This window comes from Manacus vitellinus, unplaced genomic scaffold, assembly GCF_001715985.3.
Source record: "Manacus vitellinus isolate BGI_N305 unplaced genomic scaffold, ASM171598v3 scaffold_15_pilon, whole genome shotgun sequence".
In the NCBI taxonomy this organism is placed as follows: domain Eukaryota; kingdom Metazoa; phylum Chordata; class Aves; order Passeriformes; family Pipridae; genus Manacus; species Manacus vitellinus.
The window spans coordinates 6,831,113-6,975,291 of record NW_021939122.1 but is presented as its reverse complement, the minus strand read 5'-3'; the positions used below and the strand labels follow the sequence as shown (position 1 = coordinate 6,975,291).

Here is a 144,179-nt window from a genome sequence, read left to right as displayed (position 1 = left end):
CTCTTCCTAAATACAGTGTACTTGAAGGCTGCTTTAGGGTGGAAATACATATAATCCTTAGAGACAAACCACAGGAACAAGAACAAAAAAAAATATAGAGCTCTGCCTACCCACCCACCACTGCAGCAATATCCCTCTGTGAGATACCTGCTGCCCCAGGGCAATGGTTAGGAGATTGTCCAAATGGACTTTGGTCAGCGTAAGAACCTTGGCAGTGCAAATACTGCTGTAGGTTGAAATACAGACCTACAGGGTGGAGTTTCAACCAGAGGCAGTTGGTGCCTTGCTCTCCTGGCTTCCATGATTCCCAGGGTGGCTGGGGCGAGCTGCCTTCAATCCTATAAGAGATGCATGCAGGGGCAGCTGCTTGGCTCTGTCTTCAGATGATCGGGCTGTTAGCCATTCTGGCAGGCAAATTGTACAATTATTTATGATGCCAAATATTCACCAGAGAAAATACAGTGAGTTTTTCATGAGAGAACCAGTGGCTGAAATTTTCACTGAGGTTTTCATAACATCTGGGCTTTCAGCTTTGTTATTGGTTTTGTATCTTCCTGAAGCCTTATAAAGCAACAAACTGGCAATCTAAAGTATACATCCATATCATGTCTATACACATTTACATATTCTGCTTCATATTATTGAGATTAAAGAGACCCTGATGCTAAGCTCTATATCACATTTCCTCTCTTATTCTAGACCAGATCATATCTTCAAAGCAGCTTCACAGCTGCTGGAAAAATTAGGTTAAATAGGTTGGATCCCCCAAAAATATTTCTCTAAAAAATTTTCTAATGGCAATTTTTTAGATTAAATATCTCATTTTGAAAATGCTGAAATATTTCATGTTGACTGTTTTAATTATATTTAGGCCAGAGTTTGTTTTCAAAATGGAAATATTAATTTAAAAGGATCTACACTTGAAATTTAAAAAAAGGTGAAAATGTTTTAATATGGGCAAACTAACTCAAGAGCCACTCTGTTGCAGCCAGATCTGAAATTTGATGGAATTAAAATATAACTTTTTTTTCCCACAGTGTATCTGTTTACTTCAGTCAATAATTGCATCAAAATAATGGCATCAAAAAAACCACTCGCTGCTCCATCCCTAAGTGATATTCATCCTTCAGCTATCAGTGAGATTCGTTCTCTAAAAAAGTCACAGATGCTTCACAGAGTGAGGTCACAGCAACCCCTTGTGAAGATCTGAGGATGTCTTAGCTCAGTGCTCTCACAATATACCATTTTCCACCCCTCCTTTCCCCAAGAATAGCACAGCTATGGGATGGAAATATATCTGAATACTGCAGATATGCAAAATACTGTGAAGGCCATGATGGAATATGGGAATGGTCCCTTGCCATAATAAAGTTTCCTTTCCATTGCTCCAGTTGTATCAATGACTATGGCTCAGGAACAGCAGGAGCTGGACACCCTCCAAATCTGCTGAACAGAGCACCAAGATGCTGATTACAATGGAGAAGGCTCCTCACAGCCTCTGCTTCAGCAGGACAGAGGCATCTGTGTGAAGGATCACACAGAAGGGTCTTACAGTCCCAGAACTGGAAGAGTTTGCACTCTGAGGTCCCTCTTCAGGCCCATCAATTACCCTTCATTAAAGGGGTGATGATTCTCCACAAAATCTGATCTGCCTCCTAGGAAAAGCAGAGCTGCATCAGTTCTCTTCAGAATACATTTCTACTCTGCTGTTTCATTCAGCCCCACAGAACCAAACATGTAAAATTGTGCTAATGAGTTAGCTAGCCCAGGAGCAGGCAACCTGAAGACTATTCCTGCCTAGGCACTGGCATGAAATCTGTGTATTAAGACGAAGGCGATCTTTGGGTGCAAGTTGTCAGCCAGCTTGAGTCTCAGATTCCCATTGGATTTGTAGGGAAGGGGGCTGGAAAGGAACATCTTTCCTGCCCAGTAAAGGGGGTGCATGTGAATTTGGCTTTCTGTGCAGCAGTAACCAAGGCACAGTTTTGCTGACTCTTTTTGAAGCAGAACCACACTTAAACAGCAGATATGTATCTGGGAGCAGGAAACTAACTGAAAGCAGCCCTGATATCCTAATTATGGGCTGCTGCCTCTTCCAGCTGGAATAGCCACAGAAGGCCCTGCAGGAAGACCAGCCACCCCACACACAGGGAGCTTGTCAGTAAGAGCCAGCCGGTCCTGAGGCCTGCCATTCCTGCTGTCATTCCATGGCTGTATTACAGAAGGAAGTCTCTGTCTGCTCCTCTGTGTGCACTCTGTGCTGGGCTTCTGGCAAGTTACCAGTTGAAGTCATGGTGGGAAAGCCTGAAATTCTTCCTTTCCCTCTACATTTCCCTTTCAGTTTCTCATGCTCTCCAGACAGTCACTCCTACAGCTTTCCTTCTCTCTTGCCCCGATCCGATCAACACCCCAGCGAGGTGGTGACGGCGTTCTGCCAGATATGCTGAACCTGAAAGCATCCCCATCTTGCCCAACAATCACCCAGGGAGGGAAGCAGCATTTATCACCCCTCCATCAGCCGCTGCCAGACACTCTTTCCATTAAGATGTCAAAACAGGTTTCTCTCTAGAAATCCAACAGCCCTGCAGACTTACCCTTGCCGGCAGCAGCCCCAGTTGGACATCTGTTCCCTTTCAACCTCACACGTGCACTTAAAATGCCGGTACTGTCCACTTCTTTGGGGGATTAGGCTCCTATTAAAGCTGCCTTCCACATGATTCATTGTTATCTCCTGGTGTTGATCTGATTTATGGATTGGCCTGTGCTAATTAAGGTCATAAAATTGGGAGTGGGAAAAGGCTTCCAGCACTGTGAAGCTGTTTAATGTTGGGTCATTTTCCAGCGCCTATGTTATTTTGCAGGAGATGGGAGATACCACAGCTGATATGCTGTGGTCAGAAATGAAACTTCACTGGGATGAGACCTTGCTGCCCTCTCAGTCTTGGGAGAGGAGACAAGTCACTGGGAAGGTGAAACCATTTTTGCTCAGCACTGATTCACAGACTCCGATGAACTCATAGTCCAAACTCTTATTACTCAGATTAGGCTTGTGTCTACAGCCCCATCTGAGACTGGAGTTCCATTCTGCTAGGCACCACATAATCATCTTGCAAAGATGTTTCCTGCCCCATGAAATCTTACCGAGAACTCAGCCCATGGGCACACTGCACTCTTTACTGTAACTGCAGCAAAACAAAGACAGACCTGAGCCCCCCTGTTCAGCTCAGGAACCACCAGCCACATAACTCTGGCCAAACACCGCTCTCTGCAGGTTGCCACTGTGCTTCCAGGTCACACAGAGCTCCAAGCTACCATGGCAGGTCTGTTACTCCATCCTGAGCTGCACTGGTTTGGTTCAAGCTACCTCAAGCACCTAAACTAGTGTATGGATCACAAGGTGCACTGTCACCAAAGCATCACCCAGACGTGCAGCAACTGGTCACTGCACCCCAGGTCACACTACAAGTTCACAGAAAAGCCAGAATCCAAAGGCGTGCAGCCACGACAGTCCTTCAGCCACTTGGCCACTTCCCACAGGACCTGTGTGTTAGTCCAGCTGCAGGGATACTGTCCTATATAACATCTTTTCACACTTAACTTTGGGAGTTTGGTTTGGGATTAGGTTTTTGATTTGGTGGGTTTTGGTGAAAAAAGTCTACAAAGTCCAGATGCTTTTGTTAATATAAAAATTACTGAAGAGATTCGCCTCTGGTACAGTAGCACAGACCTGGCCAGACATTTGGCCTCATGTGCTATGAAATAGGCAGATAAATACACATAAAACCAGCACTACCCATTTAACTTTGTGAGCTACTACACTTTGTTTCAGTAATTTGCTACAATTTGTGATTTTTCTTAGTTTCACAACATTCACTTTCCCAAATCTTCATTTGCGAAACCTAGCCATGACAACATTCACTTATTTTAACACACCTGCTCCCATTGGTAGCAGCAAGTTTACGTTTGGCATATGAAGCTGACTTGCCCAGAAAGGGTGAGGTTTTCTGTTTCACCCTCCTCTTCCAGCCAATTTTGTTACAAGATTCCTGCAAACTGTCTCAGTAATTCATTTGTTGTGGCCATTTTAGCAAGCAGGGACTGTATAAGCATATGCTCATTACACTTCTATTTTAACATCAGCATTGGTCCCTGTAAATCTGCTATGGCTTCTCCATCAACTACAGCAAAACTGTTTGCTTGATGCAAACATGATGCAATCTTAAATATTTCCAATGATAGACCAAAATATTATGTATTCTATAAATAAAAATTAGAAACAGGGCAAAATATTGAAATATCTGAAATATCAATTTAAATAAAAAAATAAAAAGCAACATAAAAATTAAATTAATTCTCCGATTAGGAGTTCATAGACTTTACCAGAGGGATATCCAAGTAGAAAAGCAGAAAAAAATAAACATGCTAAGTTCTTCATAACATGAAGTCTTTATTTAAGGAGTTAATATCTTTTTTTTTTTTAAAAAAGGTACAATTTATAGCCTGGCTGAAGGAATTTCTGGGTGAGCTTCTGTGACCTTTGTTGTGCATGAGGTCAGATCAATTATCATAATGGTCCCTTCTGGCCATGAGCTATGAATCTGTTAATTTTAGCTCAATATCCTCTTTCTCTGGGGGCTAAGCTAACTGAAATGATATCACATTTTCCACTTAGGACTAAAGACACACACAGTCCCTACAATTGAGTTGGCATGTACCGCTGTACCATCACACATTAACTTCTCTGTGTGTCTGAACCTTCATTCTGCTCCTTAATAAGTCACATTGTTCTCCTTGGGTCATGAATTATTACTGATATCCCTGATGATCAAAATCAGAGTGAGATAGCCTTTCTGTTCCACTCTCCAAAAACTGGGACATTTTAAAACAATTCAAATATTCATCTTCCTTCTGACGCAAATGTTTAAGTTCCTGTTTGGGAGTTCCTGTTATATTCTATTTATGTTTTACCACAGCTTATTTATGTATTTTAAGAGGACCTGAAATTCTCTCAGTTACCCCCTTCCCATAGGTGGGGCTTTACAAAAGAATAAACAGATCCCGTGATACTAAGCAGTGATGCAAAGAGCACTGCAGTTGTAGATTATTAGAAGACAGACTGAACAATTTTACAGTTAAGCAGTGTGTTTTATGGCAGTAAGGCTTCTTGGTGGCCAAGCAAAAGCCACAAATTTCATTTCCAGATCCAGTTGTTCATATGATACAATGTTTTAAAAAGGTTCTTTTTCAGCACAGATAATCCACCCTCAGTTAACTGTGAGCTGACTATTCCACTCTGGGCTGCTTAAGATGAAATGAAAACATTTTGTCCTGGCTAGATGAGCAGAAGAATTTTACTGCAGGTCAGTTCAGTGCTCCTTTGCCTGTGTCCCTGGTACCTCCCAGTCACTGCAGAAATTGGGGTGCAACACACTAAAATGCTTTGCAGACTGCACCCCTCATCTGCTTTAAAATTTTTGGTTTCGCATTTTTTCTAATGGTTTGTGTGGGAAACAAATGGGTCCCTTTTCCCCAGCTTGGAATGAAAACTAATAGTGATATATGCAGATTTCCCTTGAGAGAAAACATCCAATTTTTACACAGTATCTACGCAAAATGTTGAACTTGAACAGAGAAAAGCTTTGGTGAAAGCAGAGAGGAGGTTTTTAGCCCAGGAAAACTTATATAATAATTAATCCTGATCAGTTCCCCAATCCACTTCTCCACAAGGACATCCAAGGGGCTGCATTGATGCAAAGGAAAGGGAGAAGGAAGAGATGTTGGGCACAGAAAACAGTGGCATGCAGCCAGGGTAACTTAATCCAGTTCTCAGGAAACTACAGCATCAGAGAGGAAAGGTCAAAATGGGGTTTACAGCAGAAATGCAGACACAATATGATGATGGGGAGACAATCTGCTCTCCATAATATTCTTGTTATCCTAAGCAAACAGTAGAAGAGAATGAAAAGTACCACGGGGCTGTTCTGTTGTGTTTGTGTAAGAATGTGATTTTAATTCAAGTTTGCCAATGCCTCTAAGTTAATACTTCTTTAGAGCTACATTCTCACGTGAAATCTATATCCCAGCCATTGGAATCAAGACTGCCCCAGGTCAGACACCTGTAAAACTGAACTGCAACAGGAAAGAATGGCACTTTGTATTAATAGGCAAGAGACAATTCAGAGTCATAGTTTTCCTGTTGGACCAGAAGGCAGAAAGAAAGACTCATGGTGCAATTACAAATGCCCACATTATTAAGCAATTTCTCTTGAACCTTCTCCCTTCACTCATCTCTATACCCACTCTCAGAGAGGCTACTCAAGGAGCTGCATTCCAAGGTGAATGGACATACAACAGACCCAAGCCAAATATGTCTACAAACAAACACTTTTGTAGATTTAATCAGTTTTTAAAGACTTAGACTCCAGATTCTTTGCCTTTCCCAGACTTTGGTCTCCAAGATTTGTTTAGTGAGATACCTATGACTTAGTCACTGAACTCAACAGTCAGTCAGAGGATTGGGAGAAGCAGAAAGCCTGGTCACTTGCAGTTTATGCTAATATAAAAACTGTAGATGTCTTCAACTGTAAGAAAAACTTGCTTTTGTCTCCAATAAAACACAGGTACTGCCTTGACCTAAGGGTTCATCATGCAAAATGTGTGCTGTGAGTTAGTAACCACCTTCATCCCAAACAACCCTCAGAGGATGCTCTTACATGTGCCCACAGCCCCCAGATGCTTTGCCAGCAGAAGTAAAGAATGCAGATTCTGTTCACCTTAGTGAGCAGTCTGCATATCCCCCACCATCCCTGGTGCCTGTGGTGAGAGCTGGCAGACCTCACTCAGAAGCAGTAGATGTGTTGGGGTGACTGATTGGGTTACACTTCCTCACCTTTCCCCTCACACGTTCTCTCAGAGGTTGCTGCCACTGCAGCATGGGTGGCTTCACTGCTTGTGAAACTGTGAACTACAATAGTTTACTGCCTGATGTCTTAAAGGCTTCACCAGATGTGCTGGCAACCACTTCCAAGAGAGGGATGACACGAACAGCTGAGGACAGCAATTTCACCACCCATTCTAGCTGCATCCATGGGTGCCTGTGACTCAACATCCTCAAGCTCTTCAGCTTTGCTCAGAGGCTGTGGTCTCTCAGCAGACACATCACCAGTGCTTGAGTTGGAAAAAGATCAAGCACTAGCAGACCAGGCCTTGAATGTGCCTCCAGGAGCTGCAGCTAATGGCTCAGAGAAGTGCCAGGGACACCCACCCACTCTGTCTTCCAGAAAACAGGTAATACTATGCAGAAGGCAGATGCAGGGAAGAGAGATGTTGTTGCTCTGTGCATCTCTGCTGCTGCTGCAGCCTGGGAGGTGTCTTCTCCAGCAACCAAGTGCTAGGAATCTCCAAGAAATTCTGCTATGATTTACAAGAGAGCTATTAATTGTCTGGAAACGCTAAAGAATTATAGATCCTAAGGCATAAAACATCTATCAACCTTAACTCAAACAAAATTACTGTATATTATTACATAAACTGAAGGCCTATTATTTTCTCCATGCTAAGTGCTTTTTAACTGAAACCCCTGATTGTTTTTTCCAGGTCCCTCTCCAGCCCATCACCCAAAGATTAGTGATGCATGTAGCAAAGTGTTGTTAACGTGCAAGATGTGTGGTAGGGATTGCCCACGATTATTTCACCAATTCCCTCTGTGGTCTGGTCTTTTTATTGAAGCAAAAGAGTCTGCCAGACTTAATTGAAGTTAAATAAGATGAAATTTTTCCAGGGGCCTCTCTCCACAAATTGCAAATCATATACATGACACTCAATTTTGCAGCCCATAATCACATTAGCAAGCCCACTGAAGTGAACAGATCTCCTTGGGTGAGTAAGAGTTACTTGCACAAAAACGAATTTCAGATTTGGTTATAGCCTAAATTGGACTCACTCCAAACTGAAAGTTTCATATGCCCTAGTCTTGTTCATGATTTTGGGGCAAAGTTCATCTTTTTAAGAAGTGATGCCAACTTCACATCAGATGAATGTGGCTTTTCTGTCTAGAGAGGGGAGTGTTTCTAACAACTTAATTCCACTGATGCTTTATGACTATAATCCCAAACACTGTTTTTGCAGCTGGCTGTTCAGAACTGAAATAAAACCAAAGCACCTCTGTAAGGACAAGTCTTTCAAGCTACACTGAATGGCAGTCCCGCACACTTTTGTGAGACACCAAAACAGACATATGTGCTGAACAGGACAGGATAGAGCCAGTCTGGCATCAAACACTATTTAATGTAGCTCAAGCCCATAGAATTGACTGTGCTGGGATGTTCAAGCTGAACAGGAAGTTGAATGCCTTGTTTCCAACTTTTAGAGTGGTGTGTCCTAGGGCTACAGGTGAAAAGCTTCAAGCAAAAGCTACGTCTTCTGTAGGCAGCGTACAGCCTGTGACACACTGGGCTCACACAGAGGGGTCATTCACACCACCAGAAGACACACCACATGATTTCAGTTGCTAATGGATACACTCAGCTGGGGTTTGCTGATCCACTGAGCTCCTCTTGGGCTCTGGCACGCTGCCCAGCAGCCCCAGCAGTCCTCCTGTGCCACACCATAGCAAAGTCACACAAGCGGTGTGACTATTGGGAGCTATCATCTAACTCCCTTGGGGTCCTTTTGTCCACAGACAATGCTGAAATAACTTTGGCCATTGTGGCCAATCTTGGTGACTGTATAGCTCTCCAGAAACAAAACCACAAGGTTTCAGACTGACTTGAGCTACTTTGCACAATGACTGTCTCTACCACACATACCTCCAACAGGTCAGAGCTAAAGGGCCTCTGGAGACACATAAAACTCTTTCCTTCTCACATAGACATTTGACTTTTGGTCTTAATTCATGTTTTCCCTGGATCATTCTGAATCTGGAATCAGGCCCCCAGACCGTGGTCTCTCTTTCAACATGAATTACACATTATGCTACAACTTTGACATTCTCTGTGGCTTTGCCATGATGACATCTTATCTGAGGTGCCCAGGCTTTCAAAAGAAAAGGGCTTTCTCCACCAAAGAGGTGGCCAGAATGACTAGATGGAGCTTCCAGAGAATCTACCAGCAATGTCCTTCCCACACCCCAAATACCCTCCATAATACTGCAAGCAATAAGTAAAAGTTTGCTTCCTATGAAAGATCTTTGAGAGTCCTTTGGGACTACAGTACAGATCAGGACAATATAACTCTTTGGGATCACAAGGGCAGGAAACAATGAAACAATGTTAATTTCTTTATTATTTTTTAATAAAATGTATTCCATATTGTATTTCAATACTTCTATGAGACTTGTCTTCAGTCACTCATGGCCCTTAGAACACCCTCTTCATCTTCCCTCGGGGCAACTGACATTTTTAACATCAGCAAATTTGAATGTGATTTATACAGTTTCTTAAATATAGCCCTTACCTCGTTATAAAATGCTGCCCCAATTCTTTTATATACAATAACCATTGTGTTTATGATGACTTAATTCATGTGTATTATTTTTTAAAAGAATTATATTTACATGGAATGTTTAAGAAAAGAATTTTCCAGATTCCGGAAGTAGAACCTCCTTCAGAACAGGAAGGAAATCATTAATTTTTACCTTAAAACCCAGCAAGTGTAATGGTTTATTACCCAGCGGGAAAAGTGTGAGAGAGTTTCTTTTCAACTTGATGAGGTGGATGTTTACATTAAGAGATTGTTCTGAAACTTTGGTGCCACCAGCAAGTGAATAACAATAGTCAGATCATACCTCAACTCATTTTAGAGATGAAGTCAGTAATATTTTGGGATGGTGGGACACATGAGGCACGGTGAAAGACAGATGACTTGCTCAAAGCCACCTCAGAGGTCAGTAGCAAAGCTGACCTTTTTGAGCATGGAACTCAGGGCTCCAGTTCCTCCCTTCTACTGGTCTGACCATGATTCCTTCCTTCCTTACTCATAAAGCCTCAGTCATGAAGTCTTTTTCTGCAGTGATTAGTTCTTCCTTAGCAGACAGGACCCTATAAGGTACTCTGTCATACTGTGAGGTTCCAGTACACATTGTCAGTAACTCAGAATTTTACAGTATTTGGAAAGTCCTATTTAGAAATTGAAAGAAGAAAAAAAAAGAAATCTAGAGCCTCAGTGCAGCAAGGCACTCTGTGTTCACATCTATTCCTGTCTTCCAAGTGATCCCATTTCTGGAAATGCCCAATATGGATATGCAGGGATCTGAGGAGGGTGTTATAACAGTGAGTGTGTTTTCCCAAATAATTTCTGAATCACTGTTCTTGAAAAGCTGAAGTGCCCCAACTGTATCACAAATCAAGATCAAAACCCCATTCTTCTTCAGACCTGCTTAACATCTGGGGACTTGTACCACCTCAAACACCTTCTTTGGCCAATAAGGTCCTAAGCATTTGTGCTATCAGTGATCTTTTGACACGTGTGAGTAGCATGACACCAACACTTATATCCTGGCCACATAACGATCAGGGAATTGCTGTCTAGTCCCTTCTACATTCCTGCTGGTGATTCAGTTCCCTTTGTACCCTGCTTTGCTGAACAACCTTGACAGTAAATAGGCTGCCCCACTGTGTCCCAGTGGTGGGGCTGCCTTTCAACAGTGGTGAAAGTAATTCCTAAACATAATAGTTTTCTGTTATTTTCAGGCTTCAAAGCACTTTGAGATGCCTCAGAAGTTGGGGAGATATTACTACTTCTATAGAATTTTACTCCTCCTGCAGACTTGCATGTACCCCTAGGACCCAAAGGCAAACATGGGGGAACTTAAGTCCTAGAGCTGAACTCCAGCTGCATTCATCACCTCATCTGTTATTATATGGACTTTTGCCAATGGGCATTGTCAACAGGAAAACAATAAAGAAAAGAAAAAAGAAAACCCTGACAACTTTCCAGCTAGTATTTTAAGGCTGTGAGTTACACGTCACTTCCAAGAAAGGAGAAGTAGAAATATTTTGAGCATGTGTTCTGACATGGGGAAGGTATGCCAGTATGGTGTACTGGTCTTCCAGTATGAACATTGCATTAATCAGTCAAGAGAGCTGGGAGAGGGGGAGCTGCAGCCCCTTGAGCCATATCTTCTCCTTTGACAAATCTACCCCTTCATGAGAATACAGGAGAAAGTTAACTAGTAGGGAAGAAGATTTGATGTTGGGCTCTCCATCTCATCCCCATGTCAATGCCTTTAAGGAATCTTCAGCTAATGTGTCAGTGAAAGCAAGCTCCAGGCTGGCAGTCACCCAAACCTGTGGGACATTTGTGTGCCTCCACTAACACCCATTCACCCTCGACTGGGGAAATGGTCTTCATGGCCCCTGATCCCTAATCTCAACTATCAGACATCACTTTTAGAGAAGTCTTTCCTTATTTTAAGAGCAAAATTAAACACTTTCTTGAATTGTGTTTCCTAAAACAGAACCTTCCCAACTTTTTTTATCCCTCACTTGCTTTATTTACTCACAGTTAGTCAATTCATCACAGGGACCAGGCTGTGTTAAATCTGGTGGTTGGCAATGTGTGTATGTAGTCATAGACAAGTGCCTCTACCCTGAACTGGATGAGATCAGAACAGGAGGACAGCAAAACTGTGTCCCCCAGACCCTCTGTACTCCAAAGGGCAACAGATGATTCACCTACTGTATAAGACCTTGGGATTTGTACTTCTGGAACAATACATTTATTTTCCTGGGTTTTGTGAAAGAAGATGTAGCTACTGGGTGTGTAGCCAAATCAGGTATTGGGAGTCCATACACTTCTTACAGTTCTTCTGTGGGATAGCAGTTGTCAGAACTGGAACCAGTATGTCACAGGCCAGCAGACATGGGGGTTAGCTAACTTGCATCTTATGCATTTCCAGTATCTGTCATTTAGTGTGCAAAAGATTCACCTTCCATAAGAACAGACAGAATTTTCATATTTGCCACTATTTATTGTTGGGCTTCAAGAGGCATAGCACCTCCAGAATTTGCTGCTCAAAGGATTGGAGCTGCAGATCCTCCTGCAGTAACTCAGAGCAACTTCAGCCATTTCAGCTTGAAGCTCTGCAAAACATTAGTGACAGACATACCAATGTATGACTGGACACTGATTCAGAGTTTTTGTCTGATCTCACTGTCAGTTCTTGGAAAAAAGGAGGGAAAGGGGGAAGGGAAGACTGGATTGAAGTCACTGCTACCCTTCTACTTGAAGAATGAGTCCAGGGAGAAAAAGCAAGTAAGGTCGAATGTACATTAAAGCAGTGAGAAAGAATAGCCACCAGGCACATCTGAAGTCACAGCAAGACTTTTGCCTTCTTTTTCCACCCTCCAAATTCAAGAATTCTTTTCTAAGCAAAATTAAGTATCTAGACAGAGAAGAATCTGTATTTATGATCCTTGATTCTGAAACAGAGTGAAGCAAGCTGCCAGATGCAGGGTGGAGGTGGCTGAAAATCAGCTGCTCCAAGCCTTAGAGATGTCATCACTCCTATGCCACAGATCATGTGCGCTCTGTTAGAGCTGCACGAGTGTTATTGCAAAAGTGGTCACCTCTGGGCTCCCCATGACTTTTAGAGCACCCTGAAGAGTAGCAAGTGAGATGTTTGGGATCTCTGAACCAATTTACTGCACTACTTCTGCACATGGGAGAGGGTACTTGGTAAACGGAGATGGTTCAAAATGAGGAATTCTTCTAAAAGCTGCTCCTCGTACCTTATTGCTAAAACAAGAAGCCTCTTGCCATACCACTGTCCACATTCGACTTGTTGTGAAACCAGGAGGAAGAATGTCTTCGCTTTCACTGAGAGGTCCTTGAGAAATCAGCGAGAACTGTATTTTCCTAATACCTGCGTTCTTCACAGCTCTGGAAGGGACATCTCCATCTAGTGGTCAGGCCAGGGAAGAGAGGCTGACAGGCCATGCTCCAGCTTGTCCAGGGCTGAGCAAGCCTGCTCCGCTTCAGGGGCTTTGGCTTCTCCAGTTGCACATTGATACAGCAACATTTCTCAAACTTCCAGGGGGTCCTGTTAATGTCAGAGAAAGGCCTGGAGATTCTTGGCTGGACACTCTGCTGAGAGCTACAGCCCAGATTCCACCCACTCAGCTCAGCCAGAGCAGGAGGGGATCAAATTGTCATCTCAACATCTGGTTTGAATCCAGAAGAGAGATGCTGTAGTGTCGCACACACGCACACACATACATACACACTCAAGGGCTTACAAGTATCAGGCTGTGGTGACATCCAAGTGGTTTCAGAAGGTGGAGGTGTGAGTGAGGGAAAAATCTGGCTGTCCATCAACTCCCAACTACTATTTATTTGTCTTTCCGTAACAACAAGTAGAGCAAGTAACAGCAATCAATGCCAACATTAATGCTTTTATCTCCTCAGCATCCCTAAGAGGCAGTGTAGTGCTGTCAGTCTCACTTTACAGTTGGGGAACCAAAGTGAGGCAACCCAAGACCTACGCAGGCTAGAGGTAGAATGAGGGGGTGAATGTAGGTCCTCCATCACTCAGCTTAGCCTGCTTGCTGGCTCCACTCATACTGACTCACTCTGGAGCCTGGTAGAGGGTTCAGAGCAAAGGTACAGCCCAGTATAAATACTGTAATAAAGCTTAATTCCGCAAGCTTTGTGTAAAGAGGTATCTCAGCCAGGGGACACACTCAGATGCCTCAACAGGAGAGCTTTGTGTTGTCACCAAGTACAATGATGAATTACCTGCTAGAAGACAGATTTCATCCTGTGCAGCAGCTGGGGAATGAGCCATAAAGAGAGCTCAAAAGAGTATGGAGGGGAGTGGGGCTGGGTCCTCCTGCTAGCAGGCACAGTGCATCACCTGCCACAGGGTCCTGGCCCCAAACAGAGCATTTTGAGGGGCAGCCAAAAGAGAAGAGTGGAAATGAATGCAAAGGTACAAAAAGTGGCAGGACTTCGTGCAATGTAAACAAACACATTTGGAATGGAAAAAGCAGCTCTTATCAAATGGAACTCCAAATTTCCCTCTAGACACAGGGTATTAAAAATAATCCCAGCTGAACTCTACCCACCTCTCTCACAGCATCTCCCAGCTGCTTCAAAAATAAACAGCTCTGTCTGGGTGGAGCTGCAGCCACATATGATTTTGGGCTCCCAACCTGAGTGCAGAGATGGTGAATAGAGCTTCCCTGGCCCACCTGTCCAGGGGGGTCTGCCATGTCCAGTTTGTGACTGCAATGCCAACTACCCAGTGGATAAGCCACAGTGAAATGAAGCACAAGGAGAAGGGCTCTGAGTCCACAACCCTGCTCCCACACCATTGCCACAAGTTGCCCCTTGCAGACCCACAGCCCCTCAAGCTCAGAAACCCCTCCTGCCCTGCAGCCAGTGTCCTGCCCTGCCCCAGCACAGCCTGTGCTCCCACCCAGCCATTGGTTGACCTGAGCCCAATTCTGGTGAGCCCTTTTCTAATAGTACTGCCAACAGCACCCTCCCAGCACCCACATGGGGCAACACCTTGTCAGGTGCCCCAAGAAGAGAAGGTGTTCGACCTTCCTCCCACCATGCCAGGATATAAACCCCAGGTTACAAGCTGCCAGGAAGCACACACATTACATTTTAAGAAGATTTAACATTAGTTATGTGAATTCCAGTGCCCATGGGACTCTTCTGGTCCTCAGGCTCTCCAAACCTGGGACAAAAGTTTCACAGGAGGGCATGGGTGCCTTGTGGAGTCAGAGACAGCATAGGCTGCAGGCCACTGGAAGTCTCAGTACTTCTCCAATGACCATGTTTAACCACAAACAGTTGCCGCAGACTTTGTACCTCTCCTCTGATGCTGGGCCAGCAGCAAGTGGCAGCATGGAAGTTGGGGAACACAAACCTGAGGCTTTATTGGTGCCAGGGAATAGGACACAGTTTTGGGTGTGAAACAGTGACTGGCTCTTGGGTTGTAAGTGATTTATGCTGCAGCTCCTACATTTTTAAGTTATCTGAGGTTGGTCAGGCGCACAAAATCTCCTGCTTCAGGCTCCACTGATCTTCAGACACCAGAAAGCTTTTCATTTTTTAACAAATTCTCTCCCAGGGAATGCAAGATCTAACAGGTACCTGGCAATGACAGATGAGCCCATCCCAGGCTGAGATGCTGCTCTTCGTCAGTTGTCTTTGTCTCCCTCCTAGTCTAAAGACCAGGATCCCTTCTACCCTTGAACCCTGCCAAATCCAAACACTGTACAGAAATCCCCAGGGGAGGTAGAAACTACTCTCCCCAGCAGACTCTAAGTCTCTAGCAAGTTCCGAATTTTTGAAGGTGTTAACCTTATTTGAAAGGGGAAGCAAGTAACAAGGCTAGTCCATGGCAAAAATAATCAGGCTGGGTGGGAATTACAGCTGCTTTTGACAGGGCCACACAATCCGCTCTGCAACAAACCCTTTGTTAATCTCCCACCTATTTCCTGCTGCAGCATTAATTGTCGGGCGTTGCTCAGAGGGAGGCAGCAGTCAGCAGGAGGCTTTCCCTTCCGACCCAGTGAGAGCCACCACACACCATGCCGCTCTGGAAAGCTCCTTTCTGAGGGACTTGGCCGAAGCACAGTTTCCAATTCTGGCTGCTCTATTTCAGGCAGAGCACGTACACCCACCCTGGGCTTTTTGCCTCGTTGTAGGCTTGCCTTTTTACTTTCCTCAGATTCTGTTGAGGCAAATTCTCATTGACCTCCATTCTCTGGTACATCATCCTCATAGAACAACTGATTTACTCAGCTGTGACAATGCAGAGCAGCCTGTGCCCTGCTCAGACACAATATCCAAGAAAGCCTCTTACAGAGATGCAGCCCCAGGCTCCCACCAGCCCCACCTGCCATGGGTTCACAGTGGGAGGCTCTCAGCAGAGAAGCCCCCCAGAAGAAGCTGCAGCCACTATCCTTCCCAAGCTGCCCATGTGCTGGGGGAAGAGGAACGTGGCTGGGTACCTTCCAGCTCCCAGCAGAAGTTTCCCAGTATGAACATAGTGAGAACTCTTCTGGGGTAACAAGACTCACCCAGCACAGTCATACATAGAAGTACCCGCCTGGCACAGTTCCTCCTTGGTAATTTTAGAAATGTCTTTCTGGCATGAGTGAGAAGCTTTTTATTCAGGACAGACAGGGCATGGGAACAAAGAAGGCATGCACAAGAGAGAGCCCTCAGGCAGTGCTTGAAAAGGGGGTTGGAAAGTGTGACGGAGATTGAAAATCTAATGTTGGAGACTTCATGAAGCAACAGAAAACCACCACTAACAATCAGGTCCTCTGAGTCCAAGGACTCACACACGCTCCTGAGCTTGTCACTCCTGCCAGCTGCATTCTGGTGTGACAAATTCAAATTTTTAACATACCAGTGTGCTTTCCCCACCTTTCCTATATGGATTGCTCATTGTTCTCTCATTCCTCACGGCAGGTGATGGCTCCTTGCAATGTAGATGTTAAAGAGTCACAAGTTTCCTGAAAACTGTATCATGGCCTGTGAAACTAAACAACACGTGCCGTACAATAAGTCATAAAGCATGTGTGAAAAATAGTTGACACAGAAGCTGTCATGGAAACCAGTGCTACCAGAGAGCACACAGCCACAGAGCTCTCATTAAAGGCTGCAAAGTTGAACAAAAACGCTAATCACTAAGGCAGAATATATTTAATTTAATGTCATGCCCAATTCAGTTTTTACAGCAAGTGAGCTGAAAACTACAACCATTTCCACTAACAGTGCTGGATGGTAGTTAGTGGTAATTACATTACCAGAAATCTTCTCACAGAGAAATTCTTTTTGTTTTGTGTACCCTAGAAACTGGTTTTGCTGACTAGGGACCATTCTTCTCCCAGGAAGTAAGTCTGTTTAAAACAGACTATGCACATTTCTCAGGTTTGGGTTATATTCTCCTACCTGATTGTCTTCCAGCCGCCCTCAGCAACAATACCCTGCAAGCAAGAAAAAGCAGAGTCTGGAAAAAGAAACATGGTGAAACCAGATTAAGCTGTTCAGGCAAGATAAAGAGAGACAGATTGAAAACTACACAATACCCTGCAAGTATTACAGGCGTATCCCACACAGTGATCCAACCTGTGGTCCTTAGATACCAGCTAGAAGGAAGCAAGTGACCTAAAAGTAATCACATATAGATAGATACCTTTTGACATCTCAGAGGCAGAGCAGGGGTGGAGGAACCTTGCCCTCTGTTGTGGAAAAAAAGCTGTACAGCCTTTCCTCATTCACCAGCTCGGTACACTCCTCAGGTGGTCTCACTGGCTGGGCTTCAGACATGGGTGTTGCATGTTCTGCTGTGATGGGGACACAACAGAATTCATCCCCGACAGCAACATTTACATCCTAGAGCAATGCTAAGCTGTCTGGTGTGGTCTGGATGGAGGCACAGGATTCTAACTTTTCCCTCCACCACTTTGTACAAAATATTTTTATGTATCCAAGGGCCAGAGCCGTGCATTTAAGTGTATTTTTTGTGCTCTCTCTCAGGGCCTGGTCTTTATCTCAGTGACTTCAGAAAGCTTCAAGATTGCACTGGTTCAGGCTATGAAGAAAGCCAGCTTTTTCTGCTGACTCTACAAACATATAACAAGGCTTTTACTGACCTATAAAGGAAGCGTCTAGGCCAGGGTTGTCAAAAATAGGGCACCAGCAAACTTATTTCACCTTATTTTTAATCCACCCAAATACCATAGGTTGGAAAGTTCACCTAGTGCTCAAATGTTTATAGGGATCTTATTTTGCTCAAGAGGCTATAGAAAGAGAAATGGTGAAGGAGAAAATAAAATCCTTATGAAGAAAAATTAGGACTGGTTAAAAACTCCTGATGAAGAAAAATTAGGGCTGGCTGAAAAATTTGTCAGAATTATTTTTCTGGACGTAAGTCAGATCCTTGAGTAAGTGAAATTTTTTGAGCATATGAAATATGTGTACCTTCTGTAGAAAATAAAATGTTTGTCATAACCTTTTGACTGAAAAGTTTGTGATTCTGCCAGACACTCCTGGTTAACTCTTTTTGGCTTATAAATGAAAAGTTGCCTTGTTTCACATGGAGATGCAAGAGGAAGAAGAAGGGTCCAGTTACAGTTCTACAAGAAGAGGTTTTAAAATAAACTAGAGAATGACCCACCACAAATGAGAAATGAAGAATGGTCCTGAAAAGGGGATGAAACAAGAAAGTGGAAAATTAAAGTATGGGTTATGATTTAATGAGGTACATAAGAATATAAGAGTTTGTAGTATAAGAGTTAGAGCTCTTCTAAAGTAAGAGTCAGAATAAGGTTTTTGGCCAAGACTAGGGCCTTTTCTACACATTCATTGCCCTCTTTAATGGCAAGATCACAATCCATTTTTCCTACAGTTCTTTTCACTGCGTATACCTTGTTATTATGCTCCAACAATAACATATAATAATAGCATATCAAACTCCAATATGCACATTTTTTATGATACATAAAAGGCGAAAGCTTAGCTAACACAGATGGCTACATGACAGTCATGATGGGAAAAGGACAATATTTTCCACCAAACAAAGCGCCTTCGGTACATAAACATTGAAGTGTGACAGAAGATCAAGCTGCAGCTCATCAGATTGGGTGTAGTTTTCCTTTAGACTCCCTGGAATCCAAAGTTCTGCTGCTGACTCCACGCCAATCTAGGTTTGGTTCTTCAAATGAAGGATGTGAGTGCTGTGGCTCCAAAGGCAGTATTGTCTCTTCACTTGCTCTTTCCCAGCATGGCAAGATGGGGAGGTGACTATACTTCTGACATTTCCCATCTAAAGTCAAAATGCTTCTGCTGATGTTGCCAAGACATACACAGAGGAAATCACATTAGCTCCACTATGTCAATACAGTGGGGCAAATTTACACCGATGGAACTTGTGACCCAAAATGACTCAGACCTCAGCATTTTTTTCTATGAGATGCCAGTTTTATCTCCCAAGCTTGACAAAAGCAGCTTAAAGGCTTTCCCATCACACTCACAGTGAGAGCTGATAAGGCCCAAAATCCAGAAATTGCTTACTTTACAACTCTGAGTCCCTTTCAAGCTGACCTTCTGCCCTGAAAGCCTAAAACTCCTCACCAACAACTATATTTAGGCAACTAAAGGACTGGAACATCTGGGAATAATAACAGCAGTCTCACTTGGAAATGGCATTTATATACCATTGTCTAGAAAGCATCACCATGCTGCAAAAGCTTTGTAAAATCCACTTTGTAGATTTCAGACTGAAAAATTACCTGCAGGATGATCTGTGCATCACCAGAGGTGATGAGTGGCAATCATATGTAGAAACAGTACAGTTATTAAAAAAAATCTTAAAACAATGTGACCTGGCAAAATAAAACATAATAAAAAAAATACCCTATAGAAAGTGTCTAACATTTTCTTCAACCAGAATGTTTTTCATGATCTCTTGAAGGCGTATTTCAACATTACCCTTCCAGCTCAGAAAATGCAAAGTCATCAACATTGACCAAAGTCTGAGAAAGAGGAAATCAAACTGATGGGTATTTTCACCTCCCAAGCTGAGCAGCATGTGAAAAAACAAACAAGCAGCCTTCAGGATCTCACAGTGCTTCCTTTTGATTGCTTCCTTTTAAAGGGGGCTGCAAAGCTAAATGGAGCTCTGGGTCAATATTAGCAGCATTAGTTGTTTGTCCAGCCTGCTCTTCATCACAGCTTGCCTAGGGCTATTCGTATTCAACACATAAGTAAGCAAAATAACTAATCTCAGCTGAAAGTTCTTCATTAATATCCAGAATTCTGTTGGTCCACCCTCTGATTCCTTGAGAATCCCTAAATACTTTAGTAGAGTTGCAAAATAACTAACAAGCCTACATCATACAGCCAGAGGGGTAGAAGCAAATGTGAAATCTAACTTGACAGTAACACAGGACTGTAAGTTGGATGCAGACACTAACTGCTGGACCTCTTGATGTCCCCAGTAAAGATCTTTGCTGAACTGCCCAGTACCAGGAATAGGTGATAGTTTGTTGGAGCCAGTGGCTAAGCTTGCAGTGAAGTGCAAAGATAGCAGGTTACAGTTATACACGTAGGGGCTAAAATAGCTGTATCTGGCTAGACAGCCAGGACAACCCAGGCAGCGATGGACTGAGCCTAGCAAACATCTTCATGATGTGGCCAAGATTTGAGGTACAGACAGTGAAGAACTCATTTGCATCTGGACATATCAATACATTGAGTATTTAAAAGCATTAGATGGATCACACTGATACATGAGGCAAATAACTCACTGCCTGTGGATGAGATACTCAAATTTACATCTCTGGCTCTGCCTGCTTGCAGTAATAGCAGCTCCACATGATAATTAAATGCCTGTTACACTAGTATTAATTCCTGGACTAGTAGTAACATCCTCAACTAAGCAGCACACCATCAATAAGGGCAGCAAACAGTGTAAGACTGTGGGACTTGTTAGCATTTGTAAAAGTCAACACACATACCAACCCCTACCATGGTTTACATACCAACCCCTACCATAGCTGAAAGCAAAGGCTGGGCTCCTAAATCCAACAGCACGTCCACACTGATTACTGGGATCAACATCAAGGTCACAGTTAAGCCGTGACCCAGTGATCATCTGTTGCAAGCCCCTTTTCTCATTCTCATCATCATCCAACGCAGTTTTGCTGAATCCCCACACATGAAGTCAACACCATCCTGCCTTCACCCTCTCCACTAGTGTTTGGTCAGCAATGCAGGCAATCAGCCAGAGAAGATCCCCCACCTCACTCCCACTCCCCTTGCACCCCACTTAGTCTTCAACCTCCCTGTAAGTAGCAGCAAATCTGCAAGGATGGGTAAAAGGCTATTTTAGATAAGCTTGTTTCCTTGAAATGAACTCTGAAATAAATCTGAAATACTTTTATTTGCGTGGAGCTTAAAAAATTACAAAAAAAGCGGCACCCTCTGGACAGTCTCAGTGTGCACTGCATGGTGCACAGCCCGCAGAGGAATGGCAGGTCCACTCATCAAACTTTGCTCCATTTGTGATGTCACACCACCTCCTCGGCTCACCTTGGTGACTGTACAGTGTCTGCATGCTTGCTACATGCTTGGCAAGTGTTGAGGTCAAACTGAATTCCCATTGCCTCTCTGATTTCGACTCTAGGCTCACTTAAAAACCCAAAGCTGTATCATGTAGCACACATTCTTCAATTTTAAAATTAACTTTTGAGGGGACAAAGGGTGAAATAAAATAGGCAAGTAGGACAGGGAAAGGCAAAGGAAATTGCTTTACTGGAACACATTTTATTAATTTTGGTACTGTCTCTTTTTCAGCCAGCCAAATAATTGTCAAGGTTGTTTCAAGTCCTGCAGAGGAGTTTGTGGAAACTGGAGTGATATGCACTTGTCACGACTCAGCCAGTCAAATTAAGGTTCCCATGCATCAGCCTCTAAGCCAACAGGACACTTCATGACTCCACTAACAAAACCAATAATTAGAATTACAGAGACTGACAGCTATGAAAAATAAACAGCAACAAAGATTAAAGACTCCAAAGCTGCCCAACCAATGGGAGCTAAAGTTTATGTACTCAGTTTAAGAAAGACCTAGTAGAGCTCCCCTGTGGTCTTTTGGCAATTTGATTTAATTTAGTCTGTTCCTCCAACAAATAATTTTTAAATTAAAAGAGAATAAAATAAAAAAATCCCAACCCAAACACTGCAGTGCATTTGTCCAGTGCTCAGGCTTGGTTGATTACATCTCTCTAGCTTCCAGGAAATCTTGGAAAGCTTTAAAAGCCAGATGACTGTTACTGGATCAACAAATTCTTCTTTTTTGTTATGTTTCTCCCTTTACTTCACCCCAACAGGGCTCAGCACTTCCAGCCACAGTCACACAGGGAGATGGGATTCCCCTGTCTCTGCAGAACCTGACCACAGCCATACACACAGCCAAGTTGTAGGTACACAGGGCTCCATACAGGTAGGGCAGGAGGAGCTATTCCCAGTCCTGCCCTCACAACACTAAAGAAGTAAGAGGAGGATTTAAACACACATTTTCAACCCAAACAGTACAGCCATTATTGCCTTTAGCACCTGTTACACACAGGTCGACTAACAACACTTTTCTTCAGGACATCTCTGGGCACTTGGGCTTGCCTTGCTCTGTTCTATACACCCACTAATCAGGCATATCATCAGAGGGTTCAAATGACATACCTCTTTCTTTTTTCCCTGCCTTTTGTAGCCTGAAACCTTCACCTCCCTTCTCTGCAGAGGTGTGTGTGTCATCTGCCCTATTCCCTGACATCTTTCTTTCTTTGGTTCTGGTCACAATTTGCAACTCCAGCAGTGCAAACCCCAGCTTTCCTCTGCTGCCCTTCAGGATACAGCCCTAATTCACCTTTTTCCAGCCCAAGTCTGCAGTAATTTTAACATAGAGATATGCACTGAAAGCTGCTGAAGGGAAATCAAAGTCAAAAGGATAGAAAGAGACAGGAAAGCAGATCCCATTCTGACATATACACAACTCTCTGCAGCTAAACATGGCATGTTGCAGTATGAAATGACACATCTCCAGACATGTTCTCAGCCTGGAGCCTTACACTGCCAGAGCTCCTTCAGTAGCACAGGGTGTGCTGGCCTGTACTTACTCACAGATGAGATCCATGAGCTGAATGACACCTTTCAGTCAACATTACATAAAGCTATTGAGTTACTGAATTTTCTTCTCAGGTGTTTCCTTCTAGACAGGTTATAGTCAAAGACTCATCCTACTCTCTCTGAAGTCAACAGAAAGATTAGCAGGCACAGGGCCAGACCCCAGCACCACAGCACTAGCTTTAAATTTCCACGGAGCAAATTGCACACTCACTTTCTTCCTCCTCTCTGCTGTATTTTACAGCCAATAACCATCACGCAGAGCTGGATCCTTCTCCTTTAGCTTTTGAAACATCTGTTGGTACACTGTTGTCCACCAAATACAAAAAATTGCTGATCAGTTTTAAAAGGATTGTCAAAGGGTACTTGTACTATTAGTTTGAGAGAAGGGACATCCCGTGGAAGAAAATTTAAGACATGAAAACCCTGATTGATTTACTATGTCCTGAAGAAGCAAAAATTACCTGTGTGACTTTCTAGAAAAATAGTGGTATTTAAATGAGTCTTCGTTTTATGCTGGAATATATCTTTCCTACTTTTCCTTACCTCTTCCTGCTAACCACATTCTTTCCCCTGCCCGCCTTTGTCTCTATTCTTTGTATCGATTGTGCCTTCAGGAACTTGCTTCTGAAAACCTTAATTTTAGAGTCACATTTTTTCCTCCGAGATTTTTCTCTTCTTTATATTCTTGTCACTTCCCTTCGCTTAACACTGAGTTTTTACATGATGAAACAACAACAACAAAACCACAGTTCAAAAAAAAAGAAAAAATTAATGCTGTTGGCTGTCTCTTTTGTCAAGCACACACTCCTCCCACCTTCCAGACACCTTGTCAGTCCTCAGAAGACTTGCTGCTCACATGCTGGCACAGGCATGTGATTACTACAAATAACTACCCTTTAAATAACAGACCCAGCCCCTGTGTGTGGCCAGTTTGTGGCCAGCACGAACTCAGTGGTAGTTCTAAGGATTCTCAGCATCCCCTGATCCTTACAATTTTACCTTTCTAACTTATTCAGTCAGTGTTTCATATAAACATATTTCAGTCTCTTATCTATTTCTCTTCAGATTCACAGAGCATTTTCATAGCTACAGAGTGCAAGAATCAGGAAGAAAACTCATAAGAAAAGTTACCAAAGCTTATTTGGCAAGGATGTCCAAACAAACAATGCTATGCTTAAAAAAAATAGGGTTTCCTTTTACCAGAAAAACAGGACTTTGGTGTTCAAACAACCACCAAATAAACTTCAGTAGCACAGTGACTGCAGAGCTTTGCTGGGACATTGACTTAATAAATAAAAATATCTCAATAAACCAACACCATTTCATGAAACACCTGCTCTTATCTGCTTCCTATACAAGTTTTGGCATGGTCAACTCTTGCTTAGCATGGAGATCTGATGAAATCATAGCCTAAAGCAGTATGTTGAGAACTGAAGGGATGAGTTAACCAACATCATCAGAAGCCCTAAATTCTCCTTCAAGTTAACACTGGTGGGCTACATGCCTTTTGGAAGAAATCACTATATAGTTGTTACAAGGCACTTAAGAAATCACCTTGTGTCCTTCAATTCATTTTTATCAGGAAAATAACCAGACAAGGAATGAGTTTCAGTTGTTCCAAGTCACTTATCTTTTTCTACATTAAAATGTAATAAAAAGTGAAGCAGTCATTTTTGCAGTACTTCGAGGGCTGCTCCATGCAGAAAATCCAATGCGAACATTTTGAGTCGATATGACAACAACCAAGTCCCTCACTATACTAATGATCTGCAAGTAAGTATCACTTTACATCCTCCTTCATATATTATCTCCCTTACACCTCATCAATCCCATCATGATCTCAGTGTGATTTGTAGAATCCCTTATTATTTGTCAGTGGGAGGGAAGGGCCGTAGTTTTTGGGAAGTCCTCCATAAGCCAAAAGAATATGCATCAATTGGTAACATTTAGGGCCTATTGCAATCATCCTTTATAAATTCCACTCTAATTGCTGCCATGGACCATGCTGCGTGCCAGCAGTTCCCGGTAATAGGCTTCTTCACATGAGGAGTGAAAGAGATCTGGCAGTAAGTGGTAGGTAGTGTCAGTGGCTTTCCTGAGTAATTTCCTGTGTTCCTACAGAAAATGAACCTGTAAGACAGCTGCCTTAAAGTTCAAGAGGCATAATCAGACACAGATGTGAAACAAGGGTAGCTCTTAGGGCTCAGTGAGAGGAATTCATCATTTTGAACACACTCCTCCATTGGTGGCTAATTAGTTCCAATAAAATGGGGTGTGCATTGTTTGTCAGGGCTCTGAAGTCATTCATTCCCAGAACATAGATAACAAAAAACGCTCTGCCTGACCCACCTGTGCTATCATCCAGAAAAAAAAGCTCATGATTATTTTTTTAAAGGTGTCTTACCAAAACAACTATTTCATACTCATTAGAACTATTTCCACGAGCCTTTCTAACTACCTCAGTCCCTCTCTGATCACTAGGTACAGCTCTGTCCTGCTGCTGCAAAATGTCTGGGTTTGCAAAGTCCAGTCAAACCTCAGATATGCAAGCCTGAATCCAGGTTTCTGAAAGCCACCTCCACCTTTTCCAGTGATGGAGCACTGGAGAGTCAAGCCTAAAAGCCTTGGAAGATGGAGCACCCACTACTGGCACAACTGAAGGCAAGGGAGCATTAACTTCCATGCAAGTTTGATATTCTCCAGTGAAGGCCACCCAGACGAGCAGTAGAAAAGCAGCTTAGACAGACAGAATATGCAGCATCATACTTGGAATACTGCTGCTCTAAATAGAACACTGTTTGTGACTTCAGATGGAGTCTCTTCAAGCAATTCAAGTGGCTAAGATGAGGATACTGTTGGTGGTTGTTTCACACCAAGTTGATTGGCTTTGCTGGAATCTTTCTTACTTTGCCTTTTTTCTCCATACATTAAAAGAACTAAGATTTTGTCTAAGACTTGTTAAATCAAGAGGGAGAATCCTATTGACCACAAAGAATGGTGCATCGATCTGTTTGCAAGGACTCATTGTTGATTTTACTCCAGCAACATGAGCAGATTGAAGATGCTTGCATAATATTTAAAGACTGGTTTACTCCTTGGAAAAAAATCCCGAATGAATTCTGTAACACTTGCCCTTTTTGTGAATCTTAAAGATAACTTCTTTGTCATAATTCAATAAAAATGGTTCTTCCCTACTAAAATAACCATATGCTTGAATGAGTACAGTGAATTTGTATTTGGAAAAGAGGCAGATCTTACATGTTTTGCTCTTGCTCAGTGAGCATATTTTTGTGCAGTGTTCCTCCTCTTCCCCTTCACAAGGAAGCTCATAAGTGCAGGGTGGAACTTTTCTGCCAGGCTTTTTATTCACCAAGCCAAGGCACTGCTAGTCCCAGTACCCCGACTGTCTGATCTTTTCACCGTAGAGATAAATAAGAACAAAAGCTGCTGGCTTTCTCTTTAATCTATACTGCACTCCCTGAGGAGGCCAGAAGCCAGCCAGGATCAGAAGAGAAAAGCTGTGGTCATTGCAGGTCATGGCTGTATTTTCTTTCTGGCTTCCTTCCAAAGTAATACCTTCTCTTGGACCAGAGTTTATTTTGCATTCTGAAAATATTCTTAACAACACCGTTTCCTTTTTCAAGTTATTTTTTGCCCAGCCCTTTGGGAACCTCTCCAGCATGCTGGCCAGCATGTGTGCGTGAGCGTGTGCATGCCTGGGTCTCACACCAACGCCCAGGGCAGCCCCAGAGCTTTCCCAACATCTTCTGACCTCTGCAACCTCTATTAAGTCTTGAGTGGTTGCTCAGTGCCAGGCAGCTACAAACATGTGGCAATACAAACAACTACTGGTCTAATAGACGTAGGCCTAAAGTGGGTCTTGTTCCCTCACTTGAAACCACATCTTTTTTTCCAAACAGCACATACAGATCAGCCACGACAAGATCATGGTGTGAAGTTAAACCATGCAGGATACCTGTCCCAGTGATTGAAACAGAAGCAGCCAACACACTGAAACATTTCAGCCAGGTTGTGTTCACAGAGACCTTGTACACGTTAGCCAAGGCCCTCTCCCAGAGGTCAAAGTGTAGATATCATCAAGGCAGTTGCAGAGAAGAGCTACATTCCCATCTGGGATCCTCTGACCTAGGATCTCCAGTTCAGCTGTCATAACTCCGCTCTTGCTTAAACCTAAGAAGATCCAGTTTGCATAGTATCTCTTTCACTTCCAGTTCAGACACCAGACTTAGCAAACAGTCTCAGATCTTCCAGATGACATCAGCCTTGAGTCACAGCTGACCGCTTCTCCATGTAGGAAATGAAAGATTAAACAGCACTCTGGTTCCCCCCGCAACAAAAACTCAGGGCATTTCCTTCAGCCCCATGCTTCAGTTTCCCAGAGGATGTTTACCCACACACTGCCAGAGCTAATGATGTACTGCAGGTTTGGGGACTTGTCATGAACCAACTGTAGGACGAATCGAGGAGTAGATTGCAACCGCATGGTGTTTCTGAAGGTGAAGAATGGCTCAGTGAGTAGGAGCAAAGGATGTTGATTAATCTTACTTAAAAATTACATGCCTTACTTGTCCCTACAGAGGGTTTCTGTTGTACCAGAAAAATAGCAGTTTGAAATATATGAGACACCACATTCTGTATTTAAAAGGGCCTCTGTATTTTCTCAGCCACCATGGGACTAGACCAGACAATGCTTTCCATGGCTGCTGGACTAACTATAAAAAGTCAAGTCTGGTGTCTTAGACGCTGCCTCCTGAACAATGACTTGTCCCCCTTTTGGTAAACAAAGAGAAAAGCTGAGATTGAGACAAAAATTTCACCGTGATACAACTCTGACTCTGGCTTTGGGTCAAGTAGCAGGGTCAGTAGGGTCACTGTGGTACCTATTCATTATACTACTGTTGGAAAATGTAGTGTTCTTGAACTTTAGATTTTCTGTTGGAAAACAATGTCAGCAGAATTGACCCTGGAGAAGAGGAGGGAAGCATGGAGTCAATCAAGAAGAAATAATCCCTTGCATCCACTCAGTTCCTCATACCCCCATTTTCTCCAACGGAGCACACTAACCTCCCAGCTGTCTCTTAATTTACTTGCAATCAGAGGCACTGTAACCTGCACCTTCCATTATTCTCCCCTATTGAAATTCCCACTTTAAGGCAAAGATAGGACATATGACTGACTATTTCTTTATGCTTCCCTGGTAGTTTATGTGTCTAGCACTAATCTGAGTCTCTGTACTGAAGGAGAGCACAGATTCCCTCAACAATTCAGGACACTGCACAGTCTCTATGCCTGTATCACAGATGTCAGTACTGGAGACCCTTCCCTGGAAACAACCAATCCCTCTCATCCCAGCCTGCTCTCAACTGCAGGTCACTCATATTTTATTTCTGCTCTCAACTCATATATATGAACTCTCATTCAAAATTTTTTCCAAGCAACTGTGAAGCACAACTGCAGCAAAGGCAACTGAGGGAATGATCTTGGTTGTTTAGATGCTCCGAGTGCCCCAGCTGAGGCAGACAAAAGGAAAAGAGAATAGCAATTTCATCAAATAAGCCACACAGAATTACCACACCTCTTCGAGTGAGGCCACCTTTATCAGAATAGGCAAGTCCCATTAAGAGATTTAATTTCCTATGTCCATGGGCAGCTTCCTAACAATATTAGAAATCTTTAAGTTTTCTTCCCAAAGAGTGGGTGGACAAAGTGGGGAAAATATAATTTTAGGAAACAAATCCTCAGGACCACTGCCGAATCTGTGATACATTAAGCTTTCTGAAATGAACCACTTTCACAGCATGCATCGTTCAATAGCCATTACACACACTGCAGAAAACATCTCCCCCACCATGAAGAATGCCCATGGATAAATGCCATGCCTCCTTCATTCCCTCCCTGTCTTTGCATCTGCACTGTGCTGCACAGGGAGCAGTAGAAATGGCCACTACATAAGTGAAAGGATCACTCTTCAACTCATGGCCTTGCTTGAAGCAGCTGGGACTTTTCAGGATCTGGGGAACAGTCAATTCTTTTTGTTTAATACCTATTTCTTGAGCAACTGCTTCAAATCTACTATAGAAGTAATAGAAATGTACTTTTACCTTACTGTAAAAGTTCCTTTCGCACAGCACTACTAAAGCTTCTCTGCCTAGATTTATGTTCCTTCTGTTAAATAAATATAATAGCCTGCACCTCTAATGGTGAATAAGCCATGATTGTTTTGTGTTTCAGTAAGGGTTTAGCTCTTGACAAATAGAGATGGTCAGATTATTATATATGTATGACGTGAACTGGAGAGTAAAGCAATGCTAAATGGTTTAATGAGCTGGAAGAAAGAAAACTCTGCTTAACCACTATTTTTGCAGGCCTGCTAATATCTATAATTCATCCAAATAATTGGCAGATGGAAGATCTATAGCAGCCAAGTAATCCTGGCCATTCCCACCTGGCTAGTAAAAAATTTTGATGATTAAACAAAATGTCTGAATCTGCTGGCAGCAATAAAACCTAGTGTGTTGACACCGGATCTGACCTAGCAGAGTCCATGGAGACCAGGAACACTTTGTGCTGGCTAAATCCCACTAGGGCAAACTGTGGTTGGGTTGGCAAGACCAGTAGCTACGTTACCCTTGATGAAGATGAGGTGGTAGAAAATAAAATTGCTGTTCTTAAAGTATCTGCTGCTATTGCTTATATACAGCTTTCTGGAAGGTAGAGTTCTGTAGCCTGCTTGAACTGACTGTGTCAACCATCATGTGAATTTCTGTCAAGACTGAGGTTCATGAAAAGATGGATGTGCCCCCATGCCTCCAAACTACATTCCAGTGAGATGAGCTTTAAGACTCTGTTGAATTACACATGAGAAATATGTATGTCAGAGAAAAAGTGAAGTCTCTTTTTTATGGTTACCACCCACTCAGCTTCAGAGAAATAAGCACTGCAAAGTGGACACACAGCCTCCAGTACCCAGACACTGATGGGGTGCTCTGGGATGTATTAAACTCTGACACAGAACAGCAGCACCAGTGAACTTGTAAGGTAACAGCAAAAATACACAGAGCTAAGCACTGGTCGCATGTCCTGCTAAGACAGCCAGAGCTGGGGTTCGCTTTCCGGCATCAATCCAATACTTTAGAGAAATTCTGCTGTTAGATGCAACTCCAAGTCAGCTGTCAACACCCTCTAGCTTCTGGGCCTACACATCGCTGCTAACATCTGCCTCTGGACAGATGATCTGAGCCTCCCTAAACCTCCATTCGAGATAGTGACCAACCTCATGTCTCAGACCAATCCACAGCTGCAGTTAGTGGAAACTCTAATGTGCAATTGTGCTAGGAGCAGGGTTTGCCATTAGCAAGACTCCATGCTTTAGGTTCTTCCAGAATATGTTACTGATGCTTCCTAACATGGAAATCATAATACCAGCAAAATTTGACAGTGTAGAGAATTTCCCTTCCCCTCTTCCCCTCAACACACTTATATTCTTGGTCCTTGAGTCATTCAGTTTACTTCTAGGACATCACTAAGTAATCAGGTGGATGTAAACCTTCTGGATATGAAAACAGTAGTATGACATCCTGGAGAAAAAAAAAATAAAGAGAAATAATTTTATTTCATCATGAATAATAGTTTTGCAGACGGATGGAAACTAAAGTATAAATCTATGTGCCTCAACTGAGTTTATCAGTTAATATAGGCTATGAGAATCAGAAACAGTCTTGCAAAACCCAAGATAGCCTTGGTAAGAATTTTCCTTATTGACTATTGAGTTAAGGGGAAAAAACCCAAACAACAACCAAAAAACCCCCATCTGCTTATCTGTCTCAGAACAGCCACTAGAAAAGCCCATTCCAAAATTACACTGGTGCAATCCAACCATCTCCATTTGCTCCCATAAATGCTGTTCAAAGCAAGGCTTTTCCCTGTTCTCAGCAGCACATAACTGTGCTTTCACAGTGGAAGAACAAAGCATCACAGATTTGATGAGCACTCTCAACTTACATTTGTTTTGAGGAAAAATGGACACAAAAAACCTCAAGCACTTCTTCAATAGTTTGCAACTCTGTTCTCTATGCATCTGGTTTACGCTTGCTTTCATTCCAACTTATTTCAAGTTAAGCCTTCTGGTTACTAACTGGAACAAATTGCTGTCATGTTCCCTTCAGCTTGGTAATCAGGGGAAGATTTTATATCCATAAAAATGCATCTGATCATTGTGATAACACTTTTGGGGGAAGGGGAGTTAATATGAAACTCCTGCCACCTTGAATCCATTGAATACTTTCTCTTAAGCTAACATGGGAGGATGTGCTCCACACCTCCAACAGAGGGACTCAAGTGAGTGCTCTCCAGATAAACCACCAGCAATGCATAAAGAAATATCCTGTCATACTTCCTAGGTTTACATTAAACAGGTCCTTTTGACAAGGAAGAGCAAAGGAAGGAAGTTGCAGCTCACATGCCCTTGATTATAAGTAAATCAAGAGACCACTGGGAAGTTAATCTCAGATGTAGCATTTGCAGAGTATTGTACTTAATGGAACACATCTCCCTCTTGTGATACACTGCCTTCCATTAAGCAGCTGTGAGTCTTTTAAAATATTGCTTTCCTAAGGGTGACATACACAGACAACAGGTAGCTATTTGAAGAACATATTGGTATGTTTAACTCCAAGGAGGACAAAACCCCTGCCTGGGCTGTTCACCATATCCATGTGCAAAACTGGTGCCCAGGGACTGTTCCTATGGCATCCATGTCAGATGGAATTCTGCTGTCAACCTCAATGTGAGCAAGATCGGGTTCCTGAAGGCTCTGACTGCAGTTCTCTCAGCAAACTAAACTGATTCCCAGGCTCACTGTTGCTGAAAGAGGGAAAGGGTCTTGTTGACACTCTCCACTGATAATTTTCGCCTACATTAGTGAACTGAATCAGGTTACAGATGGACGTAACAAACAGCAGAACTGGCGGAAGAAAGGAGATGGGGTGACACAGCCAGGAGCAAGAGCAGGAGGCACACATGCTACCTCTCAGCCAAAGTGTACTAACCAAAATAATGCCAGAGAAAACTTCCTAAAATAAGGTAAAAGCTAGAAGCAGTTGCATGAGATTAGCATGGGTCCCTTCCAACTCAGAATATTCTGTGATTCTGTGATAAGAACTGCCCACCCATGGAGGGTGCAAACACCCAGCGGGCTGCAGAGGGGTGCACAACAGCACAGATGCCAGCTTAAATCAGCTGTGAAACTCTATCTTCAATACAAGGGGCCCAAGCGCCAGGAAGGAACTATTCTACTCTGATATACCTACACCCGAGTGTATTAGTTTGTTACAATGTGATTAATCAAGGCTTCAGGGAGTTTAAAAGCATGCTGTGTTCCTAGTTGATAGCATATTTATGAACGTGCTCTATTCCTATTTGGTACTAGATCATCATTGATAATTTGAGAGCCATAAGCTGTCAGGCTGCCAGCAGCACACTGTACATGCAGCACGATGTTTTTTGTTGTTTCACCATCGTTTAATTTTAAATAAAATCTTAATTGGAAATGTGAAAAAAAATCTGCCTAATCAATCAGGCCTGCTCTGAAGAGAGTTTCCAAAAGTTTCATAATTGGGAAGTTCAACCCAGTTCAGAAAAGATTTACTGGAGTTAACAATAGGAAAGGGCTTGCTCGAAACTGTTGCCAAACTCCCACTCAAGACAGAAAATCGGCTGGAGAGCACCATCTATTGGCCGGAAGAAATGGCTGGATTGCTTTCTTTTCGCTTTTTAGAACTCAAACCGAAAGCAGCTCCAGCACGGCGGGAGCCACGGGCAGTTCCCCAGCTCGGCTCCACAGGACATGCCCAGCAGTGGGAGCGGGAGGACGCTCCGACCCAATGCACACCCACAGACCCGCGCGTGGGCAGCTCTCTTACCTCTCGGGCAAAACTCTGGGTTTGACCGAATGCAACCCCAGGGCTGGCTGCTGAGGGCAGGACAGTACAGGCAGTCTCAGTGCTTCATTTCAGTGTCATTTTCCTCCCCACCAATGACCTCTACGTTTGGTAACTTCATGGCACAACCAAGCTACCAAGAGTTTTCTGATTCTGGCTTCAGACAACCACCGATGCCTACCCCACAAATGAGCAGCATCCCAGACCAGTGTGAAATTAGCACCTGGCAGTTGTCTCTGCATGGCACTGAGCGAATACATCAGCCCTCTGGCCTCTCACTTCTTCCTCCCCCTCGGCCCCCTGCACACAACAGCATTTTCCTGTGTGTCTCAATACAGAAGGGGCAGGAGAGGGCTAGCCTACACCAGCATCTATTTCTGTGACACTGTCAACAGCTCCATAGATGGCTGGATTAGCCAGAAAATGTATTTTTGACTGCAGAATTATGTTTATGAGGATTCCTACTCCAAGCTGGTCTTATCTTCAGACTATCTCTATTTAGATGCCTAAGTTTAAAATTCAAGGGTTGCCCTATGAATCCTACTTTTAACTGTGAAACACAACTCCCTGGGGAATGCTTTTATTAGAGCTGGCTAACACTTCTGGCCAGAGAAACAGGAAAGAAATCTTAAGTAGCTTTTCACTACTTTTTGCCTAATTGCCAATTGTGTTTATTAGAAATACCATGAAGGCATAAAAACTAAATTAATGCTGTCCTTGCACCCAGGGTGGCTGACCCAGGTCACCACCCTCCATGGCACTGGTGTTCTCCTGGAAAAGTTCATTGGAAGTTAAATAGGTTGAAAGGTCCCACTCAGTGACCACCTCCAGCAACATCAGAGGGACCTGGCTGTGGTACATATGTAAGAGAGGCACAAAGCAAAGACACTGCTGCAGGTAACATGACTTCAGTTTCCAAAGCAACACCAGCGATTCAGATCCTGACTGGACATGAGGAAGGTTCTGAGCTGCCTAAGCAGTGAGTCACAGGAGGACTGTCTCCATCCTATGTGGTCTTTAGAGCATTTCCAGCTCCAGTACTTTTCCAAAGACCTTTTGCAGAAGCTATACAGAGTTAAGTTGGATAAATGTAAGTTATCAGTGATAATTGTGAACTATCTGTGAGATCAATGAATCAAATAGCCAGTACAGACTGTGTTTTGGTTTGAACTAAAATAGAGGCTTCCTGAGAAATAGAAAAGCTGTTCTGGTCAAACATGAATATTTAATACATATTTTTTTCTAAAAAGAAATCTATTAATGGTTGTGCTTCGATTTTTTTTTTTTTTGGAGGTGCGTGGAGCTAAATTCAAAGTGGATACAAACATCAAACTTCAGAGTAATAAAAATCTGGATCCCAATTGGAACATCTCAGTTCAAATTAAACACTGCATGAGAAAGTAAATCGCACAGTGGCAATAGTTGCAGCCCCAAAGGTCTGCCCGCCTTAGCAAATTTCCTGATCTAAAAGCACAGAATGAAACAATACAAATCCAACTAGATTTCATGGTAGAAAGAGGGGTCCTCTTTTGTCAGAGCTCTTCCCCGTGATCCCCATTCAAACTGGCTCAGGGCACAGTAAGGAATGTGGCAGTGCAGTGATGGAAAGGCAGGCCATGGCAAACTGCAACAAGTGCTCAGATAAATCACCACCAATAAGCTGAATACTTGGGCAAAATTCTGCTGCAGAGTAGAGAGGACACAATTAAATCAGAAGCAAAATTTATGGCTGACAAATAACTTGACACAATTAGAGAAAGACAAATCAGCCTGTAAATTACTCCAAAAGAGGCAGGCAAGAGAATGTCCAGCAAAGAGCACCCTGTCTGATCTGCTTAAGTGGAATTCCACTGGGAGAAGGCCAGCAGGTCTGAGGTCTCAGAGCCCAGAGCACAAATTGGAAAATAATGAAGCTGGTCTGCTGCGATTGCTATAGAGGTGACAGCGCTGCAAAACAAAGGGATTCTGGAGCCTGAGTTAGGGCAGTCTGAGAGATCAGCTTGCACATACAGCAAGGGGTTGGGTTACATGTAATTGCTCCTGTGAAGAGTGGGTGGTTTGCAAGTGTTATGACAGCTGCAGAACAGAGGATGTCTCCGCTATGAGACAATACAGAGCTAGACCAGAAAGCGGGGAGGCACGAGTCACCGAACTTTCTAACACAGGGTAAGTACTCTGTCCCAAGGCACTTGCTCTATGCAGGGACTTCAGAAGCAGGTAAGTTTATCAGCACTTACATTCATCCATTCATTCCCTCCAAGGAGCACAGAGTGGCTCTATGCAGCCAAAGAAATAAACTTCAGGGTATCTAACAGGTCCATTTGCTGTACAAATTCATGTGATAACCATATGAATGGGGCTTTCTTCTCACAACTTGCAGGGCAGGACTGGGGGACAGTGATTTTTCAGTCTAGATCTACCAACTTTATCATGTTTTCATCTTCATTACTCGAAGACAAAAAAGCTTTAATTGTATGTTCTTAACATGACAGGTTGTCTTACCAAAATAATCTGTACTCAGAAGTTCCTGGAACTGCATAGCTAATTACATCATGAGTTTAACTTTTAAATGACTGATACAAAACCTCACATTTAACTCCACCTTTACATCTTTTATCTAGCAATGCATTTGGCAGCCATTTCCTCTCATCTGAATCTTCTATTCAGAAATGAGAGAGAAGCAGGACTGCTAGCACATTCCTACACTAACAGCTAGCCCACACACAAGAGCTCACCTTAAGGCTTGCTGCTTTTAAAAAGCTCTCTACTTGGATGCCAGTTTGGGCACAGTGCTCACAAAGCACTCCCTTGTATCCAAATAAAGTGGACACTGATGCCTTGTAGATGCACACGTGGGGAGTGAGCCTGGCACTCTGGACACAGCCAAAACATGAGCAGGCCCCCAGGCTCAAGCCGGACAGATGGGCAAGGCTGCTCAGCCTGCTGGCACTGTCACCGGATCATCAGACAGCCCTGTGGCACCTTCCCCATCTTCCCCACCAAGTAGGGCCCTATGGGTGCTGGTTTCTTCCTTAATGGCATCAGCATCCAAAACCCTTTGGAAATGCCTCACATGACACAAGCTTTTGTCATAAGCAGGTCATGTTTTCTCCTTCTGATGTTCTTTCACTGAGTCCCATTTTGCCTGTGCATGGTTGATCTCTTCCTGTTCTGAGAAAACTGGCAAATGAAAAATGGATTTGAACAGAGAGGGGAAAAGTTGTCCTGAAGTGTTAACCTTCCAGGACAGCACTTTTATCACAGACAGCAAGACAAAACTTCAGCTTAACAGCTTGGTTTTGATACTGCAGCAATGAATGTTCTTCCACCAAGTCCTGTCATGGAAATTAAATGGGAACCCCTATCTACCCACCTTCCTGCCCTAGTTCCCAGTGTTCCCAACACCTGACACCTGTGTGGTTGTTTCTACTCTTTGGCCAGTCTTTGTTCACCCTAGTCCCAAGCCCTGTGGTCATTTCCCCAAGGATATAAGCCCATTACAAACCTTAATTGCAGAACCCACTTTAGCTCAGTCTGCACAGATCCAAGTGTTTTCAGCACAGGAGGTCTCTCATTTCAATCCTGGGGCAACCTGCCTAGACATCTGCTGGCACAAAACTAATAGAGCCAGATTGTGCCTTGAAGGCTTGGGCTTATGTGGGAGCATCACTGAGGTGCATGACCTGGGCAGAAGCTTGAAATATGATTCTCCAGGAGGAAGTGCAGTCCTTCATCAACTGACAGTCATCTCTGCTATACTGAAAGCACTGCCCCCTTCCCTACTAACAGTGAGGGTGTCTTCTGCCTGACAGGTACACTCAGCTCTGAAAGTAAGACCCAGTAAACTGATGGGGAAAGGGACTAGTAGGAAAAGAGGAGTAAACAGATAAAGAGTCTTTGTATCTGTCTTATTCAACATACTCTTTTAAAAAAGCAATACTGGTTATCTCTGCCTCACGTCCTGAAAGAACACCTTTTGTTTCTACTGATGTGCTTTCTCCTAGACCCTGCAGAGAGCTATCTGATGTAGAGCAAAAACAAGTCCAGTGCATCACAAAGTTTGACTCTGCCAGGAAATCTGGGAGTGAAACAGAGAACTATGCTGCAGAAATCCAGTCTCTCTCCTTCACACCTCCCTGTCCTTGCAGAAAAAGCAGACAGCCAGCATAGTGGTTTGCTGCAAAGGGAGGCAAAACGGCACATACTGAGTCATCACTGCTCAGTGCACACAAGAAGAGGCACTACTGTATCAGGTCACTTCGGCACATACTGCGTGGAAGGGGAGGTGAGCAGGGGACCTGCAGCCTGGGGGCCACAACTGTGCACTCTGGTGGCTGCTTCGTTATCCCCAGCCCCTCATTATTCAATCACACAATGATTGGCTCACAAAAGCCTATTTGACTCTCACTGAGAATCTGATTTAACAGATCTAGCATTTTCTGCAGAGAGAATCAGGCTCTTTGGCCAGTTATCATTCTCACTTAGTTCTCTGAGAGTTTATCTGAGTAAAGACTGAGAAATTTTGCCCTTCCACTGTAACCCAGAACGTACAAACCAAGAGCCACAGGAACATTGTCACTTTATTTGAGCCATGATTTCACACTTAGTTTTCTATTGAGAGAGGAAAGAGAAGGCCCCACTCCTCCCTCCCCTTTCCCCATTCTCACCAGTGCTTGCCAGTTACTCAAATCTACAGCACAATTTGCACAAGAGATCCTTTGTTATTTTTCCTTTCCTACAGTAGCGTAAATTTAACATGCAAACAACCTTGGCCTTTTTGATGTCAGATATGACTCATGAGATAGAAGCTGGCTTTACTGATTAATCTTACTTATGCACATGTCTTCTTTCTCCCCTGTGACTTGCCAAGAGCATTTATTTCTGCTACACTAGGAACAAAATCTCAGCTATGTCTCCGGAGTATTACATATTGCAGATTCTGTCTCTTTGGCCCTCTGCATTAATTTTCTTCAAATGACACCAAGAGGCCAATATGTTAAATTTGCACTATTGGTCTGACAAAATTTTGGCTTCTATTTATAATCATTTGTGTAAAAAGCAACAGTTTGAGTTAGCTTAGACCTATTGTGAAGGGAATCACTCTAGCACAGATAATTCTGAAACTGCTTTCACTTTCTATACTTGCTGAGGTTTGTGGTTTTGAGGAAGTGTAAATTGTATCGGGGATACTGGCAACTCTCTCACATGCAGTTGGAGGTGTACACTGAAAGACTCTATTAATCCCAGTTTTGGTCTCCTGTCCTTTTTAAGAGGATTTCTTTATAGAATTAGGTATTGATCCTACCCTAGTTATTGGAGTTGATTCACAGCTGCATTACTCCATGGCCTGCTGGCATAAACACTTGAAAATCAGATGAATACTATGAGCAGCAATACACATGATGCAACAAGGGCAATTCCAATTACATAATAAGGATGGAAATTTATGAGCTCCTCTGGACCTCTGCCCCAGTGTTTTACTTTCCTTACTGTTCTTTTTCTTCATCTTTCAGATACAAAAATCTAAGATTATTCATTACACATTATTCTCCTAGGTTTGGATATATTATGATTGTATGTAACTCGTGTTACAAGCCTTCTGATGTTTCTTTAGGCTGACTTCACTAATAAATTTATCTGTTGTAAAGCTCTTTACTATTCAGTTTAACTTTTGGGTTTTAGTGTTGTCATAATAATTCTAATTATAAAGGAATGCTGTTCCCAGCTACTCTATGGAGAAGACTGTAAACCAGAGTATATGTGTCCAAAACATTCAGAGAACACAAAGGTTTCCCTAACAGTGAGAGGTGGATCCCACTCAATCAAAGGAAAAATCCCTTCTTCACTAGATGGTTGTTCAGGTATATGTCAAAAAAAGTCTTGCAAGCTTCCTTCTGATGCAGGAGCTCTGAGCTCCTAGATCTTCTACCTCAGCCTGCTCATCTTGGAAGCATACTGAATGCTGGCAAAGTTGTATTTGTGTCAGCAACCTGCCCTCAGACATCTTTTCTCCAGCCCTTCCAGACAGTGCATTGCATGGGGCACCATCTACTCTCACCCAGCAGTTCTGTGAGTAGTTTCCTACAGTTGCCAAACAGCAGAGACATTGCTACACAGTAAGACAGATATTTCCAGGAGTATCAAACATCCTGCCTGACTGAGGAGGAAAAGCAGCATCATGCCAACATTCCCATACACAGAAAGGATGCAAAACTTCCATCAGAAAAAAAACTTGGGCTCTGTGAACCAATTCTAGATCCACTTTGTATCATTCTTGCAGAAAGATATAGAAATGGGGAAGAAGTGTGCCAACATGTAGAATGGACTGAGCAAGGACATATATTTTGATGCAGAACCTACTGGGTCACAGTTCCTATTGTGTGTCCCAAAGGAAAGCATAGCAATACTTTTTGTAGATATCTAAACAAAGGTATTGCTACCCAACCACAGGGCAAAATACAAGACAGAGCTCCTACATTCTAAAAGTATACACCGTATACCCTACCCTGTAGCAAGCATCAAACTCAGCAAACCTAAGTTAAAAACATGGGATTATTTACTGAGGAATTTTGATCTGAAGTTTTGCTTTTTGAGCACTTCTCGATTAACTAAGAATATAAAACAACAGGGTAACTGATTTATCCATGTTTGGAAAAATATATAGAGAGATATATATGTGTGATATATAGAGCAAGAAAATACAGCTAACTAGGACTATCCCTTGCAAAAACAGACCAGCGTGGACAGGGTCCCAAATACCTCATGCCTGCCTCTTTCTAGATACATTGTAATCATATTTGGCAGACTCTACAATTTAAGAAAGACAAGTTTTTACATGTGTTCTTATGAAAAGCCCAACAAAATTTTGCAACCTTAACTTCATCTTGCCTTAATGAAAAGCATCTTAGCAGAGGCTCTATAGAGCCTGGATCTACTCCAGTGTAGTCTGTGGAAGGTTGCTTATGGATCTCAACCTTTTAGGCTCAAATCTAAAAAGATTCGTTCACAAAAAAACAGCTCAGTGAAGCCAATTAACTAGGCTTAGCCTAGGCTGTTCTGAGATATTTTATTAGAGATGAAACCAATTCCCTTTGAAGATAAGGGAATGCTTTAGTTGATGGACTCTATTTTGCTTTTGGCAATATCTATGTAAATCTGGAGTAATGCCATTGATTTCATAAGAACTTCAGCCCAGATTTACAGTGATGTCACCAGGAGCAGCATATAAGCCCTGGTTGATTGAAAATGAGTACTGAACCCTTTAATTGAAACTGAATCTTAAAGTTACCAGTGGGAAGATATTTTTTCAATTGCACTTGTGATTAATGTTAATTTGTAGTGAATTATTAATTTAACCCTTAAAGTCAAAGAATTCACATAAATGTGAGGAATTGAGCATACCTGATCAACTCCAATTGTTGGTTATTAATTATTGTTTTTTTTCTGGGCAAGCAAGGCTCCTAATGCTCTAGGGTGAGCCAGAAAATCTAGTTTGCTTTGACAGTGTATAGATATTTGGGATTTGGAGCACATTGAAAGGCCCACATTTTCTTTACTATAACTTCCCACAACTCAAACACATCCAAAGTGAGACACAGGGAGAATTAAGTTTATTCTTAGGTAGTTTCTCAATGTTCTGTTTCCAAAATATTTGAATTTTGGACCAAAATAAACTAAAAACATATATGGAAAAAACTTTTTACCATAGATGGTAAAAACCTCCATATGCTTCAAAAGTCTCCTCTTCTGAGAGAAATGCATTGTTGAGACACCTTTTTTCACACTACTCTTAATGTCAAAGCGTCAGTAGTGAACAGGTTAGAGTTATGCCCTACTTTTAAATGGTATTTCATGTAACATTAAGAAATCATTTGAGTTCCTGACAAAGAGTACTTATTCCTTTCTAAATGTTTGAGGTTCAGAGGGAACATTGTCATAATCTAGTCTGATCTTCTGCTAAACAGACAGCCAAGCATTGAAAGGGAATATATTATGGATATTGTTAGTAGTGAGGCTTTGTATACCCAGTCTGGACATGGAAGACACCAAGGTGCCACTTTGAAGTTGAACTGTTCTTCTCATTTTGACCTACCAGGCTAAACTAGTGAGAATTCTCAATGTAAATTTATTTATTCAGCCATCTTAAGGAATTTCATGATACACAGCTAGGATTATACAACAGCATAGACATTTACCTCATTGATGATCTTCACCTTTTCACCCCACTCCAACTTGCCTCCAGTAATATCTATCATTAGATCATGGCCTCTAGAGGCCTTTGATGGAGGTATGGTACCTTTTAAACCTCTCAATATGTGTAGATAAACCCCCACCCTGAGTAAGGTCCCTCACTGATGCTCACCTTGGGTCATTCTGACACAGAAAGAAAGCTGCGTGGGCGTTATTATTTCATCAGTGATGTCAGTAGCCAGAACATTTATCCAGATCCTATTTCATGTTCCAACTGGACTGTTGCCTCAGAAGAGGTCATATGGTCAGGAGGAAAAGTCCAGAGATGAGAAGGAGAACATCAACCTCAGAATAAGGCACAGAGCAGTAGTATAAAGCGCATCGTACCACAGACAACAGCAAGCCACTGTACAGCAGCAAGATGGAAGATGTTTTCATATTATTCTGAGAATTTATACTCTGGGTCTAGTATGTAATCCCAAGCTTTACAACAGTCTGATCAGCCTCTTCACCTCATCTTTCTAATTTCCACCTCATGCCCCCTGGATCTATTTAAAACAGTCCAGAAAAAATTATTTTCTTGGCCTATTATTTGACCATGTCACATAAACCAAATCTGAGCCAAAGGCAAATCCAGTTCAGGCTGTGGTTCAGGTTTGGGTTTAAATCAAAAGAATGCTTGTGATTTGAGTAGACAGAACATTAACAAGTATCAACAATGTATAATAACTGTAATAATAAGCTCACTTTGCAAGAATAGAGTCACAGATGAGTCAAAGGAAGAAACTAACCCTCTGAGTGATATGGTTTTAGGATTAATATGGTATGAACACAGATCCTCAGAGACATGCAAACCAATTTAAAATGCAGTAGGGTTTGTTTGGCACCAAGCTTCCAGCTTTGACTCCATATTAATAAAAATCAGAGTTGTATATATTTTTGTATCTTTCCTCTAACTTATATAAAAATATTTCAGCCATTTTAAAGAGCAAAACCTTCCCAAACTACCAAGGTCCAGGGGCCTCTATTTTTGCAGCTCCAACAATTTTACTAAGACATCTCCTACTTTGTGACATTTTAATTATTCACAGCACTAGTGCGCTACAAGTGAAACATGCTGTGTATTCTCCATTCACTCATTCATTAGTTTTAATTAAACCCTCTAATTTTATTTATGCTGTCATGGACTGATTAACAATTTGCAGCACAAACCAGGAAGTTTTAAACAGCACCTTGAGAAATCTTCCTTGCTCTAAACAGAGGTCTGCTATAATAACTACAAATCTGCTGGATTATGTTCTGAAAGCCAAGAGGAACTACATCAGCAGCTTTCCCAAAGCAATTTTCTTTTAGCTGTTTAACAAAATATATCTCACAGCCTTCGGTGAGAAACACAGATGATGAGGTGTCCAAGGGATTCAACAGAATGAAACTGCAGACAGACACTATGAAAGTTCCTTTATTAGAAGCAGTCTAGGGCTGAGATGGAGCAGCATGATGCAATTGGAACTGTGGACCATGTCCCACTTCAGCAGACACTCAGGACACTTTAGGTGTTGCCAAAAGGATGAAAGGCAATCCCTGAAACTTGTTAAAGCTGGAACATCTTAAGTAACTCCAGAGTCTTTATAGCTGTAATTTACACATTTTATTATTCTTCTAAATTCCTGTCATCCATTTGAAGTGTCTGTAACTTGCACCTTCTGACAACAGATCTTCTATCTCTAAAGACCTTCATCACAGTGATCTTAGAGCACCTGAGTTCATCAGCACGTGTGCTATACCTCACAAACGCAAAGATTTAAGTTCACTCAAAACAGCCACCCATATACCTCTGCAGTGCCCTGCTCAGCAATTCATTCTGGTCCCCAGAATTCATAACAGCCCTTCTCTCACTCTTCACATCTGTTCTTTCCTCTCTGGTCCCCCTCTACACATTTCCTTCTCACATCTGTTTCTGTCCCCACCTGAACATCTCAGGTCTGCCTCTCCTGCTCTCTCAACAGTGACTGGAAAAGACTGCCTCAGACCACTTTTTCCACCTTTCCCTGCTAGGTGTAGCTGTGCTCACCAGCTGAGGCAAGGCAGATAAAAGTCTAGGAGAAGAAATAAGTATCTCCATAGAACAGAACTCATTGAAAGATTTGAAGAGGATAACCGGAGTTCCTGGGCCCTTTCTCTTACCTCACTTCCCTTCTCCATGAACATATTTACTCCCAAAAATAAGGAGTGGGGGAAGTAACAGGTAATCATACTCCCTCTCCCCTTCTACTGGAATTACCTTGCAGCTACCCTGTCCCTACTTCAGAAAAGTAACTTCCAGCTCTCTGCTCAGTACAATATATGCTTTATACAACTCTGAGTTACTGTCAACTCCTGTGGAGCCCTCAAATAACTACTCACATTCTTCTATTGTCTTTTTGTGCAACCTAGCAAAATGCAGTCTACAGACAAAGAAGTCCTAATACAAACAAGAGAGCTGTGCATTACCTCCCCTTTTTATGGTACACACTGCAACAGGACAAGCTAATGGGGTAAAGTGGGAGAGGGAAAGCCTCCTCAGGGACCACAACCATTCCTACATAGCAATCATCATTATGTGAATCCCTATGATTTTGCTTATAGGCTTGCAATTAGGGAGAAATAAATACAGAGTGAGGCACAGACATTTCATCTTCCTGGGCTCTGCTCTGAGTACAAACTGAGGCCAGACAGTGAATTCTGTTTGTGTGTGTCAGTCTAAAGCAAACTAAACCAACACAAGACTTTATCCTTTGGCACAACGATCAAAATCTGTTCACACAAGAATTAAGCAGTGGGCTATTTATAGAGGCTGCACTACCTCCAGACCCGGAGCAAAAGGTTGTCCCAGGAGAGCCCAGCTAAGACAAAGCAGAGCAGCTCAGGCTGAATCTGCCCGCCTCATCAGGAGGGTTGGATTTCACTCTGGCCAAGAGCGTTCCCAGCAACAAATGAGGCCTCCCATAATGTATTCCAATAAAAACAGAGGCTTTAAAAAGAAATCAGTGTTTTGTTCCCTTCCAAGACATATAAATCCTTTTAAATTGCGCTATTTTAGAAGCATTAGCAATTTCTTTTAGGCGATGCCTCCCTCTAGTGTTAGTCCGCAGGTGGCCGCCACCGGGTCTCTGCCAGCCCAGTTTTTGAGGAGGTGAAAGATTTTCGAGTACTCCCTACTTATTATGCTTCTCGTCCTGGCACCATCCAACAGTTCAAACACAGTTTTAGCAGGACTGTGCCAGCGAGCTTTAGGAATCGTCCCAGGTGCTACTCCTTGCAAGGAGATCTAGCACAGGTCGTCAGCAGGTGAGAAAGCAGCAGCCGATGGCTGCCTGGATAAGATGGCAGTAGAAGATACAAGTGTTAGAGCCCTGTCATAAGCTTTAAAATGAACAGCTATGAAGTTCACAAAATGTTCAAGGCTGATTTGAAAAGACTCAATAAACTCCCAGGTTCAACTTCCCTCTTTTCCTGCAGGAGATCGATGCAAGGGCTCTGCCAACATCCTATTACATGCTTACTCAGGGCCTTAAAAAGTCTTGTGCACACACAGCTATAGAAGATATACAACAAAGACACACATGAAGCACTGATCTGGCTGCAAGCTCAGGATCAGGCCTCTACAAGCAGCAGCAGATTCATCTAGAAAGTAACTTTTTAATTCCTCTGGAGAAACGTACAGCCCAAATAATCACAAATTCAGAGCTTCCTTAAAAATGTGATACTATCAAGAACACCCTTACATGCAAGCCGTAGTCCAGCAATATTTGTTGGAAATACAAAAGGTGACCATGGAAAAGTGGTGGGAGAAACCTTCACTTCTGCAATCTGTTCCCATTTGCAGTCATGATTTTTTCAACCTAATAGTGCATTAGGAGTAGATTTCTGCATTTAATTTCTTAAGCGCACCACAGCAGGGAGAGGGAGGGAGGGGAAAAAACAGTTTTATTTCTCTGCAATATAAAGAGTAACAGTTATTGCTTGCCAACTACACAATTATTTTCAAAGAGCTTACCATCTCTCTTAGGTTGATATATTAGCTTTATTACACTGGCATGGCTCTGAGAGATACTTGCCATTCAACTCGTTGGTACAAAGAGATACAGATGCTTTATTACTGTGGATGGAATTCCCATTTCTGCCAATGCTCCTGGCAATTCTGTGCCCTCCCGAGAAGTAATGCAGACCCTAAATCATTTATTATCTATTCTCATCACAGTTTTGGCATTTTGCTTTAAAAGTATCAGGATGCCTCAGTGTATAGCATTTTCACTACCAGTACAGAAACCTCCTAGGGTGTTGGCTCAGACCCACAGCTGCTCTTTCATGGAGAAAGGATTGAAAAATAGAGGAGTTAAACTGATATGCACTAAAATATGCCACTGCCATCTGTTTTTTAGCACAACAGTACTGCCTGTGGGCACTAGGACACTCCATACCTGACTAACTGACCCCTCTAGCATAGTGTTGGGATTTTCAGCTTCTAAGCTGGCCTCAGGCAGGACAAGTGTACCCAGCTGATCAGCTCAGCCATAAAAGCAGCATTTCTAGGAACAGCCATAGCACAGGGAAGCACATAACTGCTTTGGTAAGTTTTAGGTGAAACCTGTGGTGTCCATCCCATTGCAGACTTCTAAGCAGGTAAGGGAAAGTTTTTTCTCCTGAAATATTGCCTCAAGATTTTACAAAGTTGTGTTTGAGCCTTATTCAAAAATTCCATTGAAGTCTTTCCTTCCCCTATGTTTAATACTCAAACATAGTGAGTGTTAAACATTCGCTTAGTGTTTAACTTAGTTTTTTTCAAAGCTAGTGTGTTTCAGGCTACTCGAAAGATAGCAGGGGAATTAGCTCCTGGAACAATCTACCAAGTCATTTAGTGGATTTTCTACTGTTCAGTGTATTTAAATCAAAATGTGATGTCCTGCTAAGCCATCTGTACTACCTCAGCTCCAAGGCTCAGGCCTAATATAGAAGTTACTGAGTATTTTTACTGTGTGTCACACAGGAGGTCAGAAAAAATGATCTAATGGTCCTGTCTGGCCTTAAGCTCTATGAATCTATGAATAAATGAAAATCTTAGGCCTAAGCACTTTGGGACAAAGAACATCTTTAAATATTTAGCAAAGCACTATGTCCACTGGGACTGCTCCATAAATGAAAGTAGCAGTCACATGCCTGAGGCTCAGGCATCTCAGGTCATCTGAATGCATGTAAACACTGGTGTGATGAGAGCTCGAAGAAGATGTTCAACTCCTGGGGTCACTTAACTCTTAAAATGTAGTGGTTCAGATTACTTTTTTCTTAGACAGTCAGTTCAAGCCTTTCTGTGCAGTTGCTCCATTGCAATCAGTCATAGTTCACGTACAGAATTTCCTCAGAACAAAATCCGTAAATATGTTCTGTCACAAAGTCATCCTTAGCCTTCAGTTTGGCAAAATACATACTAAAATCTGTGGAGGAAATGCCTAATTGAAAAAGCAAGAATGAAGATTTGGCCAACTTCCAGCAGGGCACACCCTTAATAGCACAACCAGACTCTCAAGCACGAAGGGCTTAAGAGGATCATCTCCTGCTAAGAAACAGGGACTTAGACATGGCAGGTTATTACTGGTTATACTGGGTACATCACTGGGATGTATTTCTCACAGAAATCCCAGGCCATGACTCTTGGGATAGCTTCTTAGAGCAGGAAACTGAACAAAAATGATGGTCTAAAAATTAAACCACTGTCCTTTTCCCCCTCATCACTGACCATAATTTAGAGAACCTGACTTTTCATTAGCCAATTCTGAGTAAAAGAAACAAACTGCTTCCTTTCCAAGTTGTTGTTGTATTTGAGCTTCCTTGGAAGTCTCTTTGCATTTCCTCACAGCCCTCCAGATACAACAGCTGAGCTCTGAGCTGCTGCTTCACATGATCTGTCAGGATCCTTCCCAGCAACCCCTCAAGGCTGATGGAAAGGAAAGATGCCCATACAGTTTAATTACCCAGTCTTCCTAGTTCAAGTTAAAAAGTATAATATCTGCATATCAAAATTTTACCAGAAGCAGCTCCAGCAAGAATTGTCATCATTAATGCTTGCATACAAGGGAGGTGAAGATAGTGGCTATGTTAAGAACATTTTAAAAAACTAATCAAACAAGCAGGACTTGTCCTACCCGGGAAACCACACTGCCAATGGTTTAGCAGAGTACCTGCACTGCAGCTAGCAGTTATCTATATGTAGGGGGAAAAAAAAAGGAAAATAAAATGAAGGTAAATGCAATTAAGTACTTTCGTAAAAGATAAACATGCATGCATGCAGGCTATGTGAAAATATCTGAAGCCACAGGTGTATGTAGTCAAGACCAGAACCGAACTTTTGGTTCATCAGAAGTTAATTTTCTGTGTGAAAATAACTGCATTGAAAATATAACTTCATTCTGTTTTATAGTACCGATTTTGTACTTTTACAGCCTTTGTAACCATTCCAGGTAATAGATAAGGCTGAGAACAGAGTAAATGACAGATCTCACCTGCTTAGGCAAAACTATTTTTTGAGACAGAAAAGTTAAAGAAAGGCATAGTGTTGCAAATTCATCAAGGACAGACCACCACAGAATAAGTTTTAAAGGCCTATAGAATCTATCCCTGCTATGACTTTAATGCAGCCATATTGATTTTAATCTGCTGGAAGATCTGGCTTCAGCAGACTTCAGTCGAACAGCACATGGGAGCTCTACCGAGTTTGTGCAAGATCTGCTTGTTGTTGATACATCATTGCCAGTCTCAATGGTGTTTCATGGAGAGATGCCATTGATCAGTCTCTGAAGGGACTCCCACATTTTTATATCATGGTTTCAGAACACTCCCAGAAAGACCATCTTCAGTCCCAGAAATGCCCTTATATACAGAGCACAATAGGGACCTTTATGAGCAAGCTCTACTAGGGATCTTTGGAGTCACAATCAGGATCTCAGTGTAACTGTTTTATTTAGTGAGTACCTGCTTTGATGCAATAGTATTTAATCACAGAATCAACTAGGTTGGGAAAGACCTGTGAGATCAATGTTGGATTAGAAATCTTCTTCTGTCTTAGTAGTGACTCTCACTCACACTAGTAATCTCTTAACCCATAGAAGTCTCTTAACATATAGGAAAATTTCCTCCTGAGCTTAGGAAAGAGTCAGCCTTTCGTTTGAAAACTCTCCTAGCAAACAACACAAAGTTTTTCTTTTCTGCTTCCAGGAAAACTTATCTTTTGACCCTCATTAATCAGTTCCTCGAAAACTGAGCCTACCCCTCCATACCACGGTTTAGTTTTGACAACAGCTTGATGTTGCTCTGTCCTTAAGTGACTCCTGGTTGCTGCCTTTCTCACTCTGCTGAAAGACTTTGCACTACAAATTTTAAATTGTTTCAGCAATTACAAAACATCATTCCTTCTACTGAGAACATGGCAATGAAGATGAAAAAAAGCCTCCTCACTGTAGTCACTAAATATTAAGTAAAGGATATTTGGAGTAATAGGATATTTCTGGGCTGAGGAAACAAACAAGAGTTTATCGATGTAGCACTGCTTTATTTGCCTGATGACCTTTCAGGTCTTGGTCTTATAGGGAACCCATTCTGTGTTTTCCTGAGGCTTCAGACACTGTGAGAAGTCTCAATGAAAGAAGAAAAGGAACATCTTCAGTCAAGGACCTGAAATTGTAGTTCAGAATAAAGCCACCAATGATTTTGAGAATTATCCATTAATACTCACATCAGCAGATATTAAAAGAAATTGTATCATCTGACACAGAGGTGGCAACGTGGAGAACTTGGTAGGACACAGCATTCTATAAAAACTGTCAGTGGTGGTCACTTATGAGAAAAAGTAACAGAACTCTTGCTCTTGGAGCAAGTGTGTAAGTACTCCATGGGTCTGTTAAGTATGCCACAAATTTTGAAAAAAAACTATGTTGATGTTTGAAATGCTTGAATCGCTGGATACTTGATTTATCAACAGTGTTTTACCACACCAATCAGTGTACTGTAGGAATATAGACAAGGAAATGTCAGACAACCAGTGTCTAGAGAGACTTTCCCGGTGCAAGAGACATGGGGCACCAGAGAGCGTGTGGCAAAGGGCCGCTGACATGAGCAGGGACTGGATCATGACCCTCTCCCCTAGGAGGAAAGGCTGGAGAGAGCTGGGTCTGCATAACCTAAAGAATAAGGAAGATCATCAATATGTACAGATAGGGTGAAAAGAAGACAAAGCCCAAAATCTAACAGAAGTTATCTTCTCTCACTATATACCCCAACCTACACCCTCAAACTTCCCACAGGCCCATCACTCCCAGCCGGGCCCTCCCCTGCCGGGGCTGCCGCGGCCCCCGCGCGCTCCGCGCACGCGGCACCGCCAGCCCCGCGCTGGCGGAAGTGACGCCGAATGCGGCCGCGGAGACCGTCCGGTGCCGGGCAGCTGCGGTCCGGCCGCCGTCCCGGTCCTGTCCCGATGTCTAACAGAGCCCGGGGTCGAGGCGCGCCTCGCAGCCCCATCGCGTTACCATGTAAGAGCCGGGGGCTCGCCCGCAGGGAGAGGTGGGTGAAACAGTGCCTGAGGCCCCGCGGTGTGGGCGGTGACGGGGTGCGGGGTCTCTCGGAGCTCGTGGCCGGTGCGTGCGGTTGTATCCGCACCGAGCGCGGTGCGAGCGCGTTCGCAGCGGAGGGGAGAGAACCGTGGGGTGGGGACTGAGGGACACGGGCTGCCCTCCCGGGAGAGGCTGCTGATGGAGCCCAACAAAGTTATTAGTGCCCTCCTGCAAGTTAATAGGACTTGTTTCTCCACGAATTCGACAACAAATACATCCTTTCAGGTGGCAGTTTTTTTCTGGAGGTGCCGAACCATACCAGCTTCAGGCTTGCCTGAGTATGTCTGTCCAGAGTTAATTTCCCAAGAACTAAGGTGCTTTATATTTCACTTTAAAGCTGAATTGTCAGACTAAAGCTTACAGTTAGCTGTTCTCATCAGTGCTTTCACTGGCAAGTCTTAACCTGTTTCAGAAACTTGTATTTTTGGGGTTTTGTTATGTTAAGTTTTGCATGTTTTTGTTATGTCATAATCATCTAGAGCATGACCATTTACACACAAGACTGAGTTTACTGTCTGGCAAGCAGAGTAATTTTTAGAGGTTGTCTTATTTGTTTTCATATCGACATCTTCCAGGAGAGTTAGGCACAGTTGTCTCTAAGAGGTTTAGGCCACTCTTTTCTTTTGATTGTGGAAGTTGGTGGGGTGGACTTATGGAGGAGTAAACTACCAGGTGTTTAGAGGCACCAGTTTCTCATAAATGTGTTTATTGGTTTGCTTACTTTGATTTGGGCACAGTCTTGATGAGGAACTTTGTATGTGTGAATGTTCTTGTGACCATGTGTTTTTTCTTTGTTGCCTTTGAGCAGAGGATGCCAACAGACAACAGCCCCCTGCCAGACAGTATCCAAGAACAAGACTCTGCTACTACTTCAAGCAATAATTGCCTACTTAAAGATGAGGAATTGGGAATTGAACAAGAAAATGGCATTTGTGACAATGACACGGGTAATAGTGCCAGAGTTCCCAACTCTGACAGCCAGCCTTCCACTTCTATGGCTGTTCCTTTGGAGATGCCCAGAAGAGGACATCCCCTTTTACAGATCAACAGGCAGCAGATTCAGTCTGTCTCCTGTAGTGCACATGCTGCTGAGCTCAAAGATTTAGGAGTTGATGTCTATGACCAGGATGTACTGGAGCAAGGAGTTCTTCAGCAAGTAGATAATGCAATTAATGAAGCTAATAAAGCAGCAAAGATAGCTAATGCATCAAAAGAATATGAGTCAGTACTGGAGGACTTAAGGTAAATGGTGTTCTTTCTTATTGTTCTTTCCTGTTACTGACCATCTGATGAGACCCAGTATCTCAAGTTTTTATAATCTGGAAGAGAAGAGATGTTTTGAAAACTCTAGATCACTTAAACTCTTTGGAGTCACTCTTAAAAAAGGCGGAAATATTTTTCACGTCAGACAGTGCTTCATTGCTCTTATTTGACTAATCTAGTCATGCATCAAGGCAGCAGAGTACAGTACATCTCCTTTTTCTGTTTTGTCTGCTACCTTACCAAGATTCATATCTGTTTTCTGGGCAGGGGAGAACTGCATTATACTCTTACTCAGACTTCCTCGCTTCTGATTAGGTACTTTCTGTAATTTGGATAACTCCATCTCATGAATGTCCTACAGCCAAAACAACCTCCTCACAAGTGCTCGTAAGCTTGTAAGAAGTACCGAATGACACCTCAAAAGAATCAAATGCTTAAGTAACATGGTGTATTGATACTAGAAGACTTTGAGGAATAGGAGGCACTAACCTTTAGAGTTTTGATCTCCCTTTCTAATTTCATTGTAGAGTTAGTATTTGAACTATTGCAGGTAAATAATTCTACCTGTGTATCTTTTGCTGTTTGCATTAACGGTGGATTTTAGTGCTCAAGAGTGCTGGAGGCCTCAATTACCTGTGTGAACTCATGTAGCTCTCTTATACCTAATATTATGCACTTCATTAATTTTCCAGTTTGGGCGTGGAGTGTGAAATTAAATAAGTTTGCAAAACTGAAATCTAATTTCAGATGTTACGGAGCAGAAGAAAATAATGAGTAAGATGGTATTGAGAGGAAGAATGGAGCAGCGTAACCATTACAATTAGATTATGTGGTTGTTTAAAGAGTTGTGCACAGCAGTGTCAATTAGTTTATGTTTTTCCCATTTTTCTTTTAAGAAGCATCCTTGATTTTTGTTATCCCTCTGTTTTTGTCCTTCACTGAAATTCATAAAATGAGATTTACGTGAGGGAACACAAATGGTTTATGCAGACTTGTAGAACCTTGTCTGTGTAAGACGTAATGTGAGAATCTGAAAGCTGGTAGTCTGAAAGTTGATATCTGAGAAAATTAACAGGTATAGCTGACTTTTTGAACAGAGGGGACTAACAAAACCAAAGATATGAGTAGAGCATGGTAGAGTTGGTTAAAATCTTGTAGCACAGTGAATCCATGACTAGAGGAACGATCAGGCAAGAGGTGGCTGGTTTTTGAGTAGTTGGCACAAAGTTCATGGTAGAAGCTGCATGATTCTGTAATATACACACAAATTTAAGCAAAACTGTTTGAAGTTAAATCCTGTTTAAATCCCAGATTCCAGAGTCCTATTAATTAAAGCTTTGTGGTAGAGGACAGTTAGTGGTATGTGTCAAGAGACTCTATGGCCAGAAGTTAGGAGATGTGCAAGAGGATGGTGTACTTCAAAGCAGCAAAACTAAAGAGTGAAAAAGGGGATGAGGTGGTTCAGAAGTGTTGAAAGTGGCAGTGATAGCTGGAGAGCTGGTAAAATATATCTCATAGGAAGGATAACAGTTGGTAGAATCCACATTAGAGCTGGAGATAATTGTGGCCTGACAATTTCCTCCCTGACAACTGAGGAGCAGTTGCATGAGGCGAATAATGGCTGTTCTGCAGGTGTTGTGAAGAGTTTTCTTTGACTTTTTAATAATGATTTGATATGCTAATTTGTGTATCCTTATGAAATATTCTGCTATTTGAATCAATGAGCCTAGATTTCTTGCTTCTGATGGCAGTGCCTTCTTTCTTGCAAATGAATTCAGCATCTGAAACATGATATTAGGTTATAGCATGTGGTTCAACTTGAATTTCACATTGTATATGGAAACATGAAAAATGTTCCACATAAGGGAAGTTTAATGTTGATGTGCTGCTAATTCTTTGAGCTAGTCTGTCTTCCTGAAATTGCATTTCTATCTTGTAATCTACTTTTGGTGTAAAAGAAACTGTAAAGGTAAAAAATATAAGCTTCCTTATATACTGGCATCAAACGATTAAAAAAACCATTTTAGAAAATGAAAACATGGGGTTTCCCATTTAGATTTGTTTGTGTTTTGTTTACCTTGAGTAATAAAAACAACCACTCTTGTTTGCTTATCATCATCATCTGACTTGTAACTTTTGAGTGCTAAACATTACAGTGGTCATTCAGTTTCCTTTCCTTTGGAATTTTACTATTAGCAAAATTTAGTTTAAAAATATTCTATGCTGTACAAGTTTTTAAAGTGTTTAGTATTTCTAGTGTTGTTTAAATATAATATGCTTATTCAGAAACTTACCTGTAGACCTTTTTACACCTTACCTTAAATCTCCTGGAATTTCTGAATTGTCTGAATCAAGATTGTGCTAGTTTTCTTTCTAGAGGTTACTGGTACATTGCAATCTTATTGTTTTTTCAGATCATGTACAACATCTCTGAGACAAATAAATAAAATAATTGAGGAAATTTCACCTCAAGCTGCCGACAACAAAAATATTAGCAGAAAACTAGATTCTGTAAAACGGCAAAAATATAACAAGGTAATTGGATTACATTAATTTCCTGCTAACAATACTTAGTTTGTACTTTGTCTTAAGGTTTGGATTTTGTGATATAATTCTGAATTATATAGTTCAGAGTTAATCTACAGTTGCTGTTCCTTCCCTTTGAAATGGTTTCATTTTCTACCAAACATACAGATAACTATATTTAAAGATGTGCAAGTGAGAGCTGAATTTTTTTTTTTTATTCTCAGTTTTGGAACAAGCTCTAAACCCGAAGTTCCAGGACCTGCTCAGAATATGAATTTGCATTAATTTAAAAAAAAAAACAACCTCCCAGCAGTGTTTGGAGAATTAGCAGAGCATTGTTAGGGTGTGATTCAGTAGTTGACCTAAATCCCAGCTCTCATGGTTTCATTCCCTATGTTCTTTTCCTTAATCTTCTTTCGTTGTCTGTGTCTTGTATCAGTACACATCATTCTTTTCTGTGAACCTCTTTAACTCATCCATTTGTCAGAAGGTGCTCCAGCTTTTTCCTGCCGGAGTAGTAGGTGAAAGAAGCTGTAGAGCAATGTAGCAGGCATCAGGACAATGTAAGCAATAGACCTCTAGCTGTGAGTAGGAAGGAGATTTGAGAAAAGGGAAACTTCTGCTGATCAGGGATGTAGCACCTTGATCAGCTCACTGCTGGAAATTCACCTTCAACTTTCTCTAATGATAAACCTAATAGTGAAATTTGCTGTCCTTTGCCCTCAGACAGGACAGTCTCAGGCTATTTGCCACTGACTCATTTACTTGTTTGTTTTTTAGCCTTTTGCCTATAATGTCAGCAACTTGGATAACACCGTGCTCATAATTCAGCCAATTAAGATGGTGATGGGGGCAGTACTGAACTGTGGCACAGGACTAGGAACAAGTAGATAGCAGTAGTAGGAAGAAATGCATTAAACCAGACTTACAAATAAAGACTGAGCATGTAATTGGGCACTGTATTTTGCTTGTTTTCATATTGCTTGAATTGATTTACACAAGTGTTAGTTTCAGGGGAAGTTCAGACCTCGTTTCAAGTTCATTGTTAACCATCTTTGAAGTGTAAGAAAAAATTTCCATCTGAAAGCTATAATCCATAAAAGTACTCCTAATAACCTGAGGAGTGTTTTTGGAGGCTGCTTGGAGGCAGGCACTGTATTTAAAGCTGGTCTTGAGCTACTTTTGCATGGAGAAGTGCTTTTTAGTACTCTTCCTTTTGTAGTATTTTTAAAAAATTGCTAGAGAAGACTTCTGTTATTGAGACAAATGGGAAATTAAGGACTGGTACCAGACAGCTGTTTCCTCAGAGCAGACATACAGGACACGTTGTATGATACAAAGTACTCTGGTAGCAAGGATAATAGTGCATACACAGGAGGTAATACGTTGTACCATACATGAATACACTTACCCTTTGTGGTTTGAAAAGTGCTACATGAAGACAGGAGCAGGCTAGTGAACAGTTCTTCATCGAAAAGAAAAATTGCTCATTTTGTCTTGAACTTTATTTTTGCTGAAGCATATGCCTCCCTGGGTAAGGAAGTATTTCCAGAGAATGGAATTACAAATGTGGAAGGTTACACTGCCCATGTCTTTGTCTTACTGGTTGGAATGTTTCATAACACTAGGAATCATAACATCTCCAGTAAATATACAGTTGAGGATATTACAATCGGATAAAAGATGTAACAGAAGAGCTACCTATGAATTATTGTCATAGAAGCAATAAACTATACTTCTTATAGCATCTGTAACATTGATTTTTTTGAAGTCATTTGACTTTTTAGTTTTTGCTGTTAAATTAGCTGTGACCACTCCTGATAAGTAAATCTTACAGCTGGACTTTTTGTGGCTTAGTAATCACAGTAACCATTAACCCAATCTTGCAATCATGAACAAAACTTTCGGTGTTCTCTCTTAATCTCAGCAATCTGCTTGATGGGCTTCCTTCACTAGAATCAATACATTCATAAAAAGACCTTAAGAGATGCACATAAAAATGCGTAATGTCCATATGAAATTCGTGTGTGCAAACAGTCTGATCTCACTGTACACATATGGTAAGATGATCATACCCACAAAATTGTGTGTCTTCTGTGGGTTGGAGCCCTACAGGTATTGTGACACGCTTTTGCACTTTTTTTTGTTTCAAGTGCAATACTGTAAACATTTGAATGTGAGATTCTGGTTGAGAATACTACAAATGTAGTAATTTAAGTCATGCTTAAAAGGATAGCAAGTTTATGAACCAGATTAAAAATTAAATTACATATCTAATTCTCATTGAAGGAGCAACAGCTGAAGAAGATAAAAGCAAAACAAAAGCGTCTCCAAGGAATTCTTGGTTTAACAGAGTTTGTTGATGAAGCAAATGAGATTGAATTGGAGGAAGATGAAGGTATGTATGGGAGAAGGCTGCCTTTTTTTTGTTTGAAGCTAGTTTGTAAGACTTTTGCCAGTAATGAGGTAAATTTCAGTGCCTGGCTTTCAAAGAGGGAGTTAGAACACTTATTCTCTGCACCTGCAGACTTGCAGATCTTGGCATATTCATCTGGGAAGTTTTAAAAAATGTTAATCTGCCTTCAGCTGAGTAGGGATGACTGAGGCACATTAGAGTATTGGGCTTAATAAATTGGAAATCCTAACATTTTTTTCACAGCTAATTTGATAAAGATGACTAACATCATGATTGAATTACATTTTAGATGCTGGATGCTATCAATCAGCATTAACAAAATTGTTTTTTCTTACTGTTGGGAAGTATCACTAGAAATGGAAGGGGGACGTACATCTCTTTTGCAGGCTGCAATGTGATTTTTTTTTTAAATTAAAAACAAAATTTCTTCCAGAGCAGGACATATGTTCTCTGTGTTTTTGTAGCTGTTCTTTCTCACTGCTGTCTGCAGACTGAGCTTGGATTTTGTAACTCCAGTTTATCTGTGTCTTGGCCACAGTCACTAATCTGCAATATTCTGTAGGGCAAGTTTGGATCCCACTGACATCAGTGCATAACCTTTGGGTTATATTATTGTTTTCAGAGGAGAAAATTTTGTGCTATTTGTCCCATTCAAATGTGGCTGGAGTGGATTCCAGATCTCACAGATCTTCTCTCCTGATTCAACAAAACTTACAGTTGTCAAAACCTTAGTAAACTTTTCTCAGTGGAAAAGCATCTTTAATCCTTTTTCTTTGAATGGGTTCATGCAGCAAAACTCAGGCACCCTATATGTTGAAATGTAACTAGGAAATGAGTGGAACCCAACAGAAGAAATGGAATAGAGCAGTTCCAGTAGGAGGGGTGGAGGTGGAGAGGTTTCGTGCGTCATCATTGCCCGTTAAACATATGATAGATACAGTGCTTTAAATGGGACCATAATCAGTAGCATGCTGGGCTGGCAATTCTGATACAGTTATAATAAAATGGACATGGGCAATGTTGCTGCATATGGGAACACTGGTTTCTTGCACTGAACATGGTGACATGGGTGGTATTGACAGCATAGGTGGCACATTAGAGTTCATGTGCCATCGGGGACTGTAATTTTATCATAGTTCTTGCTGCTGTGTATTTTTTCAGAAATATTTGCATTTTGATAGTAAGTATAATATTTCCTATGTGAAGTTTGAGAAGTAGGTTTAAGTAAAAGTCTTGGCTTTTTGGCCATCTCTTCTGTTGGAGTTTGCCATTTTTGAACTTCAAGTATTATATGTGATGATAATTTGGAATTTAAGTTGTATATAAAAACTGAGCTAACCACCCTTGTTCCTATGTTTTAGTTATACAGAAGGTGTTAAAGGCATGCCGTATGTTCTGATTTTTGTTGTAGAACCTGGTCCCTCATGTCTTGGTAGTATGCTTATGCCTGCTCAGGAAACAGAGTGGGAAGAACTTATTCGTACTGGTCAGATGACTCCATTTGGAACTAAAATACCTCAGAAGCCAGAGAGGAAGACACGACAATTACGACTGAATGAAACATCTGATTTTGAGAAGTACTTAGCTGACCAAGCTAAGCTGTCATCTGAAAGAAAGAAGTTATCCCGTCGCAAAGGAGCAAAGAAGAAAGCACAAGCCAAAAGTGTTCCATGTATAACTCCCACAACTACTACAAAGGTAAAAAGTGGTAAAGCCCTATCAAAAACAGATAAGCGCTTAAAAAAACACATGAGAGAACTTCAGAAGCGTGCCCTTCAGATTCAGTCAAAGGCCAGGATTCCAAAGGAAAAGAAGTATCCTGAGACCAAGAAGTTCAGGCATGACCAGGAGGATGATAGTGGGGAGTCCGAGTATGTACCTGATGAGGAACTTTTCGATCCAGAAGCAGCAGAAGAGGAGGAAGAGCAGGCATCTTCTCTTGCTGAGAATGATTCTGATTATGAACTTAAGAATTTATCAAGAAAAAGAAAACGTTTGGCGAAGAAGGTTTTAAAAGAAACTGAACATGATGCTAACTTTGTTCCAAGCTCTGAGGAAGAAGAGCATACACCGGGGAAGCACAGAGTAAGAAGGTGGAGAGATGATGGAGATGTGGACTATTATAAACAGAGACTAAGGTTAGTCCTAGACATTTTTATTAGTAATATTAATAAACTATGTTGAACATGCAAAGGGCAATGTCTGTAATACTTCAGTGCACTTCCTAGCAGTGTAAGGGAAATCCAGCAGTGTAAGGGAATATAGACTTCCAGAAGGAATCAGACATGCTTATTAATTACTTATTAAGTTCTTATTAATATAAGAACTTTGCTGTTAGATTTTGCTGTTTGTTATAGGTCCTTCGGTAATAAGCTATTTGAGTATTGGTGTGTTTGTTTGGAGAACTGCGAATATACCAAAAATTAAGTATATATTTAAAAAGGTATTACTTGGCAGCTTTGTACTTAAGTGCTGCCTTTGTCTGTAGATCATATACCCACCTTTCCCCAAAAAAAAAAATAAATTAACGTCTTCTGCTTGATAGGTGAAATTACTGTGCAGACAGTGCCCTCCCTCTTCAGAGGGGTGTCACTTTTCCACTGAGAGAGAAATCTTTGGTTTGGGATGGGGTCGAATGCTTAGTTTTCAGTTTTATATAATTAACTACTAGTCAAGAAGAAATAATTTGAATAAATTACAGTTACATACTATTTCTGTAGAATCTGTTACTTTATTTAAATCCGAGGCATTTATTTATAGTTTATATGGCTAACAAGTTTATTTGAAAATCAGTATTAAAAGAATCTTTTGAATTTAAACTGGAAATGACAATATATTATTTAATCAATATCACATGATATTGCTTGTATAACTTATGTTAGAAGTCGTAAGTAATTAACACTGGACATTTGTACTGCTCTTAGTCAAGTCTAAAACAAACTGCTCTGTTTGACAGTGATTTTCCTCTCTGTTCTTGATGACAGTGAGGGTAAAAGCTTCCTCATCTATGGAGGTGGTGACAGTGGTGTTAATGGTGATGTTTTCTGTTGCTACAATGACCTAAGGTTGTAAACTAAATAACGTTTGTAAGGAGAATCTAGTGTGCCAGGTGGGAAAATACTTGTTCTAAGCTAAGAACAGGTTCTTCTCAAAAACGGCAGCTGAAACACCTTGTACTAAGCTGTGACTTATGAAATTTGTATAACCTATGTGTTGGTGATCTCTGGGAAGCTACAGGGTGTGCTTGAGATGTTTTCTCTGCTGATAGCATAGCAGTTGAGCTCCTTACAATAAGACTGCAATGTTTCCATTTTTCACAACTCAATGGAAAACATTTTGAAGAGGCAATGAAATGACATGTAATTTGTTAAGCTGTTAAAATGCTAACTAGGCATGCCAGTGAAGTTATGAGACTCTTCTGGACACACTGGGAGTCAAAAGATCAAGATCACTAAAATGGTTGCTTTAATTGTTCTCTAACGACTGGCATGTTTCTTTTCTAGTATAAGGTTGAGCTTCATATAGTAAACTTCGGCTTGCTGATAGCATGTTTACTTTCAATTAATTACCTTTCATGAATGCCCTTCAAGTAGTTATATAGTCCTCTAGAAAACCATGGAACTTGAAAACAGATGTTCCAGAGCAGAAGGAAGAATATATATTAGGTCTGTCAGTGAAGGGTGATTGATGCAGAGATAAAGCCTAGCATAAAAACTTGATTAATGCTTCGGAGGCTCCAATTTTACATTTCTGTGGAAATATAAAATCTTATGTATTTAAATAAAGCTGTGTCAGAGAAGGAATCAAGAAGTAGAGGTATAATCACCATCTCTTCTGGAGTGAGAGCCTGGGTTGCTGTGGAGGAAGGAGTATCTTCTGGTCACAGAGATACTGAGGTTGTAGAAAACCTCCTAAAGAAAGGGCCCAACTTCAGTTTGACATCCCAGGTTATCAAGGCAGATCAGCACCTGATATAAGGCAATAGGTTTGCAATCCCAGGATGTTACCCTTCAAAGTTTAAACATGGTTTATTGGTCTTGAATAGAAATTTCAGCAAGAGGCTAATCTGAACAATATCCAAAGGGTCAAAAAGAAATATGTTTTCTGTTGGATGCATTAACAAAAATTAATTGTTCTTATCGGTAAAATATTTACTGTTTTACTGAATAAAACGGTATTCTTCACATTTAAATTAGACCAATATTAAATCATTTTTAATTCAGTGTTTTCATCAAGAGTAATTTATTTTGATTGAAAGTTTTAATATGACTCACAGTTTAAATTCATTCAAAAACGTTTTTTAATAACGTTAAGATTGTGACAATTTATCCTTAGCAAAGTCATATCATAGACTACATTTCTTTTGGTTACTGAAGTTACAATAAAAGCCTAAATGAATTTTAGAAATATCAATAACTGTAATTGCTACCAAAACACTACATCTCTTAAAAATTTCATAGCTACAGTTATTGTGGCTGTTAAGCTGCAGCTGTCCACATTGATGTTTTTATGCTGACATCCCCAGGTAATCTTCATTATGGGAAATGCCACAAGAAAATAAAATGTAGTGAATTAAGAAACATATTAAGAATGCTATAGAAATGCTGTCATTTTCTTATGTTTATATCTTGTTTCATGTCAGTTTTACTTTTGAATGCAAACGAATGGGTGAGATTATGGTGTATTTTACCCGTGAGAGAGGCAGAGGAAAACCCTTTAGGATTACTTTATTCTTTTGAACATCTAGTCTTGTGCTTGGTGATGAATGCAGTCCTATACTCTTAGAGATTGAAAATGAGTTTCCTTAACATTAAAACTTTTCAGAGATGGGACTTCAAGAGATTGGTCTGTATCAAGGGGAAACTACATTGATGTTGTTGAAGCATGATAATGAACTAACTGTGCAACTGCAGAGCATCTCTGAAAAAAGAGACTGCTGTGAGAACAGGAGCTGTTATCTGCAGTAAACATCAGGCAGGAGAGTACCCAACTCTTTCCTTCTAAAGGCTACTTGCAGTGGTTGGCCTAGTCGTTTAAAGCAAGATATGATCAGTGGAACATGAAAAACTAAAAGTTAGTTATACAGAATTCAGCTCAGGCTCTCAGTAATTTCATTTTTTTTCCTTGTGTGGGTCTTGCTTTTCTCTTAGTTACTGTTACTAGAACCATGTTGCTGTGCAGAGATGCAGGTGAAAAAAAATCTTCTGTTCTGAAAGGTCAATGTCTAAGGTGAATCTTGCTATAACTATAATTTGCTATAACATCAGGGTTATGGAGAGTAAGATAAATAAGCAGGATACTGTCAAGCACCTATAAGATAAGTTTAAGATTCAGTGAAATTGTCATTGCCAGCTGTCCTTCATACATTACCAACTGAACCCAGAGGCTTAGGTAAGCATTCTCTGTGTTGCTGCTGAATATCTCAGAGACTTATCCCTATCAGCAGGTATGTTACCAATGTGTCTTTTGTCATACTTGACAGGGACCATCTTGGTCTAGAAGTGTTCAAAATTGGAGCTGTGGGATCTAAACCTGTAGCCTCCTGTCTGGTCAGGTAGAATGGTCAGGTGTCATGGTTTAACCCCTGCCAGCAACCAAGCCCGCCCCACCCACCCAGCAGTGGGATCAGGGGAGAATCCTTAGGGTAAAAGCAAGAAAACTTGTGGATTGAGATAAAGACAATTTAATAGGGAAAGCAGAAGCTGCACACACAAGCAAAGCATTATGAGGAATTAATTCAGTGCTTCCCATGGGCAGGCAGGTGTTCAGCCATCTCCAGGAGAGCAGAGCCCCATCACGTAGCAGTTTCTTGGGAAGACAAATGCTGTCACTCCAAACGTCTCCCCCTTCCTCCTTCTTCCCCCCCATTTTATATACTGAGCATGATGCTGTATGGTCAGGAATATCCCTTAGGTCAGTTTGGGTCTCCTGTCTCAACTGTGTCTCCTCCCAGCCTCTCACCCACCCCCAGCCTCCTCACCAGTGTGGCAGTACAAAAAGCAAAGGCCTTGGCTCTGTGCAAGTCCTGCTCAGCAATAAGAGAAACATCTCGATATTATCAGCCCTGTTTTCAGCACAAATCCAAAACACAGCCACATACTAACAACTGTGAAGAAAATTAGTCCATCAGAGACCAGCACATCAGGTCGTGACAGAACCAGTTTCTTTGAAGACTATGGAAAAGAGTGAAAATGAGCCTGTTTTCAGCTTTTTGCCTAGAATCCCAAAAGAAAAGTAACCTTATATGCATATTAAATGCATAGGAAATAAACCTTTTTTTTGTCTGTTTTTTTTTTTGTCAATAAGAAAACTGCTGTATGGTTTTCTTGCATTATTCCCAAGCTTAGCAGATGTAGAAATTGCAAATTATCAAGAAATTTCTTTTTTAATATTACAGTTTTCCTTTGCATGTCTTAAAATGCCAAGCAAAAGTATAAAAAAGTAATTTTTGCTGCTTATATGTAGTTACTATGTTAAATTATTGGCATCAGTAATACAGTATCTGCATAAGGTAACAGCTTGGGGTCAAAACAAAAATTAGCAGTATTATGGACACTGTTCCCATAATTGTCAGTATGTTGCTTCAAGACTGCTGCTTCGAGCAAGCAATTACATGTCATCTTAAGGGAGATAAGTGCCATATCTATGTTTTCCTGTGCATTCTGTATAGTTTGTGGAGTAGAGCTGTTTGACTTCTATTGCTGTCAAGTGCTCAAAGGCAAGGCTAGGAAAGCTACTTCTTTTCATGTTCACCAAGTGATGTCTGAGCAGCTGAGTAGATGGAAATTGTGGCTATCAGTATACAAAGCAGTTGATCCAAGGAATCAAACAAAAAAATCAAGATTTGTTTTAAAGTTGGGTTTCAAAGATCAGTTTTCGTGTGCTAGCTTTCTTTGATGTATCTGAGTCACTGAATCTCTTGATGTTTCAGAGTTATAAATTAAAAAAGGTTTAAATATTACCTTTCCTGAAAGATACTTTCTTAGAGCATCCCAACTGCTCTTTAGAATGACAAAGCCGAGACATAAATGAAGATATATTTTATCTCACTTGCTGAGTACACCTTTCATTCTAAGCTCAAGTGTGTAATTGTGTACATCAGTCTTAATTTACTTATGGAGAATCGTGGTACTGACTGCATGTATTTCATCTGTTAGGACGTACCAATTAAATCCACCCATATAGACCATAAAAAGTTAGATCAAAAAAGTAATACTGAATGCTTCAATTTAGCAAATTAGAATAATCTGTAAGGGATTCTTAACTGTATAAAATATAAAACATATTATGCTTCACAAATGTAAACTATATTAAATACTCAGCTTGGTTCCTGACTGTATTTTTCTAAATGTGCTCATTACTGTTTTGGGTGCAGAATTTCTTTCTAGGGTATTGCAGTAAGTAGGAAATGGGCTTAGTATCTGAATACAGTCTTATATTAAGAAAAATTTAATTGTATGATATATGGCTTTCATACTTCACTTTCAGGATAAAATTGTATTTATGGCATTGACCATGGACAACATAAGATAGATTTCTTAAAGGTCATGCTTCTATTTTCAAGAGACCTTGGTGATATAGTAAAACCTGTATTTTCTGATTGTTTAAACATACTAATGCTGTTTAACTGAGATGCATAAGGAATATATCAACCAAATGCTCACTAAGTTACTGTGTAGTTACATTGAAGATGAGCTACTGCTGTTTCTCCCTCCAATGTTTGACTTCCAGGGAAAGGTACAAGACCAGATTGACCAACTGTGACTGATCTGGTCTAGCAGATAGTTTTTGTCCTCCCATTGCTTCAACCATTTAGATATTCACACTTTTTTAAAGAAAATAATCAAGTTTTAGTGTAGAATATCTTAATGCTATGTGTTACATGAAGTTCATAGCCTTTCAGAAACAGAAGAGCTTCTTCAAACTGTGAAAGTTTGTAGTAATAACAAGTTGCTGATTTTTCTTTGAAATGGTAATCAAATGCAAAAAAAACCTCCTGACATCTGGAGGAGATGTAGTACGAGAGCCTTCAATACTACAGCTGGAGTAATTACACACTTCAATGAAATAACAGAGACAGTGTGTGAAAAGTAGACTTGAGTAAAATTAAGTACAGGTTTTATTAGTTCAAGTTGTAGATGTATGTATTTTCTAGGTATCTGATAATTTTAGGAGAAATCCCAACATCGATCACAGTTATTACAGAAAATATAGTAGTTACATTGAGTGTCTAAATTTCTGGACAGCTTCGAGCTGATCTCAGGCCGCTTCCTCTTGGTTGTTTCGGGGTCACTTTTTCCAATGCACACTAGAGGGCAATCTGCTTCTTCCCAGGGGATGCTGACGCCCCAGTGCTGGCTAGTGGTGATTCACGTTGGAGTATAGAGTTAGAAGCAAACCCTTGTACAAATTATTGCTCTGCTTGGGTTTAGTATGGATTGTTTACGTAGATGTCTCTTTGGAAGCTTTGTAATCTGTAGTTGTTTTGATTTTAGTGTGATAAGTAGCAGTTTCCTTCCTTGGTTTAAGTCCTGGCTGATGGTATTTTCAGCTTTGGGACAGAAATTAACCAGCATTTTTATGATTATGCTTCTTTTTCCTGACATGGATGGAATTGGTATAGTAGCTTTGAAAACATACAGCAATCAACACATAAGCCTAAAGTACACTGGACTGTGTGTACCAAGGCTGCAAAATAAAATACTGTTTACATATCAACCTCTAGATGCAGTTTATCTTCAAATGCTTAAAAGCAATGCAGAGCTTTACAGAAAAATCAGGATAAATAACTTTAAAAATGGGAAAAAAAAGGTAAATCTTATTTTTCTCACAGTTTTAAATAGTTCAGAAATCCTTCTTCCCAGAATACGGAGTGTGTTTTGAGGAAGGGGGCTAGGGGATTTGTTTTGGTTTTTTTAGAACTCTGTTTACCCATTATGCTGCCATTTTTGTTTTGCTACTACAGAGGCAACCTGAGTTAACAAGAAGCAGTTTGTCTAGTGGGTAAATGGTAGCATGTTACCAGGAGGGAAGCAGACTGTTCACTCGCCTATAATGTTTGTCATTCAGAAACTGGAGCTGTCCTGAAACTGTTGCGTCCTGTTAAGTCCTCCTCCATCCAGTTACTGCAGGACTGTTCTAGAGTTCACTTTACAGGGTTTCTTCAATGTAGAGTTAAAAGTTTGGGCAGATGAGTATTCCAGCATCTCGCTCATGATACTGTTTGTTGCTTAATGCAGTAATTTTCAGTGCTAGGTGTCTTAACTTACTTCTTTTGGCCTGAATTTTTCGTTCACCACTTTTCATCCCATCACTACTATTTATAGTTCCTTGGGACCTTTTACTTTTCATGTTCCATATTTCAGGTACTTCTAGACTATCAGATCTCCTTCTCCTTCAGACTTTTTAGGAGATGAAATGTGGCTGCTTTTGTGCTGCGTCCAGAACAGCAGCATAAGGATAGTTTTAGTCTGTTCTATAGCTTTCCAGTTCCTGTAGGGATTTTGTCAGCTTACACACCACGTTTGGTGTACCTGCAGTGAATGTCATTTATATGAGAGAATTCCAGCAAAACCCAAATTGTAAGTGAAGTGCTGTTGATTAATATATACCCAACTAGTGAACACTCGACCATCAGGGGCAGATGGTTTTGGGTCACTAAAACACAAATCCATAATTTCATTGGATGAGGAATATCCTTTGGTACTTTTTCAGCAGTGGGAGAATGATGGGACAGGAAGGTAATTCTCTAAGCTGCCTGGAGTTCAAATAACATGAGGCTGCAAACTGCAAATTGCTCTGTAATTTCAAAACCTCATAAAACTCAATAGATTTAGAGCACATCACCCTAAAGATGGTGATGTTTCCACCTGAATCTTGGGTTTTTGGCTGATTTAAAATTCTGTGTCACATACACTTTCTTTTCCATGTTATAATGGAGTGTTGACTCTTCGTGTCATTCCAGGAAGTGGCAAAAAAAACGTTTGAAGGACAAAGAACATCAAACAGCTGAGGAACTTTCTGAAGAAAGTGATGTGGAATTTGAAGAGGGTTTCAAAGTACCAGGATTTCTGTTCAAAAAGCTATTTAAGTATGTATTGCATACTTTATGTTAATATTATGCTGGTGTATGATGTTAATAATATTGGTACTAATTAATAGTCATGGTGAATTCCAGATGCCCTTTACTGTAACTTTTACTTCAGTCAACGATTCCTCGACTTTAACTTCAGTTGTTTCAGTGGGATTCTTTCTTTTAAAAAAGGTTCCAGGATTGAACTTCAAAGAAATTAATTTATTGAGAGCACAAAATGCAGTTAAAAAAAAATTACAGATGATAACTGGCTGATGTGAATGTTGTGGATGGGTATTACCTAAACTATGAATGGAGAAGCTCTCCTTGTCTATTTTTAAATGCTTTCTTTTGGTGATGCATACTTACTCTTAATTCAGGTATGGAGTTGTAGAATTACTCCAAACATATTTACAAAAGGCAGCCTAAACAAGCTAGCAGCTGACCAGTTATCTTCTTTCATAATCTCTCCCTTACATTTCATGCATGATGGACTTGAATTCAATTTTGTTGACAACGTTTCACACAGCAGGAAAAACATCTCTTTCAAAAGCCAACTCTCTAAAATCTTATTGTTGTGGTAGAAAGCCCTGGTTTATAATGGGCATGTGTGGTATCCCTTCCAACAGAGCCACTTAGTCTTGACCTCAAAGAAATTATTACTGTTGTTCTGTAGTCCTTGGAAGGAAAGCACTAGCTCTGAAATGGAATTGAATTAATGGCTTGATTGCTGGGACCATCCAGAGCCAATATGTGGTCTCCAGTTGTTTATGCAAAGGTACTGCAGAAGTATTCATCTTGAGGATGGATGTGTGGTCTAAGCAACCCGAAGGGAAATAAAATAAAGCAGACACTAAAAATTAATCATAAAGATGCAAGCCTCACTAATGAAGGGTATCCCTGCAAGCATGAGTCAGTTGGCAAAACCTCTTAAGTGGTTAGAAAGATCAATGGAGTTGAATGATTTGTCTGACTTGTAACTTAAATGCTGATATCTCCAGTGTAGGAAAGCCCATGGTCAATAGGCATTAAACTGTTGAGTTCTGAGCAAGTTTCATACAAAACATGTAAGTATATTGACCTGAGGATATACACAGCATGTACTGTGAGTGATCTTCTTGCATAGTTAAATTACACAGAAGTTAGCTCATGCTAGAAATAGAAGAGCCTCAAGTTTGTCCTTTGGCAAATCTGTTAAAGTGGGTGATCTGTTTCTTCCCCCATGCTTGTCTGCTTTGATGAACATTCAGCAGGAATAACAATGGTACTGCTGTGGAGCAAAACCAAACAGACTTGCAAACATTGCCTTATATACTGCCTGCACTTAGCCTGAGAGAATGCTGTCTGTATTAAAAAGAAGACAGGTTTCATCATTATTTGCCTTCAGTATATGATTTCCCTGATATATCTGAAATGCAATTTTGTCTCCACAACAATGCAGCTAAACTATGGTAGCTACTGTGATGAATTTTAAGGGATGCATCACAACATGATTGCTCATGTGAAAAACAGTCCAAATATAACTATTTTGGAAGACCAGCATTTTTATTTTACTTCCACAGTATTTTTGGTATTAAAAAAAGGAGGGAACAAAAGTATAAGATTTGAAGAGAATTGATTATCTCTCCATATAAGTACAAAAAATTGAAGGAGAGGTTTCCTTTAACTTTTACATAAGTGCATGTTTATATAAAAGATGATTATGCATGATTATACAAAGAAAGGACCTGCATCTTTTACATTTTTAGATAATTTGGAGCAGGATTTTTCACAAACCTAATTCTCTACTGTGAAACTTTCTCAGGAGAAAGAAGGTGAGAAAGAGAAATACGCTTATAAATGCAGCTACTTTAAGCTCTGTATGTAATCCTAAGAAATAATACAAAATGATATCAGGAAGTTCTTGGATGCTTGTCTTCTGAAGAGACATGCTTCACATTAGTCTGGGAGAGCAGCTTCTGACTGGAATGAGGATTCCCTTCAATTCTTTACTATTTGTCAGGAAATGTTTTGTCTTCATAAAATGTAGTAATGATAGCATCTTAGCCCAATTATATCTAATCCTGCAAGCCATTTCATAGTTGTTTTATAGATTACTGCATTTTAAGGTGAATTAATTTCTAATAAGAGGGTTTTTTTAAGGGCTTCTTGGCATAATGCTTTTGAGACAGCAGTGAATAGTGTGATGTTTGAACCATTAGACGTGTTCTTTGATCATCTTTTTTTTTACCTGCTCACGCCATTTGTTTGTCTCCTTTTAGCTTTCTCTAAATCCATACAGAACTCATCATAAATTGATTTTTAATAGTACTTTGTAGACACTAGTGTCATGAGCTGCTAGTAGTCCTAAATATTATTTGTTCAAGGAAGGAAACAGGATTTTGAAATGCACACAAGAAATCCCCTAGAATGAACAACCCCTATTAAAAAAAAAAAAAAAGGCGTTTTGTTCTCTGCTTTGCTCTGCACTCCAGGAATGCATGCTATCAAGAAAATTATATCAGTAACCTTTTTCTTCTAGTGAGTTAGGAGACAGAGAAGTGCTAAAACATGCTTGATTTCTTTTTTTTTTTTTAGTGTGATTTAAAGGTACTGGTTTTCATTTCTTTCTGTTGTTTTAATTTAACCCACACACATCGTGTGTTATTCCTACTGGTCTCACTGTTTCATATAATTATAAAAAAGGATGTTCTCCAGTGATTCTCAGTCCAGCATCTTATCTCCACCTTTTCAACTTGCTATTGTAAATCTTGCTTTCCAGTCTTCTTATTTTAACTGGAATATGTTTTACCTTGTTGTTCATACAATTTCCAGTGAAGGACTGGGAGTAGAAACTGCTCTGATGCTCTCATAATGTTCTGCTGCATCCCATTCACTGCAATAGTTTCTGCTGTTTTGCCATGGGTTTTTTTCTTCACTGAAAGAGACTAAATATTATTAAATAAACTTATTTAGAAAGAAAAGAGGCTTTGGCAGATGTGATCAGTTTTTGCAGTTGAATATGAAGTCTGTACCACAGAGAAGTCAACCTTTTCATTGAGTTCAAGGTATATGTTCCAGATAATGTAATTTGCTAGACTCTTGCATGTCGTCTTTTCTGAGAAGATAATGCTTTGTAAGAGTAACTTTCCAAGTTGCTTTTAGCACTTAAAATATATATGAAATAAAATACCCTCTAATTACCATGACTATCAGTTTAATTAGAAATGTTTTAGTGTTGCATAAAGAATGAAAGTCACATGTAATGTCTGAGCCATCAAAAATGTATGACCTAGTAAATACAGCACTCATGTAAAACACACATCCAGCATGTTACTGTAACTAGTATAAGAACCTTGCCAAATGATTAATTAATGAGTACTTTCTGTTATGATCTGTATTATCAGACATTTGCCATTTTCTTTTTCCTTGTTTTAGGTACCAACAGACAGGTGTTAGGTGGCTCTGGGAATTGCACTGCCAGCAGGCAGGAGGAATTCTGGGAGATGAGATGGGATTGGGCAAGACCATCCAGATAATTGCCTTCTTGGCAGGTCTGAGCTACAGCAATATGAGGACTCGTGGTTCAAATTACAGGCAAGTGCTCCTCTGCAGACTGTCAGTCTGTGGAGCTCAATTAATATTTCATCAGATGTATTGCTGGTGGAGGAGGGTCCTGTGAATTATTAATGACATTTCAATTACAATATTCCTTTAATTCTTTTAGTGGGGGACATCAAAGGAAAAATTTTACGAGACAATGGAGCTGTAGGGCAGGAAAAATTAAACATGTAACACTTTTAATGAATTCCAGGCATTGATGCTTCATTTTGCAGATGAGCCGCACTAGATATTTTGGGTCAATACAGTGTCTAAGGTTACCTTCCACAAATGGATTGTTTACAAACTCAATTACATTAATACCAATAGTTTACACAATATGGAATTTTAAATTAGATGTAATACCTTTAGTTCCATTTATTAAATTTTACATTAAAATATTTGTTCTGGCAAGCCACCAGGTAAATGCTTTACAGGAAGTAACAAGCTGATCTGCAATGAAAGTTAGAGTTTCTGATGGGCAGGGAATTATCCATGTCAAAAAGTAGTAGTAACAGTAAAACCAGTAACTTATACAGAGGAATTTCCATCTACTTTTTTTTTTAATTGTTGTCGTTGCTTTTCAAAACATATGTTTTACTGTGACTGGCCTTTCTTACAAGATAATTTATGGTTTTTTGTTACTGAACAACGCTTTAAAATTTCTTCTTCATAGGTGAAATTACCGGCAAGATACTTGCTTGTGTCCTTGGATTTGCAAATGCACGCATGAATAATACTTGATTTTTCTACTTCTGTTGGCCTGTTTACGTGATGTAAATAGCTACATGCAATTTAGCAACTATCATAGGACTGTACTAAACAAAAATAATTATCTTTACATAGAGGTACGTTTAAATTATGTACAGCATGCACATGAATTGTAAAATAATGCTTTAAAGAGAAAATATTCCTCTCTTTTCTCCAGTTGCTTCTTACTGTAGCCTTTATGTAAAAAAAACTTAAAAAGAGGTCCTTCATCACTCAGACCAGTTGATTTACTTCTATATGGCTGCCTGGTTAAGGATGCTACTGTACAGATCATTTTGTGGGGTTATATTACCTACCCCACTTGGGGAACACTGAGCTGATGGAAATCGTTTAGGACGCCTCTTGACACTGTTACATAGTGTGAAACTACAGCAAAACTTTGAAAAGGCCAAAATCCATTTGCACACCTAAGTTAAAGTATTCTTTCTCCATGTAAGATAATGTGTTGAGTCTCATTTTTTGGCTGGTGCATGTTATTAAGTTCATCATGATAATAATTCCGTGGGAGGAAACAAGATTTAATTTATTGGTGAAACTTGCTCTGATTTTGCTTGTATGCTGTAAGGCAGAGGGTCTAAACAACTTGATCTTTCATAGTCCAGTATTTTCCTCATCTGGAGTAAGAGGGCAGTAATACTGGTTGACTAGTTTCTATCTGAAAGATATACTCTGGTAAGCAGGAGACTTTCTGGTCAGCCTGCCTGCGAAGTTGGCATTGGGGTGAATGCAGTTGTGTTGTCAGCGTGCCTAACTGTATTTTTTTTGATTTTGAAGGAGCCTGAAGACTAGCTGAAGTAAGGAACTACTTGTTACATGGAGTAAAACTATTACAAAAATTAAAATGGCATCTCACTTCTAATAGTTATTGAGACATACAGGTGGGGAAAGCCAAATATTGTGATGCATCTGTAGAGGTGGTGACACTGCGGTGTAAAGATACAAGGGAAGCAAGATTTTTGGAGGGGAAAAGATCTTTAGTTAGACCAGCTGAGATAGTAGGAACAAACAACAGCTTTCAAACCAACTGTCCTTTAATAAGAAAAAAAAGAAAGCATCAGCAAACTTAAGTGACCCATCTCTAGCCTGTATCTAGGTTGAAATCTTGTTGAAACCTGTTGAAGACTTGGGAGTCCTTGTTTCCCAAATACATTATTTTATTTAACAAATATGTTATGTTTGACTACAGACATATTTATTTGAGAGATCAGATGAGAAACTGACAGAAAGTTTATACACTGATTATTTACCCATCTGTGCTCTTCAAGATACTGAGATATCATAAACAGCTCAATTTCTACTGTGAGTGGCAGAGATTAATTTCCATGGTGCTTGGGTAAATAAAACTCCATTGCCTCAGAAAGTTGTTCTTCCTGCCTTGTTCTTTTATTTTCACTAGGGTTTAGTTACTGTTTCAGCTTGAAGGCATGATTTGCCAGTCCTTGGCAACAGAGTTGGCTATAATGCAACATGTTTTCCTCTGCTAATTTTTTGAGTACTTAAAGATTGTAAATATAGTATGACTACAGCTTTTTTTTTCATGATATTAAGTTGCAGGAATAGATCTTATTTGCAATTCCAATTTGCTTCCAATTAAATAAAGGATACTTGTTGTGAATTTGGGTTTTATAAACCAGGAGCAACGGAAGAAATAGATTTGGGTATATTGATCATGTATTATATTGACCATAAGCTATTACTACAGTGCAGCTGTGAAAAAGGGACAAAATACATTATGACAATATATTTGCAGTAGGAACAGGGCAGTACTGTTACCTTGGTACAAAGCACCAGTAAGATTTTTATTTTTAATGTTTTTAGTGTTACCTTTGCTCAAGGAAAACAAATATAAATTGAACGGACAGCAGATCAAATATGTTGCAGTGATCAGGTGAATGGAGGATGCCTCCTAAGTGTAGCAAGCAGAAGTATGTGATTTGTTTAGTTTTGTGAAACAACTCAGACTGGAAGAAGTTAGATGACTCTTTTATATAAATAAATAAAAGCTCTCAAGAGAATAATAAAATGTTGGCTAGTGGAAAGTGGTTAGAGCCAGACTAGACACAGAAGAGTTTTCACACAACCAAGTGGAGGGGGAGTGGATTTTCTGAAAGTTGTTCAAAGAGGTGTGAACTCTTTATGTAAGATGAAGGGGGAAAAAAACTGGATAAACCCAGCATGTGAGCTTGTGTGATACAGACCAGGGGAATAAACAGAGGTATTTTGTTACAACCCATGAAGAATAAGAAACTAGTATGTTGTGGGAAAGTTGGCTTTTTTGCTATGGATATTTTTAAGAGCAGTAGCAGTGGTTATTTGGATTCATATCGTAATTTGAAGCTATTTTTTGCATCTCTGAGTTCTTACTTCCCCTTGGATTGCTGGGAGTTTTTTAATTAGACTGTGTAAGGTTGTGTGATAGTATTTGTTCATAAGCAACATCCAGGCTGTTATTCTGCGTATGTATAAGCTTTTAATAAAGAATATTATTTCTTCATGTCAGCAGTTTCTGAAGGCATTAAGACATTTAAACCAGGTATTGATGGAGTCTGAGAAATCCTTCTTTATTGCTATCAGTGTGTGATCTTGAATGTATACTGTGATCTTTTGCATTGTTTATTTATTACCACTTGAATGTACATAGTCAACCAGACACAGATCACTATGTGATAACTGTAACTTTTACCTTTGTTTGCAAAGTCATTTTGTTCTTGTTTTTAAAGAACAAATATATTTGAAAAATAACTGCTAGTAACCACTACTTAGTATATTTCCTATGTAATTGTTGGTATTTATATGTGGTGGTAATATTTCTTGTTTGGCTGTTGTGTGAGAGATTTTTCCCTTTTTAACCTTAAGAGTAGCTCTAAACTTAATATACAGAAAGACTTTGTTTCAAACTGCCTTAGTAATTCTCAGAAACAATCGTGTGATTATGAATAAGGAACTTATGAGACAGTTTGAGCTGAGCTCAGTCCTCAACTTCCATGATGATATAGTCTGCTGCTTTAGAGTCCATGTCTTTTCTGTAAATTATGATGATGATAGTACATTATATTACAAACATGAAGCAGAACACCTGTGTGTAAATCCATTTGTGAGACTCTAGCTACACATTCTGTATAATAGAAGTAATAAAATAATTGCTTGTTAATGATTTCTTTTCTCTTACAGAAACAGCAGTCACTAAAACCTGATTTGTAATATCACAGGAGGAAGTTCCCTTATGCCTTGTTGTTTGGAGCTTTTCTATTTCTGTTTATCTTGATAGATGCATCCATAAACTGTTCAATGGATAGATTCTTTTAGCAGTACCTTCTTCATCTTCCTTTAAAAAACAGACTTCCAGGAAAACAAAGTGCCAATTAATTTCCATAGCTCTCATATTCCACTCTAAACTATAAACTGTGTCATTTTAATATGTGTGTATTTTAATGAGCCACTTAATACAAAGTATTTATTTCATGTTAAAGGGGTTTTTTTCCTCAAATACTCTATTTTAGGTACCAGGGATTGGGTCCAACAGTGATTGTTTGTCCAGCTACTGTGTTGCATCAGTGGGTTAAAGAATTCCACACTTGGTGGCCTCCATTTAGAGTCGCTGTTCTCCATGAAACTGGTTCTTATACCAAGAGTAAGGTAATGGTTGACATCCATTTTGTAATTCCAGAGACTTTTTTTTTTTATGCCCTTTCTCTGAATGTTTTAAAAGAACAAAAAGTTCACTGTCTTGTATAAATTTATTAGTAAACTGGACAAAAAGTGTATGACACAGAATAGGTACACATTATGCATATTATGATTTAGACTTGTGTTACCTGAACAAATTAATCATAGTAACAGGTTTCTTGTGTGAGGCTTCCTTGTGCTGTAGTCCATGCTAGGAGTTTATGACTAGACTGCTTGTACACCAGATATATGCTTCTAGCACCTAGGAATTCTCTTCCTGCATTTCTGTGTATCAGTATGTCATTGATCTGATATTTAATATGTTTTGCATGCACGTGCAATTTCTCTTCAGTTGGTCACTGTCAGTTGACATGACTTAATCTCCTTTTCTTTTATGGCAGTGTTACTTTCTTAGTTTTCATTGTTTCAAACAGTGCATTTTCTGTCTTTTTAACTTTCTTCGCCCCTCTCTTCATGTGCATGTTCTTAGTCTGTTTCTTAAGTTGGACAGCCTGACTTGTCTGAAGTTTCAAACTTTGGTACCTTGTAGGAACAAAACAAGGAAAACTTGAATTTTTACTTTCCCTTAGGTGCTTAAATGGATTTTCAGGATTCAGCAGAACATTTTTAAATTTCTCTTTAAATATTTATTGAGTTTATTGTAATAACATTAAAATGATATGGTGCTTAATTGCACTTGATTAAACATATTCTGAGGTAATTGATGCAGTTACAGTACATGGCAAAAAGGGAATAGCACACTCTAATGTGCTAATAGCTTCCTATTGTTCTATTAACTCGGTGTGTTTTCAAGCCCTAAAAATCTGTTGACCTCAATAACATGCTTGCATGTCTTCCTAAATTAAATCATGTGTGCTTATTTTGGGCTATTTGTTAATTAATGGACTTGACAGAGTGGCTCAAATTTTTCCATCTGCAGGTATAGTCAGGTTTTCAAGGACTTCACCTTCCTGTTGTCCTCCCGCAAATGTATATTCAACAACTTAAAATTATAAGCACTTTAAATAGGGCAGATTTAGAGAACTGAATCTAATGCCTCATCTTCTAAGAGCTGCACAAAATACAGGATAGGTGATTTACTCCTGCATAGGATTTCTTTTCAGTATACATTCTGTCTATGAATACTTTGATGCTGATCTGATCTCGTGACAATTCCATCTTATGATAACCTGTGGCATTACAGGAAGCTGCTTTTGCATATGTTAATTTTATAATGCTTGTCCCATGACCATTCTGCCTTTATGCTCTGACGTAACACATAAACCTAAGTAAGTTTAAGAAATAAATTTAAAAATAGTGGTTATACTGCCTAAGAAGATATGTTTATTCTTTGAGATTAATTTTACGTGGCCAAAAGCCAACTTGCTGTGCACCTGTGGTCTCAGTGTTGCACAGACCTGTTTGTAATTAACTGACAATTGCAAAATTGACATATTATTCTGTTAGTGTATCGTGGTTTATCACAAAATAAATGAGAAGAGTTTTGTGCTGGACAGCTGGCTTGCCAGGAGAGGATTGGGGAACTGAACTTTGTTATCAGCTTTGGAGTGAGAAAGGTCACTTCAGCCTCTAATGAGGTTAGAATTATCTGAACTAGTGGAAGAACACAATTGTCCTCTGGATTAACTGGACATCAGACAGTGGATTTTGAGGACTACATTATCCTGTAGTGGTTGGCCAGCAGGTTGTTTGTGATAAAACAGAGTATTGCAGCTTGTTCTCTTCAGGCCTGTGAAAGAGGGACAGATAATTTCCAAGGAACAGAGAAAGATTAATTGTAAAACTATTGAATGAGATTTTTGGAAAAAAGAGGTAATCAGTGACAGATGTCTCATAAGGCAAGACAGTATTTCATAGCAGAAAGAGACAACAGATGAAGTTTCATTTGATAAAATTTAAGTTGATGTTTTAGGTGTGATTAGTGTATGTAATTTTTACCATAACATTGTCAGGAATCCTGAAATATTAGCAAATAGTAAATCTTTCAACATTGGTGAAATTATGTGCTTTTATGAATAGGCAGTTTGTGTTGCACCTTCTAAGATACAAAAACATCAGTGCAAGAGCCTGTCTCCCACTTCTTTAGACGTGCCTATGGAAGTATTTCACTTGACAGTGAAGAGTGGGGAAGACATCTGTTCTGATTGTTTTATCATAAATTGATACCAGGCAATACCTTGCACATCTGTTCAGTTAGTGACACTTCTTTAGTGTTACAGTAGGACTTCTGAGCAATGTGGTAAGTGAAAGGCTCACCGATTTTGTTTTTGTTGTTGGTTGTTTTGGGGTTTTTTTTGGTTTTTTTGTTTTACCTTGGCATATCCTCTCTTCCCATTTTGGTTTTCTTTGCAAGCAATTACAGGATTTTCGGAATAATAGTATGGAATAACAGTCTGAATTGTGAGCACCAGATTGGCCGCCAATCTTACCAGCCAATTTCAGATCAGTCATTGAGACATCCCACTAAGATACCTCTGGGTCTGTAATATTTGTGTAGGTTTTTAGCATATGTGAAGCTTCAAAAAGGAGTTATTCCTTTCCTAAAATAACAAAGGTAGAAAATTTTGGCAGTGAAGGAGAGAAGTGTGAAGTTCCAGTTTCACCCCCTGAAATATGCTTAATAATTCAAAGACCTTCAGCTATCCTCAAGGGAAGGCAGATTGGTATTTCAGATAGTGAAAGTGAAATAGAAAGATGAAGGGGTTTCCAAAGCTTTTGAGCTTCTTTGGATGAAATGTAAAACTTGCCCTTTTTTTTATTACTATCATTTGTGATCACAGAAGATCATTTGGTTCTTCTGTGATGAAAAATGTGCTTAAGTTGGAAGCAGTAGGAAAAACCAGATTTAAGTAATAGTCTTCCTTTGTGAAATCAGCTTTCAGTTTGAACAAGGTATAGCATTCGTAGCTAAATATTTCCTGTGGTGCTGTCTGATGCTATTAAGCTCCTACTATGGTTTATGGTTAAATCTGATCTGTAAACATTGAGTGCTCTGAGACCTCTAAGGATGAGAGAAAACAAAGAAGTAAATCTAATGTAGTGTATCACAAATACTGTTTTATTTATGATATAGAACATAAGGTAAGGAGAAGAAAGCTCTGCAAGTGTTGGAAAAACAGCCTTCTACAAAGAGCTTGTCCTGTTGTTTCAAAACTTCTGTTGGCACATGAACATTTGTAAGTTGTAGAATGTAAGAGTGAACATGAACTTTAGTTATCTTGTTTAACATAGCATATATGGAAGGAGACTGTGTTTTTTAAGTTCGAGGCTGAACTTCTAATTTCTTGATCTTTAGAACAGGTAACACTGAGTTTAACAGTTCTTTAATGATAATTACATAGCATTTGTAAAGCTGCAACTTTGCATTCCCTCATTCTGGTCAAATGCAGGACACACAACACAGCCCTCAAAAGCATTGTCAGTTCATGCTGTGAAACCATCTACTTGAAGATGCCTACACATTGAAAACTTTAGACCTTCTACTCTCACAGTAGAGTACATAATCTACATGCAAACAAAATAAGCCTCAGAGGTTATGGTTATCAGCTCACTCCACATGACTGTATATGGAACTTTAGCCAAAGGATCTATTTCTGAGTTGAGGACCAAACTCAGATAAACTTAGTATCATGCCCCAAGAAGCAGCATTCTTGATAAATACGTGCTAAGTGCTTTAGCTCTTTTTATTGCAACTTTTACATTATTAAACATTGTAATGTGTTCTTCTGAAGCCTCTTCGTGGTGCCATTTAGATTGTTTTATTGGGGGCAGGGAAATAATAAAGAGGTTTTATATGTTGCATTTATGGATCTCCGGGCTTAATGGTTGGTTATGAGATGTGATAAGTCTGATGAAGAGTGCGTTTTTGATTCACAAATGAAATATGGTTGTGTGACTAGATATTATCTCTATATTCACACTTGCTCAAAGGTATCTGAATGTTTAGAGAATTTTGTAGTTATCACTAGTCTATTTCTTTAATTTGAGTCTTAGTATATACATTTCTGTCTAAGAAAATTACAATTTTTAATACATAATACGTAATAATTCAGAATTCGGGTCCTCTTAAACCTTTTTTCAAAGACTGCTTTATCCAAAAAAAAATAAACATTATTTCTGGAAGTCAGAAAAATTGTCGTTTTTGTACACTCAGAAACAAACTTGTAGCTACATTGAGGTACCAACAGGAAAAAAGAATTTACTTAAAGGTGTGTCCTTAGAATAAATCATAAATATTTTGGCCTTAGGAAGTATTGTTTGCCAAAAATCATCCAGTACATTGCTTGTGTCCCAGTGTAGATAAGGCAACACAATCAACTTATCACCCAAAGTTAGGAGAAAATACTGTCCTTGAATTTTAAAGGTCTGAAGTACTGTGCTGAGCAGAAATGTAAGTTCATAATTACTCAATCTACTCACATGTTCCTCTATTCATTAGCATCATAAAAAGACCAGAGTTGAGAATTTAAAAACTAGCTAATGGCTGTCTTATCTTTTGGCATTAGTAGGATTTGTCTGTCTTAAGCAAATTTTTTTTTTTTTTTTTTAGTTTAACAGTACATATCCTGAAATATTTCACTGAACTGTATTGCTCACAAAAAAATAAAATTAAATTAAACATACTTTAATCTAACCAAACAAGAATTGTGAATTAAGTAATACATTATACAATAGCATACATTCTGAAATGCCACACCCTCAAAAGAGTGTGTATCCAATATTAAATCTGTTACCATATTTTAAAATATTTAAAATTACTCCAAGAGCTGCACCTAGAGTGAAGGCAGCCTCTGAGAAACTACCTAATGCAGTAAAATGAGAGTTAGTGTTATAGCGTGAGTTGATAAAATTGTGTTGTATTTCTTCATTGTCAGCACAAATCCTTGTTTATTAAAAATTTAGCTTGAAGGAAACTTTAATTAATTACAGGTTCAGTAAATCCTGACTAGGATTCTGCTGTGGTGTGTTTACAGTGAATGGCCTTCATGTGCCTGTGTTTCACTTCTGTTCTCTCTGCTACCTGACAGCGTGATTTATGGCTGTTGTTTTCTACTGGTCCACTGTTTGCCCTCTAGGAGGGATTGGTCTCTTGAGCCTCCATAATAACAGCAGCACTTTCACAAAACATCTTTTAATGACAAGAGTGTAGCATTCTGTAAGTCAGGCTAATTGCAGACATACCCTATTAATTGCAAAAATTAGGAGAGGTTACATATTTTACAAGCTTTTAATTTTAAATCGCCCGAGATGATTTGTCGTAAGTGTTTGGGTAGAGATGTCTACAATATTCTAGGATAGGCCCTTGCTGACACTCGAGAAATGTTGCAGACTGTGGATAATATGCATCGTAGAATTAAGCTTTGGGTGTCCACACCTGCCTAGAAATCATACTCTCCCTGTAATGCAAATTGTTTTGAAGATTGCATATTCTCTTGAGAATCGTGATATCAACATTAAATAACGTGTTGTGGTTTTATCAGGAGATGATAATCAGAAAGTAGAAATTCTTGAAAAGTTCAGGTCATAAGAGCTTTAAATCTTGGAGTATGTGTAAGCAACTAATTTTACAATAAAAGATCATGGACTTTTTAACTTACCTCACTTTTTGAGATGGATTTTTCCTTTTTTTTTTTTTGTTGGATTTGTTTGGGGGGGTTTTGTTGGGTTTTTTTGATTTTATTTTCTTAAAGGCGTTTCAAGTAATAAGGATTTTGTCTTTCCTGTAGCAAATTCAGTGGTGGTTCCACTTTCTTTTTTTCTTTTATATTGGATATGTTTCTTTCATCTAGAATTGCTTCTCAGCCCATCATCTTCTGTTTAAGTCTTCTAGATTTGTATGTGGAGGATAAATGCAATAGAGATGAGTTTTGAGTGCTGTGAAAAGTGGCACAGACTGTCTCTGCCCTACATAATTTGCAACTATAAAGGCTAGTAAAAACTTGGGGAAAGGTTATAGCTTAAAAGAGAAACACAAAATTTGAAGATTGATAACAAATGTATTAATCCTATTAATGAGAAAGGTTAGACAGAATTTAGAATTAACCAAATAGATTCTTTTTTTGTGATTGTTTTTCAGTTTTTCACTTGTTTAATTTTACTCTAATGTGCTAAATCTTGCTTGCAGCACACAAAGCTGGGTTTGTGACATGCATATTGGAGAACTTGAAGAAACCGGTTGCATTAATCAAATCCAGTGTTTGCTTTTTTAGGTATTGTCTTTAAAAAATTAAAAATAAAAGCCACTGTTTTCTTTTGACCAGACTTCAGGTCAAATTCTGATCTGTATTCAAGTGCTTGAAAATTCTTTTACAGATGAGCTTAGAACCATATAATCAAAATCTTGCCTATGCTTTTTTTTTTTTTTCAATGTAAATTATATATCTGCTTTTACAAAACTTTTTATACATACCTTGGATAGCAGACTTGTATGTGTGTAGTTCGGTAGGTTTGAGATTTCTGTCTCACTGTTGCTGACAACGTGCACCTTTTGCTTTTAGGTGAAGCTAATTCATGAAATTGCTTCATGCCATGGAATTCTCATTACATCTTATTCCTACATTCGACTGATGCAGGACAACATCCACACGTATGATTGGCATTATGTGATTCTGGATGAGGGTCACAAAATCCGAAATCCAAATGCTGCAGTCACGCTTGCATGCAAGCAGGTACTTTATAAAAAATAAATTTGTGCTCTGGGAGGAGGAGGTTCCAAGATCTAAAAACCTGTCATAAAAATATACGTTTGATCATTAATAAAGAATAAAAGTATAAATCACAATGGTTTGTATTTGACTATTTAATTTACTTAGCATTTTTAATGAATTTACATGAGTAAATTTACAGCAGTATGGTAAAGAAAAAAATTAGATATTTTAAGTTGCATAGTAATTTACCATTGGGTATAAATGTCAGATTGCTGGTGTCAATTTTCTGCCAATAGTTTATGGACAGTATATTGCAGAAAGCTGTTTTATTCACAAATATGAGGCCACGTATTTTAACATGAGAATTCATTGATGGTAAAATTGAATATCATCTGAGGCAGGAGATGGGTTACATCATGAACCATGAAAATAACTTTCTTTTGGTTTTGTGGTTTTTATTAATAGTTCCGCACACCCCATCGAATCATCTTGTCTGGCTCCCCTATGCAAAATAACCTAAAGGAGCTCTGGTCCCTCTTTGACTTTATATTCCCAGGAAAACTGGGAACACTTCCTGTGTTCATGGAGCAGTTTTCTGTCCCGATAACCATGGGAGGATATTGCAATGCCTCTCCTGTCCAGGTAAATGCATCAAAAATAGCACTTTGCTTGAAGGAAACTGTTATGTTGTTTCTAAACTGACATCTAAATGTACTTCATGCTGTATGTTCTAGACACTACACTAACCCAAAAAAGAGCTGCATGTGTGTTTTACTGCTGCATGTACAAAAAGAACTGTTCAACTAAATGAGACCATTTCATTTATATGGGGGGTACAGCTTATACAAAGGGTTTTCTTGTCAAAAGCCCTGAAGTTTGTGTCATTAGAAGTATTCTTTGATGTGAAGTAAAGATAAACAAAATGGGGTGGAAAATGACTATCTTATATTTTGATGTACTTAAATAGAACTTTCCTGTTCGATATGAAGCTTTGTCAAATTATGCAATAACAGGAATCCTTAAATCCAAACTGAAAACTATTTTTATTTTAAAAGGTAAAGTAGGTGTTGGAAGTCTGAAAGTAGAGAAACAAATTTTGAAAGCAAAAATTATTTGGAAAATGATTTTTAGTAAGTATGTCTATTAATCTTTGTAGTTGTGGTTCTCAGTATTGCCTGAGAACATTTTTCAAATTAGATGATAAATTAATTGTCTGCATCATAATCTGCAGACTAATTTTTGTATAAATGTTAAGAAAGTTGTATCCTTTTAAATCCTCTTTGTAATGCACACATGCATTTCTAAAGTTTTATTTTATTTTTGAGTGTAAGTACTTCCCTTTTCTAAATCTAAATTGGACTTTCAATTTGGTTTTTTACATATTAGTAATTTATTATATTATTTGTTTTGCTTTAAGAGAAATTAAGTTGGTTTTAGCTATTATGTACAGCTATTACCCATCTCACACATCCATTACCCATTACAGAACCATATGCTCCATTTAAAGCCAGAGTGACCTTTAGTTTCTGTGATCATGGGGATTTTCTTGTACCGATTTTTTTTTTAATAGTCTCAAGTGACCACTAATCTTCACTTATTGTCTAGTAACCACCATTGCTGCAGGCTTCTTTTTTGATCTTCAGTATATGTATTAGCACTTTTTCTTGAGGATTTTAGTTTTGTGTAGATTTATACTCACTTCTATCTTTGGTTTCTAATTAAATATTTCTGGTCTCTTTTAAAGACAAATCTGTGGTATCTCAGGAAGACTTATTCAATTTTATTGTCGCTAGCATGAAATGTATTGCAATTATTATTGTATTGAATATGTAACTTTAGATCCATGTAAAATATAAAACATCTAATTTTATTAGAATTTTCCTATCACTAGTGATGGAATTTTGCTTGTTGCTAAAATTAATATCAAGAACTTTTGCTTTTTTCTTCCTATTTTCAGGTAAAAACTGCATACAAATGTGCCTGTGTGTTACGGGACACCATAAACCCCTACTTGCTGCGAAGAATGAAGGCTGATGTAAAAATGAGCCTTTCACTTCCAGATAAAAATGAACAGGTTTGTTTATCTTCACTACTAGATCTGAGTCCTTTCCCTTCCCAAAACTCAATCTTTCTTAGTCATTTGGAAATAATTTTTGCTAATAGCAGTTGAAATGCTGTTTTAACTAAAGAGAAGATGTAGAGCTTTCAAGATTCATATTCTCTTCACCAGTGTTCTGAGTATTAAATGGTCACAGTCTTGCAGGGTCTCTGTGAGTGCACTTGTCTAAAAAACAAAGGATAGATGAAGTGTGGTCAGGTCTGCTTAATACTGTGCATAGAAATGAATTGCCTGTCTGTTTCCTTTTTCACAGCAGGAAACACTTCAGCATTATTTCCTGCTGTAAAAATATTAATTTGGGCAGGAAGTAATAGAGAAATACTTGATGGCAGTTGTTCATCTTGCAAGCTAGCTGACCTATACATTTTAATAAATTTCCAAAATATTATGCCTTTTGATGTGAAACTTGTTTGCTTTACCATGAGGTGGAATGTTTTTTTAGGAAACATTTTGACTCAAAGTAGAGGAGGTTGAAAGTATTAGTTAACTAAAATTCCTACAAATACTCACTTGTGGTAATTATTAGACTCTTCTGCTACTCAGGTTTCAGTGCTTCAGGCTTTCATGTTTTCTTCTGATTCTCTTCCTGTCTTCTCCCTCTAAAAGAGAAGTAGACGTGCTAGCCTTTGTAAGACAGTGCTGAAGGGTACATAATAAACGAGTAGGCCATACTCAGTTTCTGCTGGTCAGTCTAATGATCCTTTTTAATCAATTTTAATTTCTACGTACTTTAAAGTGTACTGGGCTACTTAATCTAAAGAATGCAATCATAAACAGATGAAACAAATTTGATTTTTGTTCTGGTCAGTCAGAAGGCACTACCTCAGTTTGACTTACAGCATAATGTTGGGTGCCTTGCAGGATGCAGGGAAGTGTTTTGTTCCATTTTAGCCCATCAAAGCATTTGAAAAATCATTATATGCTCACACTCAAAGTCTAATGACAGATCACATGTGCTAAACTTCCCATGAGGTAGTAAGAATTTGCAAGTTGTAAGGGACGTAACAGACCCACAATGGAAAGCACTTCCTGTAAACATAGCTTCGAGAGAACACTTAACGCTGCACAGTTACCTCATTAAAGCTGGAAAATGGCAGCACTTTCAAAACTAAAGCAATTTAAGGGGAAAGCATAAATGGGAAAGAGCACATAAAACCTCATGAAACTCATTTTACTGATTATGTTCATTCTCTAAAAATTATATTTTTTTTATTTCTGATTATTTCTATGCAGTATCTTTTAACTTAGTATTTCAGTATGTCAGGCATCTGTGAAGCTTCACTGTAGCTCATTGTAAAGTTTTAAAATTCACACAGGTTGGGCTTGAGTGGTCGTTTTGTTTTGTAGGTCCTCTTTTGCCGTTTGACAGAGGAGCAACGTCAAATCTATCAAGATTACATCAACTCTAAAGAAGTTTACCAGATTCTCAATGGAGACATGCAGGTGGGCATTAATAAGGATAATGACAGGTAGAGTTTGGTGGATAAAGTCAGGGACTGGCCTTTGCATTCTTCTAGCTGGCTTCTGAGGAGAAAGGGAAGCACACTGATCTCAGTTCTGCTTTGTAAATGTCTGCTTTTTTGTTCTCAATAAATGTTATATGAAACATGTAGAGTTAGTGATCCATATGTAGTGACATGACCAGATAAAAGTAGGATTGGAATGGGGATCTTGGAAACAAATCATGGCTATTGGATGACCTGTTGTAGGTAACTGCATACATGCTTTTAATTAGTTGCAGAAGTGAAGCAAAGGAAAAACATAATTTGTTGTGAGAGTACAGTTCAGGTGTGATAACTTTGTGATGCAACAGTTGATGGTTGCAGAATCTTAACATATAGCAGAGCAAATAGCAAGCATCCTTGTTATTGTCTTATTAGTCACTTCTCAACATCTGCCTCCATCCTCACAGTGTAAGTGTTGAAATTGCTGTGGCCAAGGTGACAGGAGTAATTGAAATACAGTTTCAAGTGCTAGCTGTTGCCTGTGTAAAATGTCTGTTCTTCTCTTTGACTCCTACATTGCACACATCTGATCCCTTTGGCATTTTTATGCATGCAGTGGATGTTTCTCCCTTCCATTTTAGCTGCAGGATACAGATCTGCTGTTTATAAGAGGAGAGACAGTATGCCTTGGCTATAATGTGTAGTTTACCACATTTTCTTATCCTGTGAACTGTGAAATCCTTTCTCCCCTCATACACAGTGGTTCTAGTCAGTTGTTTGGTCAATACAGCCAAATGCAATATGTATTGCAGTTCCATACAAAGCACATGTTGTCCTTATTCCTGTTCTGAATGTTTTTATATTTTTCCAGGTCTTGCAAAAGGTATAGTGGCCAAGTTTTTTCAAGTGCCTAGCCATTTTAGTTATTCCAGTGAAAATTATTTTAAGGAGCTTGATCTTCGAGGTGGCTTGTACAAGACTATCTGCAGAAATTCCCCAAAGATGTTACAGAATGGGCTATCATATTTGCTAGGGTTTTGAAAATTTTGGATAGTAAATCCCAGTGCTTTTATTAGATGTTTTGTGTGACAGCAGCAAATCCCAGCTGAAAAACAAAAACCCCATTGTCCAAACAAACCATAAATTATGAGCAGGCTCATCCAACTTGTGGTGCTAGAAGACAGGGATTTGCTGTTTCAAGCTAGCTCTTTTTAATGAGTGCTCATTATATCAGAAGATTAAATAACACTTGTAATATTATTGAATAAATAACTGAACAGAACCCTTCTAAATGGCATCAAAAGTGGTAATTTCAGCTTTTTATGTTTGTTCAAATATTTTTACTCATATGTTCTTTGTTTCCCTGCACTTTAGTGGGTATACTTACTATACTCAAGGTCTATCTTAAGTTACCTGCTAATATGGCAGCAGCTGGAAGGAAGGACACAATAACTTCAAGAAACAAACTTGGTGAAAGTTTTCCTTTTGAGTAGGAAAAATTCGACTGAGAGTTACAGCTAAGGACTGCTTTTGCTGATGTGGAAATTGTTGCAGAATTTTCTTGTCACCAGAATAGACTCATAAGAAAATAAAGTTTCATTGACCTTCTCTTATACTGAATCCATTGCTGTTTATTTTTATCGCTGATTATTTTTCTCAACCACAACCTTTATAGATACAAGTATTTGCCATAAAAATAAAAATACTTTTATCATGTGTTCTTTAGATTCTCTTAGGACTATCAACTTTGAGAAAGATTTGCAACCACCCTGACTTTGTCGCTGATAGTACCAGCTTTTCAAAGAGTGTACCAGATGCTGAAGTGGAGGAATCAAATCAGTTTGGATATTGGAAACGTTCTGGAAAAATGATAGTGGTAGAATCCTTGCTGAAAATATGGCACAAGCAAGGTCACAGAGTGTTATTTTTTACTCAGTCAAGACAGGTAAGATGAGCTACTTGGTTTTAGTTTTAGTTATCACTAAAACTAAAAACAGTGTGTGTGTGTTCCAACAAGATTTGTGATTAGAACCACCTTTTGTAGTGTCCTTCTCAGAAAATTACGATCTTACTGAAAAAAAATGATGAAAATTACTAATATTTGGAATAATTGGAGACCAGTTCCCAAACTCAGTAAGCTTTACTGGAGTGACAGAGTGCTGTGGCAGTGTTGCCCAATTTCAGTATGCTGGGTCAAAACTCATATCAGTTGTACCCATATCATAGCAAGCTGTCCCTGCTGTGTAGCTTCAGGATAGAATTGGTACTCAGTTTGTGTAATGCATGTGCATGTCTAATCCTGAGAACTGTGTGTGTTGGGCCGGTAACTCAGTGACCTTCATTTGTTTTCCCTCTGTAGTCACGACTTTGTCTTGCTTCTGAGGATTCCCTTGGAATGCTGCACCATTTATCTGTTTAAGTTCTGAGACTATGGACTTTCCAAACCAAGCACAAACATTCCACTTATGCGTTCAGCAGTGAAATAAGTAATTTTCTTCCCCAATTACATAAGTAAATTTTCTGTTCATTTAAGATTCACGAGTTTTTGTTTGTCATCTTGGTCGTTTGATTAACACTGCAGTTCATACCACAAATTCTTATGGATTGATCAAGTAGTTGCTGTCTTCAGATCTGGATTTCATTGAATTTTTTCCATCACAACAGATGATGCAGATACTTGAAGTCTTTGTGAGACAGAGAAACTATTCCTACCTCAGGATGGATGGCACCACAGCAGTAGCTTCCAGACAGCCTCTTGTAACAAAATATAATGAGGTGAGGTGTTACATCCCATACATGAATGACCATTAGTGAGTATGGCTAAGTTCTTGCATTCCTCTTTGGTGTGTTTTTAAATATACTGCATCAGGTTTGAGACACAAAACTGGGGAGTTATGTCAAATGAAACAACTTAGTGAGAGAGCAGAAAAAAGTCATCACTTCTTTCACACTTAAATTGGGTTTTCTGCTAAGAAAAAAAACAGTTGAGAAGGGGGAAAAGAAATTTTATTGGACAACAGTAAATGAAATTTAGATTAGACTACTTTTTTTTGTCAAAATAGATACTAGATGAACAAGGAAATTTATTCCTTCTCTTGACCCTCTTTGCATCTTTGTAAATAATGCTGATAATAAAAGATTTCAGGAATTAATTTATTTTTTTAATGTTACACTTTGGTAATTCTTACTTTAGTAAATTCTCTCTTGTGTTATAGGACAAATCCATATTTCTTTTTCTCTTAACAACTCGTGTTGGTGGCATTGGTGTTAACTTGGTTGGTGCTGACCGGGTTATTATTTATGATCCTGACTGGAATCCCAGTGTAGACACACAGGTGAGTTTGTTTTATTACATTCCATTTACCAGCTAAGCTGAAACAAAACTGAAGATGAAATTACATTTATCTCCTCAAGTAGTGTTAAAGCACTGTGTAGCTCTTTCCAAGGTTGCAGTTCCCAGCAGCGGTCTCTTAGGGTGCAGTTCCACATTATGATATACTCTTGTGGCAAAACCAATTTAAGTGGTTCCCACCACATCCCCTTTATGTTGTTACATCTTACCACTCTTCAATATTGTCAATTCTTGTAGTCAAACAAACAGTTCAAATGGCCTGTGTTTTTAAAATGAATAAACCGGATGTTTTTGACGGGAGAGTACAGCTGTGCAAGCTGTTGAACCGATATAACTGTTCGTGGTGACAGTGCAGGGTAAGAAAAGGAGAACAAGTGTTGCTCAAATTGGCTTTGTCACTAGATAATGATATGTAGCTATGTCCTTTGAATGCTGCTCTAAGCCAATATTGTTAAAAGTCATGCTTTATCTCAGGGTGTGATGGGACTGGTTCATCAGATCTCATAGTAGTATGTAGTGCTTATGTGTTTGAGAGAAAAAACTTTTTGATAGAATCCTACATAGCTCTGAGATCTACATGTCTCTGACTTAGAGTGGTATGTATTAGTGGTTGATTCAAGATGTTCATAGGAAAGCTTTCAGTTAAGAAAAAAGAATAAAAATTCAAAAGAAAGGTGTATATTAAAGCTCTGTTGTAAAATAGATCCCTACTGGAATAAGTCTATATAAACTACTTATTCTAGATAAAAGTTCCAATTTTAATATAGTTTTATTGATAATTTTTACATAGATTTCTTGGTACAGTTGGAGACTTGTCTTTCTACATATGTAAACTTTCTAAATCTTGTTCTTCTCCTGCTGAGTTAGTTGTCATAATGCTGTAGAAATACCACTTCTTGAACTATGTTAAGTGTCCAAACTAAGTTTGAAACAGTGATATCATTAGCTCCCTGTCAGACACATGTTTAAGAGGCTAATGTCTGATAACCAAACCTTTTGTGTTCCAGGCTCGGGAACGTGCTTGGAGAATAGGCCAAAAGAAAGAGGTGACTGTGTACAGGCTTCTCACTGCAGGTACTATTGAAGAGAAGATATACCACAGGTCAGTCAGAATGTTTTCTTGGATACAACTGCAAGCTCAGGAAAATGCTTGTAGCGACTCAAGGTGGTGCAACACTGACATACCCAGTGTGCATGTGCTCACATGGCTTGTAACTCCCAACCTTGGTCATGATGGGCACATTGCACAAAGCTTTTTAAAATTTCTCCTGAAAAATGGACCTTCTTCTAGTATTAGACTCCCAGCTTCAGGGCTGTGCTGCTCCCTGTCAGCTCCAAGACCCACCTGCTAAATGTACCTTATCAGTCTGTTCCAACATCTGTGTGCAGCACACACTGGAAAAGAGAGTATGAGGCATAAACAGAAAATAGTCAGCACCTTACTCAGAACGTGAGACTCAACAAGTTTGAAATGCAAATTGAAATCAACGAGTTCTTTATATTCTCCTTGGGATATATCAAGATGTATATGGTACATACATCCATTTACTACTGTGCAAACCCAATTTGATTTTATTCCCAAATCATTCCAAAGTGAAAGAATTAAATCCAAATAACCACCAGTCATATTCGTGTTATTTATTCCAAAATGTAGCTAAAGCCTTTAAAGTTGCTTGCATTTTGAAATCAATGAAATCTTTTTATTTTGCTTTCCAATTCATCTTTCTCAGTAGTTAGCTTCACTCACATGAATTCCAAATGAATGTACATGGGAATCCTCTGTCTAGGCATTACTCTTCAGAACTGAAATATCCTTTTTGGAAAACTCAGATGAACGAAAAGCTCTAGATGATGAAATGCCAGCACTTATTGAATGCCTTTTTTAATCTGTTTTGCCACATGGACACAAAGCATCCGCTGTTGGTTGGCTTCCATCCCTCTGGCATACTTGTGTTTAAACAACACTGACCACATCAAGGAATTGGACTCTAAGGGTCAGCACAGCCATCAGCAATTCATTTCTTTCCAGAACCGTGCAATGGACTGTGAACTTAAAGCAACTGTCTTTTCTCTTTTCCTGTGTGTTCTTCCCTGCAAATATGTGATCATCATTGCAGGAAGCTATGAAGCTCAGATAATCTTTAAAAACTTTATGAAGTGGATACTTGCAGTAACTTATGCTTATGTTTAACCTTAGTTTTCAACAACTAGATTTAAAAATAGTTTCACTATGTAATGTACACAGAGCCAAAAACATGATAAAAACAGTTCTAAAGAACTGTTTTCCAGTTTTATTTAGGGATGGATTTTTTGTAGAGAAAAAATAGCTTTTACTCTAGGCACTTTGTAGTACAAATAGAGCATAGAAGTAGTTTTACCAATACTAGAAGATTTTTTGCATCACAGTTCTCCCCCAGATCTATTCCTGTTAGTCCTCTGCAGGTGGGCTCTCTTTTTCCCTTCCTCTTAACCCCAAATCTGATTTCCCTTTTCAGTGGCTGTCATCCAGTCATCACAATCAAACTGAGCTACTCTGTTGCTTTTGATCCCTCCAATCAATTGAACATGTAAAATGTTGTCATTTTAACAAGCTCTTGTTTTTCTTTCAGGAGTTTTCTGATAGTTTTATTGTATCATGCAAGCTTTTCAATTTTAATGGACAAAAAAAAATACTAGCTGTGAAATTATTTATTGCTTAGTTAAGGGATGCCTCGTAGGACATCTCAGGATGGTGGTTACCTGTTGTGTTATGGGGCTGTTGCAAAATAATAAATCTCTGCATTTAACAATTTCCTTGGTTGTTTTGAAAGTTACTAACTCAAGATTGTTTTGGAAACTAACATAATCTTCCCACTGCTTAATTGTTCTGCAGGGTAATATTTGTGCTTATACAGTTTTCTGTTTAAGTACTGTATTCAGTACTTAAACAAAGCTAGACATTGTTTTATGCACAAAGTACTTTTTTTTTCTTATTTTAGACAAATCTTCAAACAGTTTTTAACAAACAGAGTGCTGAAAGACCCTAAGCAGAATCGCTTCTTCAAATCCAATGACCTTTATGAACTCTTTACTCTGAACAACCCAGATGTGTCTCAGGGGACAGAAACAAGTGCTATTTTTGCAGGTACATGTTTTTTTCTATTTGTTTAGAAGAGAAAATGTTTTAAGTGGTTGTTAAATGGATACTTATTTCATTCATCCCTCAGGTACTGGTTCAGATGTTCAAGTCCCAAAACCATCTCATAATGGTACTTCTAAACGTGATCTCCATCTTGCAGAAAGCAGCTCACACAAGAAGAGCAAGTCCTCCAATTCCTGCTCAACCACACACATGAAAGATTCTTCTTCTAAAGCAATAGAGACAAGTGAGGAAACCAAAGGAAATTTGGAATCCTTTGACCAAAACAGCTATGCAAAAGATAATGCACAAGATACTACTGATACAAATTCACTGAATAAATGCAAGGAGGAACACTTGGACAGTGGCAACAAATCTGTGTCCCAGTCGTTGCCATGCGATGCGGGGTCTTCAGAGGATGCCAAAAGTCTCACTGCTGTGGTGGCTGATGAAGTACATGGAGCAGCTAATGAAAATGCCAAGGCAGATTTTAGCCTTACTTGTGATGCAGCTGGCTCCTGGGAAAAGCAGGATGCTAAAACTGAAGATGGGCAGATAGATAATAATCATTATAAATGTATCTCAAAAACAAAGCACAAGGTGGCTGTGCTGTCACATGAGAGCCACAAAGATGAGTTTAAGAAGAAACATCACAAAGATGCCAGATTTGAAGGAAAACGCATTCCTCATCTAGTGAAACAAAAACAGTACAGAAGGGAGAACAGTGAAGAGAAGGAGGAAGACTCAAAGAAAAATGATGATTATGTCTTGCAGAAACTTTTCAAAAAATCAGGTAACAGTTCTTGTTCTTAAACAGAGGTTTAACCTATGCAAATGAGGGAAAGAGCAGTTCTGTTACTCTGATAGTTAGAGCTACAATACAAAACTTGTTTATTATGTTACTGTACTGAGACCTTAAGATGTTCATAATTTAAATGCAACATTTATGAATGTGCTAATTACCTTGGCCCCAGCAGTTCAGATAGACCTGCACTTCTGGATATATAGAAGTAATGCAGTGTTTCTCCTGGAAATAAGGATGTAATCAACCTTCATTTACACAAGGGTTTCACTTCTGTCTGTCCTGTCCATAACAATGGAAATGATCAATTTACCCACATAATTGCCAGATCTGTTATGAATAATGACCTCATCAGCACACCAGAAGTGATTTACTGTCAAATTGATTACTTAACTCATATAGAAAGGGGTTCTCATTAGGAATGACTGTACTGATGTGCTTAATATAATCAACATGAGAAAGGAAAAATGTTACTGTGGCATTCACTTAAAAAGTGAGTATTTGATTTTCATGTAAATTAGCAGATGTCCTCCTTCACCTCTTGAATCTTGTGGTTTTTAGGGGTACACAGTGTTCTGAAGCATGATGCCATTATGGAAGCTTCCAGTGTAGATCATGTGCTGGAGGAAGCAGAAGCAAGCAGAGTGGCCCAGAATGCCTTGAGAGCCTTAAAAATCTCTCGTCAGCAATGTTTAGGAGCTGCTTCTGGCGTGCCAACCTGGACAGGCATGAGTGGTCTTTCTGGTGCACCATCAGGAATAAAGTAAGTTCTGTCCTCACGCTGCTTTTTCAAAAACAGAAGAGTGAGTTAGGATGTTATGGATTTATCTTTTTTTGCACTTGTTATTTGCAGTAACATGTATCAAAGTGGTGTTCATGTTTTATATTTAATATAGAGATGAAGGCACATTACAAGCCAAGGTAGTCTATTCTGAAGCACAAAGAAAGCATTATTGTTGCACAGTAGAACAGAAAACTTAGCAGAGGGCTCTTGAGAACCCTAAAACACAAACCCAGTCTGTCTTTGGAAAAACTGTACTAGTCATTTTGAGAAGGATGTTTGATGGATGTTTGTGGGTTTTTAGGAGACGGTTTGGTCAAAAAAGAAACTCCATGCTGCTGTCTCCACATGCCACTTGTGCATCACCTGCAAAGAAGCAGAAGGTAAGAGACATTTCTGTCTTAAGAGCTGATATATGTGAAATGTTATGATTTATGCAATAAATCTGTTTTATACTGTAGATGTCTCATACACTTTTGTTGTATGATTATGTAGAATTCTAGAATTTTTTGTCACCTGTGAATTTTTGGTTTTTCATGTTTTAATGAAGTCTGATTGGATACAGCAGTCACAAATTGCACTGTGGTGTAGTTATCTGTCTCAAGACCAGCAATGCTTCTTTCACTTCCAAAGTTCTAAAGTTGAGACCAGAATATATTACCTCTTTATTGTGACTAAGTTTTGAGTGGTCATGTTTATGGTTTAAGTCTAAACAACAGGCAGATTTTGTTTAGCAGATTCTGTGGGTCTCAAAATACAACTTAATCCATAGTCTATATGTTTATTTGCAGGATGCAGATCCAATAAAGAAACAAAATATAAAGAAGTGTGGTTCCAGTGAGCACTTCGATGGAAAATCTGGAGAATCGTCCAGTGCTCTAGACTCTTCATCCTTATTAGCTAATATGAGGGCAAGAAACCACTTTATTTTACCACAACAGACAAGGAATGAGGGAGATGAGAATCATCAGCCAGCACCCACCCCAGTCGAGGGTTCAACAGAATACGATGAACTGCTGGTGGATTTACGTAACTTCATAGCGTTCCAGGCGCGCGGGGACGGCGAGGCCAGCACTCGGGAGTTACTGCAGGAATTTGAGTCCAAACTGCCTGCGGCGCACTCCTGTGTCTTCAGAGAACTTCTCCGCAACATCTGCACCTTCCACAGGACCCCGAACGGTGAAGGGGTCTGGAGGCTAAAGCCAGAATTCCGATGACCTTTGACAAGCAAAGGCATCTCTCTGTCCACTTGACCACCATTCTCCTCTCAAAGACTTGCTGTTTGACTTTTAAAATTTACAAGTATTTTGTATTCATAAATAATTACTATGAACAGTCAGTAGAGCAGGACTTGTTGCAGGCTTAGAGCTACCTTAATTTCTGATTTACACTATTTATATGAAAGTGCCATCTACCTCATAGATGAAACAAAGTAGCACCTTTTCTTTAAAAGAAATCTTAATATAAATAGGATTAAGAACATATACTGACTTTTTATTACAATAAGAACCATGGATGTTGCCATGAGTTGTAAGACTTTGATTTCTGTGAAATTCCGGAAAACTTCTTCCTTCATTTCCTGTTTGTTACTTGAATGGTCACGGGGCACACAGTGTACCATTAAAAAAACAAGGGGGGAGATGATAGTAGTTAACGTGAGAGATTCACTTGTACTGCCAAGTGCATCACAATCACTGTATGAAACTTTCATCAGTAGTGAAAATTTTGGTTTAATGTTGGTGCTTCAGTTGTTGCCAGTATCTAGCATATACAGTATAACTTAAATCACTAACTAACTTGGAAAATTAATTCTACTGCCATGAAGGTTTAATCATAAAAAATGGGAAGCCTGGCAGAATATTGAGTTAACTGCCAATTGATAATTAAGGAAAACTTATTAAATTCCAGAACACCCACTTGCACCATAATCAGCAGTTCAGTTACAGTCCCAAACACCACTGGCAGGTGTTTGGTGCAGTGTTTCTTACCACCGAGGTGATAGTAACTGTTATGTTTGTCACAGGTGTGGACTGATAATTGAAATATCATTATATGTTCATGTGTTTCACTGTGATTTATATCCAAAATGTTCCAGTTCCCTCCTAGCACTTAAGATTTTATACCTTGACATAGGCTGGGGTGTTAGTTGGTCAGAGGGTTGATGGTGTTACTGGATTTTACTAAACATAATCACTTTTGGATGGAACATATGCAGAAGTTACAGGTTATACCTTTTCTGTAGGTAGGGAAAATATCAAACATCTTGACAGTTGGATAAGTTCCAATACCCATTTTTTTTTTCCAAGGAAGGAAGAACTGGGTCATTTGTAGCAAATCCAAGTATGACATTTGGTCTGTCTTCCTCGTGTGCTACACAAGGAAATCTTAAGGGGGAAAATACAGATAGATTTTGTGAAGAAAACCACATTGTTGGAGCAACATTAAATTACTGTATGGCTCAAACTAGGAACAGTTAAATATGCCTAATGTCCTTCCTATTCCTAAGCTATTAAGAGAAGGGAAAGCTAAGCTACTTTTAGTTTTTGCTTACTGTGAAATTATCTTGTTTACTTTGAGTGAAAGTACAAATATTGAAAGATGAATGGTGAAGCAAGAATACAAACTATTACTTTCTCATAAAAAAAGCCTTTAGGAGACTTCCAGTGGCTTTTCCTCCTGTTTTTGCTCAGTGATAAAGGATCTGTAGAAATGTGCAAGAAGTGGTTCTTCACTGTTTCAATAACTGATCAACTGGCTTTTCAGAGGCTAGAGTTGAACAGGGCAGACAATTCAAGAATCTGTTTTCATCATGGTATTTGAAGGTGGGACTACTGCATCTTTTCTTAACATCTCTTTTTCTGATCCTGTTTGTTCACCTACATTCCCTCTTTCAAGAGAAAGATGAAAGTAATAATTTAGGGTGTAGATCTGTTGATATGACTTTAAACTGATCAGAAAAAGAGTAAAATTGAAATTATTTTGCTCTTCTCTTCAAAGCTGTAGGGAATTTGAATTGTTTTGGTTGTCATGTCCCCATGCATCTCTACTTGCCTGAAGAACAAACCAGAAATTCAGCAGTCAGCAAAGCTACTGTTGTCACCTTATCTGTTAGTTTTGGTGTCCTGTTTTATTTACTACTCCCAATCTTAAAGACATAATTCCTTTACTAAGGAGAGTTTGCAGCTTCTCGATGATCCGTTAATGTAAATAGACTTGCATGTACTTTTTATAAATCCTTGGCTTTTCTGGACTTATTAAAAAAGGAAAAACAAAAGTGTGTTGTACAAGTGTTTGGGCACAGGGGAAGAGTGGGAGTGGGGGGCCATCTTTTCCTGTATAGTGTGGCACTGACCAAATTATTTATATTATCTTTAATTATATTTCCATTTTTCATACAGTTTCAAATAATGCTTCCTAGCAACTAGTTTTTTTCCAGTACTAGCATTTGTTTAAAATGTTTAATTGACTAAATTAGTATAATACTCAAAAAATATTTTTAAGTAGTTAAAAGCATGTGTGATTAAACATCTACAGGCAGATTTATAGGTAAAAGTTTTTCTGGAACATAATATAGCTGCTATGCATTTTGAAGTAGAAGAGGGGGTTTTTTCTACTTTTATTCCATAAAACATTATTTGATTTTTGTTTGTTTAGCTTTACCTGTATAAAGTGAATTCCTTTCACATCTTCACAGAACATCTAAAGCAATTCCTGACTAATGATATTGCACAGTCAAACAAACCTTGTATTTTAAATGTCTCAGTTTCCAAATACTCAATACTATAGTTGATAGTTGCTACTTTATTTGTGCATGATTCCAAAAATCATCCATGTGGAATGACTGTGGTTTTATATTTTGTTTTCTTATCTCAGTAAAAAGGGGATAAAGAACAATCAAAGGTTAATTTAGGAATCCAGTTGGACAAAAGCATTAAATCATGTTTCAGCATGGAACAGTGAGTATAATCTTAAATTAAAAAAAAAATACCACAAGGAACTACTGATAATTTCTTTCCTGTAAAGATGCTAAAAGCTGAGCACCATACTACTCCAAAAATGTCTTGCAAGTGTAGATGATGTGACCTACCATCCACACAAATGTAGTTGAACAAAATTCTAGAAAGCTAAATAGCAAAAACTTTTTTCTGTAGGCAGTTATGGGGACTGTGTGCACTTTTTGGATAAAACATGCTGCACTGATATTTTAACAGCAGAAGTTAAAACTTATCATAATTGTTCCTTCTGGTTTCAAACCATATTTAGAAAGGGAGAGGTGAAAAAAAAAGTTTAAGATTTTTTTCTCACCCCATGCTACCCTCCTTTTACATTATTCCAGATGTTTATTCTCCTCTGTTCATCCTTTTGCTGACAATGTATAGCCAACCCACACATCTCTGGTATAAAAACTGAATTCTGACCTAGAGAAAAGAGACTCTCCTAAAGGCTGTAGCCCTTTGACTCTTCTGGACTATAATGACTTACTACAAGAGAAATGTAAGATGATGAATGGATAGATAGGTAGAAATGGTGGTTAAAAATTGAGAGGAGTATTTTTAAATTCCCAGCTTCAGTCTGTGGCTCAGCCTCTTCTGAAAGGGCTGCACCATGTGGAGAACTGAGTCTACTGCAGATAACAAACGTTATCCTCCCAAATAGAGGATAGAGAAGTGGGCTTTTAAATCTGCAAGTTTTGGCTTCAGATGACAGTTACCTATAGACAGTTGTATTCAAATCATAAGGTCAACTTTTCTTTTGATTCCAAGATTGTCTAATTTTTACTGTCTTCTAGTAGTGCAGTTCTCTGTCTTTCAAGAAGCTACAATAGAAGGGAGAAGATTTTCAGAATTATTTGATGGGATTTTTGTTCTTCACTTTTGTTCTTCATAAAAAGTTTTACATTTGTGAAGACAGAGCAGATACTCAAAATCTGTTAAGTAAATGATATACTGTGTAACTTGGAAAATAAGAGCATTGGTGGGGAGGGAGGGAATTTTCTGATAGATTTTTAAATGTTACACATTAAGATCTATCAAAAACTATACACATATAATGTTATTATCATACTTTTTCAGTGAGGGAGATATCCAGGCAGGCATCAGATTACTAGAAAGAGCAGTGTGAAAGTTATTATTATAGGATGTATCCCTCAGGGAAAGCTGTCACAGGAAACAGTAGCTTAAGCAACTAATTTGACAAAACAATCTTAGAGAAAACAGTAACTTGATTAATGTTTGTTCTTTTCTGTTTCTCCAACATAAGATAATTTTAAAAGAAGGATCTGAGTAGATGGATAATTAAACTGGTGGAGTAGTATCCGACTTGGATTCTTTTTGCATATTGGTGTGACTCCTATGTAAAATCTAATCATTACAGTTTAGGCAGTTTTCTCTTTGATGGAGGAGGTGTTGAAGAACTGCCATATCCCAGTGATTCAGCAAGAAAGGATGGTGCAGTGTGTCTTGTGCGGGTGGTGACTGTGCTTTCTCAAATGATGTATAAAGATGGTGAAAAAAATTAGATGTGAAGAGACCCTGTAACAACATCAAAATTTGGCTTACTCTTGATGTATGGGCCAAGAAATTATTTATGTCCTTCCTAATTTTTCCTCATGTTTTAAATAAGGTAACATAGTTGCTGAGATGATTTAAAGTATGGAATAATCTACCTGTTTGGTCTTTTAGAAGCAGGGATCTCTGGATTCTCCTGCTATAAACCTCTGGGTGACTTTGGATGCAGCACTATAATGCATGCTGCATTGGTTTCTCCATCTGATGGATACAGTCATCTGGGGGAAGCAATACATCTTTCTTCAAAAATGCTTCAGGAAATTATAGCACAGTACGAAGAAGTCCTGATTGGAAAAACACAGGTAATATGGCATCTTATTGTCTAGATTATTAATTCAGCAACTCTAATTTACGAAACTCTCATACAAAACTGCTGAGAGTCCAGTCTTTGAAGGGCTTGCATAGGGCACATGTCTAGGAGTCAGGATATGCTGGCAAGTCTGCACTTGGGAGTTTATCTCCTCTGGGAGAGGTATTTATATATTAGATACATGGTAAAAACACTCTCTGCTACTTAGGGCCATTTATAATTTCCCTGTTCAAACATTCAAGCTAAATGCTGAATATATGCTTACTGACTCAGTGGCTCTCCATCTACCCAGTCCTCCAGGGATTGCTATTCTGGGCTCTGGGGTGATGTCACCACTCCTACTTCACACAGTTTCGCTGATGTGGTACAGTCCTGTGCCTTCAGCTGAGACATAGGAGATGAAGCTTTCCTTAGTAATTCTTAACTTTTGTTAACAGGTAGCCCTGTTTCTGCTGCCTCTACTATCTTTAAGAGAAGACTGACGTCTTTCACACAAGGGCCATTCCACTTTTCTTTTTTAAATGGACCTAAGACAGCTATTATGAAGTGAGTGAAACACCTTATGTTCTTACTCTCTGCCTGAAAAACCCAGGGATGACTGCAGTGTATCACTGCTGCATTCAGGGAGCAGAAAACTAATCTTTTTTTTTTTCCTCAAAAAGAATACCTCTGTTGTGAGTCACTAAACTAGGAACTACAGAACCTGCACAGAAAACATATGAATTGTTAGGCAGCTGTGTTAAGAAGCAACTTCCAACCTTCTCTACCCACTAGCTCTTATTGTTTGTGCCAACACAAAACTAATGGAGGAAGGGAGGGTATATGCTGAGCTCTTAATTTCTGAATGGCAGGGTTGGACTTGCCTTTAAGTCCAAACTTGCTAAGGTTCTAAAATGTACAGTGAAAGCTCCTAAGTAAATTTTGTTCTGCCCACTGCTAATACCATGCAATAACCATGCTTTTTCAATATTGCCATCCTGTAGTAATTAATGGCATCAAAGAGGATGTGGCAGGCTATATAATCCCACCATTCTTACCCATAAGCTATACCTGAAAACCAGATGATTGTGAACTCTTCAGGCTACAGACTCTTTATCCAGTCATTTGAGAGAGAAAGAAGGGAAAGCAATGCCAATGCTGAACTCTAGAGAATCCACCCAACATTTTAAGTTGTTAACTGTCTATCATAGTTCCTGAGAGATTCCCAGCTTTTCCTGGGCTCCCAAAGCCACACTGCTCACAACATGTAAGTTGAGAGAACCTATTTTTATTGTACAGAACTGGGAGGTTGGAGCCTCGCACTAATTACAAACCAGTCCGTAGTATCATCAGAGGAGCTATGACCAACTCCTGCATAAGGCTTACATAAGTGGTGAGTCATGCAGTCTTAGGAAAGAATAGAGAGAGGCTTTCATTATGTTGTTTGCCTAATCAGAAATATGAAAATAAAAGAACACAGCACTCAGTGGGTTACGTTTGGCTAACTGTACACTGGAATTTCTGCAGTTGCACTACGATTGAGGCATTTCATTGTTTGTGGTCCCAGCTTATATTAAACAGAGAGGATTTTTTTCATAAATCTTCGCCTCTAGGGCAGAGTTAAGGTTGTTTGGGAACCCTAGCTATGTGTTTCCAGACATTAATGTCTAGAAGCAGCACCATGAGAGTAAAACTGAAGGTATATGCCTAGGGAGGGTACTGGGAGTAAATTAAGAAACCCAAGGGCAGGGTAGGGTTTGTGAGGATAAGCATGTGAAGAAGCAGTGAAGCGGAAGCAAAGCTTTTAGGATGACTGATCATAGGATGAGAGATCATAGATGATCTCTCATATCTTACTAGTCTCTTCCTGTGCTTTCAGGCAGGTAGCTGAATGGGTATTATTTCATCCATCATTTCTTAGCCATTAATTCAGATGCCTACAGCCCTTAGAAGACAACTAGAGAGTTTTGAGAATCAAGGTTGGATGAAGCTTTATGTACAGCAACAGTTTTCTTTTTACACTGGTCTGATTAACCTACCACTGCTTCTCATTTTCCTCCATTAGTCTTCTGCACCCCATGTGGCAAACTGGATCAGCAGCCTTGTGTCCTGGTGGAAAAAACAAACAAACAAAACAAACAAACAAAAAAAAGGGGGGAAAGGCAAAAACATAACATTTATAACTATCCATATTTTTTTAAACATGGCTACAAGAGCTGAAGGCTGGAATGAACAACAGTAGGAGGGAGTCTGGAGAACCCAGTGGCCAAGGGCCAAGGAACTTCAGCATTAGGACGACACGAGGTGAGTGCTTTCTCTGTCAGAGCTGTTTCAACACTCCAGATGAAACTTTGTTTTCAAATGGTTAATTTGGGACTGCGTGGAGCTGTAGCGTCTTTGTCTCCACCTTATTCTCCTATGGATCCACATGCTTGCTCAGTGCAAATATTCCTAACATAGTGCACCTGAGCAGAGCAGCCAGTAGACATTTCTACCTGCCCCACAATCTGCCTCCCACTGCTTTCCTGCCTGGAAAGGGAACACAGTGCAGTGTGTCACAAGCAGAACAGGCACTACTGTATGAACCATCAGGAATGTATAATTGCTGCTCTCTAAGTTGCCAGACTGCCTTCAAAAGGACTTGTATGCAGAATGCTTAAGGTTTGAGTAGGTGTGTTTTGGGGATTTGGGATTTTGTGGGGATTTGTTTTGGGGCTTTTTTCAGGACGGGGTGGGGGGGTGGAATCCTCTTCATCAATCAGTGGGTGGGGGAAAAAAGCAAATTGTTCAAAGCTGGTTGACTCTGCATTTATTTAAGCCCTAAAATTGCTCTCCAGAATCTGTATGCCTCTCCCCATCCTTAATTACTTCGAACCTTGGCTGCTCTTGCTGCACTGCAATAGCAGAACCCCCGACTCTGTCCCTAAACCCTCCCCCTGGGCAGCTGTAGGGCCGGAGTTGGAGACTCAGGTGACTGCAGCAGGTTCTGTCCCGCAGCCTAGCCCATCCCGCCCTGGTAGCGGGGCCCGCACCGGCGGGGCTGCCCGAGGCTGGGAGATCCCGCCCTGGTAGCGGGGCCCGCACCGGCGCGGCTGCCCGAGGCTGGGAGGTGCCGAGGCTCGGGGATTCCACAGGCTGGGAGGTGCCGAGGCTCACGCCCGTGGCCCACTGTACTTTTCATTGCTGCGGCCACGACAGGAAACAGCACCTGGGCTCAGCAATGCCCAAATCAAAGCCTTTTTCGAGGGGAGAGGAAGGTGGATGTAATGGACAGTATTTTCACGAGTACGGTGTTCCTCGCACATCCCTGGCCACCATGCCTCCGGCAGCCAGAGCCACCCGCCCCACCGGGCCGGCGGTCCCTCTGATTGTCAGACGACGATGCCCCATGCGAGCCTTAAGAGCCCTGTGATGGCCGGGGCGCGGCGCGGCCGCCCATGCCCGGGGCCCCTGTCCTGGAGGGCCTGCGCGCCCTGCCCGGCGGGCTCCGCGCACTTCCGCCTGCCGCGGCTCAGCCGCTGGGCCGGGCCGGGCCGGCCCGCGCAAGGGCCGCTTGCCCCTCAGCGCCGCGCGGCGGCACCGCGATGGCGCCTCGGCCGAGCCCGCGGTTGCCGTCCATGGCGGCCCGCCGCCCTGCCCGGCCGCTGCGCCTGTGCCTGGCCGCCGCTGCTGATGCCTGCGGGCGCCAGCGCCCTGACCCTGGCCCCCGGCCCGCGCGGGCGAGGTGCAAAGCGGCGCTTTGCCAGTCGGCTGCGGAGGTGTTCGACATCGAGGAGCTGCGCCCGAACGTGCGTGCCCCGCAAGAAGCCGCCGCCCAGTTTCAGGTGGATCTCTTCCAACAAGGTTGCGGCCGAGCGCCAAACGTCAGTCACCCGCGCCCCGCCGCTGTCTGCAGGGAGACGTTGTGCGGAGCTTCGAGACAGAGGTGGGGCGGGGAGTGAATCCCCACGCAGAAGCGGCGCGCCGTGCCCGCTGCGCGCCCCCGCACCGCCCGGCCGCGGCCACACGGGTCAGAGCGCGGCGGCGGTACGCGGCTGGTGCCGCCGGGGCTGGCCGTGTTCCCAAAGGAGGGTCTTTTCCAGTTCGCGTGGACCAGCACCACTTCTACTTCGACATCAGCGCGATGGAGAAGGGCGAGCAGATGCTGAAAGCAGAGTTCAGGGTCTTCAAGCTCAAGATGGCACGTGTGTCCAGAAGGTCCGACGTGAAACACTTCTGCAAAGTAAGTGGTAAAATAGGTAAACACTTAATTGTGCTATACCAATGTCAGACCTATAATATCATACTTTTCTGGGATTTTGGATATTTCCAAATTCGAGTAGAACTTTATCTGCTTGAGTTGTTCTGAAAAATAATAATAGCAACCAGGGATTCATAAGAAAACAGGGAGGATAAGGATTCTGATATTGAGTGTATATTTCTCTGGCGAAGAGCAGGATGGGACTTTTTACAAACCTGAAGGAAGACAAAGATGTGGAGAAACAGAATACTTGGAAGGTATTAGGTGTTCAAAATAGAATAGGAATGGTCAGGTTATTTTCCTGTAGTACCAAACAGTTTGGCATCCTGCCTCTGAACTCATCTAGAAGTACATGTATGTAGTGATAATTGTTTTCTCTGTTAAACTGTCCAGTCCAAAACCTACTTTTTGCCTTATTTAGAATGATGGTAAAGAATTACAATTATGATGTAGCAGAAATGTGCATAATCTTCATATTTCTTGTTTTGTTGGAAGAACAATTGGATTAATTTCTTATTGTTTTTGTTGTATTGCTCTTATCAAGGTGGAAGTGTATGAGCTCTTGGAGAGTGGAAGTAAGCCACAGAAAAAACATCTAATTGCATCAAGATTATTGTCCCTGTACACAGAAGGCTGGGAAGTCTTCAATGTCACGCAGACAGTAAGCAGAGAAGTCTGACTTCACTTTATTTCTAAATCTCTTACGGTGACAGCTCATAACACCAGCATTGCCATTATGCTGAGGTTTGTGGTCAATTCAAACTGAAGAGGGAGAAACTTTCTCTCTACACTTAGAAGTACATCTGGTGCTACCTGAATTAAAGAAGTGTTTATATGCTGCTAGCAGCACAGGCATGGTGAGAATTGAGTAACCCAAACCTAATCGATGGAGGGACATCAGGCCAAGTATGTTGTTGTGATAAAAACAATAATGTGTTAGTCGTTAGACTGCCAAAGGATTTGCAATTGATAGTGTACCAAAAGTAAGTTTTCATTTCTCCTTCTTATCCTGGCGACATTTCTGTAGAGCAGCCGTTGTGTTTCTGGAATTTATTATACTACTTGGATTGCTTTTCATTTAACTTTCTCTGTACACTTCTTTATTTGTTAGCTTCAAGATTTGTTTTGTAGATATCCATAAACTGTAACGGTAGTAGGTGAACGCCTTTCCATGGCAAAAAAAAGCCACACACGGTTTAAGACAAACATTTTTGGGGGTTTAAAACTGTACTCTGTGACAGTGGTTTTTGTTGCCTAAGCTTTATGATCCCACTAAACTGTGTGCTTGGATGGTTGGTCAAATTGCATCTTAAGTCATGATATTCCTGCTTGAGAATGGCCTGGCCTTATCTATTAGTGTGTAATTATAACAATTAGATAAGAAAATATGCTTGATTGCAAGTTAATTTCTTCAAATGCCACATTTGTTAAATTTAAATGAGTCTTAACGATATGAAAAGTCTGGAGGGTTCATATTATTCTGTTGAGATTGCTATGAAAAATATATATCTGGTGAAGGTCAAAGAGTGTTTATTTTAATATTAATACTTACACTCATTTATTCACTGGTAAATTCTGTGACATTAATTATCTTACTGTAAATATAGGTTTGGGATATGCATATTTTGTATTTTTACATTTTCTATTTTTAAGTGCTGAATTACTGATTTAAATATTAAACTCAGTGGACTCTCAGCTATACAGTTATCTCAATTCTGTCACAATATATATCCCTATACTCTCATAGCTTGTTGCCTGTTCCCTTTTCCTAATATAAACATTGCTTAATCATAATGCTGTAATAGGAATATTGAAACAATATTATTTTGCTTCCCTGTCACTACCAGGTTTCCAAGTGGGTTGGAAACAGCAGCTCCAACCATGGCTTATTGTTAACAACGACACACGTATTCAACAATAGAATTGAACACAACCTGATTAAGTTTGCCAAGAGCCAGGACACTTTGCAGGGGAGTAGAAATGCTCTCCTTGTTCTCTTCACTAACAGTAACAAACAGAGGTCTCCCAGCTTTGTACTGTCCTCCACAAGTAAGTTCACTCGAGTTTTAGAGTATGAACTGTCTGTTCAGCTTCTGATACCTCCTGCTACCTCATGTATACCTAACCTCAGCTATTTACTTGCAGTGTTGAGCATGTTTGAAGTTCAGCTTTGTCACTGATCAGAGTTTAATTTGATAGTTCTCGACAGTAGATCACCCAGCATCTTAAGTTGCCTCTCCCCTGAGAAAAACTGAGTTTGCAGGAAATATTCATAATGCCTACGGGGAACCTGGTTTATTTTTTTGTAAAGGGATGGGTGTTCTATTTTTTTAAGTACTATTTATATTATTTTTGTGGTGGTGAAAATTGTATATTAGGTTTAGACTGAAAAAGCTTGAAAAACTTCGTGAAAATGCTGGTAAAGTATCTGTAAGTAGAGTTATTAAGTGTAATTTTCAAGAGTGAAAGAGGTTGTAAATAAGCAATTTGAACCTCTCTGTCCTTGGCTTGGTTTTTAAGCACCTATTTAACTTCAGTGACTAATTAGCATTGTGACAAAAGGCTGCTTTCATCAAAGACAACGCCCTTATGCCTTAAATTACAAAACAGTGTCTTACCTCTCCCACTACTCTTCCTGTAAAACGAACACAGACTGGATTTTTAGGGTCTGATAAATGCAAAGAGCAAAAGTTGGGAGGAAGGGCAAAAATAATGCAGTTCTGGCTTTGCAGGCTTTTCTGGTAAACGGTCGTATTTGAATATCAGAAAGAAGCTAGGTAGGACTTGGATCAAAATTAAGAAGTAGATAGTGAAATTGATTAAAAATAAAAATGAGGTTGGCCTGTTTATTTTTGTTCTCCAAAGAAAAATTAATAATGAAATCCTAGATCCCAAATAATTGAGAATCAAGCTCTGCATGGGATACTGTGCCAAGACTGAGAAATTTCTCAATGAAGAAACTCCCTAGACCTGCCTGTTGTTTGTGGTCAGTGACTACTCAGATTGTTCTTCTACATATCAGTGAGTTTCAGCCTCTGTAGATGGATCTTGGGGTCTCCGTGGATCTCAAGGCTTCTCAGAAGACACTTCAGAAAGCACCCTATTATCAGTAAGCTTTATTCCTTAGCAGAGTTCCGTAAACCTGGTGGTGATTTTTTCAGATCAAAAAATTGAAAAATATATTTTTTAAAATGTTACTTTACACATTATCGGGTTACTGCACACTCTGTTTTGCAAGTGTACCAGTAGAGTTTGTGGGAGAATACTGGAGAGAAAGAGGCTGTGATCTCCACCCTCAGTTAACAATGCTCAGTATAATGTGTGTTGTAGGAGTGGCTGTATGAAGACTGTTAATACCATTCTGACCAGATTCAGCCCTGAAGAGGGACTGTGGAGTTCACAAAATGTGTTTTGTAGATAACTGAGTTTTTCCTTTCTATTTCTGCTGAATTGGGGTACTTTTTTCACACAAAGTTAAATGCAAGATTTGGCAGGTTTGGAAATATGGCTGAAATGGCAATTGAATACGCACCCCTTCTGGTACTTTCACAGGTCAACTGCCATTTCAAAATCTACTCTGAAGGCTTTGATGTAGATTTATGGAATGTATTTTCATGCAAAATACTGTACTTAGTAAATGAATTTCATTTGTGAAATATTAACACAGAACTTCCTTTCAGAATCAGAAATAAACCCTGACAAAATTGATAGTTCACATGTGCTTCATGAAACTGATGTCATCAAAAGCAGCAGTGCAAGCATGGGCAGGAGACCTCGAGCTGCCCCAGTCCCTTCTGCCAAAAGCCAGGTAACAGCATGTCATCGAAGGGAACTCTATGTAGACTTCCGTGCTATTGGCTGGTCAGGATGGATTATTCATCCGAGTGGATACAACGCATTTTATTGCAGAGGGTCCTGTCTCTTCCCTTTGGGGGAAAGTCTGAATGCAACAAACCATGCTACAGTTCAGTCCATTGTCCATACACTGAAACTGTCTCAAGATGTCAACATGCCCTGCTGTGTGCCAGATCAATTGAAGTCCCTCAACCTTCTCTACTTTGATGACAAAGAGAATGTGGTCCTTAAAAATTATAAAGACATGGTGGCAACAAGGTGTGGTTGTCATTAGCAGGACCTCTTTTTGTCTGCATTTGGTGTGCACCTGGATTCAGTTCCCTATTTGTCACTGAAGATACCAGAAGAGATGGTATTTCAGCTTACAGGGCAGGAGAGCCAGAAACTTATCTGTACATTAAATCCTTTTCCTCTTACCATGGCTCTGTGGAAAGGTGGCTGACTTTCAAAGAGTTGTGAACTTCAAGACCTCCATGGAGAGCTCTTTGAGTGCCTGTACACCAGAGGAAACTATTAAAATCAGGACTTCCTATGTGAAGGAGTTGAAACAGATCAAGTTGACTGTTCAAATTAAGGTCTTGTTCTGTATATTAATGCTCAGAATTTTCTGTGATTTAACAGGTGTGGTATCCTACCTCAAACCAGGATGGGGTGTAGGTGTCTTAGTAACACAACCTTATTCAGTTTTGGCTGCATGATCCAGTAGGGATGTACATTCCTACATTGAGCTTTCAGGGTTTTTGCCCACAGCTCATCTTGGAGGCCTCTACCACCTGCTGATGATGCATTATTGGGAAAAGCACTTCTTCCCTGTGCTTTATGCAGCTCTACCAAATGCAGAAACCTCCTTGTAAGTCCCCATGGTACTTGCTAGCCAGTCTGAGGGAATGCAAAAGTCAGTATTTGTCTGGGAATCAGCACATTTGGCTTCTAACTCAGGGCTGCAACTCTATAATGAAGGGTCAGCCAGTTCCTCTGTAAAATTATTGTCTTCCACCATGGTCTACTGTGGCTATTCAGCTGTGTGGCACCAGAGATTGTCTTTGTGTGTTTGCACAGTGGTTGTACAATGGGATCCTACAATCCAGAATACTCATAGTTTAGCAGGAAGAAAACCATTAAGCTTTGGAGGTCCATGGGAACATGCTGGATGCTGGCCTGGTCCTGTGTCTGAGGCAAGTTTGGTGGAATGTACTCAATGATTCCCTTCCATTCTTCCTTGAAGAATAGGACATAGACTTGTAAGGGGCCCCCTGAGGTCTTTCAGTCTTGCTACAGTTTCATGCAAGTAACTAGCCCAGTACAGTTCCTCAGTCAATTCACTGAGTTGTACCTTTATCCAGGTTAGGTTTCTTGTCTCTATTAATCCTTGAAGGAGGCTGATTTCTCACAGAATGTGACATCTCTCATGGGTAGAAACTTTATGGAGAATTTTTTTACTCCAATGAGATTTAAAAAAAATATATATATATATTTATGTGATGTTTTTCTTTCTGTAAATACTGATGTCTATAATAAATTTATTTTATTTAAAACCCAAACACTTTGGGTATATTAACTTAATCTGTAATATAAAATGTTGATTTTTTAAATAAATGTAATGTGACATTGGTCTGTTTTGTACGTTGTATTTGAACCTCCTCCCGAGAGGCCTGAATCAAATACTTCTGCAGAAGACAGGACATTCCCAATGGCTATGGTGAGTACTGTATCTAGTCCTCTGATTCTGTGTCAAGAAGTATAATGGATAAGCAGAATAAATGAGTGTCTCTTCAGGAAGGATCCAGGGATTGTTCCTGAAATGAAAGCATCTTGATCTTGGTGTATGGTCACCCTAGTGAAGTGAAATGCAAATCTGGTAGCGGGGTGGTTCTAACTGCTGCATCAGCCACACCCAGCCATGGCTGGGCAATTGGCATTGGCAAAGGGACCTTGGAAAGCTTAAAGGGTCATAAAGGATCACATTTTACTGGTTTATTTCCCAGGCTGCTCTTTTGCACTTTTCCCTTTTCACTGCAGAAGTACCTGTGGTAGTTTAAGTCTGTAGGAACCACACCTTGGGAGTGGGAAAATGTATCTACAGTGACAGTCCAGACAAGGTCACTTCTGAATGGTGACTTCAGCTGATATCAGCTGTACTTCTTTTGGTAGAGGCCCTAAGAACTGAAGTCATAAGTTTTCACAGCCAAGTAACACTGTAAGAAGGACAGCATTTGGAGCAGACTGGCAGAGGCAGTGTCTGTGTCCAACATACTCATCTTCTGTCCATGCATGACAAATGCTTCCAGCACCATCAGCTGTGTATCAGCTTCATCCTTCACTACTCAACCTAGAGAATTGTTCGATTTTTTTCTAGGATATCTTAATGTGTTTCTTCTTGTTTCAGAATCCAGGAAAAAAAAAAGGAAAATTTTCTACTGAAAAGCAAGTATGATTAATAAATAAATGATGGGCACACTGAATATAGCTAACATAGTGCTGCCCTACAATAGGTGAAATATGCACAGGCAAGCTAGGAGCACTCAGTAGTTTTGCACACATTAAATTATTTTTTTTCTGCGCCACTCAACATAGTCTCATTATGCCCCATTAAACCCTGATAATTAAAACAAAATATATTAGAATTGTTTATCCTGGACTTTGTAAGGAAATGAGGTTCATAATAATGCCAAGGGAAAAAATTTACACTACACCACAACTTGTAATTAGAATAACAATTAAGTACAAGTAGGCTCCTTTTTTTGTTGCCTTTTTCATTTTGGGTTGGTTTAGAATAAAGGTGAATTTTCTTCTTATTCATTAACTGAAATATGTAAGAATTCCAAAATAAGAAATTCTATACATTGGAGTCTTGGTTAAATCAGAATATGATATGTTAGGTGACACACCAAACAGCAACAGCCAGGGTTTTAGAGGGAATAGGAGTTGTCTTCAGCATGGCCAGTCTGAAAAAGGATTGGTGACTCAAAGTGAGCATTGTTATACCATGTTGCACCACCTCAGCAGCAGGAGAAAGCAAGGCTTGTAGCAAACCCTGTTGTGATGCACTGTACCAAGACCACAAGGAGACCACCTGGCCCTGAAGAGCTGTCCCTGTAAAGAGCAGAAACAAAAAGGAATGAGTGCAGATTTTATATTCAGGCTGCCACCAAGAACATCACACCCCAGGAACTGAAATTTGGAGATATATAGATGAAGAGCTACATATTAAAGGACCAAGAGCATTGTGTCACGTCTGCCCTGCCTCCAGCTCCAAGCCTCAGAGGGTACAGCCACAGCAAGGACCTGCCTGGGCTGGAAGCAGAATGCCCTCAACCATTCCCTGTGGAGCATCTGGACAGTGCTCAGCTCTGCAGCTCGAGAACTGCTGGCTCAGATCTCTGACAGCTCAAGGATCTCTGCATCCTCTCCATAGCATGGGATCAGTGTGATGCTCCTCTAGCAACGCAGCTCATGTTTTGTACCCACAGGCATATGGAAAGCAGTATTTCAAAGGGAGAATGACTCAGACAACCTTAGAAGAGAATCCAACCCCAGGGTTGTGCTCAGCCACATGACAAAACATTTGGTCCAATTTTGGAACTAAAGTGGTCCATGCATGTGAGGTATGTGCAGTCACACTGTACTGCTTAAGGTGAGTAGACCACTAAGCCTGGTCCTGAAAACACCGCAGTGAGATGGCAGTGAGGTGTCAGTATATCGTGGAGGAGAACTAACAGCAGGGAGTACGAATTCAAGAGAGTGGTCTCCTGTTTGTAGAAATGTTTGTTTTAAGGGATTTGTGTGGCACAGCTTTCACAAGGCATAGATGATGGAAAGTACTTGTTGGTACTGAAGCAGGAGGAGGGATAGATACACTGGATGTCTTCGGATGGGCAGAAGGGGGGATGGGCTTGGGGAAATTGGTCTGGGACGGTTTCCTTTGGTGGGACAAGATAAATGTGCCTGCCCTGAGGAAACTGGAGCACAGCAGTGTTGTAAGCAACCGAAAAGCCTCTACTCTACTCTATCCTCTCTGCAGGCTTGAAAATGCTGCTCTATATGAGGCATTCTGTTTGAAACACTCGATGTTGTTTCCAGACTGCCTGGGGTAGTTACTATAGTTTCTCGTCCTCGGTGTAGGAAATGAGGCAATTTCTTGAAAGACTCGTGAAGGGTAGTACTTATTCATAGTCCTTATTCATAGGACTTTGTCTCCCGGAAAGAGAGGAGTGGCTGGGTGCCTATATAAGTTCCAGGGCTTTCCCACGGATACCGAACCCTGTGGACTATCACCGGTCCCTTTCAGATCACATATGCAAATACAAACATGTATACGTGCGGGTTCTTTCTTGTGTATGCACCCATGTGCCCACGTCTTCAGAGGTAGCCTCACTCCTGCTTTATCCAAATGATGATGCAACTTCTCCATAAACAAGGTGGAGTGCTCAGGCTAATTTGAGAACGTTGCCACATCCAGAAGGTGCATTTCAATGGCTTTGTGCAAAAGTATGTCACACCTAAGCCACTTCTCCCCTTCTGGCCTGAAGTGCAGCTCACCGCTAAGGAGAGTAGTTAACAGGTGTGAATTTGCCTTACCTTCGGTGAATGAGACAATTGTGCGTTAAAGCAGCTAATAAAATGTTTTCTTTCTTCCCACTAGGTTTATTGCTAGAGAAGCCATTCACAGAATAGGGGGGACTGCTAACTTTCTGTTGTCACAGGATGTGTGCAGCTTTAGATTCATGTAGATACTAACTGCCCTAATTCAGGCTGAGATCACAGCCTGTCTTGTTCTGGAAAACCAAACCCGCAGGTTTTGCCTGGGAAAATAACCTAATATTGAGAGGTGACTGACCTTTAACTAAAACCACGATTTGGTGATATATAAATCTAGGCCTTGTGACACAAAGCAGCATTAAACCCCAGCACGCTGGTTCAGATCTGCTCACAGAAATCTTGCTTGGTTAAGTATCAGGTTAAATTGAATTGTCAGGCAGCACAAAACCGGTGATAAAAATCAGTATAGACTCTGTAGTGTGATCCACATCGCAAGCAACTGTTTGTCTATGTCAAATTTTCTGCGGAATGTGCTGAGCCAGTGTTGATGGCCAAGCAACTGTGTCTTCAAAACCCACAGACTATAAGAAAAAAGAAGTATAATTTCCCCAAAACACTTGTAAAATTTCCCGGGGTTAAATCAGGCTAAGCATTGGGCCAGCTTTCCTGACAATAAAACCCTAGGGCTGAAGTGCTGCTGTGAATAATTTACCACAATTTTCAGAATAAGCAGTAAATTCTGAGTCTCCACTGCTGGTCCTGGGATTCTCATTTTACTGCTGCAGTCCAGGCTGTAAGTGGAAGGTGTCAAGGTTTTAGTGGCTCAAAATCCGATTTAGAACAGATGGTGATGCAAGAAAGAGAACTGAGAGATAGAAACTGAAACTGATTTCTTGAGAGGAAAGACAGACATTTGCTGTTGGAGTTAAGGCATCACCTCTGTTTAGAAAAAATAAGCAAATGTAAACATGTTAGTTAACCCACTCAATATCTAACTTAACTAGATCAACCAATACCTTCTAAGAATTGTTTCAGTTTATTTTCTAAAATTTATGCTTTTTGTATCACAAAAAGATGTGCACCATGTTGGGGGAATGGAAGAAGTTGTTTAGTTTTCCACTTGTAAAATACTCCTGTGCTTGATTTACCAACGCTACTTAAGAATTGAATCACATAAAAAAAATAGCCTGGAAAGGGCCTCTGCTTGTCGCCTGTGTCCAACCTTCTGGTCAAAGCAGTGTTGACTTCAAAGTCATAGCAGGATGACCAAGACAGCATCAAAATGCCTATCCAGATAACATAAACATGGTGTTGAACCATCTCTGTGCTCATCTAGAGATCTGAGATAAGTTTATTCTACAAAAAAGCCAATTACCCTGTCTTGTTAACACAAGGAGTTGCAGAGAAATCAAGAGAACATGTCTCTGGAAAATGTGAGCTGTTTTCAGGATTTCTTAAAGCTGAGACAACAGTCAACATCTTTGAAAAGCAGGTCATTGTTTTAGTGGCTCTTCATGGATGAGTATCCTGAAACTGGAGAGCTATTTTTGAGACTGTTATATTGTTCACAAATATTTTTTCATCAGAACAAGAGAGAAATAATAATACAACTGATGCATATTTCAAAGGCCAGTTCCTAGAGACTTCCAAGCATCTGAAAAATTCCAAATAAACTGGTTCATTGATGGGAGAATAAGGACCACCCAAAGAAAGTGCAAACCTAAATCTGAAATATCATCTTTTTCAAATTTTAAGCGTGACCTGTGCAGTTCTCAATCTTCTGTTAACTCTGGGTACTGATTAGGCAAAAGGAAATAACTTTTCTGCCTTTGACCAGGTTGAATAATATCCATAATCACATCAAACACTTTATGTGACATCTATTCAATTTTCAAAAACATTGTGTTCTGGTAAGCCAGAGCAGCTGTTTCTGGGGAAAAAAAACAAAAACAAACACAACCAAAAACAAAACAAACAAACTTTTCTCCAAAGGGATGGTTAAATATTTAAGACTTTAACTTACACAGTCTGAGTGTACAACTCTCTTCTGGAGTAGTTGTCCACTATAGACAACTCAAATATATCAATTAATCTTTCTGTATCTCATTTTCCTTCCTTCAAATAATGCTACTGCTTTTCTCACTCTTATAACTGCTCTCTTGAAATCTTTTCTTCACAAATCTTGGTTAGAAGACTTGTTTTACTGGGAAAGAACACACCTGGGAAGAAATACCTTTGTACGATCAGGCAATCCCCTGAAAACAAGGATTGTTTTGCCTCATCAAATCCTGGCATAGTCCCAGCCTGTGCTTTGAGTCACTTCAAATGGTAAACATAGGTTTGGTAAAGGCACAGCTCTAGGCAGAGGACTGATGACTTAATCTTCTATGCCATTAGAAGTGCCACAAGGTACCTTCTAGTTTTCCACGCAAAGGGAAGGCAAGTGTGGTTTATGGGCTGTCTTCTGGGTGTTCACACTGTTCTGGCCAGCTCTGAAAGAAAACATATGGTTGTCTTAGACACAGTCCTGTATAGAGGATGGGAGTGAAGGTCTGTGTGTACCTACATGAAGCTTTTTGTGATCTGGGTTGAGTGAGTATAACACTTGCAGGGACATAAACCCAAGAGGCCCTGGGATCAGGGCTGGCATACTGAATGACTTCTCGGTGCTATGTAATTTAAGGTAATACCCTTCCAGTCTCATGCAGTTCCTTTGCCATGTCATGAAATTTCTATCCAAATCCATCAGTTGCTCAACCCTTGTCCAGGCTTTCATAAGAGACTTTCCTCTCTGATATAGGTTCCTATATCTAAGGGTCATTTAATTGCAGTCCAGACAGCAGCTCTCAAATGAGAAGAAAATATATACCAGTATATGCATACCAGTCTATGTAGTCCCCATTAAAAGGGGGTGGGAAAGACAGGGAGGGGGAGAGAGAGAGAGAGAAATTGAAAGAGAGAGAGAGGGACAAGGCTTGCTTTCTTTGCAAGTGAGAACATGAACGTGAAAGTTCAATAACCAGAATGCATTTGCTTTGTACGTTTTAAACCTGCTGTAGCTACTGTAATCAGCACATGAAGTTGGGTCTAATTGCTACTTTCCAGCTTGACCTAATTGGTGCTCTGATTTGCAGTCACCTACCTCTATCAGTCCATGTTTCATTACATTTTACCCTTGCTCCTGAAATCCTAAAATTCCCATGGGGAAAAATAGACTACAGCGATCCATAGCTTTTGTATGTGAACTGACAATTCTTTCTCCCCTGTAACTTTCATTCATGTATTTCATGAACAATGAAAATACAATGGGTTGACAGAGAGATTTATTAGTTACCCCCAAATACTCCTTATTTAGGCAGGCATAAGTCCTTTTAATTCCCTGGGAGTTTTACTTAAACTCTGAATGAAAACTACAGTGATATAAAATCAGCTTAGAGATATTTTCATAACCTAATTGGGGTGTTTATATTACAAGACTATGTTATTCTCAGTCTCTGCCCATAATTGCAAAGACAAAGTTCTTCGGTGAAGAATGTGTCAGTAATTTTCATGGAAAATGATTTAAAGGAAAGCTTTTGAAATATGGAATCCTCATAGTTTTAGCTTTAAATAAGCATTTCAGTCATCATAAAAAAACCCCTCTAATGTCTCCTGCAGCTTTGATTTCAAACACGTCACATTCTTCATTAAAGCAATCATTGTTAAAACAGAGGGACATAAAGCAACATAGGATTTATTCCTTCATTAAACTGATGATCCGTATATGAAGCCAATTAACATTATGAGTCTGGTGAACATCAAGTGTAAAGAGGTTACAGAAAATTAAAAGCAGTCACCTTGGTCTTTAGATAAAGAAAGAACACTTTTACATTATAAATTATAAGAGTGTCCAAGCGGGACAAATCGGCAAATTTCGTTAATTGGAAAATACATTTTACTGCACATGAATTAGGGTAAAATAACCTTTTAGCTGCTAGCTTTTTTCTGTAATCAGGTATTGAGAATCATGGGAAAGGAGGTGTTTGGACATGGAAAGGCAAAAGACTCATTTCATCAAACTAAGCCATTCAGACTTCCTTGAGTTCTACGAATGAGCCCCTCAAAGCTCAGTGCTCTGAAGGAAAAGGTCCATTCAGTGATTTTGCTCATCAGTTCAGCCCTAGGTTTTGTCGTTGTGGATGAAAAATAAGAGGTGTGTTTGTGTGTGCAGCACAGGAACAGTTCTGCTGTCAGACAGACACAATCAGCAGAATGTCCATCCAGAATTATATTTAGTTGGGCTTTTTCTTGCAGACCTAGTAACTAATATTGATGTCACTCTAAATATTCATAGTAACAATAACAGTAATAATAACAGTAATAAAAATTAAGTTTATGAGGGAGACTTTAAGGACTTTACATAACAAGGGAATTTTCTTCTGAAATATTGTAGCTCTGTACGTTATTTCATTCTACAGCTTATTTTTAGTGCTTGCCTTTGGCAGCTGGATGAGAGGACCCACCAGAGAAACATGGTCCCAAGCAATTTAGTGGGTATGTTTTCCACTGTGGTCCCAGCTTCGCAGGAAAGCGTCTACCGCACGGAGAGACCCAGAAGCAGCCCTGCCAGCATCCTTCCCCCGGAGCAGGGACTAGCCCCGGTCCGCCCCGGCGGGCGCTCTCCGCGGTGCTGAAGCGCCGCCGCCGCCCCTGGGCTCCGGCCACCCGAGAGCAGCGCCCAGGACTCCCCTGCGCTAACTTTTAATTATGTCAGCCCCACGTTTCGAGCATTAAAATTAAACAGACATCGAGCTGGCGAGGGGTGGGGGATTATATATTGCTTAGTTATCTCCTTGTTTTGCAGCTGCTGCTCCTTGGGAGAAAGTTGAGTCTCGGCCGGCTCCGAGTCCTTCTATTTCTATTTAAAAAGCGGCGACTTGGAGCACTTCCCCGTGCTCCATTCCGCCCTCTCTGCCTCCTGCAATACGCTGAACTTGCAGGCTTCAAACTGCTGGGGAAAGTGAGTCTTGGAGCCAAACCAGCAATGCAGCCCCTGACTAGAGCAAGGCCTGAGAGTGCCATAATGAAGTTATTATTATTTTATTAGGGGTTCTTATGATAAAACACTGTCTCATTCCTCTCTTCCCGATGTCAGACAAAAGTCACTTCTGTCTCCGTGCAAAGGGATCCTACAGTGCTGGCCCTGTGTGCATTTTAAAGCTCAGGATGGAGAGGCTGGCAGGGGAGACCCAGGCAGCACCTCTGGGTTATGTTCTTCTTTTTAAGGTTCCTTGACCTAAAGCTTATGCTGCTATTTTAAGGAGGTCAGTTGGCTTCAGAACACTGGTCTTTGATCTTGCACGGTGCTGTAGAAGCCGTCTCGATTGGTACTATACTTTGCTGCTCAGAGACTTTCCTGGATGGTGAGTCAATATCTGTTGTCAAACAAAGATATTCATAAAAGTGTTTATGTTAATGTGTAGACATGTAAATAAATATGTGTATATATAAATATATAAACACATGAATGCAGCTTTCTAAATCTGTTACTAGTATGATAAAATCGTAAGTCAGCGGACAAGATCAGATCAAATCAATTTGGATCTCAAGTACAATTAATTTTTGCCTTGTTTTGCTAAAATAATGCTTTGCAGGGCTGAAACATAACTTCAACTTGAATATATATTAGGGGAATTTCCACATCTATGCCAAGTGTCAAGGCAGATAGAGCAGGTGATATTTCTAAGGCTTATTTGTGTTTATATAATGAGATCATATGTGCAAAATAACTTTCCAAAGACATCATCTATTCAAAATCTCTATTTCTGCACCTGTATTGTCTGTATCCATCTCCTTTGCTCTGGTATGAACGTGCTATGTCTTTAAACTCCCATCAGATCTAAGAGAGCCTGTGTAGATTTGCTCGCCCTTCCTGCACAGAACATTACAATGTTTATAAAATATTAAATTTGTGTAGTCTGCCGGAGAAGCAATTGTTCCAAAATAAAATCAGCAGTCTAGACGAAACATAGACACCAGAACTTATCAACAGTTGTCTGACTTACATCTTCTGATGCATCTTGAGTGGGTCATAATACCAACTTTATTTTCAGTGGTGCATAAATTAATTACACGCATTTAATAACCAAAATATCATTATATTCCCCCTTTAATATCATAAAGGCTTTACGCCAGGGAAGCACTTAATGTGCAGGGGGCCATAACAGGCTATTATCCTTGTGTAATGCTATTACAGAACCAATTATGCGCCATTATACTTGCTTTTTTTGCAGTTTATGTGATTTGATCCAATCCCGCGTCCCTGACTTGAAAATTTCATCTGGGTACTTTAAAGTCTAATTTTCACCCGGGCTGAGGCAAGGGCCATCTCTCTCCGCTGAGCCTATGTCTCGGATGCATTTTAAAAGTAATTGCGCAGGGTCCCGCCGCATATCATTTGCAGACGGGAAGCGAGCATAAATCCAGAGACCCCTCGCTGCGAACAAAATCAAACTTTGCCGTGGTACGATCGCTTGGAAAGGCGAGGCGTGTGCAGAGCGACCCCCCAAACCCCATCCGGCGGCAATTACCCGGCGCTCCGGCAGCCCGGGGTGCGGGCGGCGCGCAGCGCTCGGCGCGGAGGGGCCCCCCCGGCCCCGCACCCGGGGCACCCGGGGCGGAGGGGGGACACGCCGGGGGCCGCGAGCCCCGGAGCGCCCAGCGCTCGGAAAATAATGGGATTGTGTTGCTGCCGTTCACATTCCTGGCGTTTGCTGAGAAATGACGGTTTTTTCTTTTCATCCTTTCCACCCCCCCCCCTGCTCTGCACACCACGTGGGCCATTTGTAGGGCCCAATAGACCTATCCAAGTTACTCACTGTAGACAGCGCTGGAAATAATCAGATTAAGGCCAATTATGCGTGAGATTATAAAGGCAAGTGCTGAGAGGCAGAGCATGCTGTAGACAGATATAAAGACATCTGGCCACTTCCAGAACTCCACAGAGCCCTTCTGTCTCTGAAGCCAACAACTCACAGCGCCTTATTCTAAAGCAAAATACCCCCAAACCTTACCGGTGATTTTTACGTCTTTTCGGTTTAGGTATGGATTACTATATTCATTTGACTTCTGGATATTTTTTTTATGACTGCATATAAATTTGAATAGTTGTTTGGTGGTTTGGCTTTTTTTTTTTTTTTTTTTTTTCCGAGGACATTGGTTTCCAACCTGAACATGGCTCTCCGTTGCTTTAAAAAGAAGACAGCTTTTAGGTTTTATTGCTGTTTCATTTAGGCAGAATAATTTAGATTTTTTTTTTAAGCGGTTCTACAAACATCTTTTTCTTTATGTAATTATTTGCTCCGGAGAAGAGTATTTGAGATAATTAGATAGATAGGGAGATAGATAGATAGATAAATAGATAGATAGATAGATAGATAGATAGATAGATAGATAGATAGTGAGAGAGATCACTATTGCTGGATAGATAAAAGAAAAAGAGAGAGAGAATCTGCTATTCGGGGGAGAAAACAAACAAAGTTTTACTGATTGTGATTACTGTGTGTCTACCACGGAGTCTTCTATCTTTGGCTTTTTCAGTTCGCTGCAGAGGGTTAGGCATTACTTTCTCTGCTTCCTCTGGGATGGGCTTTAGGGTTGTCAGTGAGTTTCTCCAGGTGTTTTCTTCTGGCTATTCACCTATTCTGTTCTTTCCTTCTCTGTCTGCAGGTCTGCAGGAGACACCTCGGCGGTGCGTGGCGGTGCCCGACTGGGGAGCTGGTGCCGGTCCGTCGGTGCGAGGGGAGGGCGGGAGCCCCGCGCCCCACGGGCTGGCCCCGGGCTCGCAGCTGCGGGCAGCGGGCGCCCACCCAGCCGCAGGGCCATGTTCTACTTCCACTGCCCCCCGCAGCTAGAGGGTGAGTGTTGTCGCACAGAGACGTGTAAGTACCAGAGCTGAACTTCGAGGGGTGTGTGCAGGGGACGGAGGGAGAAACTGTGGTCTGACTTGCTCCACGACGGTCGGGTACAGATACGTGCTGGGATAAGATGTAGATTTATAAAGACCCCTAAATATTATCCTTTTCCTTAAGAAAACACAATCCTATCCCCCTCCCCGCTCCCAGCTTTCCCCTCTTGTCACAGGATGGAAAGAATTACTTTTTTTTTTTTTTTTTTTTATTTTGATGCCTGCTGGAAAGGCCTTGGTTTTACACCCCCACCCCTGTCATTTTGCCACCTGCCTCCCCTCTGTGGATAGTGATCCCGCAGTTGAGCCTCAGGCTACGGCAGAGATGCTTTTCTCCCCTCCCAGCACAGATGTTGGTGTCATGGCTGTAATCGGGACACTTTCAGGACGTGGTCACGCCTCCTCTCTCCAGCCAAAGGGACCGCATAAATCTTTAATGCTATTTTACAAACATTCTGCGGGAGGATGGGGGAAAACGAGGCACGACTGAAGAAAAAAAAGGAAATAAATATTTGGGAGGATGTTTTTCTTTGTGTTATTGGTCAGAGGCTTTTGTCTATTTATTATTATTATTATTATTATTATTTGTTTCCTTTAAAAAAAATATGGCAGCCGTCGGGATTTCCTCTTGTCCCCGGGCCCTCTGCACCCGCTCCCTCCGGCCAGTGTTCGTAGTGCGCGGAGCATCCTCGGAGCCGCGGCCGCGCAGCCCCAGCCCGGAGGGCTGTCCCACCGTGCCCGAGCGCGCCCGCGGCTGCACGGCGGGGAAAGTGACCCGACCCCGGAAAATACCCCTGCCTGCCCACCCCGTTCCTTGCACGGGCATCGCAGGGAGACCAAGGGGATTTCCCTGCGGCAGCCCTGCCAGGAAGAGACGGTCCAACTCTCCCCAAAGTTTTCTCCGGGCGGGACAAGGGAGGTGGACCGGGCAGGATAGTGCGAGGATCTCTCCCGCTCCTGTCACCAAGCGCTGGGGTGGCTTTGTTCGTTACTTTTTGGCAACAGCTTTGGAAGCGTGCTCTTGTTTTTGTTTGTTTGTTTGCTTGCTTGTTTGCTTGTTTGTTTGATGTGTGTTTGTTTCTCCGGTGGCAGCGTGGGGCCGGCGCCAGAGACAGGGAGCTGCCCCCGCAGTCTACAGCCTCTCCCGGCGGCGTTCGGGACCGGCCCTTCATTCTCCCGCCGTGGGCAGCATCGGGGAGGGGGGGAAGGGGCGGACTCTCCTGCTAAAGGGTAAAAAGAATAAATATATAAATAAATAAAAATACACCACTGTCCAAAACCCCCCACCCACCGATCACCAAACCAGAGGTGGCAACAGAAAAGCTCTCTTCGGCCAGCGTTTGGGCAGTCAGGGAGGCCCAGTACCACAGGGAAGAGACCGGACTCTAGGGGTCACCAGGACAGTATTTTATTCTCTGATGAGCCTCTCCCAGGCTAGCAGAGAGTCGTCCGTCTGTGTGAGGAGGGGGCTGGAGGCCGTGTTTATCTTCCAAACTATGCTGCAAGATGAGCGGCGACCTCCAGTCCCCGTGCCCGCGGTGGGGCCGGGCCGGGCCAGAGCACCCCATGGGCAGGTCTGCGAGTGGGGGCACAGGGACATTCAGCAACTCTTCTGAGGGTTTGGGTACTTTTCTTTTCCGTGAGGGTTTTTTTGTTTTGTTTTTGTTTGTGAGTTTGGAGGTGGTGGATTTTTGTTTGTTTGCTGTTTCTGAGTTTGGTTTAAGTTTTGGGTGGTATTTTGGTCTGGTTTGTTTTGTTTGGTTGGTTGTTTTTCTTTATCCTGTTTTGCCAGCGGACAGAAAGGGGGTGACACACTTCATCCCGGGCACGGAGGATGTGTGACTGGGGGAGCCGCGAAGGCCAGGGTCCATTCCACTTGCATCCAGCGGCCCATTTGCCCTCTGCCGACCTCTGCCCAGGGACAAAACCCCAGTGCCCCAGTCGGCCCCTCGAACCCCCGTCGGGGAAGGACAGGGGCTGCCTCCTCCAGCCCCGCTGCAGAGTCCCGGCGGCTCAGCCGTGGCTGAGCTGCCCCCGGTGCTCAGCTGTACGGAGCCCCGTGCCCATGTTCTCCTCCAGGAATGAGGGCGAGCAGATGGGGGTGGCTCGACCGCTGCTCGCAGGATGTGCGTGGGGAACCACAGAGCCCCCGGTGCTGCTCCGTCCAGGCAGGGGCTTTCCCGGGCTCTCCCGGCAGATGGGCAGGGCCTTTACGAGCTGCCGTCCCCAAGCCAATGTCAAAGCTTCATCTTGTCGTCCTTTTAAAACACAAATGGCCCGAAAAAATACTCTTTACCGGGGCGGGGTGAGCTTCGGTCGGAAGAACCCCCCGGTGCCCGCAGGAGCCCCCTGCCCAGCTCCCGCCGTGCTCCCGGGGCCGACCGGGATGCTTGGGCTCCGGCCCCGCGGGGATGGAGCCGCATTCCCCACCCAGCCGATGTGGCCCCGACCCTTTGCCCCCACGGGGCACAGCGGCCCCTAACTCGGCTCTCGGCCCGCAGGCGCGGCCCCCTTCGGAGGCCACTCCGCTGGCGACTTCGACGACGGGTTCCTGCGCAGGAAGCAGCGCCGCAACCGCACCACCTTCACCTTGCAGCAGGTAGGAGCCTGCTTCTCTCTGCCCCTGCCCTGCGCACCCATTGCCCCATGCTTGCCCCATACTTGCTCCCTGCCTCCTCCATACTGCTCCCTTCCTGCTTCCCACCTGCTTCCCACACGCCCCATGCCGTGCCAGTCCTGTGCCCCGCCTGCCCCGCTGCCTCGGGCGGTCCCGCTTTCCTCAGCCATGCCTGGCACACACCCCCTGGGGCGGCCGGACAGATTTCTCACGGATCTCTGCTCTCCCCTCCAACAGCTCGAGGCCCTGGAAGCCGTTTTTGCTCAAACCCACTACCCCGATGTGTTCACTCGGGAAGAGCTGGCTATGAAAATCAACCTCACAGAGGCCAGGGTGCAGGTAAACATCCTGGGGAATTATTTAATTCGGGTATTCAAACTGGCAAACTTTTTTTTTTTTAAATTTTTTTTTTATTTGACATCATGACTGCAGAGTGCACATTTGGCCAAAGAACGCAAATGAAGACGATCTGTCATTTTCATGATGCACTTTAATAACATCAACATAATGTGGAATATTAGATTAGGTTGATTAATCGGTCATTCATAATTAACTAGTGATAATGTTCTACACTAATTTGTCCGCGTCTCCAAGGTACTAAATTACATCAATGCACATCCATTTCCTTGCTTTTGGAGGGGGGGCGTGGTGCGGAGAAAAGAGCTGAGACGTGATTCTCCGAAGCAACTATGACCACTGTCGAGCAGTGGGGTTAGTCAACTGCAGGGAGGCCAGCTGCCAGGAAGAAATCTTATGCACCTCTTCAACTTTTCTCCCTTTGCCTTCTTTCTAAACACTTGATTTAGATAGCTAAAAAACCTGCAGAGCAATTTCCACACCTTTAATATGATCCAGTAAATACCATTGGCCATGATTACTCTTTCCACCACCACTCTTCCACCCCTTCTTTTCTTCCTTCTCCTCACCTTTTCCCTCTTTTTTTTCCCCCTTTTATCCATGCGTTTGTTTTTCCATCTCCAGGGATTAACTTTGTGTGTCTACAAGCTCTGCCAAGAGCAGCAGTCTTGCAGTTGTCAGACATGGATCCCTATAACTCTGCAGGCATTCACTGCAAAGTTGCAAACCATTTTTTGAACACAATTATGCATTAATTTTTGTTTGTGGGGCTTTTCCACATGCTGCTCTTCTATTTTTTATTTATTTATTTATTTAGGCGCTCGGGGTTAAGACTATGCAAAGATCTAATTGTAGGAAATATAATAGCTTGCCTTTTGTTCCCTAGGGTCATGTTAGTATCTCTTAAAACCCAATGGCTGAAGAGAGATAATGGAATTCACCACAGTAAATTGGGGATTGTAAACAAATTATTTCTCCTATAATCAGATTATGTGATCCTGATTATTAAATCTCAACATGAATCATTGGTCATATGCTGGCAAATTAAACTGATTATTATTTGAAAATGAAAATCTCCTTTTGCCACTGCGTTGTAGGTACTGGCTTAAAAAAAATAATAAAAAATGCCATTTTGGCTATTGGTGCCTAAAGACTGAACTGCAAATTGAGATAAATGGGACAATTATTGAGCATTCAGAAGTGGAAGATCATAACTTCTTCCTGAAAGGTGCAAGGGTGAGATAGGGGTGGTGACAATTAGATTGCTGAGGACTGGTGTTTAGCCTTGTTGTTGGCTATTATGCAAACAGACAATAGATGCAAGCATTTGTTTAGCCTGCTTTCATACAGGGACACGGGGAAACACAGAGGATGGGAGATATGTTTACATTTATACCCCTTGCTCATTCAAATATGATTAATGTGCTATAAAGCAGAGTCTTAATCGAAGATGATGTTGTCAAACAATAACTAAATAGGGAAATAAACGACTTCATCATGCTCTTTCCTCAGAAGCAGGCGAACTGTCAGTGCAAAGTCATTAAAATATGATAATGAAAAATAGCTCAATTAAATGTTGTTATAGCTGTGACCTTCATTCAATTAAGACACAAGAAAGTGTCTGCATTTTGCTTTGCATTTAACTGCTCTAAATTTAGAATATAGATAAAATCATTATTCAATGTTTGCTGATACATGCAATTAAAAGGCAGCTAACCAAAATGGAGTTGGAAGCGGAGAATAATAATAACACCAATCTCGCCTATACTTGAATTTGTGTGTTAAAATGTGGGTTTCCTGATCTCAAGAGCAGCTTGGCATTTTCCAGCTCAGATACGATCCTTTCAGAGAATCAGCTCCAAGGTTAATGGAAAAAAAGAAGGTTTTGGACTAAAAATCAGGTGATAAAATCAAGAACATGAATGTTTGTTTCGCATATGGGGAAAAAAATAAGGTTTGGAAACTGGTGTTCTGAGACCGTAGTGTGGCCTGAGGCGGGGGGGCAGTTGTACCACCACAGTATTAAACTGTAGAATGATCTTCCAAAATTAGTATCTATCAACTTCTGAGTCCTTTGAATGCAGACTGGACATAAGAAGAATAACAGCCAGTATCAGTTCTCTCCAGAAAATGGGCTGTATAATATGGCCCAATACACATCTTTTCATTTCTCACCTCTCTGGTTCTAGCAGCAGCTCATTTAAAGACATATATGGTTTCATCAGAGTGCTTAGATATGTATTTAATACCATCCCTGTAAAATGGCTTTCAGTTGTGTTAAAACATAGAAATCAGTGAGAATTAAATGTGTGCATTAAGGCAAGCACATGATTAAATGTTTTGCTAGCTGGCATGGTAACATCAAAACTATTTTTTTTAAGTTTTTGCTTGTAACATGCCTTTGGAATGTCTTTAGACATTTCTGGCTTGTTTTCCAGACCCAGAAACATTACAGATACAAGTATAATCCTAAGACTCAACTAGAATAGCAATGGAGATACAAAATAAGAGGAAGTTTTAGCCAAGCTTTTAAATGACTGATTTCACTAGCGTAACAATTTACAATTTCCTTGCTTCACATTCGGCTAAACACAGTTTTCAGCCAGGATTGCTCTCCCACTCCAGGTGTGGTTCCAAAATCGAAGAGCTAAATGGAGAAAAACAGAGAGGGGTGCTTCTGACCAAGAGGGATCTAAGGAAACCATGACTGAGGTGGCACCTCCTGCAAGGAATTTAAATTCCCCTTCTCCAGCAGATCAAACCAGGAATAAAAAAGAGGGTCTAGAGATCCAGCAGAGGTAAGAGTGTGCTATCAGCTGCCTGTCTGTGGGGCAAGCACGCCTCATATATATGTATGTGCATACAGATTTGCATGCTGCCATACTTTGACCTACATAGAATCATCTCTAGAAAATGAGCTGTTTCTTGTGCAGCTCACTGTTCCCTGTGGGAATGCTGGGAAGCTGGTGGCTGTGGGAGGCTAATGTTATCCAGGCTTGGTCACATCTAGTTGAACACTGAGATACCAACATGTTTGCGTGTATGCAGAAATGGAATCAGCTGGTTCTGGTTTTGCAAGGAAGTTGTTTTCTCTTCTCCATCAGCCTGAGTCGAGCAGTGGGTCCTACAGGACCTTTCTTCCCTTCCTGCCTGCCGGGGACTCTCCTCAACACAGCCACCTACGCACAAGCTTTATCCCATGTCGCCTCTCTAAAAGGTAAATTACTTTGTTTAACTTCAGGGGTAAAGTGGCATAGTCCCACGTGTGGGGAAGCCTTTGGGAAATGGTGGATCTCTCTTTCTGTTTAGATGGCAGTAATTGCACTGACCAATGCTGCACATACAGAATTGAGCCTCCTGTTGTATCTTGTAGCATCATTTGTGGCAAAACTCCTTCATTTTACTCAGTTACTTTTTGTGAGGTCAGGATTTGTCTCAAGGAGTGAGGCAGGTAGGGTTGCTCCTTTAGAGTTTTTGTTGCATATGCTTTTTTTTTTAAGAGTCAAATTTATTCTAATAAATTAGTTATACACGTCCTTTTGCATTATGTATTACCTGGCACCATTACCGATGCCTCATCCGCTCCGCATGCAGTTTCCTTTGCAGCGCATCTCTGCACAATCCAGACCTTTCTCTTCTTGGACAGTAGAACTTGAATAAAGTGTGTTCCTGGGGACAGGGGAGGATACAAAGTAATTCCTCATTACCTGGGACCCAGGCTTCAGGAAGGGTACATCCCATGTCTTTGTACTTTCAGTTTCCAAAAAGCAGCACTATGCATCTTTTAAAAATAAATCACCTGCTGATCCATTAGCTGTTCCTAGCCTAACAATTTCTAAGACTAAGGGTGTAAGCAGGATGAATTCAATTTATAGATTTATAGGATGTAAAGCCTCATAGCAGTGCCAAGCTCAAAGAGGCACATACATTTACTCTGTCCCGATGTGCAATAACTTGCGAGGAAAGTTAAAGACCCTCCACTATGAACAAAAATGTCCTCTAATACCTCTCACTGTATTCTCTGGTGTACCTCATGCTCCTTGTGAGTATTTCCAGTTAAATCAGTATTGCCAAGGTGTATTCCTTAAGCAAATATTTGGAACTGCTGAGTTTTGTGTTAACTCCAGTGTCCTGCCCCCTGTACTTCCTTCCTCCAGTCTTTCAGAAAAACTGAATCCAGACACAACTGTTACTGCTCTTTTGTTAGATGTGGGACCTGAGATTTTGAATCAAGAAAGGACACACAGGTGTGACCTGAACCCTAAAACTTAAAGGCTATAAGTGGGCAGCAGCTGTTGGAGTGCATGAGTCCTCTTGATCTCTGCCCTGTGAAGTGTTGGGGCTGGGAATTTTGGTTTCCTCGATTAGGTAGGAACAGCTTCCCTGGAGTAGATATACATGAAATTCTTCAGGGAAAAAGATTGTTCATTGATAAATGTAGTCCCAGACGGGTTGAAATGTGTGGAAATAGAGTTGTTTTTAGAGAATAATTTCAGATGGAAGTAAGGGATTTTTTTTTTCTTAAAATTTACATTTAAGTGTTTTCAAAATTAAAAGCATCAGTTAGTTGTTTTCACTTGCTTCATGTCTAAATGTAGCAAAATTTTAAGAAAAAATAACCTAAAAAACAAAAGCCAATCAAAATAATAAAAAAAAAAGGAATAAAAAAACAGCATGAAGGGTTGGTATTTTTTGTTCTGTTGTTTTCTTTTTTGGTTTTTGTTTGGTTGGTTGGTTGTTTTTAGTTTTATTTATTTGGAAGACTTCCTGATATTCTTTTCTGTGATATTACAGCTCAGCCACTAAATTGAGAAATTAATAATTTGGTCCTTTTTGCTTTGCTTTGCTTTACAACCTAGGGGCAGAAAAAGTTCTACTCCTGAATCTCTTGTAGATATTTGATAGTCAGTTGCCCAGGCTAAGAGACAGTGTCCTTGAAAAGCTGGTCCCAAAATACAGAGGTTTTTTTTTTGTAATTTTTGTAGGAATGATTGTCAGATGCCTGGTTACTGTCTTGGTGAATGTTGTCAGCTATACATGCAGTTCATTCCTGAAATGGCCTGGTTTATATTTCCTGCCTGCCACTAGAAATCTCCAGATGCATGCAAGGAGACCGTGATAAAGCAGTATATTTTGATTTTAATAGATCCAGTTACAGACTCACACATCTGCATATCCATCTACCAGGAGCTTTGTGGAACTGCCTATACCTGTCAGCAAATTGTTATCCTTGTAAGGAACTTGTAGTCTGAGCTGCTTGTTTAGAGGGGAACTCTTTTTCTTCTGCTGCTAGTTCTGCTGATAGGTCTCAGTAATGTCAAATTTTGGCTTTGAGCTTAAGGAGCAAGAATTTATAGTTCTATGAGAGAACGAAGTTGACTTATACAAGCAGAGAATAATTGTAGCATCTTTCCTGTGGTATTGATATATGGAGTATTGTCTCCTCCTTCCTTGGCTCATCTCCACAGTTTCCTCTTTCCCCCTTATTCCAAGCATAATTCACTTGTGCTGGGGTAGGTGCTGCTTGTAAATTGGGGAACAGGACAATCTCTAGACCTTCTGAGTATCACAGGTCTGATCCGCATTTTGTTTTTCTTTGGTATGGAAACTGCAGATGAATGATGGTTCATCTAAACCAGTATATTTGAGAGCACAACCAAGCTCACATGTCAGTCCGGAGGAGGAGATAATGGTTGTGGGAAGGAAATAAAGAACAGGGAGAGACACAGTGTTCACAAAACTCTAATATGATTATCTTCGACATATGCTCAATTCGGTTTGTTTGACTCTCCCTCCTCATTTCCTTTTGAGCTAGGAGCTGATTTGTGCACTTAGGCTTGCCAAAGGAGTACTAACCCTAAATTTATCTGGGTAATAGTCTATGTCCTTACATGTTGTCTTAATGAAGTGACCTAAACCTCTCCCTTGAGAATCTAGTTGCATTTTGCTGCAGAAATGATTTGACTCTACCACAGTGAATCTGAGGGCATAGGACTTTCTCTAACACAAAATCCCATCAAACTCAGCACAGGCATAGAGTTCTGAGCTCCTTGTTTCTTTGGATTGCTTCAATAAGGGGGAATTCAGCAAGTAATAAGGTTTTCCAAAATTTTGCAAGTTTTATTGAAGAGTGAAGTGATCAAGAGGTCTTCCCAGTATCTGTCTTGTGCCAACTATGCTTTCTTTGTGCTTTTGAAAGCAAAATAGTTGCTCCAGAATCAAAGCACCATGTCACTACCAAAGGATGCATGATCCCACTTTCTTCTATGCCAGTGTCAAATTAAATGCAGCTCCTTTATGTGGATCCTGTAAATGGATATGTATTCCTACCACTGGGAGAATAATCCCAGTCAGTAAAGGGAATCATCTTCTTAAGTAAGGCCATAAGACCTGCCTGCAAACAAATGGGCACTCTGAGCACATCAGATTCTACTGCAAAGTGTAGGTTGTTCTCTTATTCTTTTGAGGATACAAGATGTGCTTTGTTGGACTTGTGAGCCAACACTTCAGTGGTGTCAGTGAGTAATATTTGACTGATGCTTTAAAAGGAGACAATTAAAATCAATACAGTGAATAACAAGTGATGATGGTGATGTAACTAATTAATAATTATTTTATGCTCTCAGAGACCATTTTCATTCTGCCATCTGAGGGTTCTGTCTTTTGTAAAGAAACTAATACCTCTCCTTCCCTCTCTGACTTTGCTTGGCTCCAGACCCAGATTTCCAAAGCTACATAAAGTGCCTAGGGAACAGGGTTCTTGGATCTAATTTATAGTATAAGGATGTAATAGTTGATGATGAAGTTGGTCTAGAAGAGAAAAAAATCTCAAGACAGCCTAGTATGGGGCAAGGACTAAGCCTGCAACTTTCCCTTTGGAAAGATTGTGAAGTGCACTGTAGGCTTGCCCCATGCTTTCAGTGGCTCTGGACCCCACATATGCCACTTCTGGGTAAATGGGGGATATTGTTGGAGCATGAGACTAGGTCTGCTCTGATGAATGAGAAGAAAGCTATTTTCCCTAAGCACCTATGCCCCATGAACTTCGCTGTCTCTGCAATAGAGATTTCACCCCCCACCCCCCCAAAGTGAGGATATTAGCACCACAGGATGTTCTGTGAAGAAAAGAAGCCACCCATACAATAGCAATTGAAACTGTTATTCAGAGCATAGACTGTTCCAGAGAAGAGTACATTATCACTGACCAGTTTTTCTCCATTTCTATCAAATATTCTGTATTCAGTAATATAACATACCTTTTCCTTTTCTTTGGGGAGTCTTCTCCCTCTCAGGAGTTTAGCACATTAGAAGTTGTACTTAATAGCAAGCATCTGTCTACTACTATATCACCTTTCTGTGTACTATTCTTTCAGGAAATACAATTCCTTGTTTGAAAAATTTGTATAAGATCATAATTTCTGGTGTATACAGTGTTTTCTACTTTAGGGTTTTGTAATTCACCACTGGTCATACTCAGGAAGAAGGTTGACATGGATAGATGAAATTTCTGATGTTCATTACTCTCTGGAATTGTCTTGATTTGACAACTATGCTACTTCATTGTGGTGACTTCAACAGTTCCATGATCTTCCAAGATGAAACACTTACTGTAAGCCATGCATCTGCAGTCCATTTAGTAGATTTAATTGCAGACCTCAAAGATGAAGGGAAAATACTTGTTTTATTTATGGGCTGTATAACAATAGAGTCATCAGGAGAAGCTAGTGTTCTGTGCAGAGAGACCTCAAAGTACCTTCTTAATGGATGACAGCATGAATGCAATTCATTAATGTAGAAGATGTTATTAATGGGTGTAAACAAGAATCTCCGCTTTTTAGCCGGATGTGTTCTACCGTTCTGGTGGCTGAGGCCAAGAGTGTGTCTGTTACGTTCCACTGAAATTTCCCCAGACCCCATGATGAGTGAAGTGTATGAGGAGAGAAATAATTACACTTGCCAGGGAATTACTTTCATAATTCACTCACAGCTCTGTGCAAGTTATAGCTTGGTTGGTTTTCACGGCACCTCCACACCACCGGTAGAGAAGCAGGATCACATTATGCACATCAAAATGCATATGCCAGGGCACCATTGATTAGGCTCTTTTATGGTTTGTTGCTGCTGTGGTTGCTGTTCATATTAGGGAGGTTTAATTGCAGTATCCAGGAAAAAAAAAACAAAACACAACTAGAACTGCCCATCCATTACATTTCAATTTCTATCATGGAAAGATGAAGAGAATTTGCATAATTCCATTGGGCAATTCCCATTGCCAAGGCTGTGAAAGAAGTGTTCAAGGACCTAACTCATCCTTGAACTAGTGTTTACTGAATTGAAGCACCGCTGTTTCCTGTAAGACTGGGGAATGGGGATAAAATCTCTTGGGGTCCTTTATTTTCTCTGTCATTCTTGATTATGGACTTACTGACTTTTTTAATGTAATACAGCAAATATATTGAGTGGGTTCTGCTTGACATTTTCCATAGTTTATCTGCCACTCTCACTTTGGAGAATTTAAAACATTTCTGTAGTTTGCTGCAGATGCACATACCTTGAGAAAATTACTTTGATTCCTGTATCACAGGTCCCCAGCTCTAGCACTGTCCTACCTCACAGGTATATTTTGCTTATTTTTATCACACCTACTAGGGAATATGCAAGTACTAGGCACCCTAAGAGCCATGGGTAGGAAATTGATGCTGTCTTGTTTCTTCCTGGACCAATCCTGATTAGGTTAGTGGACTTCAGGCATGCAGGGGTTCCTATTGAAAGGGGAACGGAAAGTAGGGTTTGCCTTTTGGAAACACTATCTATTAAAATCTTTAAAATATTTATGTATCAATATGGACCCTGCTCCCACCCCACTCTTCTCAGCTGAAACTGAACTGTGGAACTGCAGAACTGCACAAAAGGTACCACAACGAAACTTGTATATCAAATATCACTACAATTAAAATGTGATGTTGGCACAGACAAGACAAAACTAATTTGATTTTTCCTGTCAGTCTCTGTAGTAGATCAATTAAACTGCCAAGTAGATCAAATATTTCAGACTGTATTTATTACATTAAGTATTTATGTTCAGGCTGAGCATTTAAAGTATGATCTCATATAGGAACACAAGGAGGTTTAGATCAATTCAGCAGAATTTGCTGTAAGTTAATGGAAATCTAATTGTGTATTTTAATTTTGTGTACAGGAGGCAGTAAGGTCCTGAAAGAAAGCAAACATCACCCTGTCCGTATTGTAGCAACTTGATACAAATCCCATTAAACTAATACCAGATTGTCGTAGATGTTAGTGGAAGCTGAATCAAGATCTAGGGCTTAACCCTCACCCATTTTGATGGGTGCTGGATGCCTGATGTCCTGAAGATTCGAAATAAGTAGGAGCAATTCACTCCTTCCCCACTGTGGACTCAAGGTTACTGTGACAAGATGTTAAAACCCTCTGCTGCCTGCTAGATAAGGACGCTTCTTTCTTGGTCAGCATCACATCCTGTACATTGTGGGCTGACTGACAGGCAGGTGGAGACCTTGGGCTCCTGAGTCTCCCATAGTTTGTCTCGGCTTTTGTGCCAGCAAAGTCCAATAGATTTCACTGGACTTATCACCTGCAGATGCAGGCAATTGTAAGGTAGATTCAACCTTCCTTACAACATACATTAAAAGGAAACAGGGCTAAATCCTACCCTCCTCTATGCTAGCTGGACCCTGGAGCAAATGTTGTCTTTTGTTTTACTTCTTTTTTATGTGTGAGCTGTTCTTTGCAAGTGTTTTAGCCTCGGTGAAAATGAAAGGAATGGTTATGGGTGAACTATTGCTAGAAATAGTTTAGTTTCCACCACAGGTAACTGCACCCTCAGGTTGCAGAGCTACTAGCTAATATCAGGTCTAATTATTAAACAAAGAGCTTAGATTGGTACTGAATACTGATAAATACTTTATCCCTCTAACAATGGAATGAAAATTATTCTTAGGGGATGGAGCTGATTCCTCCATTTTTGGAAACAGGGAGACTCTTTACTGCTTCTCCCCACCTCCAACTAAGCAGACAGTGTCTGTGCCCAGTCCTGTATTCGGTACTGCCGGTAGCCCAGCCCTCCCCTCAGCCTGGGGACTGAACAGCTGTGTTTGAAAGTCTCACTCAGTTTGTGCTAGAAAGCAGTAGTGCAAAGGCAGCTGGTGTACAGGCAGGCCTTCATGCTCCCCCATCTCAGGGCAGAACCTTAAGATAGTGAGGCTTAACAGATAGTAGTGAATAAACAGACTTCTGTGTGGCTTTCCACCCGCTGCAAACTGCAAGGACTCTGAAGGGCCTCTCCTCCCTCTTGTTAAAACAGTGGCTGCCCAGAACCCCTGAAGTGGCTGTGATTCAACAGGGCAAAAAAATACTTTATGGGCATGGTTGGTGGTGGCAAAAATTGTAAGTTGTGTTACCGAGTGAATTTATTCTAAAACCTCCTTCTGACTTGCTTGAAACAGCCACAGAATTCAAGACTGAGCCTCCTAGTGTTAAAAGCAAAAGAAATGAAGGATTTTAGGCAAGTGCTGAAACTTGTTTGTGCAATTTACTTGAATACCTGGACCCACAGAAATGTTGGTCTGATCATATGCTTTATCAGAGAAGCATTACAAGAGAAAAGAGTTCTTTCAATTTATATTAATAACTTGTCCTTTGTAGATTCTGTTTTTTCAAATGCAAAGAGTAATTTTTCCTGAATGTTACTTGCAATTGCAAATCTCTGAAAATTGCTGTGGAGAAGTCTTGCAGACATCCTAAAAACAAGCAACTGACTGCATTCATTCCTTAGCAGATGAGTGCTGACCCGTTGCTACCAAGAACAGAAGTGTAAAAAAAGACTACCTGCTCTCTGCAGGTTATTAGTTCCATCACTTAGTCATGAGCCATTTAACTCAAATATTAACTGCAGAAATTAAAGCAAGTCCTTGGCTTGGAAAGATCAGGGGAAGACAGTGCAGCGTGCCAGGATGTGTGCGGCCTGGCTGTTTCTTGTTGGGACATAGCATATCAGCAAAAAACAGACTTCTGCCAGGGGTGTACAAGAGGATGTAGGGTTTGTGTGGCCTCTGAGACCCCCGGAAAAATGATGTTACCCAACTTTTCTAACCAGAGAGCAAATTAAAGTAGCTCAGCCATCCCACCCTGCCTCCCCTTCCTACTCCTCTGACATATTCTTCTTCATTCAATAGATGCATATAAGCTAGGTAACAAGATGGCTTTTTGAATGGACTGCATTTCCTGCCCAATGGTCAACCTACACTTCCAGGTATGCTTGTTTGGGAACTGTTCCAACCCCCAGCACTATCAAAAACAATCCAGAGGAAGAGTCTGGAATGTTGCAGCTCAGGAAGGTAGCTGGTGGAGAGAGGACTGCCTCTGTTAGGGGGTTTCAGGGGAGCCTTTTAGTTTGAAGGGAGAGGAATACCCACTTCATCCATTTTCCAGTGTTTTATTGACTGCTTGGAACATCCACATGTCTCGGATGAGAGGGTAGAGATGCTCTGACCCATCTCTCCTGATGGGACTCAAGCCATGTTGGCAGCAACAGTGCTTGGTAGCCTTGGCTCACTCCTGGAGGCCATTCTCTTCAAGGTGTCTTCCTTAAGCAGCACAGACATTGGCTGTGTAAGGATAGAACAGACTCTTACAGGTAGTCATGATGCCAGTAGTTGACAGGGGCCTGGCCAAGGAAAAGTCTATTTTGTCTTACAGGGAGATAGGAGAAGGTCGTCATAATAACTGGAATATTTTTACCTTTCTCTCTGCTGTAATCTTTCAGGCAAAGATAAGTGATGGAACCTTTACACTCACCCATCAAATGCTGCTGATCAAGCTCAGTGTGCAGGTGGAGGGCAGGGTACACCTCAGCATAGGCTGATGGCTGCCACAGAGCAGCAGCCTCATATGAGAGGAAGGAGTGAGCTGAGCCTTGCTTGTTGGGGAATCTCATATGTGATCTGAACTTCACTGCTCGCCTTTGTTTTCCTTGCTCATTCTGTTTGTCACCCTGAGTGACTAACAGTGTAAGATCCTTTATATTATCAGTAGAACAGGATACAGGTTTTCTAGCCCTGATACCGAGAACATCTATGTACCCACTAAAGGTCAAGGTACCCACTGAAGGTCAACCCCATCTCTGTCCTCTTCAGACTGACCATGGAGGGAACAGTCAGTCTCCACGACCTTCCCCATGAGTGACGGTGCCTTCTTTCCTTCCTCCCCAGGGAGCCCGCTGTGCTCGTGCTGCGTTCCAGACCCCATGGGCCTCTCCTTCCTGCCCACCTATGGCTGCCAAAGCAACCGCACCGCCAGCGTGGCCGCGCTGCGCATGAAGGCGCGGGAGCACTCGGAGGCTGTGCTCCAGTCTGCCAACCTCTTGCCCACCGCCAGCAGCAGCCCCACTCCTCCTGCCAAACCCTCCTGCCCTGAGGGCAACCAGGACAAGCAGCCCTCTCCAGCCAAGGAACACATGGAAGGGGAGAAGAGCGTATGAGACCGGACTGGTGCTGACCCCTTGGCTTAGGGCAGTGACCCGCTGGTGCTCTGCCGGGGGGTGAACTGCAGTGTGGCCATTCCCAGTATGATGTCACAGGGCCACCAGGGACCTGGCACGTCTAAGTGGCCTCTTTGACTGCCTTTCACACACCCTTGCTTTTCTTGTGTCACTGTACGTTCATTTCCCTGATTTATCAGCACTATCTGTGTTTGGAAACGTTCGTGAAACTGTTTTTATCCCCGCTACCACATCCCAGGGACACCAAAAGGCCTGGGATCCTGGCTTACTCCTGCACATCTCGACTTCCCATTCTGTGTGAGACGGATGGCTGACAGCAGCACATCACTTCCAGATGTGAGTTCTGGGGCAGGAGAGGCATCCAGGCACCAGTTACCCCACCACGCACAACGGGGGTGAAGGAATATCCAGGTATAGCCCAATTTGGCCTACTGTTTTCTGAAGGCATTTGACTTCAACCAAATTTATCCCAGGCAATCCAGGTGTAAGAGGAACAGAAAATGGAACAAAACCCTTAGTAATTTTTTCCTTCTGTCTTCTTTTCTCTGAAAGTGAAACTTCCCATGGAGTAGATTACTGGGAAGTTGCCGAGAGCAGTTTACCTGTGACTAAAATCCTTGCACTAGCCTCTATGTGAACATCAGTCTGTTGCTCTTGCCATTCCCTGGGTTAGATGTAAAGACACATGACTTGAAAATGGCATTCATAGCTTCAAACTGTAATGCTGGTATCTAATAGAGAGTGTGGTTGTCTCTATATCTGCACAAGGCTGGGGGTATTTTAGCATCACTGTCTTAGAAAAAGAGACTGGAAGACAAAAGAATCCTGCATTGTAAAACTGGAAATATATCTTTCCATGTTTTGTGTTTAATAAAGAGGAAATTAGGCTTGGAAGGGTATTCCTTTATGCCATCCAAAATCAGACTATTTCATTTACTGAAAACTTGTAATGAATCTAGGTATGAAAATGTATTAATTATTACAGAGTGGACACAGTGCACGGAGAAATTGATACTTTACCAAATATAGTATTATCTCACACCCAAACCTCCCCAAAGCAAAGAGGACTAAGATCTAAAGAGCAGTCATTTTATTCTGTTGTGCCTCATATTTTTTCCATGGGAAATGCACATGCAGATTTAAACTTAGTAACATGGACTTGCATTTTTCAGGTGCCACTTGCAGGCTCCTTAGGCTTGTCCACAGATGTACCTGGAGAACCTGGTGTAACAAACTGTTCTGAGACTTGACCAAGAAATGTGGAGGCTAGTGGAAGGATTCCTGTCACCTCTGATCCTGCATGTTTTCCCAAGGATCTCCTTTAATGTGCTGAGCGCATGTTTTTACATGGGGTTTTGTTCAGCTGTAGGATCTAAGTTTGGGAATGTGCTTGGAAAGCAATCCTGAGTAATGCTGGCAGCAAAATTTTGTCTCCTCCACATAAGTATCTCAGCCCATGAATTTCAGAGAACCTGGGACTTCTCTGGGGCTCTCAGGACCCTCCCATATGCCCTGGTGCATGCCTTCCTTTCCATGAGGCAGGGTTTGATGTCAGCACCCACTCTAACGGTGGAAGCCCTGGTCTTGGCAGCACCAAGCACTTTCATTGCTCCAGGAGTGAAGGGTACCAGGCACCTCCAGAGTGCAGTTTGTGCCTTCTGGACACAAACCAGCAGAGAGGGCATTGCTGGCTCTGTCCTTTGATCTGAATACAAATAAAAGTCAGACAGGGCCAACATTTGTCACCTGAAGTCATTTTGCTTTACTTCTGCCACACAGTGTGTTTCTTTTGGGGATCCTTAACTGTCCTAATTGCAGGGAGGGGAACATGCAGTAGTCTGACATCTGCCTTTGTGTTCCAGCTTCAGGAGCTGCTCTGCTGAACTGTGGGGGAGGTGTCTTCTCTGGCTGCAAGTTATGGCTTAGTTTAAACAACAGCAACAACCTTTTTCTTCCACCAAAATAAAAGAGATCTCTGTGTGCTTTGTTGTGGGGAGTGGTTGGAGGAGAGAAAATCGCTGTTTTGTCAGTGATCTTCCCAATTGTAATTTTTGTGCCCTCCCCCTCCTAAAAAAAGACTAAAAATATATTCCAGTCCAAAGAGGCAGGCTCAACTTCATTTCAACATAATTACCTTGCATTCAGTTGAACTTCAGCCCTTCTGTACACTAACTCTTCAATCTAATTGTTTGATTAAACTCATATTTCCTCCAGAAAGGTACATAAATAAGTGAATTGTTGAGCAAATTAAGAATACTTAACAGCATTGCATCTGAAAAGTAGTTATGCTGATTAAATTTTCTGTCCTTGAGGATTTTCAGGAAATTACTTTTGATCGTCAATAACACAATTAAGTAAACTACACACACATTAGCATGAATAATTGATAAGAAATTATGTATTACCACGAAGCACTGATTTAATAATTCATGATGCGACACTCTAGTGACTGTGCAAAACTGGATAACATTGACAAGTCTGCCTGATGTTGCTGGAAATGCTGCAAATGCAAACAAGTCCACAGTTCTGTTGTACAATAAAGAAAAGTATCTGATGCATGCTGTAGTTTCTGTTTGTTTAATATTTGAATAAATTTAGAAAGAAGACCCTGAGAAGTTCCTGTACTCTTTTCGTTCAGATCAATGTATCTGTTCAAGCATCTGTTTTCACATTGACTGCTGTCCAGTTCTGCTTAGATCAAAGAGCTGTTGTAGAGTGGGGGAGGCTCTCCCCTGCACAACTGAAACCTGCAGGATGTCTCATAACTAGCAAAATTAGGGAACTCAAACTTTACAGAGCCTCCTGTTAAAGGGGCAAAGCACCATCAGTCCCCCTTAAGACTGAGCACAAAGTCTTTTAGACTCTTTAGTATCTGATGTGTCTGTGATTATAATTATGCAGTAAGATGTTGTAGGTGGTTGCTCCAAGTCAGCCACAAATTAAGCTCTTAGATTTGTGTGTTTTGAGTCTACGCCATGCTGTGTTAAACCCTAGGTCAATTTGCCAACAATTCTTGCAACTTGCCTAGGGGAGGCAGATAGACATTTGTGTTCTCTTTAGCATGTTGGGGAAAGCAGAGCATGGTGAACCACCTTTTCCTCTCAAGTTTTGATCCAAGACCTGTCTGCCTCAGGGCAGTGCAACCCAAGGGAGCTTGCTTGAGGTCACTCAGCAGTAGCACAAGGGCAAGAGTAAAACTCAAGAGATCTGTGTCCCTGTCATGCTTGTTTCTAGCCACCAGACCCTGCTCCCTTCCAGATAGGCTTTCCACTGCAGATCAACCACCTGCCTACTTTCTGTGCTGTCATATATCAGGGCTATGCCACTTAAACCACTCTGTAATGACCATTTCAGTAGCTCTGATTAAGCCTGGCATTTAAAAGTTTATAACTCAGCTATAAAAAGTCACTCAGGCTGAACCCCAGCATGAGAGGCCCAAGCCCAAGGGGATGATTTACATGCGAGCTACTCCAAAATTAACCTGCATGATATTTTTTCAGTTATATGAAGGAAAAATGGAAACTCAAGGAGTGAGGGATGGATGTAAGACAAAGACGTTTTGTTTGACAGCTAACTGCATTGTCACCAGATCCTATGCAGTAATTTTCTCTGAATTTCCATACTAGAATGATCCATGCATAGCATGGTCGCTGTGCAAATGTCAGTTGTTCAGGTTTGGCAAAACATCTCCAATCCGGGGCTCCTTTCTCAAGAAATTACAGACATCCACAACACTCGGATTTCCCCTCATCCCTCACCTTCCCCTCTTGGCCATCTCCCAGCATCCTCATTCACGACTCTGCAGAAAGCCTATGGTCCTGCCTCCAGCTCTGGCGCTGACTTTTGTCCTGTGCTGTCCCCATGCTGCAGTTCCTCCTGATCCAGTGCTGAGCCTGGCAATAGGGAGGCTACAGCAGAGCCATCTAGGAGGGAGTCCATGCTCAGGGCATGCTCAGGGCATGATTGGAGCATGTTGGACCAGGTTTTGTTAATGGGGGTTGATGTACAGTGCCAGACCATGGAACCTCTTTATAAGGTTGCATGCCTTTTTCTCAGCTCTCCATGCTTGTTATCTCTTACATGTCTATTTAAGTCTCCTTATGACTACTTACATTATAGCAGAAAATGTGGAGCTGTGAAATGCACCTTTGCTCAGTTATGCCATAGGCTAATCCTTCTTACACTGCATGCTGGATAGTAATGAGATTGTTGGTCTAATTGGCTCTTTATTAGGAGTATTATTTACAACAATGCTGAAGGCCATGTGCATGCAGATAAAGATCTTGGTTTACCATTAAACTCTTCCCTCTTGCAGTCAGTGCCCTCCCCTCTGATCCCCACAGATTGCTGCCCTTGGGGAGTTTGAGCTGACCTCTCCACCTCCCAGAGGAGTCCCCCATCCCAGGTCATGGCCAGGGATAAAAGCTTGCTGTCTCTGGGAAGTCTGCCCTTCTGCTGCGTGCTCAAGCTTTCTGCTTCCCTGCAGCAGAAAGAAGCCAGCACAGTGTGGGAGGAAGTCATTTGTTGCTGAGTGGACCACGAGGGAAAAAGGGATGGAGATGAAATGCTTGTGGTGTGCTGCTGTGGCACATTCTCCCTCTAAAAGAGCTGCTACTCGATAAAGATCCTGTTGTGCCTGGCTGGCGGTGTGGTGGAAACAGAGTGTGAAGCAGGGGAAGTGAGAAGCCCTGAACTGACACCTGAGCTCTGAGTACATAATTCAGACCTCTCCACTGAAGAGTTTGACACCCCTCTCTGAGATCATAGTGTGGCCTGAGAGGGGGGAGTTGCCTGCCACAATGCCATAAATAAAAGAGCGGTAGAGTACAATAAACAATGCTTTATTCTTTCCAGTTAAAAACTTCCTTTGCGATGTAGTAAAATATTGACTTTAGGTGACCATATTACCACAAAACAAGACCTTTTCCTGATAACAACCAAAGAAGCATTTACATAGATATGGCCTGTGAGAATGTGAATTTTTTTGTCATTTCCTAACACTGAATTTCACTGGTATAGAGCATATAAAGCTTTAGTTGAGAGTGAGGTATTGAAAGTATTTTAATAATCTAACCCCAATGCCTTTGTTTTCTGCCCTAAGCTCTCTGCCACAAGTAGATGTTGGTCTGCTGTTTCAGAAATCTGAGTGTCATATTTTGGAGCTGTGAGAAGTTTCCTGTGCTAAACTCATAATAGTTAAAACTCACCAGGATTTAAAGTATTGGTCTGCATAACTCTTCTAGTATTTAACTTTGATGGCTTCTTCCATAGTCAGTGTTTTTTATTGTAACATCCATAATATGAAAGAGAGAAGGAAAAAAACACCACTGCTTGTGTCATTTTAGCCAAGCAGAGTTCTTACATGCAGAGTGACAAAAGGCAGCTCTTTTATGCAGGCTGAGTTACTTCTAGATCTAACGGCCACCCCAGTCCTGTTCTGATGGCCTGGAAGTTATTGAAGATGTTTCTGGTCTTGGACAGTTCAGCTAAATCATCTTACAGTCTCCTGGAGCACCTGAGACTGTGGCAGCTGTTTGTAAAGAGAAAATACCCACTCCTCTGGGCTGGTCTAATGTCAGGGTGGCTGCTTTCTAAGTCCCAGTACAAACCAGTGTATTGTGGCATTAATGCTGTGTACAGGTGGACACCTGGGAGTATGTCATCCTTCACGACTTACACACCCATCTTCTGCCCCACCAGTGGCCTGAAAACACATGGCTCATCAGCTGCCAAGGTCAATTCTGGTATGCAAGTACCTGTGCTTTCAGAGCAGTGCCTTCAGCCCAGGCTGGGAGACCTCTGATAGTATGGTCAGAAAATGCACCACGAGAGCAGCCTTAAGAATGCAGGCCAGAAAAAGCCAGCCTGAGAACCGGTCCTTGGGACTGGTCAAAGCCGGAAGAAAACTTTTAATTTCTAATTAAATTGTGTTTGCTTTGTCAGCTAAACTGGTTTACCTTTCAGTTCTCCTGTTTCAGAATTCTTTTTTATTAAACTCCAGCACTCAATGTTGGCCCTAGAGACTAACACTTGCTACAGTGGCAAATTTATTAGGACTCCCCTAGGTACAAATAGGCTGAGGTTTTTATTATGTGCACACAGCTTCTTTACACCCGCATTGTACATGAGGCAATGTGTTAAATAAGATCCAAAGCCCATTAAATGAAGAAGCCCATCTCTGCAAAGAAGACTCCCCAGGAACCTAAACTCTGCCTGTTATATCACAGCTGGCTCACCCTTGCTCCGTCGTGCTGGCTGAAGCCATCAGGTTTTGGCAGATGCTTGAGAACCAAGATGCTGATGTGATCACCAGTTCTTGGCACAACACGGGTAGGAGCATCCCTGGGAGTTGTTAGTTTTTATTAGAAATATTTCTGTAGCAGTGCGCAAGAAATTGGCTGCTGGCAAGGAAGGGAGATGTACAGGAGAAAAGTGCTGATCCTATTTCTCCTCTGAACCATTACTTTAGAGCTAAACCCAACTGGGACTGAGCCTGAGCTCCTCCAGGGAGGATTTGACAAACACCATCCAACAGGGGTCAGAAGAAAATCAAAGTCCCTCTCAGAAAGCCAAATACTTGAATACCTCTCCTGTGGCTCTGAACCCGGGAGTAAACCAGACCAGTGTTGCAGCTTGTTGTTCAGACAAATGACACATACAACAAGCAGCCAGGCATTTGTGTGTGTGTGTGTGTGTGTCTGTATGTGTGTGTGTGTGTGTCTCTATGTGTGTGTGTGTGTGTGTGTGTGTGTGTCTGTATGTGTGTGTGTGTGTGTATATGCACACACAAATTGCAGCTTCATCTTTTTTTTTGGTGGGGTTTCCCTCCGCAGGGGAGGAGCAGCATTTAGGTGAGTCAGCTTCATGCACCCCACAGAGCACTTTGTCAGCAAAGCCCAGGACTCACTGCACAGTTTTATCCCTACCTCCACTATGAGGCTGTGGGGTGGAGTCACAACATGGGTCCAAACTGGAAGGAAAGGGAGGAGGAGTGTTTTTTATTCAGTGTTTTTTTCCTAGTGATCTGTTTGCACCATGACAAGCCAACGTGACCCCCACTTTACTCTGTTTTATTCAGTACAGACACACCAAAGGGAGGTATTTTTTGCTAAGGGGTCCCTCTTTTCAGTAACTGAACCAGCCTCCATAGCTTGGGAGATGACTTGTCCCTTCACTGGGACTCCCAGTGACTCTGCTGCTCAATGTCAAGCTGCCTTGTCTGCATCACATCATCACCAGAGATGAGCAGCAGTACAGCTGAAGATCAAAGTGATACTCTTTGTTCCTCACAAAGGGATTACTCGATCTTAGCTGAAATTGAAGTAGCTGGTTGATGGGATTAATTTTTTTTGGGTTAAAATATTGTAGGTCTGCTGCTCTGTAAAAATCTCAAGTGTCTAGAGAGTTGCTGAGGCTGGGAAGCCACCTCTTGTGAAGGAAGGAAACTCTGTGTTTTTATCCAGTTCTGATCAAATCAGACTTCTAAAAATATAATCTGCTGAGTTAAGAGCTATGCCTTTGCACCAGTCTGATGAATCAGATACATACTAAAATTAGTGACGCTGGGACTCTTCTGTTCTGCAATACACTGTTAGCCAGACACTGTGAAAACAGGAGAGGAGTGAATGAATGAGAGTCATCGTTATTAACTAGATTTTAGAATTACATTAATGAGACAGGAAAAGAGGAGCCGAGGTACTGGAGATATCTTGCTCCTGCTGCAACTGCTTGGGCAGGTGATTTAGCTTAGATTTCATAGTCTCTGTCTCTGGGACTTATATGTGCCCAAACAAAATAGCTCCTGCATGTCAGGATGGTCATATTTGGGCCACAAATTAACAAGGCCCATAGGAAAGCAAACTTTAGTACCTGCTGGAAGGGAGAATTGCATTGGCCAGAAATCACTTTGGTAAATGATTACACCTTTGAAGCACATTGCTCTTACTTCATCCTTCCCCCCTGCTCTCTGCCAGTGCTTCTGCCAGCAGAGATGGCAATAAGTGGTGAGGAAAAGAAAAAGTCTTAAAACAGCCCAGCATGGTATGGAAGATGATGTCTGCTGTGTGCTGCATTAATTAACAGCATACACACAGCAATGTGAGCATTAATCTGGGGGAATTAGGAATGAGCGAGGGTTTGGTTTGATTCAGGCTGGATTTAGGATTAGCTGTAATAAAAAGCATGTGTTGGGATCTGGTTTTATCTATGGCCTCTGAGCATCACAGGCTTCCTCCTGCTCAGCCCTATCAGGCAAACATGACTGTGGCTGACAATGATATTCCACCAAATGCCCACAGTATAGACACAGTCACATTTATAAAACCTTAGTTTTACACTGAGTCAGCTTTATTTACAGGGAGGCCTTACTGCCACTGTCATTTGTTCATTTTATTGACAAAGCTGCACGTGCTGAAGGAGCACTTCAAGCAGAGTGTGGATGTACCACTGCCCTTACGTTAGTGCCACTCCCACAGCGTGAGTGTGACTGGAAGCTTTCCAAGGACCAGGCTGTTGTTTGGGTTTCTCAGATGAGAAGTGTAAAAATTGACAAGTGCAAACCATGCAGTTAGTGTCCTGCTGAGCCTGATCAGATAACCTCTCTTAGTATACTCCAGGGATGCAGATATTGCACACCACTAGACATGTCTTAGATGCCCACAAGGATATAAAACTACAGCCAGGTTCCTCTGCCACTTGAAAACACAGTGAGTCATCAGCAGGAACATCCCCCCCCCCCCCGCAGTGTCAATAAGAAGATTGTCAGCACAGAGCTAGTACCATGGCAGCTGTATCCAGAGCCACGGGCAGTCCAGCAAAAGAGGGAGCTCCAGGGTGGCTCATCTGTGACAGCCAGTGCTAGGAGCACTTGTCTGTGACTCAGAAACTGGTTTCTCCTCACACAGCGATTTTGATGATGGTGACATCTCTTCCTCATTCCAAAATGGATTAAAAAAACCCCAACCAACCACCCCCACCATAACAACAACAAAAAACCCCCAAAACAAAACAAAAACCCCAAAGAAAAACAAAACAAAAAACAAACATGGGGAGAACAAAAGTCAAAACAATATTCAGCCCAACAAACTACAAAGTAATAAACAAATATGGACTATTGGAAACACTTTGAGATATTTGAAAACTTTTGCATTAGTTTCAAATTTTTAATATCTGTTTTTAAATTAATGATTTCTTTAAAAAAATGTTTCAGTCCAAAAGAAAAGGTCCAGGACTGTTTACACAGATGTCCATGTAAGCAAATGAGGACTTCTCAATAACTTTTGATCAAATTTCCCAGTTCAGAAGACAACAGTTGGAAAAAACAACACTCCAAATGTACAATTTTTTTTTTACCAGCAATTTCAGTGTTGTCAAAGCAATCTCCTTTTCAGCCAGGAAGTTGTTTTATTGGAAAATTCTTGCTAAGGTGCAGGCATGTGACTTGGCTGTGTCAGTAGGTTTTTGGTCCAGTACTCCAGCTGGTATTTGATCCTGCTTGGTTTATGTTAGGGCTCATCTGGTTGCTAAGGTAAGGAGTTTACTGTGAGCAGGATCAGTGCTAAGGCCAGTTCTGCTGCTGGGTTGAACTCTAGGGGCTGATTCTGTTGCCAGGAGATGTGTTTGCTGTCTCAGGTTGATAGTGCAGGTGTTTCACAAAGTGGGAGTCTTAAGCAAAAGGGCATCTCCATCTCCCTTCACAGTTCTGCCCGGCCCAGTCCACCTGCCTGGCTCAGGACTCACCAACTGCACCGCCTTCAGCAAGAGGAGACTGTGTGTGGGCAACCACTCACTCCTCCAGCAGAAATGCAGGTATGAGGGCACCCTAGGTGCAACCCTAGCCCTGGCAAGAGTATGGAAAGATGCAAACGTTCATCTCCCTGGGGTAGTGGAACATTGGAATCCCAGAGGAAAATGGAGCTCTCCTGGGGCAGACCTGACAAGTAATAGAACATGTGGACTGACAGATGGGAGATGCAAAGAATAGTTCAAGAGCACTTTTTAGACTATGTCCAGACACTTCAGAAGAACATGAATACTGTATCTCATTTTATATAGACTTGTAGACATACTTAGATACACCTCTATATAGGTAAACATCCATATTGATCAACAATAACATTGTCATTATAAAGTGATATGACATTCTCCTTCCATTTTTTTCCTGACTGTTCCTTTTGAAAACTTCAAATAGCACAGCTTTGGCATAGAATAATGCTGG

The 144,179-nt window shown here is 40.9% G+C and overlaps 3 protein-coding genes across 4 annotated transcripts; all 3 read left to right on the top strand.

The window, feature by feature from the left end:
• Nucleotides 1–49,370: 49,370 nt before the first annotated feature.
• ERCC6 (ERCC excision repair 6, chromatin remodeling factor) lies at nucleotides 49,371–95,290 on the top strand. Of its 2 annotated transcripts, XM_018069138.1 has the most exons (21): nucleotides 49,371–49,388; nucleotides 50,247–50,680; nucleotides 53,116–53,236; nucleotides 55,517–55,625; nucleotides 57,055–57,781; nucleotides 65,608–65,733; nucleotides 69,133–69,291; nucleotides 73,566–73,701; nucleotides 80,250–80,420; nucleotides 80,865–81,041; nucleotides 82,357–82,473; nucleotides 83,866–83,961; nucleotides 85,690–85,908; nucleotides 86,628–86,738; nucleotides 87,179–87,298; nucleotides 88,323–88,417; nucleotides 90,294–90,439; nucleotides 90,522–91,226; nucleotides 91,797–91,998; nucleotides 92,321–92,399; nucleotides 92,808–95,290. In XM_018069138.1, the coding sequence occupies exons 2-21, from the start codon at nucleotides 50,250–50,252 to the stop codon at nucleotides 93,231–93,233; spliced, it is 4,473 nt and encodes a 1,490-aa protein (XP_017924627.1). In that variant the 5' UTR covers nucleotides 49,371–49,388; nucleotides 50,247–50,249; the 3' UTR covers nucleotides 93,234–95,290. The 2 variants fall into 2 exon arrangements, with proteins under 2 accessions (XP_017924627.1, XP_008928068.2); XM_008929820.2 differs by lacking the exon at nucleotides 49,371–49,388 and having other exon boundaries at nucleotides 50,181–50,680.
• Nucleotides 95,291–101,980: 6,690 nt separating this feature from the next.
• On the top strand, nucleotides 101,981–106,241 carry LOC108639010 (bone morphogenetic protein 7-like). The gene is made up of 4 exons (XM_018068943.1): nucleotides 101,981–102,094; nucleotides 102,657–102,773; nucleotides 103,960–104,161; nucleotides 105,799–106,241. The coding sequence occupies exons 1-4, from the start codon at nucleotides 101,996–101,998 to the stop codon at nucleotides 106,239–106,241; spliced, it is 861 nt and encodes a 286-aa protein (XP_017924432.1). The 5' UTR covers nucleotides 101,981–101,995.
• A 12,126-nt stretch (nucleotides 106,242–118,367) lies between these two features.
• DRGX (dorsal root ganglia homeobox) lies at nucleotides 118,368–133,942 on the top strand. Its single transcript, XM_008929860.2, has 6 exons — nucleotides 118,368–118,401; nucleotides 120,953–121,050; nucleotides 121,306–121,407; nucleotides 124,051–124,223; nucleotides 124,530–124,642; nucleotides 133,674–133,942. Exons 1-6 carry the CDS (start codon nucleotides 118,368–118,370, stop codon nucleotides 133,940–133,942), a joined length of 789 nt encoding a protein of 262 aa, XP_008928108.2.
• The last annotated feature ends 10,237 nt before the right edge of the window (nucleotides 133,943–144,179 follow it).

Excerpts from the sequence above, each read along its gene's own strand:
- ERCC6 (XM_008929820.2), top strand. The coding sequence starts at position 50,181 with ATGAGGAACTTTGTATGTGTGAATGTTCTTGTGACCATGTGTTTTTTC. Across the intron at positions 85,909-86,627 it reads TTTTTACTCAGTCAAGACAG|ATGATGCAGATACTTGAAGT; the intron begins GTAAGATGAGCT and ends CCATCACAACAG. Across the intron at positions 88,418-90,293 it reads GAAGAGAAGATATACCACAG|ACAAATCTTCAAACAGTTTT; the intron begins GTCAGTCAGAAT and ends TTCTTATTTTAG.
- LOC108639010 (XM_018068943.1), top strand. The coding sequence starts at position 101,996 with ATGGAGAAGGGCGAGCAGATGCTGAAAGCAGAGTTCAGGGTCTTCAAG. Across the intron at positions 102,774-103,959 it reads TCTTCAATGTCACGCAGACA|GTTTCCAAGTGGGTTGGAAA; the intron begins GTAAGCAGAGAA and ends TGTCACTACCAG. Across the intron at positions 104,162-105,798 it reads CTTTGTACTGTCCTCCACAA|AAATAAACCCTGACAAAATT; the intron begins GTAAGTTCACTC and ends TTTCAGAATCAG.
- DRGX (XM_008929860.2), top strand. The coding sequence starts at position 118,368 with ATGTTCTACTTCCACTGCCCCCCGCAGCTAGAGG. Across the intron at positions 118,402-120,952 it reads CTGCCCCCCGCAGCTAGAGG|GCGCGGCCCCCTTCGGAGGC; the intron begins GTGAGTGTTGTC and ends CTCGGCCCGCAG. Across the intron at positions 121,408-124,050 it reads TCACAGAGGCCAGGGTGCAG|GTGTGGTTCCAAAATCGAAG; the intron begins GTAAACATCCTG and ends CTCCCACTCCAG.